The sequence below is a fragment of the Medicago sativa genome, chromosome 6, assembly GCF_051527215.1.
Source record: "Medicago sativa cultivar Bolivia chromosome 6, Bolivia_mono, whole genome shotgun sequence".
Lineage (NCBI taxonomy): Eukaryota > Viridiplantae > Streptophyta > Magnoliopsida > Fabales > Fabaceae > Medicago > Medicago sativa.
Window position 1 is genome coordinate 91,725,523 of NC_140754.1, and position 144,179 is coordinate 91,869,701.

Here is a 144,179-nt window from a genome sequence, read left to right on the forward strand (position 1 = left end):
CTAATATAATATCAATTGAGAAGTGATAACAACATTCTCTTTCAATACTCACTAAAACTCTCGTTCTCTTATTGAGTGAAACTTATGTAGGATCCATACTTTGAAAATATGTCATACATAAAATGATAAGACCGACATGAATTTAATAAAAGAGTGAAGATTAAAGTGAGTATTGAAAGAGAGTGTTGTTAGCACTCTTCATATCAACCAGGTCCATATACAATTAACCGATGGTCTAAAATGATGAATGATTTTTTTTTTTATAGAATAAAATGATGAATGATATAATATAATTTATGGATATTTTAGTTGATTTTAATAGTTTAAGGGCCAAATTGATAAGAGAATGATAATTTATGAACAAAATTGACTATTTATTCTACTTTTATTTCTTTCGCTCGAACAAAATCCAAATTTCTTCTAATATATATATGATATATTATTTTCAATCTTTGACTTAGACTATTTTTCGGCAAAGTTGATAAGTATGCTAAAGATATACAGGAGAAACTCTTTAATTTAATACTCGGTAAATTAATAAACTCTCTAAAATAATAAATTTGTCCGGTCCCGACTTGGGCCAATGTAAAAAATTGAAAAACTCGATAAAATAATAAGATAATAATTTTTCGGGAGATCCCTTTATAATTTTCGGTCCCAAGAAAATCATAAATTAATAATTCATAGAAACTGAAAAAAAAAATATTAAGAATACATTGAACACATTTGTTCCTCTTGTTTACATTTACTGTACTTCAAAAGTCATTATTGATTTCTAATGCATATGAACACAGTAGTTAATTACCGATTTACATTGAGTCCCAAAGTTCGTTGCAACGTAATTCTAAGAGGCATAGACTAATTTGCCTTTTTGTTTGGTATGTACAGTATAATTACTTAAAAGCTCTTTAAATTAATAATTATTAATTTATCAATAAATTAATAACCTTCTAAATTAATAAATTTCATCGGTCCTGACATTATTAATTTATAGAGTTTTAACTGTAAATAAAAAGATTTTATAAAGTAAATTTACATTCAAATATTAAAATAAAGATCATTACAATGAAATTCTATCTTCTTCACATTATCTACAACCGAGGATAGATAGAACTAATAAACTAAGTTAACGCATGAGAGTAACCACCCCTCCTAGCCTGTTAGAACTTTAGGCTTTGTTTGAGAGTTGGATTTTGAAGGGGAGGGTAGGGGGAGGAAAAGTTTATGGAGAGGTAAACCCTTGTTTGAGAGTTTTAAAAAAAACATGAAAAGGTTTTGGGGGGTTTTGAAGGGCTTCATTTGTCCAATTTTAAAGTTCCCCCAAATTGGAGGGTTAAACATACAAATTGACAATTTTGTCCTCATAATAATTCAAAATTCCAATTATAATTTACAAGATAAATTACAAAGTATAACACAATGTATTGATTTTAAGAAAAAAAATGGTAAAATAGTAAAATTATTGCATAAGCCCTCTATCTCCTTTCCTTGTTGGTTTCTTTAACTCCCAAACAAGGGGAAGGTTTTCCCTCCTTTCTCCCTTCCCTTCCTTCCCTTTCATTCCCCTCCCCTACAAACTTGCAAACAAAGCCTTGGGAAAGTTTTATGAAAGATAATAAATTATAAAAGTTAAGGCAACCAACACATTAATTACCACATAGGAATACACATAATGTGCATAGAATTTAGGGGGTAACAAGTCCATCTCTATAACCTAGCCTCCACCCTTGCCGAAGAAACAAAGATGATGAAATGCAATAATCTTAAAATATATCCCATTACAAATCACTTCTTAGGTTTCTATAGGCACATTTCAATTATAAGTGATCTCGAAAATGTCAAACTTAACTCTTTGATTAGACACCATTTAAAGATTTTTTTCCGGTCGGAGTTTGAAACTCTGAACCTTGCAGTTACATATATTATGTATTGTCTCTACTAACTGAGTTAAGCTAACAAGGACAGAAATCAATTAAAGATTTGAGAACACGTGAAAAGAGCCAACCACAATAATTTCTGTAAAATAAAAAGATTTGACATGACTCGGAGTGAGAGGAAAAGGTAGGAGAGGTCTTCTGAAAGAGGGAAAAGGTTGTTTGGCAGTGTAGCATAACCATGGAGTTGGTAGTGGAGGTATGATAGCCAGATCTATATGTGATGGTGTGCCTAAGCCGAGTTGATGCCAGAAAAGTATACTTGAAACCCAACTAAGGTAGCGGGGTACAATGCCATGTGGAAAAGGGGATGAGAAGATTGATGTTAGAGGGAGAATGCATGGGCAACATGTTTCCACAAAGGGAGAGGAAGTCAAAAATCCATGATAGTGAATAGGAGAAACCCTAACAGAGGCGTAGGGGAGTAATATTTTATGTGATTTAAAAATATGTGTTTCCTTACATAAATAATTAGTTAAGGATGCAATTTATAATGTAATTTTTATCAAATTGAGGTGTTATGACTTTTGAGTGGCAAACGTCTCAAGTCTCCTAAGAGCATCCACGTCGGTAGGTCTTTACCATTTAAGACCTAGTACCTAATAGGTACCTCTATTGTGGGAAAAAAATTGGGGGTCTTTTAAGACCCAAGGTCTCACTTAAGACTCTCAATCTTAAGTGGACCCCACACCACTTTTCAATAAAATAATCATTATTTGAGTTGTTTTTGTTGTTTTCATTAATAAATAGTTATTGGTGGGACCCATTTAGACATATTGATAGAGGATCTCCATTGGAGTGGTTGAGTATCTATTAGATACTATTATTAAAAAAGGAGTTGCTAGCATACACCAACTTATTTTTTAGAAGGTGTATTTTAGCAATATTCACCTTAAGATGTATTTAACAACTTTTTAGTTATATCTTTGCTAAAACACACAGTAATAAAAATTAGTGGGTGTATCCTAACAAACCCGCACACACACACACATACATACATATATATATATATATATATATATATATATATATATATATATATATATATATATATATATAGGCACACACAACAATAACAATTTTTTTAGAAAAAAAATTGCAATAATAAAAATTCATATATTGATTTTGAAGGGTCCACTTGGTGTTGTTTGCAGAGACTCAAAATCAAAGTGTACTCAGTAAGTATGCATGTTAACGTAATAAATCATTGTTAAGGGTAAAAGTGGGTTTTAATTAAAATAATAAGGGTAAAACTGGAATTGAAAGTGAGACACTATAAGCTATAAGCTCAAACGCTACTTGGAATAGCGTCTGAAAAATAGCTTATAAGCTTGTGAAATAAGCTATAAGTTCGTGGTAAAAAAACATTACCAAACAGAGTTTTTTTGGTCAAACAAGCTTATAAACTTTTCGCTATTCGCTATAAGCTCGTTTTTTTTGTCTTACCAAACAGACCCATAGTCTAGATTTTATTATAAGTAAAGTATATTAATCAGAGCATAAGTGGTGCTTCGTCTAATATATTGCAATAAGCAAGGAGAAAAATTAAGACCATGCATAAATAATTACCAAAATAATACCAAGTTCTAATGTTTCTCAAGTCAAACATATCAATAAAATCAAATATAGCACCATTAAAAACATGATGATATTCTTCATTAGCAAAATACTTTAGATCACCAACAATTCGCCAACTAATCTTCATCTTCTTGTGATGCACCAATTTCAAGTGTGTAAAGTTCAACAAAAGATGCTTGAAAACCTAAGCAAACATAAAACTAACATATTATTTCAAGCTTATTGGTGGTTAAAATCGTATTATATCCTTTTTGATTTTAAGTTTACGGTTTGAAGATTGACTGATTTGTTATGTTTTCATACTGTAACATTTTTTTTTTCGGCTACTATACAATGGTTTGTTTGTGTTATTGTAATATCTGAATATTTAAGCTTCCTTTGATACACCTCGTACGGGAGAACCTTCTATTGGTTTTTAAAATATTCGTTTAGCTTTTGAAAAGAAAAAAATATATTATTTCCCATGAAAGTTATAAGAATATTTTTGTTCAATTAATTGATTGAAGAAAATAATATTGAATAATTCTTTGGACGCCCTAGAAAATATTTTACAAATTGTCGTTTTTCATCGACATTTTTTTTATGGTGGTGTCCGGGGTTCGAACCCTGAACCTTGCATATAGTATGCATTGTTTACCAACTGAGTTAAACTCACGGGGACAATTTTTTTCATCGACATTAATATAGAGTTAGTATTTTTCATTTAATTCAATTACTGCATATTCGTTATTATTTATTTTTTTAACTACAAAAACAAAACTTTATTGATAATAAGAGAAAATAAGTACAAGTGGTACTCAATTCTACAATGAATCAAATGAACTATAACTAGTATGGATACCCATGTCAAGCACGGGCTATAATTTCGTCATACTTAAGAGAAATGATATTGTGATGTATGAACCTATAATTGAATCAATAGATGTTTTCAATTTAAACATTAATGTTCCATACATATTGAAAATCACGTAGGTCTATAGCATACATTAATCACAATATTGTTTAAATAACAATATTAATGTTTAAATATTAAATGTTTAATATTTAAATCACAATATTAATGTAGGTCTATAACATACATTAATGTTTAAAGTATCATTAGATTTTCAATTTAAATACATACGTGATTACTGTTATTTATCACAATACATTAATGTTTATTTTTATTTTTTTTGGTAATACATTAATGTTTAATATTTAAATAACAATAATCACGTAGGTCCATACTATTAATGTTTAAATCACAATATTAATGTTCCATACATACATTAAATCACAATCTAATGAACTATAACAGTAATGTTTAAATAACATTAATGTTTAAATCACGTAGGTCCATACGTAGGTCTATCTATTAATGTTTAATACATAGGTCCATACATTTTTGTTTAATATTAAACATTATTTAATATTAAACAATGTTTAATATTTAAATATTGTGCTTTAATGTAAGGTTCCTACGTGATTACTGTTATAGTTCATTAGATGTTTAATTTAATGTTATTTAAACATTTGCGTTATTTAAATATTGAAAATCACGACATTGAAAATCACGTAGGTCTATAACATACATTAATGTTCCATACATATTAAGGTCAATTTAAAAATCATGTATGGTCCATACTTTAAACAATAATGTTTTCAATTTAATTTATTCAATAGATTTAAATAATTTATACTGTTATTTTGCAGAGATAGTGTGGAATGAATCAGGTAATGTATGGACCGCAGAGCATGCTGAAAATAAAGCTTCAATAACCGGTAATGACTTATGACATCTTGTTATATCGTATAAAATTTCACAATCAACTTAACTTCTTCATAACGTTAACTGCAGTGCATGGTACATATTACTAGCATGTGTATGATTTGGTTTTCATTGTAAAGTTATGGGTTAAACATGTATCCTACTAAGTGTCATTTAGAGTTTGCAAGCAATATCGAGTCTATGAGCAATAGGACACAATAGATTCAGAGAAACTTCTGGTGGCTGGTGACCATCTTACTAACAGTTAATGTGATCTACGAGTTATATCAGTGATCTGCAGTTCTGTAAACATTTGTTGAATTTAAATTGTATGTATTGCAAGTGTAAACAAACTTCACACATTCGTCCAGATATGTTGTAATACATTAGATGAACTAGTTTTACATTGATAGTACATTAAAACTAAACTCTAATTAGTGTCGCCATGCGATCTTGCAAGTTAGAGGATCAATAATCTGAGTATGTGTACAGCTGACAAGGGCTCAGTAACAGACAACATCAGAAGCAACAGTCACTCTTTTTAATCGACATAACTTCATTAGGCAACGGTCTATAGTCTAGTAAAAGACTACTAAGTTCAAATCAGAGAAAGCTCTTCTAGTTTGCAATTCTGCATCACATTACTAATAAAATTATCAAAGAAATGACCTTTAAATCTTGCTTCTAAGCTAGACATAACCAAAACTTCAGATGGTGTCTGATATGTGTTGATATCAGACACGTGTCGGTGTCCAAGACACTGACACAACACCACCAAATGTGGTTATATTCATTTACTTTCATTTTCTCGAATTATTACCAGCGTCTCTGTTAGGAGCAGAGCTAGGATCTAATAGTAGTTTGGGCCATGAGCAATTAACGTAACATCTATAGAACCAGTTACATTGGCTGTTAGAGACTTCTATAGTTATTATGTATTTGGATAAAATATCTAAATTCTAATAACATTATTTTGATTATTTTTTGTCAGTTGTGTCTCCTATTGCTACAGAAGAAAGGAAAGCTTAAGAGCATTCAAGAGAATTACAAAAAAAATCTTCCCTTCTTCTCTAGTTAGTTTCTGTAACAGTTCCCAGGCCTGTTGCTTAATAAGTTCGTATTTTGAAGTTTGAATCCTCATTTGTACACTATTTATTGTTTTCAGGCTCATGAATTCCACGGAAGTATATGTGGAATTTATGGATGAAATGGCAGGGATCTTACTCAGATCAGTTGCAGTTACCTTAACTGACAATGACATTAAAAGGTGGGAATTCTCAAGACTGAATCAATTGTTCTTGTATATTGCACTATCAAACAAGAAGTCGAAGTATAACATCCCGCCCTCCCGCATAGGCTTTTTTTGGGACTGGGAGAACCTCTCACTTAAGAAGGCACTGGATCTACATGTGTTTCAAAACAGATTAAGAATAACCTTTGAAGTGAATGATGTCTTTAAAACTGATGGTGAGGAATTGCCTCCACTGATGTTATTCTCAAGTGTCAACCGTCTTACCCATGTTTTACCCGACGGGTTCAACTGTAACGCCCTATTTCTATTAAAGCGATAAAACACGCGAATATAACAAATATTCAAGAAATAGACGCTACGTCTAGCACAAAATCCAAAAATCCAATCATACATGCATATATGTATATCCTATCTCAACAGTCATAGCGGAATATAATTCATAAATCTCCAACATATACATGTCATGGTCAAAATACATCATCATATAAAAATCCTCCAAGTCCGACAAGTGGACAATATCAACAACATAGCAACAGAATCCGGAAACAACAAACAAACACTAAAGCCTAATCAGAGCCTAGACCTACGACTCCGACACAACAACGGAGAAAGCTCCCATCATCCAAACATCCAGCTAGTAACTCACCAAGCAACTAATCCTGCACAACGTCTACCCATCCATACAGACAGGTAGGTGGTCGAAACCACTGGGGTAAGCATTAGATTAATCATAATCAACATATGAAAACATAGCATTCAACGAAATACTTATATTTATGCATTTTTAACCCGTTACAATTATCTCTCTACTCTCAAAAACTACTTAAAATACCAATTTAACCCGTTACTTATCAAACACTTACTGTCTAATTAATGATATGGGATATAGTCATAAACTTCCAATACTATTGACCTTTGATTTGAGATCCAATAACACCTTAAAAAATGAAGAAAAGTGACATTTGATATTTTGTATCATAGTACGTTTGGTCCTTTGTTTCCTTTAATTTTATATCATTGTAACCCTTTGTTTACCACTCGTATTTTTCACTCAAATATTGTCGCAAATGACTAACAATTTTGTAGTATCAAGCATTGACTAGCTAGTTAAGCAATAATGAGTTCAACAACAATGAGAAATGACACTATTACCAAATTTTCGGAACACTACATAAATCTCAGCCTCATAAGTGTAGATCTTATATAAAACATATGCATTGTTTATCCTCCCTCTCAGAATTTTTTTACAGAACAATTACAAGGGAATCACATATTAGGAATGTAAAGGATGTAATTAAACAAATAAATGTAAAGGATGTAACTATCTTTTATATGTCACCCATTCTTCCTCCCCTTGATTTCAAGTTTGTTGTGCTTTTGATTATCAATGATAAGTATTTTACTCTACTCTAGTTGTGTAGCAAATAAATTCTTTTACTTGAAAACGAAATAATTACCTCTTACCGAATGTTGAGAAATCTGTCTTTTAGTTATTAGAAACAAGTTTGAAAGTGTGGATTATTTTTTAATGATTGTTCAAAGTTTAGACTTGGGACACAAGGTAAAGTCACATAATAAAGTAAATTCTGCATAATTTCTGGCAGCTTCTAAATATTCTGACCCATATCAATAAAGAAGAGTTAATTGTACTTCAAAGTTGTTGGAAAGATGAAGAGCTTATGCTTGTACGTGGTTTTCTATTTAGGGTTCTAAAGTAATAGTTACTTGTGGTTTATATTAATTGATTATCATTTCTCAGTTGTAATTTGAAATTGATCGATGCGTACATGAGAATTGAGTTAGGTTTCAAGTGAGATAAAGTGTGTTGTTGAGTTCATCTCATTCTCTTCTAAAGCACTTTTATTTCGTTTAATTCAGCATGATGTTATGTTAAAATTGTCAATGACCTATTTAAATTGATCTATTTGAGCTTATCTGCTCACTTAAGCACTTTTTAGATTTTTTGGAAGAGCTTGAAGAAACAGCTTAAAGACACACCAGTTATTGGGACCACATACACACACAAGAGGAAATCAACTAATACATCTTTTGTACAACAAACAAAGATAAAGCATGTTAGAGTTCAATAAGAGTTAGGATAGAAAAATAAGCAATAATGGTTAATCAAGAAAATCACAGTTGTTGAACAATCAAACAAAACATATTGTATATGTTGTGGTACCATGATACACATTTTTTTTTCTTCATCCCGTTATTGTTCATCAAGAAGTAGGTTGGTATGTAAAGAGAAAATAATAACAACATCAATTGATTGTGTCAACATCTTCTTCCTTTTTCGTGTCTTAATAATTGCTCTACTCCAAATATGTTTGCCCCCAATTTCTGCTACTTTACAAGTAAAATGAGTTGGATTCTTGGAACCATGTGATAATTATTGATTGTAAGAGTAACTATGGAGAGACATAGATAAAGAGAAATTTATGTACTTTTCACAAAAAATTAAGTATGAGTTTCTTCACTCCACTACCATTGTCTTTTTATTTTAATATTTATTTTTTAAAAAATTTTGGTAGCTTGCATTTCATTTTCTTTAATGTGTTTTTAATTTTTTTTTGAACAAATGAAACACTTCTTTACCATGTTGCAATTACTCTGCATATAAAAATGTGGCACATGATATATACATGTAACATGTCATAATGAAACATGTAAATTGAAAGTTATGTGTACAAAGGATCATCAACAACAAGCATCATGTCATTTTCATTTTTTTCAACTTGATCTTTGTGTTTTGGTTAAGTGATATGTGCACAACCAACAGCTACACCATGCATTTGCACTTTGCGAAAAGAGAAATGATGTTCCTTTGCGAAAAGACTATACCAAATTGGTTAGGTGATGAGGTAAAAGGATACATATATAGCCTTTGTGTTTATGCTTCAAACTTCAAAGTGCTAGTTTGAAGATTGTTGACCCAATCACTTATAAGAAATGAAAAATCAGCATTTAATAATTTAAAGCCTTGAACTATTTAAAATCACATAGCAAGAAATATTTGTGTACTTAAACCTCTTTTGCTTCTTTGTTATTGTTCAAGAGGTTTGTTCTTTTTCATTATCAATTCACTTTACTTACGATCATTATTAATGTGGTGGGTCCTTGAAAATTTAATATGTGATTTGGATGAAGATGCACTCTTAGTTATCACAACTTCCGAACCAAAATCAGTTCATTATTGATATGAGTCAGAATTTAGAAGCTGCAAGAAATTATGCAGAATTTGGTTTATTATGAGACTTTACTTTGTGTCCCAAGTCCAAACTTTGAACAATCATTAAAACAATCCATACTTTCAAAATTCATTATAATAACTAAAACACAAGCGCCCAACAAACCAAAACACCCACAACCCCACAAAAAACCAGAAGAAAAAATACTACCAATAATTATATTCTTGTTCATTCCAATCAGCCCTTTTTACCCAGCTGTGATTATTCCAACTATGAAAGAAACCATCAGGTTTCACCAGCCAATAAACTAGGGCGTTTTTCACGTCAAATTTGGAATCTCTTTCAACGAAAGTACCATGCAAATTTTTCCATGTTGCATTGCATATGGTATTTTCTAAATAGTTAACATATATTGGTTCGTTAGATCCTAATGATCCTGTGAACTTACCTCCTCCTGCACCACAGTCATAGTAAACTGTAGATGCACCGACTGATGAATGTATATTAACAATACTCAGGCCAGCATCACATACTGATGAATAGAAAATAATCCAGACAAAGAGGAGAGACACACTGTGTTTGGTTAGCATTTTGAACAGAATATAGAGAAAAGGGTTTGGAGAAGGGATAAGCGGTATAAAGAAGAAGAAGAAGAAGAAGAAGAGGGTTTTGGTTTTTTTAGGTGTTGTGTCTTGTGTTAGGGAATTGATAGACCTATTCCAAGTTGCTTATGACATTTATAGGGAGAGACTCACTTCTCTAGATCACACTTGTGTTGGAAATGAAATGATCAAGAAAGTAGTAGTACAAAGTGAGGTGAGACGAAGGTGTGTGAAAACTGAAAAGTGCTTTCATAATGCTTTCACAGAATATCATTCCCACTAGCAGAATATGTAAACTACACACTTGTCACCACTTGTATATTTAATTTGGAGCAATCAATTTTTTACTAAAATGACATATACTCCCTATTTGGACTGTTATTACTTATTTAATTAATCAATATTAATTACTACTCTCTTTATAATCGACAAGTTTTTTTATTAAAATAATTTTTTACTAAGGTGAATCCAGAATATTTACACTGTTATTATTTGGACTGTTATAATTTTGACAACCATGCACATGACTGCACAAAAAGATGATCCATTCAAAAATTATTAAAAAATATGCAAACACCATATATATATATATATATATATATATATATATATATATATATATATATATATAGTCAGGATCCGTTGACACAGGTGTAAGTCCAAAGACTTACACCTTACACCAAATCTCAGCCATTAAAATTAAGTGATCCTACGACTAATATATTTCCATATACCGAAATTAAAAGTAATTAAAAAGATTGGCACGTGATACGACTTCTTCCTGATTATCTTGTTAACCGCCTTCTTCCTTCTTGTGTCCTTTTGTTGTAGTGATACGACTCAACATTACTCAACATCAAGAGATCAAACAATTTACAATAAACAATCATCATATCATATAATGATGGGTTTAAGAATTAATTTCCATTGAATTAGTTTGTTCAAAAAATTCCATTGAATTAGTTAAGTGTTTTCGCATGATGCCGATGAAGGTGAAACCAAACGCTGAGGAGTGGCAAGACAAGAGAAAGCGGAAAGAGATATATTAGAAAAGGGAATTGAAGAAAGACCATCGATTGATGAATTGGGTTTGGAGGGCGAAACCAGAAAAAGATAGAAAAGGGAATTGCAGAAATTGCACGTGCCTCACTTAAGTTTACATATGAGAGCCGTTTGATCACTTAATTTTAATGGCTAAGATTTGGTGTAAGTCTTTGGACTTACACCTGGTGTCAACAGATCCTGACTCATATATATATATATATATATATATATATATATATATATATATATATATATGAGTTATGTTACAAGACACCTTCATAAAAAGTAGTGTGGTGTCTTTTATCAAGTCACACCTCAAGGTGTGATTTTCACTTTTTTAGTTATAACTTTGATAAAAGACACCTTCATAAAAAGTAGTTGGTGTCTTTTAACAAATGCTCATAGAGTAACTTGATAAAAGACACCTTCACAAAAGGTGTCTTCTATCATAACCCTATATATATATATATATATATATATATATATATATATATATATATATATATATATATATATATATATATATATATAATTGGTGTTTGCATATTTTTTAATAATTTTTTTGAGTTAGCAATATATTGATACAAAGTTTCCTTTGCTGCTTAGCTGTGACTAATCCCCCCGAAAGGCCTGTGGGTCACACAAGATGGGTTCTCCTCTCTAAACCGATTTTTTTTTGCATACCCATGAATCATGAATCAACTCCTAACCACATGTTTAAGGAGCTCAAATCCCTTACCGCATGGACTCATTCATTGTTTTTTTTGATATATTCTAATAATATTTAATGTTTTTTTCATTTTCAATGTCAATAAAGTGTAGGCAACTTATTGGATTAATCTAATTATTTTTATGTGTGGTCCTTTATTAAAGAGTATATAGGATTAATTTATTTTCTACCCAAAAATATTGTAAGGGACTTCTTCCCCCACCCCTCATCATAAGTGTCAATTTCCTGTTTATTTACATGACACTTATAAACTTGATTGGCAAGTAAAATAGGTAAAAAGAAAATCCCAATTTACTATCAATACCTAATATTTATAGTTTTGGGCCAATTATGCTGCTTTTACCTATTTCTCTTTATATTTTGTAGGTTTTTGAGACAAAATATCTTGTTGGGCAAGCCAAAGTGATCCAAAAGCGAGTTAAGGCAGAAAGTCACATAATGGTCACTTTACATAATGTTGTCAAATCCACTAGGTGAGCCCAAGCAAAAATAAGCTAGGCAAGCAGAAATTTCGCCCAACAAAATTAAGGCGGTTTCTCTGCTGAAATATAGTTAATCATGAAGAAAGGTTAATTTGCCATGCATATCGAAAATAAACTTTATGAATCTATATGAAGGGTATCTAAACTTATTTTTTGGACCCCGACCACGATATAAGAGACTAAAAGGCTTTTTGCAGAAGAAGAACACAAAAATTAAGATAGAGAGAAAATGACCTAGAGGGAGAGAGCTTTGGCGCAGGAGAACTAGGAATAGGCTTCAAAGTCAATTTATTTTTTTCTTGTTTATCACACTGTAAGGTTATTATGTATAACTAATCCTCTATATTGTCATACGAGAGGATATGTTGGGTTAAATTTTGAATCTTAGAAAGTATACAATCAATCAAGAGGAACCATTGAATGTTAAAGTATAATCTAACACAACTTTATATTAAAGTATACATCGAATGTTAAAGTATCAATCAAGAGGAACCATTGAATGTTAAAGTATCAATCAAGAGGAACCATTGAATGTTAAAGTATACATCGAATTTAACCTAACAATTGTTCAAATGTTACTAGATATAATTAGTAACATTTTTTGAGATTTAGTAATATTTTTCAAATGTTACTAGATCTCAATTATGTTGTAGTGAGTGAGTCTCACTTATACACATCATCATTCGTTTATAATTTCTTAATAATATCACTTAATAAATACTCAATCACTCCAATCCAACACTTTTAAAAAAAAAAATTAAATGAGTCTCAATAATAACTTTATATTATCTATTAATAACTGTATATAATTACTAAAAAAAACTGTATATCATTAATTCAATATTTTAATTTAAAAATGTTATAGGATCAGCAGAGAGAGTGTCTAATTGAGAAGTCATTCTCTACAAAGAACAATTAGATTTTCTTCTCAATTGAGATACGTACTGTATACCAATGTTTAATTAGTTAGTCATCCCATAAAGGATGGTCCCCTATTTGATTAAATTCTAAATCGAATACGAGTATGCATTTTATTAAAAAAAAAAATGTAATATGAAATACACAAAATGATTATTTCCTTTCATCCTTTGAAGAGATCCAAACTTGTAATATGAAATTTTGCACTCCATTTCCTTTCTTTACCCTCACTTTCTTTCCTTCTCCATGATGGTCAAAAAGAGTTACTTGACCATGCTAAATGGACCCTTTTTTATAACATAGTGATTTTAGTTCAGCTTGAATCTAATTTAGTGATAGCATTTTAAAAATGTTGTTAAAATTTTAGTTACAATATTGATTGATTTAATAAGCACGTGTAATAGAAGAAAAAAAAATCACCATGTTTGGGAAGCACTTGGGTGACATAATGTCACCGTGACATTAAATCTGGGCTTCACAACATACATTGCCACACAACATCTGGGCCACACAACACATACAACACATCTGGACCACACAACACAACACCTTTGTGTGGCCCAGATTTAATGTCACGGTGACATTATGTCACCCAAGTATTTTCCTGTTAAAACGTTTCTTCTTAAAATCCAAATATAGTTTATTTTAATTTGAAAGATTAGAATAAAAGTTTGATTCCTTAAAAAAAAAAAAAATACAAGTTTGATATGGACCACATACAGTGCTACTAAAAACCTACAATTTCATTTACACCGTCCAACACATGTGAGTTGCTTTGTACCCTTTTTCCTATCCATGTCTAAGATTCTTCCAACTATTAAATCACTTGGTAGCATTATTCAAACGAATAAAGAGTAAAAGAATATTGAAAAGGAACAAGATAAGAGTGTTTGTCACATCCAAGTGTTTTAGCTGAATTAGGAAGGAATGTCACACTCACTTTTAATGCCAAAGATTATAATTAGTAAATTGGACTAATCTTGATAATTGGAAAATAATGAAATGAGAGAAGCCACAGATACTTTATAAACTAGTTTCTTATATCTCGACATTCAAGAGGAAGTAAACATTTTTTTATAGAAGTGTTGGAACAAGATGACTAATGTATCTTCTTCTTTTTTGAGGGGAATGTATCTTCATATTTTATATCCTCCATGTTATATTAGCTTGTAATTATTTAATAACGATATTGTAGTAAATTGTTGCTTCAGGTTTTTATTTTGAAAAATATTTAGTGATAAGATACCATAACAAAAAAATGTTAGGCAAGTTTACTATAAAAGGGACATTTTAAGATTCCTTCTTTCATTACAACAACGAGTGAGTGACTTATCCAAGTAAACAAACATCTAGACCCTATTCAGTACTGATAAATATTTAGCGAATGCTCAAAGATAGCCTCCAATCCCATTTGTTCCATATTTTTTTTTATTCCTAATAAAGTTTGCCAAAGTTTTTTGTGTTTGACATTTAATTTACATTACTAAAGTTGCGTAAATTTTGGTATCCATAATTACTGGATTTTTTTCATTTATTGTCTAATCTAAAGCCCATCCCCATGCCAATTTGTTATGATCATCAATTGCAATATGATGATTGAGAAAGAAGCATAGAGATTTTAACCATATGTAATTACCATATGAAATTAACTATTTATATTGTTACTCTCTGAGCATGCTTTGTTGATTGGCGGGGGGAACTCACATCTAGGGTTACTCATTTCACATGGTCCACCAAAGTTAACGTCACAAGTAATAGTTGAAGATGAACATAAACCTAACCCTATATATATGCATTATGATGTAGACTTGCTAAAGCAAATAATTATTTCCAGAGTGCATGTCGGCAAACACATTAAACATAAAACTAAATCAAAGCTTATATTGAATAATATATTATATACAACGAGACAGATAAAGAGCACTATATTAAAATCTTAGTTACATACATCTAGTCCCACACAAAGAAATTAGTTACCCATAGTTAAAGTAACTAACAAAGAATAGAAGAATGATGATGGACGATAATCAACACGCTTGAATCCAAGTTCCAGCGGCCTCTAATGGTGAAGAATGGCTTTCTCTCCCTAAAAAGAAGCTGGGAACTGAAGACATTTAAATAATCTTATTATATTTCTACAATTTCATAAAGTGCATGTTCGATGGGAGGTGGGGTATGTGCAGCATTTCAATGAACGAGAAAGAATGTGTCAAATATGTGAGATATTTAGGGTATAAAAGTTTGTATCTATGAAGAGGTTATAACTTATAAGTTAGTTTTTATAGTGAGACATTAGGGTTTCAAGCCCTTGAGTTCTTATTTGGGCAACTCTCATCAATGGAAACATGTGAGCAAATTATTACAAGCTAGCATTGGACTTGATTTGAACAGTCCAGATTTAGCGGATGGACCAATATTTAGTGGATATATGACAGATCCATGCCATGTTTCGTCCATGTGTTAGGCATAGTCTGAAACACCTCTCCTATATCTTTAATATCTTCCCCAACCCCTCATAAGTGTCAATTTCCTGTTTATTTACATGACACTTATAAACTTGTTTTGCAAGTATAATAGGTAAAAACAAAATCCCAATTTACTATCAATACCTAATATTTACAGTTTTGGGTCAATTAAGCTGCTTTTACCTATTTCTCTTTGTATTTTGTAGGTTTTTGAGGCAAAATATTTGTTGGGCAAGCCAAAGTGATCCAAAAGCGAGTTAAGGCAGAAAGTCACATAATGGTCACTTTAATTTATAGAATGTTGTCAAATCCGCAAGGTGATGTTATACCCTAATTTTGGACCTAAAAATACTTGTTCAATTCTTCTTTTCTTGCATTTCAAATCATTTGACCTGTCTCTGATCAATTACACCTTTCTCTGCATTTTATTGCAATATTACTTGCAAAATTCATATAAAAGGGGTATTTTAGTCATTTCCTGTATCCAAGCTCATTTTAGTCCTTTAAAAAATTGTTTGAGTCCTTTCAAATAGTTTGGATAAGTTTCTATTGCAATTCCATGTCAAAATACATTTTAAAGGTTGCATTTGAAGTCATTTTGAGTCAGTTTAGCCCCTAGGGGCATTTTAGTCTTTTCATGTGTTAAAACGCTGTTTAAATTCTAAAATTGTCTCTGAGTCTTTTAATTTGTTTGTATAAGCTCTTGCTTCAATTCCCTGTTAAAAATCCATTTAAAATTGCATCTGAGTCGTTTTAGGTCAGTTTAGCCCCAAGGGCATTTTGGTCATTTCACACAAAATTTCGACAGAGAGAGGTTACTTTAAAGTACCTCATTTAGGTAGTTGGTTCATTTTAGTCCGTTTTGTGTCTTTTATTGGTTTCACTTTACGTTGTTTTCCATTTACCAAATTTTAATCCAATTTTTATTTTTAGTCCTAAAATTCCTAAAATTGCATTTCAAGTCCTCTAAGTTTCGAAAATTACACTTAGGTCCTTCTTTTCATTTTATTTTTTCTCTTTCAATTTACATTTTAGTCCTCTTAAGTCTTAAAATTGCATATTAGTCCAAATTGTCAAAATTGCAGTTCAATCCCAAAGATTTAAAAATTGCAGATCAGTCCATAATTCATTTTAGTCCAAGCTTATTCCAAGGGCACGTGGCAATATTTTATTGGGCAGAAGGAACACTTGGCACCTATAAAACAGTGCCAACTCAATTCAAGTCAGGAGGATCACCATTCAGAAACTGCCAACTCAATAAACACGTTCTCATTCATCCCAAAACCCTAGCCACCGTAACAGAACACCACCACCGTAACAGAATCAAAAAACCACCATAACAGAATCATAAACCACCGCAACAAACTCTCAGATTAGCACCAATTCTCCATCAAATTCATACAAAAATCAATACGAATTTCCAGAAAACAAAGGCTGAAGCATTCAATTTGAAAAAATCCTTTTTGGAATTAAGTTTGTTCTCAGTGATTTTCCACGAAAATCATCATCATCGAACGGTTTTCTCTCATATTCTTGCAATTCAAGTCAGAGACGATCACAAGAGGAAGGTTTGAGAGAGAGAAGAAGAGGAGTTGAAGAGGAATTGAACCGGCGAAGAAAGAGAAGAAGATTCACCGATTTATTTTCGGTGTTGAAGGTTTCAAATACTTACCAGAAAGATCAAGAACGAACGCAAAGCCTTTCGTAGAAATCTCCGATCAAATCTCCATTCAAACTCAGGTGAATATACAAAACTTCTCTGTTTCGTTTCTAAAAGCTTCATCGAAGGTTCGCATGATGATTTAAACGGTGAAATGAAGTAGATCGAAGGGTTTTGAAACTTTTTTTTGTAAAAAACTTTCAAAAATTTTGAAACCGAAACTTCACTTGCAGATCTACGTCGTTTCACCGTTCTTTTACAAGATCTGAACATACATTTGAACTCAGCATGAAGGATATAGCAAGTTAGGTTTTAGGTTTGTGTAGATCGAAGTTCAAAGCTCGCCGGAAACTGGAATTCACGGCGGAGTTGATGAAGATTCCGATGAATCTTCATCTTCTCCGGCCGTTTCATTCCAGAAACCGGCAGAGAAGTGAACGGAGAGGATGAGAGAACGAAGAGCTAGAGAGAGAGGGAGAAGACTTAGAGAGAGAAGGGAAATGAAAAAATGAATTGAACCGGTCCAAAGACTCTTATATAAGCAATTGAACCAGACCGGTTCAATCCTGGTTCGCTTCTGCGTGGTTCCTAGCCGTTAGATTTAGGTTAGGAGTGATCTGGATCAATCCAACGCTCGTGGAGCATTTGGATGATCCAGAACCCATCTCTCCTTTGGGCTTGGGCCTGATTGGGTTGTGGATTTCGTACTGGCATGTTTTTTTGCTATTTGAATGCTGTAGTTTAGTTTCTACACCCCTGCCTTGCTTTAAATTCTTGCAAAAATTCCATAAAAATTCCTAAATATTTTTTGATGCATATGTGATGTTTGTGTAGTGATTTTGCATGAGAAAGATTGATAAAAATGTATGTAGTAGTTTCTTGCTTATGTGATGTATTTGTGTCAAATTTGTGAAGAGTTTTGTACATTTTTGAGCCCAAAAATCCTTTAAAAAAAATTCTAAAAAAATTCATATAGACTTCTTGATAGTTTTGTAGTGTTTTGTGATAATTTTACATATTAAAAATTGGTAAAAGATAATGTGTTAGTTTTCTTGCTATTTTGTGATGTTTTGTATTAAAAACTGACGAAAATTTGCTTGATTCCAATTCCACTCTCTTGATAAATGTTTGTGACCTATACCATATGATTTTGTGAGGTTTTAGCTACTGTTTGGGTATGTTTTTTTCTGCATATGAATATGTGTAGTTAGTTTCTTGCTTTTTAAGTCATGTAAATATTTGTGTGTGAAAGAAAAGTGTAAAATAGGCCTAGAATGTTCCATAATTGCTTGGCTTGATATTTTTCTCTAATCCTCATTGTTAAACTGAAATGAAACCTTTAAAGATTGATTGAGATGTGAGGATTATGAGTCATGTATTGGCTTTGCTTTTGTGGTCAAGTTTTAGGCATGTTTGCCTTTGTTTTTGGTGTATCTTGAAATCTTGTGAGGTTTACTTGCTTGAATTTTCTTACCATATTACATATTATGCTACTAACCATTTCATTTCATGTTTCATTCATTCATAAGCATTCCATACTTCATTTCCTCCTTCATCTTATTTCTTGCACTTTAAGTTTTACCAAGACTTAGAATGTAACATTTAGGAATCCTTGTACTTTACTTTCATGCAATTTAAATTCTTGCAAGACCATAGAATGTATCTAGGCCAATGATGTAAAGGACAATGGACTCTAATAATGTACACCGACACAAGCACCGACACATGCACACACATCACTTTAGGTATATGGCTAGGATATGCATGTTTAGATGTATGTTTAGGATATGCATGTTTAGATGAATGCTTAGGATTTACACTTAGAAAAATCCTTTTCCAAAAAACTTAAACAACATCACTCAAATCATTTTCATAATAAACCTTGGGATCAAAATCCCATTGATTTTCCTTTTATTTTCTTAATCAAACTTTAATGAATTTTAATCATACTTTGACTTTCTTTTGCAAAATAACTAACTCAACCTCACAATTTCACAATCTTATGCCCTTGAGGCCTCTCTCTCTCTCATTCTTAAAAATTCCAATTTTCAAACTTAAAATCAACCAACAAAAACAAAAACATTTTTGGAAGAGAACTACGGTGGATTTGATCCCTTAAACGGGTACGTAGGCAAGGAACCAATATTCCTTCAATTCAAATAAAATAAAAATTCAAACACATTCTTCTCCCTCCAATTCTTCACTTAGAAATTCTTAGGATTAAATAAACACTTTCAAATAGCATTTAAAAATAAAGCGCGCGCGTAGAAATTAAAGACGGTTCCTATAGGATACTATAGTCGTTATGGGTGCCTAACACCTTCCCGTAGCGGAAACAACTCCCGGACCTCGATTCTCAAGGGTTTTGCTTACTTTTTCCCTTCCCAAGAAAAAATAAGATATCACCGGTTAAAAAGGTTCAAACGTAATCAATGTTTGACACCCGAAAACCAAGATAAAACAGGTGAGCCTGAACGAACATCCGCTAGGTGAGCCCAAGCAAAAATACGCTAGGCAAGCAGAATTTTGCCGAGCGAAATTGAGGCGGTTTCTCCGCTGAAATATAGTTAATCAGGAAGAAAGGTTAATTCGTTGAGCGAATTTTGCCATGCATATCGAAAGTAAACTTTATGAATCTATATGAAGGGCAGTGGCGGATCTTGAATTTTTTTTCCGGGGGTGCCAAATATTTGAAGAATATATATTAAAGAGTTTCAAAGAGTTTACGTGATTGTGAACTGGTGTGGTGGTAATATTGCCATGATTCATGCATGGGGGGGTTGGTTCGAATCCCTCCTGGACAGTTTTTTTTGAATAAAATAAGAAAAATTCTCGCTTAGAAAAAACTATAAAGCAAAAAGCAGTGTGTCTGGGATCGAACGCGCGACCTTTAACAGCAGTGTGGGGGGACCGCTTAACCGCTGCAACGACAGTGAATTAGTGAAATATCATGCATAATATCAAATTTATATAAAAACTGGGGGGTGCAGTGGCACCTGGGGGTCTCTGAAGAGATCCGCCCCTGATGAAGGGTATCTAAACTTATTTTTTGGATCCCAACCACGATATAAGAGACTAAAAGGCTTTTTGTAGAAGAAGAACACAAAAATTAAGATAGAGAAAATGACTTACAGGGAGAGAGCTTTGGCGCAGGAGAACGAGGAATAGGCTTCAAAGTCAATTTATTTTTTTCTTGTTTATCACTGTAAGGTTATTATGTATAACTAATCCTTTATATTGTCATACGAGAGGATTTGTTGGGTTAAATTTGAATCTTAGAAAGTATACAATCAATCAAGGGGAACCATTGAATGTTAAAGTATAATCCAACACAACTTTCATTTATATTTTCAAACCGTTAATTACAACAACTCTGTTAAATAAACAACGTTGCTTTTAACTTTTAAAGTCTTTTGAAATTTGAATGTTCTAAACTAATGTGTCGCCTCTTTGGTTTAATATAATAAATTTTGATAACCCAGCACAATAGTTAGTACTGTGTATCTTTGCTCTAAGATACTTCTACAGTTGATCAACTTAATTTGATTTTTCATTTAGTTTTATTTATATATTTCAAACTAAAAGTAGTACTTCACAAGGACAAAAGGAATTTTCCTTCAAAAAAGGATAAAAGGAATTTATTCATCCTATAAAAAAGGGCAGTGGGAATCTAATGAAGGCTGATCAAATATCCAGCATTGACACCCTAGTGTTAACTTTATTTTATCCACTAACGTTTTTTTTCGCAGATTTTTTTTCTATAGAGTTTAATTTAGGCTTAAATTACATTTTGTTCTTTAAATTTGGCTGATTTATGATTTTGATACATATAATTTTGTAAGTTTTTCTCATAACTGAATTTTAAGTTTACATTTATTGTTATGTAACATTAAATAATGAACTAATTAAGCAATGAATGATATAACAATTCATATTTTTTTAAAGTCTTAAGTTTTCAAGGATACATTTTTTTAATTTTAATTTTTTAAACAATAATTTAATCATATGGTAAATAAAATAATGATAAATAATTAATAAATGATCCCTCAATTAATATATATATATATATATATATATATATATATATATATATATATATTTAAACACTATAGTATAACTTGGTACTTGTCAAAAGAAAATATTATAACTTGGTAACTCATTATTCGACTTTACACATCAATAAAAATAAGCATTACAAAGACCCTCCAAGAGCCCCTCAAACTTGAATCATTTTTTATTTTGCTGTTGGGATCTTGAAATTTTTTTTCCGGGGGTGCCAAATATTTGAAGAATATATATTAAACAGTTTCAAAAAATATACATCATTGTAATAAACTGGTGTGGTGGTAGTATTGCCATGTTTGATGCAAGGGGATGCTGGACGAATCCCCTACCACCAGGACCTTTTTTTTTATTAAGATGCAAGGGGATGCTGGTTCGAATCCTACCACCAGGACCACTGCTGGACGAATCCCCTACCACCAGGACCTTTTTTTTTTAATTAAGATGCAAGGGGATGCTGGTTCGAATCCTACCACCAGGACCATTTTTTTTATTAAAATAAGAAAAATTCGCTTAGAATTATAAAAATAAGAGAAATTCGCTTAGAATTATAAAAAGCAAGGTGCCGCAAGGGATCGAACACGCGACCTTTAAGTCACTGGGGGGACCGCATAACCGTTGCGACGACAATGCTTTAGTGTAATGTTATGCATAATATGAAATTTATATAAAAGCTGGGGGTGCAGTGGCACCTGGGGGTCTCTGAAGAGATCCGTCCCTGTTACTAACAATATTTTGGTATTGCCTCCATCCTTTTCTTTGTCTTTGTTTTCTTCTGGTTAATACATTTTGGTATTTTAACCCTTTGCTAGCTACCTTCTTTTGTTTAAAAAATAAAAATGAAATCTTAGACAGATTAGAAACCATTTAAATTTATATACATATAGTTTTTTTTTAATATTTATCATTATTTAAACAATTGTTTATTAAGACTTTAAATACTTGAATAATAACAATTTATAAAAATCAATCATTATAATTATATAATTGAAAAGCAATAATAATTTTTAGAAAGAAATTAAGCTGTCACTTTAAATTTGTTCTATTTACTTTCTTCAACTAACACACCCACATTTATTTACTTTCTTCAACTAACACACCTACCTTTGTATACTCCTCTCCACTCTTTTAACCTTTTTATAAACCCACAAATCTACACTCACGTTGAATCATTTTATAAGAAAAACAAAGTGAATTAGAGAGTAAAAAGAGAAGGTAAACCTAGAATTGATGCTTTCAATTTTTTTTCATGATTCTAATACTAGGTTGTTCACGTGTGTTCGAAGTAATAATGTTGAGTTAATAAAACGAATTTTATGTCTAGTGATACTTTTTTTTCTTAAAAACCTGTAGGAAATTGACGCGCTATTGGAGAAAGAAATTGTAAATAGAATTTTTATCTTTATTATAAACATTTACCTTGTTTACCAAGTCTTGTTTACCAAAGTCATGTTTTTGATATCACAAGATTTGGGTGGACATAGTCTAACCAGGATCTTATACACCCATTCATCGTGCAATTGGATAAAATTTTCAGATGCTTACATTTCAGGATTTTTAACTTGCTCCAACATTGGAAGAATTAAAGCAAATATTGAGGTATTCTTGAAAAGAATCCAATTAAGCCATATAAGAGTACATGGAGCATCTGAAGAATGTTGGTTTTTTTTAAGACCATTTTTCTCTTCACATTTTCATCCATTTCATTTTATTCTCTGTCTATGTTTTGAATGATTAACTTACTTTTCATTCCATAATTTATTAGATCCAAAACATATTTGTTTAGCTCTCAGTATATAATTATTTTATACATTCCAAACTATTTTCTGAATATTAAATTAGATTTGTACTCCTGTTACGTGATAGATTTGTGAGTCTAACTATGCTTTACTTGTTCTTAAGGTATTTTGTTAACTATATTTTGATTAGATCATATGAGGATTCCATGTTCAGCTACGTTTAACTAATTCTAAAATGTAATCAATATGTGTACTTGTTCCATTCAAAATTTGAGGCTTTGTTTAGTTTCTAACTTAAGGTAGAAGAGGCTTTGTGTTCAGAGGCTTTGTTAAACTATGTTTACTTTTCCATTCAAAACAAGTGCTAATATTTATTCCTGCATGTTTGTCTGTCACTAAACATTGTAAATATTTTTTGTCAAAAAAAAAAAAACATTTACATATTCATTTAATGTTTTATTTAAAATTTATTACTAATCTAATTTCTAATAAATAAATTAAGGGAAAATTACATTTACCTCCCTTGAGGTTTCATTAAAAGACACTCAAACCCCCTCTAGTTTTAAATATGACATTAACCTCCCTTAATTTATTTTTTAGGAGACACTTTTCCCCCTTAAACAAACGTCTGTTAGTTCACGGAATAAACTTCACAATTGAATTTCCAAAAGCTAAAAGAAAAACTCTCCTTCAATTGATTTGTCAAAAGATAGGTTTTTCTAGCATAAATTTCTCATGTTTCAAATAGTTTTCTAGATCTCTCTTCATTCAGCTTTTCGATTACGATTGTCTTTATCCGATCTTTTTTACATCCAGAAGCCATTGTCTTGTTCACACAGAAGCCGAGGGAATCTCGCTAAATTAACATCCCTAACCCAAATTATGTTCTTATCTTGTTCTCTCAAGCTCCTCTATCTATTTTTGTTCTCAGAGGGAAACCATTAAGTCTGTTGGTTGACCAAAGTTGAGGTATGTGATAAACTGATTCTCCAATTTTATGCATTTTGAGATATTGTAATTGGAGCATAAGGTGTTTGTTGATTTGTCAAATTGATTTTTTTTTTCTCTTCAGTGTCATCAAGAATATTGGCATCATCAAGCATTATATTGGTGAAGCTGGAAGGGGACTATGATAATGTCATTAACGAGCATAGGTGTTTGAGTAAAAACAAATGTAGAATATGGTCTCTCATATGTTCCAATTTTTGATGATTGATGTGTTAGAAGTTGGAACTGTAATTGTGTTGGGATTTAATTATATGTAGAGCAGTAAACATTGTGTTGTAATATATAGTTTTGAATTAATGAAGAGGATTTTGTGTTCAACATGTATATATTGGAATTTTATTTTGAATCATGTTTTCAATTTTCTTTTGAATCATATGCTCTAAATTTGATAGTAAAAAAAAGCTGGTCAAGCAAATTTGCTTATAGTTAACCAATTCACTAAGCATGGCCTAATAATTTACTTATGATAGTCCACAAAACTCAGCAAAAACGCAGCGTATGACCGTAGACAAAACTCAGCAAAAACACACCGTATGACCGTCCGCAAAACTCAGCAAAAACACACCCTATGATAGTCCGCAAAACTCAGCAAAAACGCAACATGACAGTCCGCAAAATATGTCGTCCAATCCGCAAAAAATGTAGCAGACAACAGTCCTAAAAACTCAGAAAATGTACCAGAAAACCAAATTGAAAGAAAGGCTAATTCGTTAACATGAATATTAGCTTGTCAAGAAACGATATTTCAATAAACTGCATCAGATTACAAATTTGTCAATGAAATATTAATGTATGCCACGTTATCAAAATGAAATATTAATGTATGCCACGTTATCAAAAATTTGTCACCGGACAATTTAGATTACAAATCACCCCTATATTTAATACAAATCACTCCAAAGTATTAACTTGTAAATGAACATTATATTTCTCAAAACAGGCTTCATCCTCCTTGTTCCATGAAATATCTACTCATTTTCACGAGTGATTTGGCTACTCATTTGCACTTGGCTTGAAGTTTCATGTATTTCGCGAGTGACTTGGCTACTCATTTGCACTTGGCTTGGAGTTGCACGTCTCACCTGTAATTTTTTCTGCAAATAAAACATACATCAGCATTAATGCTATAACAAAGAGATTCAATATTTCACATTACAAAGAGGAACAATACCTGTTTTTTGGTTTTATCTCTTTGACATCTCCGTTTATTATGCCCAAACTCATTACAGTTGCTACATTTAACTGTGCTTGATCTTCTTGCATCATGAGTACCTGCTGGACCTTCAGTTATACCTCTCTTCCTATTAGATCTTGGCCTACCGGGAAGCCTCTTCATTCTAGGAGGATCAATGTTTCCATAACTACCTCTTTTATTAGAATCTAATTCAGGCATGGGATGTACGATTTCACTATAGCATAAACAATAAGTTTTAGTAGTGTAAGCACCATCACAAAACATCTCCACATCAGCTCTCTTGTATGCAATGCATGCACATGCATGCTTGCATGGTAAACCTGATAGCTTCCAATAGCAACAATCACATGTTCTTGTCCTTAAGTTCACCACAAAGGTGGTAAACCCATCTTTCACTCTAAACTCATCATCCCCTGCATATGTGACTTTGCACATTCTTCCATCTTGCATTGTAGTGTCAATTATCTTTCTAATTTTAGGTGTGACACCATTCTCAAAACCACACCCTTTTTCATATCTCTGCTGAAATCTTGCCATCAACCTACAAGTAATAGACTCAACCATTGACAAAATCGTCTTCTTTCTATCATTTCCTAACCAACTATTAAAGGACTCTGACACATTGTTTGTTACATGATCAGATCTACATTCAGGGTCAATAGTATGTCTAGCCCACATGGTTTTAGGCCTTTCACTATCTAACAACCAATTTGCAGCATCATTGCTCAACTTTCTAAGTTTTTCCATAGATTTCTCAAACATAAAATCATTGTATGCCATTGCAACAGCCCAAAACTGAGTACTTAGAAGCAACGACTTAAATTTTAGTTTAAAGTTATTTAGCAAATGATTGCAACAAAACCTATAAGAGACAAACAAACAGTCAATGCAGTAGACAGTGAGTAAAATAGTTACTTATTTAAGTTTGCCTAAGAAAGATCATGTAGTCAAAGAGTTAGTTACCTGTGTTTTCCATAAGGAAATATCTCTGAAACTGCATTATGCAACCCCTAATATACAAGGAGATATAATTAGGTGATTAAATATCACATAAAAGCAAAAACAAAATTACAATTAACAAACAAATAAAATTAATTATGACTAACCTTTTGCATATCTGACATGATTGTCACTTGTTTATCTTGCCACTCAGAAACAGAATTCAAAGAATCACGTAACAAGGACAGAAAAAACATCCACGACTCTTTACACTCAACTTCAACAACTGCAAAAGCAATTGGAAACATGCCTTTATTACCATCAACAGCTATAGCTGAGAGTAATACTCCTCCATACGGTCCTTTTAGGTGACATCCATCAATGCCGAACCAAGGTCTACAACCCCTAACAAATCCATTTTTCATTGCATTTAGGCAGACAAAAAACCTCTTAAACTCGGGATTTTTGTTGAATTTGGGTTCCAACTCTAGCTTTATTATAGAACCAGGATTTGTTTCCAAAGCAGACAAAGCCCAAGCCGGCAAGTCATTATAAGAAAGTGCATGAACCCCTTTACTATCTTGTTTCGCCTTTTGTCTTGCTCGATAAAGCTTAGTTACAGAGGTTGGTTCGACTCCATAATTATCCAACAAGTCTTGTCTCATACTTGCATAGCTCATGTTTGGTTCGGCCTTTAGTTTACCATCTAACTTTGTTGCGATCCAAGTGGATGTGACATTCGAGTTCTTTGTTATTCTTATGCAAGAATGCAAAGGGTTATATGTCTTAATCTTATATGTTTTTCCATCTGGTGTAAGAGAGGCATGAATGCGCCAACAACAACCATCTGAAGCACATTTAGCAGTTACTCGAGACTTCTCATTTTTAATTCTCTTGATCTCAAATCCCTCTTGTATAACAAAATCTCTAAGGGCGGCTCTAAACTCATTCACATCACCAAACAATAAACCAGCCTCTAACTTCACTTTTCCATTAGATTCATGAGCAAATAACTTTCCTTTCATGCCTCGATCAATATAAATTGACACCTTATCGTCGTCCGAATTATCAAAAGTAGCAACATCATGTTTTTCTTCAAAATCACTAAGCTCATCATTACTATTCTCATTTCTTCTTTCTTCCTCATTTGCAAGGCTAGACATTGAATCAGTTTCTTCTCCTTCACTTTGTTCAGATTCATTACTAATTTTCCATTCATCATCAGACTCACTAATCACTATTTCAGGGACTGCTCCAGTAATTTCACTATCATCAAAATTCAATGGTGTAACATACAAATGAATATTGATGCAGTTACTATTTAGCTTGAACATGTCAAGTACATGAGAATCAGTTTTAATCGGATTTCTTAAATGACTACCCGGATGACAAAATGAAATGGAAAATGGCAGACCTTTATCCTTGCACCAGTTGGGTACATCCAACAACTTACAAATATCGTCTACCAAATCAAAATACGAGTAACGATCACGATCGACGTCTTTTAATTGAAAGATCACTTCCCCAACATAGTGTACAAGCAGATGCACACATCCAGAGTCAGGTTTATCATGCTCATAATTCTCCATTAGTTACCCTCCACACTTGAAACTTTACGTAGAAAAAAAAATTAGATTTTGGGTCCAATAATGATGAGAAATCAACAAAGAACAAAGTATTAAATTAACCTGTTAAAAATCCAAGCAAAGATACAACGGAAAGTGATGATTGTGCCGGAAACAAACTGTTGAAAGAACTAAGTGCACCAAATGGTTTTTTACTTTTTAGCGTTAATCAAAACTATAATAGGGACAAAACAAAGTATGAAGAACATAAAGAAACAATATACAAGAGTAAACGTTTCAGAGAAAAGTAACCAGAAGTTGTAAAGTTTGAGAGATAGATAGTGGGAAGGTATGGCTTTTCATGTTTCTGGGCATGTTTCTTGTGAAAATTTACGTAGGGAAATGGATTGTTGTTTTTGAGACAAACATAGGGTTTTCCAATCTTTAACTTATGACTAACAGAGTTAACCTAAGGGAGGTGGATGTTTTTCCCAAACTAGAGGGGGTGTGAATGTCTTTTAATGAAACCTCAGGGGAGGTAAATGTAATTTTCCCATAAATTAACCATAATATTGATACTTCAATTAATTTCCACATTAAATATATAAAAATATGTTAATATCAGCTTCTTTTACACTTTGTTCACCGGTCAAAGAAAAAATTTGATGCATGGACCCTTCCATGTATAAATATTCACATTGACCGTAAAGGAAAAGTCTATGTTGTGTCTTATTTTTTTATTCCATTTGTGCCTTATTTTTTTTATTCCTAATAAAGTTTGCCAAAGTTTTTTGTGTTTGACATTTAATTTACATTACTAAAGTTGTGTAAATTTCGGTATCCATAATTACTGGATTTTTTTCATTTATTGTCTAATATAAAGCCCATCCCCATGCCAATTTGTTACGATCATCAATTGCATTATGATGATTGAGAAAGAAGCATAGAGATTTTAACCATATGTAATTACCATATGAAATTAACTATTTATATTGTTACTCTTTGAGCATGCTTTGTTGATTGGCGGGGGGAACTCACATCTAGGGTTACTCATTTCACATGGTCCACCAAAGTTAACGTCACAAGTAATAGTTGAAGATGAACATTGTTGATGAATTCGATGAAAAACTCACACCAATAACAACTTGATGTGTGGAGCAAGGGATAATTAAGCAACCAAAATCAAAGTGTATGGAACAGTTATAATCACAAGCCAAAAGTAGAAAACAACAGCGAGAAAAAAAAGGGAAGAGAGAATACAAAGAATCTGTTTACCCAGTTCGGTCCAAATTGACCTAGTCTGGGGGAGAGAGCAGCCCTCCGTTTCACTATATGATGAGTAACGTTACAAAAGAGATGGATTACAAGAATAAGTCTCCCGCCTAATTCTACCCAAATCCCAGCCTCTTCCCGTAACCAAGAGACTCAATCCTAATAGTGTTTCCCAAGGTGAATCAACCCTCAAACCCTAGTGTTTGTTCCAAAGAGACAAACTCTATACAAACCCTAGATTTGTTGTTGCCTTTCTAAACCCTTGTTTCAGCCCCCTCTATCTCAAGGTTTACACTGATACAATGCCTATATTTATAGTAAAAGTAACTCCCATAAAATTGTACCAAATCTGGCCCAAAAAATACGTTTCTGAAAAATAACAGCACGCAAAATCGGGCCCCGATTTTTACCATTCGGGCGCCGATTTTTCCAGTACCAAACTGCTCCCAAAGACAGCCAAAATCGGGCCCCGATTTTGCCATTCGGGCCCCGATTTGTACTTTCAGCAAACATCAATTTTTTGGCCTCCAAACTCCAATTTTGAGTCACTTTCACAACAATCTCCACCTTGACTCCAAATTAGTGATGATGCCCATTTAACATCAACATCTTGCTGCTCTTTCCCTTGTTCCCACTACACCAAGTAGCTCCACAAGTTTACACCCTAACCTCTTCAGCCATCGGAATGTCTTCCGCCTTCTCGAAGATACTTGCAGTCCAACTACGCCAGGAATTTTAGGTAGTTCCACAAGCCTTTACCATAACCTCTTCAACACGAGACATCTCCCGCTTCCTTGAAGATCTACTTGTTCCCAATCACCCTTGGCTTTTAGAGTAATCCACAAGTATACACCTCCCATCCCTTCAGCCCTCGGAATGTCTTCCGCCTTCTTGAAGGTCCTTGTAGTCTAACTACGCTAGGTATTTTAGGTAGTCCCACAAGCATTCACCATGACATCTTCAACACAGGACATCTCCCGTTTCCTTGAAGGTCTCCTTGCATCCAATCACCCTTGGCCTTCTTTTAGAGTAATCCTGCAAGCTGTGCTATCCCTATAGCACCCAAGGTCCTCCATAGTCGTACCATTACCGGTGTGTTCAACTCCACCTCATGCTGAGCGTACTCTACCTCAACTAGCAAATGCGTACATCCCACTATGTCTTCAACCTTGAAACTCCACCTTAACAGGTAGATCATGAGTATTGTTGCCTCCGCCTCTCCAGACTGATCATGAGTATTCTTACCACCGCCTCTCCAGGCTGATGTTGAGTGTTTAACGTCTCTCCAGACGATCACCGCTCCACTAGGCATCAATCCCAAGGTGACCAACATCACCTTTATCCTCCAAACAACACCACACCATCAGAGCACCTGCATCCTCATAACCCTCAGTGACAATTTGTGCGGAGTTACCATTAATCTCCGGACAATCCTTCATGAAGTGACCCATCTTGTGACAGTTAAAGCATTCAGACTTTGACTTCTTACCACTCTTTCTCCGGTTACCTCTACCTCCACCATTCCCTCTTGAGACACTTAGGCCTTCACCATTTTCATGAACTCTCAAGTCCTTGGACTTGGTCAACTCCTTGGTTCTCAAAGCCGCTTGAACTTCTTCCAAGGTAACAGTGCCTTCTTTGCCATAGAGCATGGTATCTTTGAACGATTCAAAAGATTTCGGTAGAGCACACAACAAGAGTATAGCTTTATCTTCATCCTCAAGTTGCACCTCAATATTCTCCAAGTCATCAAGGATTTTGTTGAACTCCGTAAGTTGCTCCATGATGGCCTTTGACTCCACCATCTTGAATGAGTAGAGTTGTTGCTTTAGGAATTGCCGATGAGCCAAAGACTTTGTCATATACAAAGATTCCAACTTTGACCACATCGATGCCGCGGTTGGTTCCTTTGCTACTTCTCTCAAAACTTTATCTCCGAGGCACAAGACAATGGCACTCCTGGCCTTGTCCACCATCTCGGTCTTCTCCGCTCGTGACATGGTGACCGGTAACGAACCTTCACCCTTCAAAGCTTTCTCACACTTTTGCTGTATTAATACCGCTTCCATCTTTACCTTCCATAACCCAAAATCGTTATCGCCGGTAAACTTCTCAATATCCCACTTCGAACCCATGGTACTAGATTATCCTTTGACCTTGCCCCACGGTGGGCGCCAATTGTTGATGAATTCGATGAAAAACTCACACCAATAACAACTTGATGTGTGGAGCAAGGGATAATTAAGCAACCAAAATCAAAGTGTATGGAACAGTTATAATCACAAGCCAAAAGTAGAAAACAACAGCGAGAAAAAAAAGGGAAGAGAGAATACAAAGAATCTGTTTACCCAGTTCGGTCCAAATTGACCTAGTCTGGGGGAGAGAGCAGCCCTCCGTTTCACTATATGATGAGTAACGTTACAAAAGAGATGGATTACAAGAATAAGTCTCCCGCCTAATTCTACCCAAATCCCAGCCTCTTCCCGTAACCAAGAGACTCAATCCTAATAGTGTTTCCCAAGGTGAATCAACCCTCAAACCCTAGTGTTTGTTCCAAAGAGACAAACTCTATACAAACCCTAGATTTGTTGTTGCCTTTCTAAACCCTTGTTTCAGCCCCCTCTATCTCAAGGTTTACACTGATACAATGCCTATATTTATAGTAAAAGTAACTCCCATAAAATTGTACCAAATCTGGCCCAAAAAATACGTTTCTGAAAAATAACAGCACGCAAAATCGGGCCCCGATTTTTACCATTCGGGCGCCGATTTTTCCAGTACCAAACTGCTCCCAAAGACAGCCAAAATCGGGCCCCGATTTTGCCATTCGGGCCCCGATTTGTACTTTCAGCAAACATCAATTTTTTGGCCTCCAAACTCCAATTTTGAGTCACTTTCACAACAAACATAAACCTAACCCTATATATATGCATTATGATCTAGACTTGCTAAAGCAAATAATTATTTCCAGAGTGCATGTCGGCAAACACATTAAACATAAAACTAAATCAAAGCTTATATTGAATAATATATTATAGACAACGAGACAGATAAAGAGCACTATATTAAAATCTTAGTTACATACATCTACTCCCACACAAAGAAATTAGTTACCCATAGTTAAAGTAACTAACAAAGAATAGAAGAATGATGATGGACGATAATCAACATGCTTGAATCCAAGTTCCAGCGGCTTCTAATGGTGAAGAATGGCTTTCTCTCCCTAAAAAGAAGCTGGGAACTGAAGACATTTAAATAATCTTATTACAACTATATTTCTACAATTTCATAAAGTGCATGTTCGATGGGAGGTGGGGTTTGTGCAACATTTCAATGAACGAGAAAGAATGTGTCAAATATGTGAGATATTTAGGGTATAAAAGTTTGTATCTATGAAGAGGTTATAAGTTAGTTTTTATAGTGAGACATTAGGGTTTCAAGCCATTGAGTTCTTATTTGGACAACTCTCATCAATGGAAACATGTGAGCAAATTATTACAAGCTAGCATTGGACTTGGTTTGAACAGTTCAGATTTAGCGGATGGACCAATATTTAGTGGATTTATGACAGATCCATGCCATGTTTCGTCCATGTGTTAGGCATAGTCTGAAACACCTCTCCTATATATATATCTTCCCCAACCCCTCATAAGTGTCAATTTCCTGTTTATTTACATGACACTTATAAACTTGTTTTGCAAGTATAATAGGTAAAAAGAAAATCCCAATTTACTATCAATCCCTAATATTTACAGTTTTGGTTCAATTAAGCTGCTTTTACCTATTTCTCTTTGTATTATGTAGGTTTTTGAGGCAAAATATTTTGTTGGGCAAGCCAAAGTGATCCAAAAGCGGGTTAAGACAGAAAGTCACATAATGGTCACTTTATAGAATGTTGTCAAATCCGCAAGGTGAGCCTGAACGAACATCCACTAGGTGAGCCCAAGCAAAAATATGCTAGGCAAGCAGAAATTTCGCCCAGCAAAATTAAGGCGGTTTCTCCGCTGAAATATAGTTAATCATGAAGAAAGGTTAATTTTGCCATGCATATCGAAAATAAACATTTATGAATCTACATGAAGGGTATCTAAACTTATTTTTTGGACCCCAACCACGATATAAGAGACAAAGGCTTTTTGTAGAAGAGGAACACAAAAATTAAGATAAAGAAAATGACTTAGAGGGAGAGAGTTTTGGCGCAGGAGAACGAGGAATAGGCTTCAAAGTCAATTTTTTTTTTTTTTTCGTGTTTATCACTGTAAGATTATTATGCATAACTAATCCTCTATATTGTCATACGAGAGGATATGTTGGGTTAAATTTGAATCTAAGAAAGTATACAATCAATCAAGAGGAACCATTGAATGTTAAAGTATAATCCAACACAACTTTCATTTATATTTTCAAACCGTTAATTACAACAACTCTGTTAAATAAACAACGTTGCTTTTAACTTTTAAAGTCTCATGAAATTTGAATGTTCTAAACTAATGTATCGTCTCTTTGGTTTAATATAATAAATTTTGATAACCCAGCACAATAGTTACTACTGTGTATCTTTGCTCCAAGATACATCAACTTAATTTGATTTTTCATTTAGTTTTATTTATTATATTTCAAACCAAAAGCAGTACTTCACAAGGATAAAAGGAATTTTCCTTCAAAAAAGGATAAAAGGAATTTATTCATCCTATAAAAGAGGGCAGTGCGAATCTAACGAAGGCTGATCAAATATCCAGCATATTGACACCCCAGTTTTAACTTTATTTTATTCACTAAAGTTTTTTTTTTCCGAAGATTTTTTTCTCGAGAGTTTAATTTAGGCTTAAATTACATTCTGTTCTTTAAATTTGGCTGATTTATGATTTTATTCACTAAAGTTTTTTTTTTCGAAGATTTTTTTTTTTCTCTAGAGTTTAATTTAGGCTTAAATTACATTTTCGAAGATTTTTTTTTTCTCTAGAGTTTAATTTAGGCTTAAACCAAAAGGAGTAATAATTTTTAAATTTGTTCTATTTACTTTGTTCAACTAACACACCCACCTTTATTTACTTCTCTCCAATTTAATTTTGTTCATTTACTTTCTTCAACTAACACACCTAGGGGTGTTCGCGGTCTGGTTTGGATCGGTTTTGAGGTAAAAAATCAACCGATCCAAAATAAAAATCATGTGCGGTTCGGTTCGGTTTGGATGATTATGTTAAAAAAATCCGAACCGATCCGATCCAAATATATGCGGTTTAATTTGGATCGGTTTTTGGACATCCAAAGTGTAACATGTAATTTTTTTTATTAATATTAATATTACTCATACATTGTACCAAAAAAATAATATTACTCATACACAATAAAATAATAGGTTTGATACAAAATATGACACATATTTATTAAAAAAGTTAACATTACACAATGAAAATGATTGATTATATTTGAAATAGATGAAGTAGTAATAATATAGATTAAATTAATGCAATATATAAGATTAAAAATCAATAAGCAATATATTAATGCAATATATAATACTAATAAAATAATAAATAAGTATAAAAATTTACTTTTGTGGTTCGGTTTGGTTCGGTTCGGTTTTGAAAAGGCAATCCGAAAACCGATCCGATCATAGCGGTTTTTCCAAAACAACATCCAAACACATCCAAAAATATTCGGTTTTTTGCGGTTTTCGGTTTTTTTGGATCGGTTTGCGGTTTTATTTTGGATCGGTTTGGATTTGAACACCCCTAAACACACCTACCTTATTTACTCCTCTCCGCTCACTTTTAACCTTTTTATAAACCCACACTTCTACACTCACTTTGAATCATTTTATAAGAAAAACAAAGTGAAGTAGAGAGTGAAAGGAGACGGTAAACCTTGAATTCATGCTTTCAACTTTTTTGCGAATCTAACTATGTTTTAGTTGTTCTGAAGGTATTTTGTTAACTATAGTTTGAGAGTATCAAATTTTGAATACTTGTTTTTTCATAGTGTGTAAGATCATATGAGGATTCCATTTCAACTGTTTAACCTGGGAGTTAAAGGGAAGAGGGAGAGTATTCCATTTCAACTATTTCTAAAATATAATTAATATATATGTACTTTTCCATTCAAAGTTTGAGGCTTTGTTTAGTTTCTAACTTTAGGTAGAAGAGTGCAATTAAAATACCGACTTGCGTTAAGAAGCTTTGTTAAACTATGTTTACTTTTCCATTCAAAACTAGTACTAATATTTATTCCTGCATGTTTGTCTGTCACTAAACATTGTAAATATTTTGTGTCAAAAAAATCAATGTAAATATTCATTTAATATTTTATTTAAAATTTATTACTATTTTTTTTTTGGTGATGAAAATTTATTACTAATCTAAGTTCTAATAAATAAATTATCCATAATATTGATACTTCAATTAATTTCCACATTAAATATATTAAAATATGTTAATATTAGTTTCTTTTACCCTTTGTTCACCACTCAAGGATAAAATTTGATGCATGGACCCTTCCATGTGTAAATATTCACATGGGCCGTAAATGAAAATGTCTATATTGGCTTAATCAGAACGGACATAACTACTAGTATTATAAAAAATTGATAGTGTTAGTAGTTATGTCCGGTCTGATTGAGGTAACTGAAACATTTTCATTTATTGTCCATGTGAATATTTACACATGGAAGGTACATGAATCAAATTTTATCTTGAGTGGTGAAACAATGGTAAAAAAAAGCTGATATTAACATATTTATATTTGGATGTGTATTCCACTTAAGGTCTCGGGGTTGCTTCTTTCGTGAGTCAATTTGGATGGATTATTTTAGCTTCTTATTGTGTCAAGGAAATACCAAATATGTTGCTTCCAACACTCCATTGTCATGAACATTATTATCATCATCAAATATGTGACTTGTAAATTTTGTAGGTTATTCATCCTTTTTGGAAAAATAATTTTATATTTCTTGTGTACTTGATACTTAGAAGCTTAGTTAATAGTCTTGGCTATTGCAAAAGGTTTTTGATTTGGATTAGGGTTTGGTTGTCTCAGTGAAATGGATTTTGGAGGATTAAATTTGAGAACTACAAGTTGGCAACAATAGAGGAATTGGTTTCATTCACATCTTCAACAATGTTTATGTACCATTTTTAATGTTAAAATAGTTTGTTGGTTTATAGAAGAACACACACACATATGTGTATATACTTGTGACAATATATACAAGTAAGTGTAAGTGTTACTTGTGTCTTTTTGTTTTTGCGTGAAATTGTGCATGAACCTTTATATTTGCAATTGTGTTAGTGTTGAATATGTTTTTGAGGTGCTGAGTTTTTGCTACACAAAATATATTTATAGGATATGTGTTTTTGTTTACATTTTCTTTAAGTATATTGTATTAATTGTACACTGTAAATTTGAAACCTATATGTTAACAAGAATTTTGGACAACATACTCATACCCTCGGTGCACTTTCCCATTTGCACTGAAAATTTGAATAATAATAATAATACTAATCTCTTTTATTTCTCTAGGACTTGCATTTAACAGGCCCAAGTCGTGTGGCTACCTATGTCTTCTCTTGTTTTTTAAGTTGTTGAGTCTCAAAATCTAGTTCAAATTTTGATTATTTCAATTTTTACTTGACTTAGCAGGCTTAGCTATAATACTCCTTGTGATTCTATTTATAAAACAATATTTGGATCAACAAAAGTTAATATTTTTTGTTTATATTTGTGCTAAATACATCAACTTTTATTGACTTTTTTTAATTAAGTGTGTGTTGGTCTAAAATGTCATGGCTCTTGAACAACATACTCACAACCTTAGATATACAAATTTCTTTTTCATCAACCTTAGACTTTTGAGTTTGTTTCCAACAAAACTCACCGTGACTTTTGAGTTTACTTCTAGATAACTTTTTGGTACTAAATCTCATGAGTAGTACTAATGTATCGATTCAATGTAAAATTATTTGGTACGGAATTCATTTAGAAGAATTTGCACAAGAATTTGTTGTGGTTAGTTAGCACTTGTTTCTTTATTGAGAAATATTTAATGCTTAGACATTATTTAATACTAACACAATACCTTAATTAATTAATTTGATTATATACATGACTCACAGCAAATGATGATTAATTGGAACAACATTACACTACTCATTCATGATTTGAACTTTCTTCCATAAGCACTAAAACCCAACAATTTGCACCGTCAATCCATAGCCTTCTCTTTACCTTTGTTACGTGCCACCTGTTAACCTGAATAAACATAAAAGGATTGGGATGAGACATAATGTCTTCCACCTAATCCAAAGTTATAGGCAATCTTGGGGAAACCTATGGTTACTACTTGTCTACACACTGTTTTATCTTGGTTTTCGGGTGTCAAACATTGATTACGTTTGAACCTTTCAAACCGGTGATATCTTATTTTTTCTTGGGAAGGGAAAAAGTAAGCAAAACCCTTGAGAATCGAGGTCCGGGAGTTGTTTTCGCTATGGGAAGGTGTTAGGCACCCATAACGACTATAGTAACCTATAGGAACCGTCTTTAATTTCTACGCGCGTGCTTTATTTTTAAATGCTACTAGAAAATGTTATTTACACCTAAGAGTTGCTAAATGAAGAATTGGAGGGAGAAGAATGTTTTTTGGATTTTTATTTTATTTGAATTGAAGGAATTTTGTTCCTTGCCTACGTACCCGATTAAGGGATCAAATCCACCGTAGTTCTCTCTCAAAGAATGTTTTTGTTTTTGTTGGTTGATTTTAAGTTTGAAAATGGATTTTGGAAGAATAGAAAGAGGCCTCAAGGGCATGAGATTAGGAAATAGTGAGGTTGGATTAGTGAATTGCAAAAGAAGTCAAAGTTTGATTATTTTCATTGAAATTTGATTAAGAAAATGGAAAAGAAAATACAATGGGATATTGGATCCCAAGGTTTGTTTGGAAAAGATTTGAGTGAAGTTGTTCACATTTATTTGGAAAATTGGTTTTTTCTAAGTTTAAAGCCTAAACATACATCTAAACATACAATCCTAAACATACATCTAAACACGCATATTCTAGCTATATCTAAATGTGAGGTGTGTGCATGTGTCGGTGCTTGTGTCGGTGTACATCATTAGAGTCCATTGTCCTTTACATCATACCCTAGATACATTCTATGGCCTCTTTGCCAAGAAATTTAAATTGCATAAAAGTAAAAGTACAAGAAATCCTAAGTGTTTACATTCTAAATTTGGTATGAAATATAAATTGCAAGAAAGTTAAACTAGAATATGAAATGAGATGAGCTTATGGGATACATGAAACAAGAAACAAAAGGGTTAGTAGCACATGACAATATCAAGAAGTAAAATCAAGTAAAAATTACTATAACAAAAGCAAAGAAATTACCACAAAAAACATAGCAAAAATGATGCAAAATAGAGCTAAAATCCTATTACAAAATGCAAGGTTCACATGACTTATAATCCTCACATTTTAACACATTTTGAAGACATGAACTCAGATTGTAAAATGGGGATCAAAGGGATGTGATAGACCATGCATTTTAATAGTGAATTTAAGCATATTTTACATTATTTATTCACAAACGAATCTTGCAAAGCAAGCAACTAGGCACAAGACACACATTCAACAAAAGACATACTCACAGTAGCAAAAATCCTCACAACATCACATATCATGAATTACTAGCATCTATCAAGAAATGGAATTGAAACTAGGCAAGAAAACCACAAGTTTTTAACATAAAATCTTACAATTAAAGCAAGAAAAATCCACACTATTTTTTATCAATTTTAAAATTGTAAAAACACTGCAAAAATACCAAAAATGTACTTAGAAACGTATAGAAAAAAGATTAGGACATTAACATGAAAATTGAGCAACATAGGGGTATACCTGGCAAGAAGCAAGGTGCAAATAGCAAAAATACAGCCAGGAATAAGAACCAAGCCCAGGCCCAAAATCAGGAACGTGAAGCTTCCTTCTTCCTTGTTGCTTCATTCAGCTTTTGTTCATTCTTTCCCAATTCACAATCGCAAATTTCCTTTTCCTTTCTTCATTCTTTTCAATTGTGAGAAGCAACATCACGTTCCTCTCTTTCATCATCCGACATGGTGCCTCACTTGTTCAATCCTTGATGCTCAGTTGAAAAATGAAAACGAAGAAAATGAAGAGTAATGAAGAAACGGGTTTTGCGGCAAAGATTCGAAGAAATGAGGGTTTGTGAAGTGAAATTAGGGTGACGTTGTTGGTGGGGAAAGGACTGAGACGGTGATGCGGTGACTCGCCGGCGGCGATCTCTTCGACGAAACCGTTATCGCAGTGAGGACAAACGATGAGGATGTGATCTGATAGGTTGATGAAGCGTGTGCAGCTGTAGCACCAGTACGACGGCGTTTCGGGTGAGGATTCAGAATTCATCACGTTCTTGTTTGAGTTCTCTTGCTGCTGCGATTCTGATCTTCAGTTCAGTCTTAGTTCAGTCTTGGTTCAGAAAATCATCCCCAATTCGTTCTACAAAGAGCTTCTCGTGATCAAAATCGTGGATTTGCCGCGTGACTCTTAGTGTTCGAGATTCACCAACTGAATCGCCATGATTTAGGAGCGGAATTGAGCAATGTCGATTGATTAAGATTCAGATTGCTTGAGGAATTGATTGAATGAAAGTGCGAAACAAATGGGATCGAAGAAATTGGGAGAATTGCGGTTTTGGTGAGGATGATTGTTGGAGGTGGTGAAATGGAGGTTAGTTATGGTGGATTATGGAGTTTTTTGTGGTGGTTAAAGGTTGAAGGTGGTGGAGATGTGGTGGTTATGGAGGTTGTAGTGATGAATATGGTGGAGGAAAAGTTAGTTAGGGTGGTTTGGGTGGTGGTTGGAAGTTTGTTAGGGTGGTGGAAGGTTGTTAGAAGCGAGGGAAAATTTAGAGAGAATAAATATGAATTTTGTGATTTTTTTGTGGAGTTTTTGTGAAAAAAAATGATTAGTGAACCTTGACCATGACTTTGACCTATTTATAGGTGATGTGGGAATTCTTGGACCAATGGGAGTGGGACATGTGGCACTTGATTTGTAACAAACCTTGACTTTGACTTAAAAAGGGATTAAAATGCAAATAACAAAAGTACGAGGACCGAAATGAAAATTAAAACTAAAATTGAGTTGAAAAAGTAAATTGAAAATTAACGTAAAGCGAGACGATTAAAAACGACAAAGCAGACTAAAACGAATCAGAAATGTTATGTGAAATGACCAAAATGCCCCTAGGGGCTTAAAACGACTAAAAATGACTCAGATGAAATTTTAAAATGGATTTTTAACAGGAAATTAAAGCAAGAACTTATACAAGACTCAGAGACAATTTTTTAGAATTTAAACAGGGCTTTAACACATGAAAAGACTAAAATGCCCCTAGGGGCAAAACTGACTCAAAATGACTTCAAATGCAATTTTTAAAATGGATTTTGACATAGAATTGAAATGAAGACTTATTCAAACTATTTGAAAGGACTCAAACAAATTTTTAAAGACTGAAAGAGATTTTAACATAGGAAATGACTAAAATGCCCCTAGGGGCTAAACTGACTAAAAAATGACCCAACTGATATTTTTTTGAAATGAATTTTGACATGAGATTGAAACAAGAACCTATACGAACCAATTTAAAAGACTCAAACAATTTTCAAAGATTAAAATGAGTTGAATGCAGGAAATGACTAAAATACCCTTTTATGTGACTTTTGCAAATAACATTGAAATAAAATGCAGAGAAAGATGCAATTGATCAGAGACATATCAAATGATTTATAATGCAAGAAAAGAAGAATTGAACAAGTATTTTTAGGTCCAAAATTAGGGTATAACACACACAACCCATTAAGGTTGATTATACATGTGTGTATGCTCTACATGCCTGAACGATCATATGATACTAAGATCATTATCTGAACTTTCTACATAAACTTGTACCTGAGGCATCAGCATGTCATATTCATAGCATAAGCATAATGATAGCATGTCATGATCCATAAATTGTTCATATTGAGTTAGAGAGTTAGCGTGTAACAAACATAGATTATCTGCGTTCGTTTCAAGGAATGAATACGGGTGGAGTAACCTCGAAAACATCCCCATGTCATGAACGTGAAAATTCCTATGAAAGGCTAATCACGGGACTCCTCTTATCGTCATGTGGGCCTAACTTGCAGAGTGTATCTCGTCCCCCTAATGTGAACCTCTTGTATCCCCCTAGCGTGGATAACAAAAGACACGACTTATCATATTTTACATAAGCTTATCTTGCATAGGAGGCATTATAACCTCAACTTAATTATTGATTAGTTACCACGAGCCCGTAGCCTACCCGTATTGCGGTAAATAACCACATAATTATTCTTGTTCCTACATAAACCTAATATGCTTAGGATGACAAAATGGCATGACTATTCTCAACTATCTAAGTTGAGGATCTATAAGGTACCCCTTGCGTAAGAATTAGGTCTAACCCAACATGACATTTACATAATTATACTCTCATGTGCCATACTTTGCTTAATAATGTTAATGTTTCCTCATTACTTTTCTTTTCAAGAAAGCTTCAATAAATAGAATATAGGTCCTTGGTATCGAGGAGTTCATGTTTCAGAAAATACTGCAAAAATTGGGCCTCAAAAGGCCACTATTGACCTACAGAACGAGTCGATAACACATGTTATGTTGTCAAACTCCCTCTAAGCGAGTTCATAGTGAGTTAGCCCAGTGGTCTCTGGAGTTTTCTCACTTTGGCTAGTCTTAGCTCGCCATGGCGAGTTATGACAGTCCAGGACCTGTAAAAATAGTGTTTTTAGCTCAAAATCCTCAAATCCAAGTTCCCTAATGCATATATCTTACCTCTAGGAGTCATAAAAACACTGAAAATCATTAGTATGGCAAGTATTAACATGATTTAGCAAGCATGGCATAAAAAGGGCATTAATCTCCTAGTTAGTAAAACCTAGAATTTCATGTTTTCTCACATAACAATTCACATAATCTCAAGGATGGAAACTAACTAAGGAACTCACCTAAGAATTTCTGAAATCTAGCACAACTTCAAGCCTTGAGTTCCCACTTGCAAACCAAACCTTAGCTTCTAATATTATCTTGAAGAAAAAGGAATGGAAACTAAGCTTATGCCTTGCTATAAATCTCTTCTAGGAGCAAAATAGAGCCATCAAATAGCATGAATCATGAAGGGAAGAAGTTTGAAAGGATTAGTGAAGAAAGGGAGGGAGTGAGTGGCGATTTCTAGAGAGAAGGGAGAGCAAAATTCCAAAAATTTAACCTAGAGAGAGAAAGAGCATGTGTAAATGAAAGATTTTGGGACCTAAAACATATAAATACCCATTGTGGGCAAGTTACTAAAATATCCTTCATCTAAAACGCACATAACCTGAGTTACCAGATAAAACATCATAAAACTGGTAAGTGGGATATTACATAGTAAGAATTTAAAACAGAATCTATAAAATAGATAATGACATATATGTCATACTACTACCCACTAAAATTACTATAGTAAGCATTTAAAACAGAATCTATATATGCTTTACATATATATGATGTCATGTCACTCAACAAATGGTTACACATGTGTGCGCGCACACACACAGATATATATATATATATATATATATATATATATATATATATATCATTTTTAATATGGTATTTAAAAATTATAATTGATAAAATATTATACTAAAAAGTTAAAAGATTTTATGCTATTGTAAGCTATGCAATTTTTTATCAAACAAATTAAATTTTTAATGAAATTAATAATTTGTTATGTCACTCTTTCTTTTATCTAAATTATAGTTATTACTTTGCTAAGATGTCTTTAAATGTCTTTAAAAAAAATATCTTTAATTGCGTTATATACTATATAGTGAGACCTAGCTCACTTTCCTTCTAATAGAGATTCACTTTACATCATTTGCAGTACCAATGATTTAGACATCCTCTTTATTCAACCCGCTCCAGATCGGTGGTGGCCATCGGAATCGCAAGATCGTACAACCTTGGGTGTTAGATCGCGATTTTAACAACCTTGGTCCGGATACCATGCAGTGTGGGAAGCAGGAGCAGTATGAGAGTTGGTAAGCATATCATTCAGAGGAGGTGTGGGAAGCAATGCAGGCTGTGGAGCATAAGCAGGTTAAGCATGAGCACGAACACCATAATGTGGTCGAGGCCACTGAGAAGGGAAATTTTAAGGTGCAATAAACTGAGAGCCTCCAATAGGCTGATAAGGATTGAAATTTTTTTGCAATCCAGCAGAGGCTTGAAAATCATGAGGTATAGCAGATTGAAATTGTTGATTGAACCTATGGTGACAATATGATGCAAGGTGCCCAAACTTAAACCACACCTCACATTGAACATTACCAAAACGTCCTCTTCCTCGACCACTTCGGCCACAACGATTTCCACGGTCATAATTAAAATAACCAGACCCTGAAGGATTAGGTTCAGAAGGAGGAGGCATAGTTTGAGATGCAGACATGTCACTAATAGGAGGTGCAGAAGTGGGATTAATCGACACATAATCATTGCTTGCAGCCTTCTTGAACTTCTGAAGACACATCTCATGAGCCAGAAAACATCTCTTACAAATATCATGCTTATGACTGCTGATGTGTGTGTTGTCTGTTTTTATTTTAGTTACTGTTGTACAGTTTTTTATTAATTAATTGTGTTGTATGTCTTGTTTATTTCCTGCAACTGTTGTTCAAGTAACACCATTACTAATAAATTATATTTCCTTTGCAGTTCTTTCCCAAGAAGTCAGGAACAACACCGAAGAGAAATTTGATTGTATTCACTTCACCAACTGGAGAGGAGATCTCTACCAGGAGGGATCTGGTAGAGTATCTGAAAACCAAGGGTGGCCCAAATATAAATAAATTTGATTGGGGAACTGGTGCTTCAGTGAAGTCATCAGCTTCAAATAAAGAAGAGAAGAAGGGTGATGAGGATGTTGTTGCTAATGTTGTTGATGACAAAGAAGTTGAGGGGTCTGAAGTTCAAAATAAGGATTAAGACAATCCGGCAGAAAAAGCTAATAGCAAAATACAAACAGAGAAATTTTTTTGGAATATGTGCAGAAAATTTATTGTCTTCTAGAGAGTTTTGATTAAATACCGGTGAGATATAGGGGTATATTAGTTTCTTAACATGATTTAGCAAGCATAGCATAAAAAGGGCATTAATCTCATAGTTAGTAAAACCTAGAATTTCATGTTTTCTCACATAACAATTCACATAATCTCAAGGATGGAAACTAACTAAGGAACTCTAGCACAACTTCAAGCCTTGAGTTCCAACTTGCAAACCAAACCTTAGCTTCTAATATTGTCTTGAAGAAAAAGGAATGGAAACTAAGCTTATGCCTTGCTATAAATCTCTTCTAGGAGAAAAATAGAGCCATCAAATAGCATGAATCATGAAGGGAAGAAGTTTGAAAGGATTGGTGAAGAAAGGGAGGGAGTGAGTGGCGATTTCTAGAGAGAAGGGAGAGCAAAATTCCAAAAATTTAACCTAGAGAGAGAAATAGCATGTGTAAATGAAAGATTTTAGGACCTAAAACATATAAATACCCATTGTGGGCAAGTTACTAAAATATCCTTCATCTAAAACGCACATAACCTGAGTTACCAGATAAAACATCATAAAACTGGTAAGTGGGATATTACATAGTAAGAATTTAAAACAGAATCTATAATATAGATAATGACATATATGTCATACTACTACCCACTAAAATTACTATAGTAAGCATTTAAAACAGAATCTATATATGCTTTACATATATATGATGTCATGTCACTCAAATGGTTACACATGTGCGCACGCACGCACGCGCGCGCGCTCACACACACACACAAATATATATATATCATTTTTAATATGGTATTTAAAAATTATAATTGATAAAATATTATACTAAAAAGTTAAAAGATTTTATGCTAGAGAATATTTGTAAGGTATGCAATTTGTATAGTAAGCATTTAAAACAGAATCTATATATGTTTTACATATATATGATGTCATGTCACTCAAATGGTTACGCATGTGCGCACGCACGCACGCGCGCGCGCACACACACACAGATATATATATATATATATATATATATATATATATATATATATATATATATATATATATATATATATCATTTTTAATATGGTATTTAAAAATTATAAAGGTATGCACCTTTTTATCAAACAAATTAATTTTTTAATGAAATTAATAATTTGTTAAGTCACTCTTTCTTTTATCTAAATTATAGTTATTACTTTACTAAGATGTCTTTAATTGTCTTTAAAAATAAAATAAAATAAAATAAAATCTTTAACTGCGTTATATACTATATGGTGAGACCTAGCTCGCTTTCTTCTAATAGAGATTCACTTTACATCATTTGCAGTACCAATGATTTAGACATCCTCTTTATTCTCTCCACCCATTTGCAGTACCAATTCACATGTGGAGCATCTTAATTATTTTTTATATTTTAATTTTAGTTTTATGATTGCTAGTAGTAGTTACTGCCTCTGAAATTTCATTTTCCTTAGTTTATCTTTGAATGGGTGGATTAATAAAATAGTCTAAAATTCAATGCAGCGTTATTCTGACCAATTGTGTGGAAGTGTTAAACTACTATCAATTATGTGGATTAATTAATTATAATAGTATATTATTCAACCAAGGAAAAGACTACTGAAATTCTATTAGTGATGTCCAACCATCATATATATATATATATATATATGTACCTATTAAATGGAATAAATCAAAAGGAATTCTAGTAAATACAAATTCCATTCAAGAAAGATGAGAAGCCTTTGAACTTTAAAGAGGTTCTATATATATATTAGTGATGTCCAATCATCATATATTCCACCTATATAAATACCTACTAAAAGGAATAAATCAAAAGGAATTCTAGTCAATACAAATTCCATTCAAGAAAGATGAGAAGCCTTTGAACTTTAAAGAGGTTCTATATATTAGTTATGTTCAACCATCATATATTCCACCTATACCTACTAAAATGACGATTCACTTTTGTTTCATTGTACATGTAAAGCTTTTTCTAATAAAATGTATTATAAGTCAGTCACCAAGAATTTAATTTATTTCTTTCAAAAAAAAAAGAATTTAATTTATTTTTCAATTTTAAAAAATTTACTTTTTATATACCCAATTTATTTTTTTGAGGGAGTATATACACGTTAAGAAATTACGTAATTGCTTATGTTTAAGTATAATTGTTTTTTAAAAATGATAATTATTACTTGTTTCGCTCTTGAATAAAAATATTTTCATAAGAATATTTAAACGGTAATGGTCTACACACGTGCGCACGCACGCTTGCATATATATATATACACACACACACACACACACATATATATATATATACACATATACACACACACACACACACACACATATATATATATATATATATATATATATATATATAACTTTTATTATGGTATTTAAAAATTATAGTTGATAAAATATTATACTAAAAAGTTGTTAAAACATTTTATGCTAGAGAAAATTTGTAACGTATGCAACTTTTTATCAAACAAATTAAATTTTTAATGAAATTAATAATTTGTTATGTCACTCTTTCTTTTATTTAAATTATAGTTATTACTTTAATAAGATATCTTTAACTCACTTTAAAAATAAAATAAATAAAACCAATGAAAAGTGTTACAACTAGTACTATTAATTATCTATTATATTACATATAATCAAGGCATAGTTGGCTACCAGCATCCCATCATTCCACTGCTGAAGCTCAGAATCAGATAAAAACTTTTGGCCAGTCGGGCCCTTATTTTGTTTCCTTTTTTCGCGACTGGGTCGTGTCCACATTATCTGATTCAAATCTACCGCCTCAAGTTCTTCAAATTGTTTGTGGTCAAAATGACGTGTATGGTAATGTAAAGCACTCATACAACAAATTGGGGCCAAAAGCAGCGTGTACATTTTTTGAACCGCTAAAATAGGACGATGAATATCAAATTGGTACGGCTTCCATTCTATCATCTGATGTGAACGAATAAAAATTAAACTATGTACAGTAACTAGCTTTGAAATTCTATTGGTAAAGAAAACAATGAAATTGACTTACATTATCATCATTGTCACCAAGAGTGTCTAATAATTCTTGTACTTTGTTTTGGTACTTGGGTGTGTGGTTGTGTGAAATATTGCTTACCGCCGCCTCCACAACTTGAAGCAACAAAGGTTGTTGCTCCTTCAAGTTGAAATTGATTTTAATGGCTGTTCGTAATCTTGGAATGCAGATAAGAAAAAACTCTTGCAAAAAGTAAAATTTCATTAAACTTAAACTACAGTTGCGTATGGCAAAACTGGTTCAACGTTTTCTACAATTTAATTATTAAAGAAAAAAGAACTAGTCAACTTACAAATATAACCCAAAGGTTGCCATTGATTACACTTTTTTTGTTACCAACCTCCTTTTATTTGTGAATACCTTCGTACAGGTATGCAAGAAGAGTCGCACCCCATGCATAGTTATCAACGTCCTCTAGTTTTTCAACAAATTGCACATAGTCTCACTTTATAGTGCTCTCGTCACCAGTAGGGATCACAAAGCAAGCAATTAACACCATTAGAGCTGCCTTCAACCTAGTATCAGGGTCAAGATTTGTGTCTCCAGCCAGGTCCTTCAGCCCCTTAATGCCAGGATTTTTTTTTCGTCGATGCCGAAGACACGTTTGAACGCCCCCTTTTCTTTGGGAGCGTTCATAATTGGTATGCCCCGAATGGGCAAACCAGTGATATATAAAATGTCTTCTAACGTAACAACAAACTTATGGCAGTTGATTTCGAAAAGGTTTTTCATGTGATCAAAGTAACTTAACAGTAGCTTCACTAATTCAACTAGTATGTTTGATTTTACAACTGGAATTATGTCAAAAAGACAAAAAAAATTATCCTTGACATCCTCTATGATGTCTTGAAAAAATTTGTTCAACTCAAAGATGGTTGGTAGTTTGTTACAACCTCTGGTCGACATTGCTTTATAAATTGATCTGAAATCATGAAAAAGCAAGGAAAATCATGAAATATGTTATTTCTCATGTTTCAACTCAAGCAAATGTATCACACATAATCACTTCTACTCATTCTTACAAGTGCCTAAGATAGTTCTACAAAATCTAGCAAAACAAAAAGGGGTTATTCCCAGATTTATACAAATCATGAATCAAAAACCACAACATGCAATATTATAGTAGAAGTTTCAAACACAAAAAATGGGATATTCCAAAAATCCTGTATTTTCTCCCTGCAATATTCAAGTTATTCTTATTTTCCTATTGCATCGAAAACTAAAAAGGGCAAAACATATAAATTAGGGTTATACAAAAGCATTGATTCAATAAGAGTAAACTAAGACAAAGAAAAAAATAATTAGAGGGTACCTGGAAGAATCAATGAGAAGTCCTCGGAGAAGAGGGAGGAATTAGAATAAGAACGAAGAGAATCGGAAAATGTCGTCAGTTTGAGAAGACCTATGAAGTTTGCGAAGAAGAAAGAAGAACTTCGAGTGAACGTGTTTTAGGTGATTGAGCTACTACTTTTTGAACAAAAATACTCACAAAAACTTTCATTCAGTTTAATCTCACGAATTTTTTTAAATTTAGGATGTTAAGATACGTTAACAAATTTTTTTATGTAAAATACTTGAAGAAAATATATAATATATACCCCAATGGGTATATAGACTAAACTTGAATTTACACATAACCTCCTAGCGTGATAGTTTATATTATTATTATGAGTATCCTCGGCCGTATCGTTTCTTAAATTTTTTTATTTTCCCGTATCGACGTATCAGTGCCGCATCAGCCTATCAAGTATCCCGACTTCATTGGTAACGAACTTTAGAAGAACTTGTCCACAACTATGAGTCAGAAAAATGTAGTAAACCCGCTGGGATACTTTTTCATAGTTTGTATTTTGAGTTTTAATATGTAATTTAAATTTATTTATTTTTATTAAAAGTATCGCGGCTGTATCGTTTCTTAAATTTTAAAATTTTCCCATATCGACGTATCAATGCCGTATCAGCCTTTCAGGTATCCTGGCTTCATTGGTAACGAACTTTAGGAGAACTTGTCCACAACTATGAGTTAGAAAAATGTTAAAATTAAGTCAGTAAATACCTACGATAAAAAATGTGTTAATCCCAATTATAGAGTATATACCCGGAGGGGTGTATATATACACGCTGGGATATATAGTAAACCTGAAGGGGTATATCTTTGTTCTATGTCTGTTTGCTCTAGGTTTTGCGCATATTTTTTTGCTTTTGAGTTTTAGTCCATAGTTTGTATTTTGAGTTTTAATATTTAGTTTAAATTTATTTTTTTAATTAAATTTATCCCGGCTGTATCGTGTCTTAAATTTTAAAATTTTCCCATATCGACGTATCAATACAGTATCAGCCTATTAGGTATCCGGACTTCATTGGTAACGAACTTTAGGAGAACTTCTCTAAAAAAAAAAAAACTTTAGGAGAATTTGTCCACAACTAAGAATTAGAAAAATGTTAAACTTATTTCTTTTTAATTAAAAGTATCCCGGCCGTATCGTTTCTGAAATTATTTTATTTTCCCGTATCGACGTATCAATGCCGTATCAGCCTATCAGGTATTCGGGCTTCATTGGTAACGAACTTTAGGAGAACTTGTCCACAACTATGAGTTAGAAAAATGTTAATTTTTTTTTTAAAATTAAGTCAGTAAATACCTACGATAAAAAATGTATTAATCCCAATTATTGAGTATATACCCGGAGTAGTGTATATACCCGCTGGGATATATGGGAAACCCGAAGGGGTATATCTTTGTTCTATGTCTGTTTGGTCCAGGTTTTGCGCATATTTTTTTGTTTTTGAGTTTTAGTCCATAGTTTGTATTTTGAGTTTTAATATTTAGTTTAAATTTATTTTTTTATTAAAAGTATCCCGGCTGTATCGTTTCTTAAATTTTAAATTTTCCCGTATCGACGTATCAATGACGTATCACGCTATCAGGTATCCGGACTTTATTGGTAACGAACTTTAGGAGAACTTGTCCACAACTAAGAATTAGAAAATTTTTAAAATTATTTCTTTTTAATTAAAAGTATTTTTTTATTAAAAGTATCTCGGCCGTATCCTTTCTTAATTTTTTTTTATTTTCTCGTATCGACGTATCAGTGCCGCATCTTGTAGGTAAATATTCAATTTACTTTGAAATTTTAGTGATCACTAAATATTTTACCTTATGACCCTTACAATTATGGCACTAGTCTGTACGTACTATCAAAAGGACTGTAAATTAAAATGAGTGAATACCCAAATTCGTCTCTGAATTTGCACGAATCGGCCAAAAACGTCCCCCAATTATTCGAAATGCACGCTTTGTCCCTAAATTTAACAAACGTCAATCAAATTAGTCCTTTCGTCCAACTGCTTCGTTAGTGGTGCTGAGTTGTCTTCCTGCATGGCTTGTTGTCTTGTACACATGTCTACAAGGAAGCCACGTGTACAAGGACCAATTTGATTGAAACGCACAAAATTTCAATTGTACTTTTGAATTCAATTTTTCCTGCTTTTCCAAATTTACCCTTGTAATACCTATACCTTTTCATGATCAAATTTCAGCCAGAACATCAAAAACATCCCTGACCGTTCTCCTTCCCGCCTAACCCTTCATCATCTTCATCAGCATCATCTCCAGCAAGGAACGTTGCAAAAGAATCAATTTTGATAGAAGATTTCGTCATTTCATAAGGTAACACCGTTCCTGTTCGTTTTCCATTCAGTCATGTTTGTTCTCGTTCGTTTTCGCCCTTTTGTGTCCGTTTTTGTGATTTTCGTTTTGAGCTTTTAGGCATTCATTTTCAATTTTAAAGTTCATTAGATGCTTTGCTTTGATGTTCGTTTTTGTTTACTTTGACTGCGTGTTTTAGATTACTGATATTAGGGTTTTGTGTTGAAGACATAAAACATAAAAATTGCATGTTTTAATGTTTGGTTACTAAAAATTATGAACATTAGAGTAGTTATGAACAAGATTAGTGGTTGATTAAAATAATTTATAAAAAGGGTTATTTTGTATTGATGATTTGCATTTTTATGTTCTTTTGATTGTGAATATGACTGATGCATTGCAAAATATGTAGGATGGAAGACAATATCACGTTAATCCTACATCATGGTGGTTGTTTAGAGCGAGATGAGTATAGGAGGCTAAATTATGTTCGTGGTGAAATTTGTGTGTGGGAAAAAAATGGCGGTTGATGTGCTTTCTTTGTGGGACATTGAGAAGGTGGTGAAGTGTTGCAGAGGCTACTTCAAAGTATCTAAGATGTGGTACTTCAAGCAGTTCAAAGGTGTTGAAGATGATCTTAATATATGCTTGAATCCATTGACAACAGATAAGCATTTTTTGGATATGGTGAAAGTTGCAAGGGCTAATGGGAATGAAGTGGAAATTTATGCACAACATGTGGTGGATACAAGTGAGGTTGAAATTGTACCATCATCAAATGAAGAAAGGGAAGAGCTTGTGAGAGTAATGGAAGAATCTCTGAGAAGTATGCAAACTCAAGCTGAACCATGCAATGTTATGGAGGTTGACATACTTACTGCTGAAGAAAGAAGTGTTGTAGAAAGCTTGGTTGCTAATGTGAAAAACAGGGTTAGTGATGAAGAGAACCATGTTGGTGATGAAGAGGACAATGTTGGTGATGAAGATATTGTTGGTGCTACTCAAGCTACTCAAGAAACTCAGCCTCAAGAAACAGTGACACAACAAGAAACTCAGACTTAAGCAAATGTCACCAAAAAAGGGGCTTCAAATTCAAGGGCAAAAAAAGGAGCACAAAAAGGGAAAGAAAAACAAATTGTAGCACCAAAAAAGAAAAGGCCAGTAAGACAATTTAGAGGGACTGGGGTCACAATTAATGATGATCCCTAAATGATGTTTAAATCTTCTAGTGATGACAGTGATTTTGAAGAGGCAGATTATGTGACTGGGCACATAGACTCTTTCTATTACGAAGGTAATGCTAGCCATGCCAACATTCAAATGTCAGAGCCTAATGAAATATTCAGTGATAATGACAATTATGTTTTTGAAGAGCTAAGGAGTCCAATAAGCACTGATGATGAGAATGAAGGAAATAGGAACATTGCTTATCCTCAATTTAATGAAAATGCTAAATTTGGTGAGGTAAGTTTGAAACTTGGAATGGAGTTTACTACCCTCAAAAAGTTTAAGGATGTTGTCAAGGATTATACCATTCATAAGGGAAAGGGAATTGACTGGGTGAAGAATGATAAAACAAGGGCAAGGGCTGTTTGCAAGCATGATACATGTGATTAGGTAATATATTGTGCAAGGAATGAAAAGAGGAAATGTTTTCAGATCAAAACATTTGTGAGTAAACATGATTGCCCTACATATTTCAAGAATAAACATGCTAATAGAAAATGGGTGGTTAAGATGCTTGAGAAAGTCTTAAGGTTTGATCCTAAAATAAAGCATGGTCAAATATTTGATTTGTTCAAGAAGGATTATAAGGTGACTCTGGATGACAACTTAATTTTTAAGGCAACCCCAGATTAACTGTGATGATGAATACTGCACCAATGCCAGAGTCCCCACCTCAGTTCAAAAGATTCTATGTTTGTCTGGAGGCATGTAAACTAGGGTTTAAGGCAGGGTGTAGACCATTGATTGAGTTAGATGGATGCTTTCTTAAGGGGTATTATGGAGGGCAACTTTTGTCTGCTGTGGGACAAGATGTAAATAATCAGATTTCTGTGATTGATTATGCCATTGTGGATGTGAAGAATAAAGATAACTGGAAATGGTTTTTGGAATTACTACATAATGATCTGGGAAATTATGAGCAAAATGGATGGAACTTCATCTCAGACATGCAAAAGGTATGAATAACCATCTTACTCTTTTTATCATTCAAGTTATGTCCATTTTTTGCATGCATACTGATGTATAGTAATAGCTGGAAATGTTATAGGTTTAGAGTAATCTCAGGGACTGTTTTGATAGTAAGTAATATAATTTAGGGACTGTTTTGATAGTAAGTAATATAATTAAGGGATATAATTTAGTGATATAATTCATTGATGGATAGTGATATAATACAGTGATATAATTTAGGAACTGTTTTGTAATTTTGAACATTGGCCGGGTTTGATTCCAGTCATGCAGGAAGTGATGCCAGGGGTGTCACATAGATATTGTGTGATGCATCTCTGGAGGAACTTCACAAAACAATGGAAGGATAAGGAATTAAGAGGAGTGGTATGGGAGTGTGCAAGGGCAACAACTCCCACTCAATTCAACCGCATTATGGAGAGGGTAAAGATGCTTAATGAGAAGGCATGGGAGTATCTTAATAAATGGCCAAAGGAAGCATGGACTAAAGCATATTTTCGTGAAAATTGCAAGGCAGATAACATAGTGAACAATGCTTGTGAGGTTTTCAATGCAAAGATCTTGCACTATAGAGGGAAACCAATACTCACTTTTGTTGAGGAATTTAGGTGTTATTTAATGAGAAAAATGAGTCAAAACAAGATGAAACTTGATGGGAGAGTTGGACCACTATGTCCTTGGCAGCAAAGCAGGCTAGAGAAAGAGAAAAATTCTAGTCACAATTGGACACCACTGTGGAGTGGTGATACTCCAATGCAAAGGTATCAGATAGAAAATAGCTACAAGAAGGTGGATGTTGATCTATTTAAGCAAACTTGCACTTGCAGATTTTGGCAGTTAACAAGTAAATTTTTCATTTTTAGACTTATTTTGTTGGTTTATATTTGATATACTTAGAATTTTGTAAATGTTGTAAATGTTGGAATGTTGTATTTTACATTGGCTGTATTGTTGATTGTATTTTCCTTACCAATTTTTCATCTGACAGTTTTTCTCAAAGAAAATCAAACGAATTGGCAATGTCAAGGACATTCATGTAGTAGTCTTGTATAGTCTCATCCTCTTGCATTCTCAGACATTCAAACTTGGTCGTCAGGATTTGAATCCTTGAGCTCTTTACCTAGGAGGTACCTTCATGAGCTGTCTTCAGGATGTCCCAAGCATCTTTGGCAACATCACATTTTTTGATGAGTCTGAACATATTTTTGTCCACTCCATTGAAAAGGGCATTTAAGGCCTTAGAGTTTGCAAGAGACAGTTCATCTTCAGGCAAGGTCCACTCATCTGCTAGCTTCAAAACCGTGGTTTTGTTGCCATCTTTGTCAAGAACAACTGGATGTTCCCAACCTTTCATCACAGCCTTCCAAGTCTTGCTATCAATAGACTTGAGATAAGCACTCATACGTGACTTCCAGTAGTCATAATTTGTTCCGTCCAGTAACGGTGGTCTGTTAACAAAACCTCCTTATTTCTCCATATTGCCAGAATAGATCTCGTCTGGATCTCACCTAATAACAGGCATGGAGCCTGCTCTGATGCCAATTGAAATTCTTGCACGTTAGACTTAAGATGTTCTAAGCAATGTTCCAACACAAAACACAGTAAACAGATGTTGTATACGATGTTTAGAACATTAAGCTAACAAACATAAACATAATAAAACAAAATAACAGACAGGAAAGAAAAGAGGCACAGAGAAATTGTTAACCCAGTTCGGTGCAACGTCACCTACTCTGGGGGCACCAAGCCAGGAAGGAAATCCACTAGTGCAGTCCGTATTCAAAAGCTCTCAGCAAACCACATTTGCACTTATGACCTTGGACCTACCCCAACAAGATTTCAACCTAGGAACTCCTAGATCTGAGATCCCATCTCACTCCCTTCCAACTGATCACAAACCCCTGTGATTCTTAAATTACAGACTCAATTTAAAATGAAGTTACCTTCAAACATTAACAACATGCAACCTTGCTTAAAAGCTTAGATGCAGTTCACAGTCTACCTAACTCCTTGCTTAAAAGCTTTGGAGTAGTGCATAATTTACAACTCAAGGTACAGTCCTAAACATGCATCAAGATGATACACGAAAGGCTCACAATTAAAAGACTCAAAACCTAAACAAACTCTATTTTGTAAAACAATGTCTTGAATAATTCTTCAGGTCTTGCAGCCTCCTTTATATACTGAAGCAAGGCGCGTCGTCAACTCAATCAGGCTTCAGATCAAACCTGTGACTCATTGCTCAATCAACATGGTCGGATAAGGAAACTCGCTCCTAGAAAGTAGGCTCATTAAAAGTCACATTATCATCACCTTAAAAATACTTTCCTAAGTCGTTTTAACACTTCCTTAAGAAATTACATATGTTCTGATCTTCTCATAACTGCACATGGTTTAGACCAACTCATGCTGGCGTGGATTCCTTCAATCAAGCAAACGCGTGCGTGAATCTAGACAAGGCACAGAACGTACAGACCAAGCCTGGATGTTGGAACATTGTGTTCCACATCAGAAGTGAATATTTGTTTTAGGCAAAAGTGAAGCCAACATACAAATATCCAACAAAACCTGTGCCACCAAAGGTGAGAAGGGCTGCAGGAAGACCAAAGAAGAACAGGAGAAAAGATGGCAATGAGGAACCTGTTGGTGGGAGTCAAATGAAGAGAACTTACAATGACACTTAATGTGGAAGGTGTGGATTGATTGGTCATAACTTAAGAGGATGTAATAAGCAAGGTGTTGCTATGAGACCAAAAGACTGGATTGATACTGAGCCAGAAGAAGAAAATGTTGGAGAGAATGCAGAAAATGTTGGAAATGTACCAGGAAATGCAGAAAATCATGTTGCTGAAAATGGTGGAGGTGTTGCTGAAAATGCTGGAAATGTTAATCCTGGACATGTTGTAGCTGGAAATGATGGAGAAGCTGCACAAAATGTTAGTGTTGGAAATGTTGTTGCTGGAAATGTTGTAATTCAGGGACAAAATGATGTCAATGGTATTGCAAATGCAGTAGTGCTTGGACAAGTATGAATGTTAGATTCTAAGGATCGATTTTCTAGTAAGTGTAGAAATTCAGGGACTAATTTGATTTAATTTTTTATTAAATAGGGATTGATATGATTGAAACTGTTGTTGCAGGGTGTTCCTGCAAGGAGGTATGGCATTAGAGGTCTAATTATTTCAAATGAGAGGCCTAAGCAAACACTAGTGAGGGGTCCTGCACCATCACATCCAACTGCTCCTGGCGTTGTTCGAGTGCCATATCCAAATTATGGTCCATCCTGTTCAAGTCAACCTAAGTTCATGGAGTTTATCCCAACCCCCGGCTTTCCAAACAAGTGAAGCTTGATGCATGCTTAGATTGTGCTTTTTGGAATATTTTGCTTTGTTTACATTATGCCCTCTAGTTGGGTTCTTTTTGACTATGTAATATTTAAGAACATCCTCTATGACTTATGACTTATGACTTGTTAATGCCCCATAGTTGGGTTGCTTTTGCCTTTCAAACTTAAGACATATGACTTATTTAATGATATTTTCAAGGATGAAGTTGTGTGTTTTGTCATTTTTAATTCGTTTAATTTGCTGCAAATATATGCATCAAGGATCAACTTGGAAATATGTTTATATAATTCCAGGACTTATTTGACGTTTTTTTGAAATAATTCAGGGATCAATTTGATAGCAAGTAAAAATTAATAGGGACTGTATTAGAAAATATTTTCTGAAATCAATCAATTTCGTCCTTGAAATTTTTTGTCATTATACATCAATTTAGTCCCTGCTTATGTGACATCTGACATGGCAACCCGTCTGAGATGTTAACAGCCACGTCATCACCGTTAACGCCTCAAATGAACGTAGGGACTAATTTGATTGACGTTTGTTAAATTCAGGGACAAAGCGTGCATTTCGAATAATTGGGGGACGTTTTTGGCCAATTCGTGCAAATTCAGGGACAAATTTGGGTATTCACTCAAATTAAAATGCCTCTGTTGCCTCAATAAGACCGGACATAACTACTACTGCTATCAATTTATGTCTTGTTGAAACAAACCTTGATAATAATGAAATATTGCAAGTGCATAGCTATCTTTGTTGTTGACTTCGTGTGATGGTGAAATTTCAAACTAATTGTGCCAAAATCAATATGAGTTACTAATGGTTCCTAATATACACAAACTATCAAAAGTCATTGATGGCAGTCCATAATTTGCTACATTTTAAGCATAAATTTTAGGGAACTTCTACTCCATAAATTTAAAAATTAACAATCATTTTATGAAATAAGAAGCTACTATTTATCAATATTTATATTTTAGAAAACATCATTTCATTGGAAAAAAACATCATTTCATTGTCTATAATAATCATATTAAACTTTCAACATTTTTTCATAAAAAATAAGCAATATTCTTTATTATGAGTTATAAAAATTCAAAAAAAAGTAAAATTTATTTCGTCGAAATTTTTGATAAATAAGATTTAATTATTATAATTATCCATGATAAAAAAAATAAATTTTTTCTTCAAAAAGCAACTCATTTAATTATTAATTTAACAATTTGGTGTACCGGTACACTCAAATATTTGGGTGTACCATAGAATTTGCCTAAAGTTTAAGGTATTCAACCAAGTATTCATATTTCAAAATGATTCACAAAATGAGAAAATAAAATATTTCTTGGTTACGGATGCCTGATATCTTATGCAAACTACCAAAGACATCCTAATTTTTCATTGGAATAGTTATTTGCTAAATTCTTAAGTTGTTTTCCGTTTTAACAGAAATCTTGAAATTTCTTGATATGATTTTTGCATGAGGTGTTTTTTGAATATATTGGGTTGTTGAAGTTAAACCTTAAAATCTAGAGGTTGTTCACTATATTTTAATGTGTGTTTAAAATCTTTTGGAAAAGCTAAAAATTCCTTAAAAAAAAAAAACTAGAAATATTTTCTTAAAGTATTGAACTTATTTGAAAATGAATTGGAATTTATTTGGTGGTGTTATTTTGAAGAAAAATGTTTTTATGAAGGGCAGATATTTTTAAAAGGAAAGTATAAAATGTTGGGTTGATTGAAGTTTGAAATCAAGTTAACTTCTAAATCTTTTGGAAAAAAAAAAGTTAACTTTTATATATTTATATATCTTATATCTAATCCTAATGTACAATGCTAACCTAATTGCAAAACCCTAACCTAATGATTTTGGAGGCAACTATTCAAATTTCAAATCTGATTTTCCCAACTATAATGATACTTATAATCCCTGCCATGTCATTGTTGATTACTTAAACATTTAAAGTATCACATATTTCTCATGCACATTTTCAATGACCAAAGTTGCAAACATGTGTGTGTATATTTCCCATACACATTTATATGAGGTTTAGTGGGACACTCTGAAGGAAACTGCATAGAGAAACAGATGAGAGGTGTGGCTGCAGAGATGAATGGTATTAACCCTAGAGGAGCTTGGTTGCGCTCCAATAGTTTTGGCAGAAGAATAATTCAACACACAGAAAAAACCTTTCGGAGTAACATTAGAAACTCTCTTAGTGGTGGACAATTTAGTCCCATCCCAAAAGGGCTGATGGAAAAGATGGCTAATCTCAAAGTGAATACTAATTCTCCTAGCTGTACTCCTACTGGTCAGAAAACAAAATCTCAGAGTTCTCAGCAACAGAATGATACTACCTCTGAACTAAGCATATAGAAAGTTCTGTTAAAAAGGAAATCTGAAGCTGCTACTAACTATTATGAAAGTTCTCCTGATACTCAGATGGATACAATAATGAGGGCAGGCCTTGAGGACAAGGCCAGCCAAGGCAGATGAAGATCTTAAGCTGGAACTGCAGGGGGTTGGGCAACCCCGATGCAGTTAGAGCCTACAAAAGGCTCCTTAGGTCCAAGTGCCCAGATGTTGTCTTTTTAATGGAAACTAAGCTGAGAAAGTCTGATCCTAATGTCTCTAGTAAGTTGTGTCTTGGCCACCTTCAGAATCACGTCATTGTGAACTGCAACTCTGAAGGTGGAGGTAGGTCTGGTGGTCTTGCTTTAATTTGGCATAATGATGTAAACCTTCACCTTATGAATCATAATAAAATGTTGATTGAATTTTACGTTTTGGACTCTATTAAAAATGATATTTGGTATGCTACTGGCATGTATGGTTATCCCATTCAAAGTAAAAAACATCTCACTTGTGATACTATTAATACCCTCTATAATAGCTATCATAATAAAAAATGGTTACTTTTTGGTGACTTTAATTTATATATCAACAGCTCAGAAAAAATGGGAGGTAGAAATGTGGACTATGGCCACTGCAATCAATTTCTAAACACTCTTAATAATTGTGAGCTCTTTGATCTAGGCTATCATGGTAATAAATTCACTTGGGCCAACAATCAAGAAGATACACACCACATCAAGGAAAGGCTAGACAGATTCTGTGCTAACCTTGCCTGGACAAACTACTTCCCTAGATTTACTAACTATCATTTATTAAGATTCACTTCTGATCACTCTCCTATTTTGTTAGAATTTTGGGATAAGTTTACTTGCAGGACAGCCAACCATCATAGCAAGCATCTCATCAGATTTGAGGAAGTCTGGAGTCATGAAAAAGAGAGCTTTAAAATTGTTCAAGATACCTGGGTGACTACTCAAGGGGACAGTGTTGCTAAGTGTAAAGTAGTCCTACACCAACTTCACCACTGGGGCCTTAAAAAGTTTGGTGACATTCCTTGTAGGATTCATCATATTCAAACTAGACTTTAGAATCTGAAGGACAAGATCCCTAGTACTGAGACTATAAGACAGATTCAAAATGATGAAAAACTCCTCAGTGAAGCCTTACTCCAGGAGGAAGTTTGGTGGGCTCAAAGGGCTAAAACTCAATGGTTAAAGCATGGTGATATTAACACCAAATTCTTCCATTTTAAGGCCAGTCAGAGAAGAAAGAAGAACTCCATTTATTCCATAATGGACAACCAGGGAGTTCAGTGGCATGATAATCAACATATTCATGATACTTTTATTTCTTATTTTACTGATATTTTCTCCTTTGATAAGGCTATTATTTTACAGCACAATTTGGATGTCATTAAGAACAGAGTCCCTAGAATGATGCAGGATGAACTCAGTGCTGATTTTACTCCAGGGGAAATAGTGGATGCTATGAAATCTATGAAGAGTACCTCCTCCCCTGGCCCAGATGGGCTGCCGGCTCTTTTTTACCAAACCTACTGGCAACTCATTGGCACTGATGTCATCCAGCTAGCCCTTCATATTCTGAATCATGAGGGAGACCCTTCTGTTATTAATAAAACTTATATTACTCTTATCCCCAAAATTAATAATCCCACTACCCCTTCTGATTATAGACCTATTAGTCTTTGCAATGTTATTCTTAAGATCATTACTAAAACCATTGCTAATAGAATTAAGAAAGTTCTTCCTACTATCATTAGTGATCATCAGAGTGCTTTTATGTCCAATAGATTGATTACTGATAATATTCTTGTGGCGTTTGAGGCTTTTCATAAAATCAACAATACCCACAACTCTAGGAAAGGTCTGGTTGGCATTAAATTAGACATGGCCAAGGCCTATGATAGAATTGAGTGGACTTTTCTTAATAAAACTCTTCTGGCTATAGGTTTCCCTCCTAGTATGGTCTCAACTATCATGAAATGTGTTTCTACTGTTTCCTTTTCCCTTCTGATTAATGGTCAGCCTACTGATAGTTTTACTCCACAAAGGGGATTAAGGTAGGGTGATCCTCTATCTCCCTACTTGTTTATAATTTGTGCTGAAGTCCTATCTGGACTCTTAACAAAAGGTCAATCTGAGGGGAGTTTTCAGGGGATCACAGTTGCTCATAATGCCCCTCCTATCTCCCATTTGTTTTTTTGCTGATGATAGTCTCTTATTTTGCAGATCTGACCCTAGGGAGGCTAGGTTTCTTTTAAATACTTTACAATTGTACCAGAGCATATCAGGTCAGAAAGTCAATCTGGACAAGTCTGAAATGGTTTTCAGCCCAGGTATCAAGCAAGATATAAAACAAGCCTTCCATGACCAGCTTCCTATTAATATTTCCAACAAAATCTCAAAATATCTGGGTTTACCTACTCAGTTTGGAAGATCAAAAACCCAAGATTTCAATTACATCATGGATAAAGTGACTAAGAAACTAAAGGGATGGAAGGAAAGAAATCTATCCTTTGCAGGCAGAAGTACACTCATTCAAGCTGTTGCCCAGGCAATTCCTGTTTTTGTGATGAGCTGTTTTATGCTCCCTCAACAAATATGTGACAAAATAGAGAGTGCAGTATGCAGGTTTTGGTGGGGTAGTAAAGGGGACTCCAACAAAATCCACTGGGTCAATAAGGACAAACTCCTTAAATCTAAAACTAAAGGTGGATTAGGGTTCAAGAACCTAAAGGACTTTAATATAGCTATGCTAGCCAAACAAATCTGGAGACTTCATACAAACCCGGACTCTCTTATTGGCAAAATTTTCAAAGCCAAGTATTACCCCAATAAGGATGTTCTAAAAGCTTCCCTGGGCCCCTCTCCCAGTTATGCTTGAAGAAGTCTTTATAATTCCATTTGGGTCATTAATAAGGGATGTTGCTGGCAAGTTGGCAATGGTACCAATATTCACATTTGGGAAGACAGGTGGCTTCCTTACCAAAATGGGTTTAAAATTATGTCTCAAAACACTAACAACCAAAATCCTAGGATGGTTAAGGATTTGATTCTACAGGATCCCCCCAGATGGAACACAGAGATTATTGATGAAACCTTTCTCCCTCTGGAAAGTATCCAGATTAAACAACTTCCCATACCCCACCAGGAGATTCAAGATAACATTATGTGGATGTACACAGACAATGGGGTTTACACTGTCAAGTCTGGGTACCAAGCTATTCAATTGTGGAAAAATCATAGAGATCAGGAAGCCTCTAATTCCGAGTTTATGGATACTGTTTGGAAGAAAGTTTGGGATCTGGACACCATCCCTAGACATAGAGTTCTGCTATGGAGGATTATTAATAACGCCTTGCCTGTCAGAAGCAACCTCCACAAAAGAGGCATTATTTGTTCCATTCTTTGTCCCAGATGTGAAGATGGGATTGAAACTTTAGATCACATGTTTATACATTGTGAAAGGACTAAAAGGGAGATGTTCGGTTCCCAACTTGGGATAAACTTTCAGAACCTATCTAACACCAGCTTCACTGAATGGCTTACTGACTTTATTTTCAAAGCTAATAGAACAGCTATTATCAATCTTGCAGCTTTACTCTATAGCATTTGGCATGCTAGAAACCAACAAATTTTTGAGAATAAAATGGTACCTGGCGAAGTGATCATCCAACGAGCTTGCAACAGTGTTCTTAGCTACAAGTTGGCTAAAGCAACAGGGCCAGATCTCCAACCGCAGCAGCCTCTCCCAACCAGATCTCCACCCTCGAAGGCTGCTCGTAGCAATTGGTCCCTTCCTCTGAGATCTTCTAACAGTGTGGGCCCCATTCATCTTCCTCGATCTCCTGAGGTGGTGAAATGGTTAAGACCAGAAGCTGGATTTATCAAATTAAACAGTGATGCTTGCCTTACCTTGGTCGATTTCTGGGGGATTGGAGTCATAGCTCGTGATGAATCTGGATTGGTTATAAACTCTTGTACCTGGCTTCGGCATGGTTTTGAGAGCGCCACCACAGCTGAAGCTTGGGGATTATATCAAGCTGCAATTTTTGCTGTGGAAAGAGGGTTCCAAAAAGTTCACTTTGAAAGTGATAGTGAACGAGTTATAAAGCTTATTCTGAAGAAAGAAGAAGAGCAAAGGACATACTTAGGTTCTATTGTTAGTAGCATTCAGTCTTTAGTTTATAAGTTTACTGAGTCCAAGTTTACCCATGTTAAGAGAAAGGGTAACTCAGTGGCCCACTGTCTAGCCCATCTGGCTACCACTGACCCTAACCGGGTATGGGTAGGAGAAGTGCCAACCCCGGCCCAATCTTTGTTCTTTCATGATTTAATTTCTTAATATATGATCAGTTTATTTTCAAAAAAAAAATGTTAGCAACCTCGTTAATAAATTCTTCACCTGCATTTAATATCTTCACTGCCACAAAACTACCGTTGAATAACTTTCCTTCGTACACAACACCAAAACCCTCTTGACTAAGTTTAATTTTGAACGAGTTTGTCATTTTCTTTATTTCTGAAAATTTATATCTTTTCTGCAATAATGCTCCATGATCTTTTAAAAATGCTTCAACATTATTATCGTTCTTTGTCGTAAACCTAAATTTTACTTCTTGTACTAATGACTTGTCTCTGAAATAACAAAGTATGATACACATCAACAATGCTGCAATTGTTGCACTTCCAATACCTGTTGTTAGAAGGAGAATTATCTAATATATGTGGATGGAAGAAACAAAACTACATAAAAAAATATTTATATTGTGTCTTTTCCTATAAAGTTATCAGGGCTGACAATAACAAAAGGTTGACCTCCTTATTATGCTTAACTTCCAATTCTTGGTCAAGTAAAACAAAGAATAGGTTACGAAAGATATGCAAAATTATAAATAGTCATTTTAGGCAGCAGCAGATCCAAAAACGTACCATTTTCTATACAAAAATTCCTTTTTTATTCATGAAACAATGTCACAAGTGTATTTGTAAGCATTTTTCAAAACAATATTACGAACTTTAACAAAATATATAGCTATTGTGACAAAATATTCAAAATACATAAAAAAAAATTATTAAGTAAAAAATCTAACATTTAAATATTGGTTGTGAGTGATATGAGTATACATTAGGCGACCTAACATATTTTATGGGGGTTTAAAAAATTATAATAGTAGTATTTTTTTTTATAAAAAATAAAAATAATCTTATTCTTCCTTCAAAAAAAAAAAATCTTATTCTCATGTAAAGGTATGAGGCCCTAATGTGCTACTAAATAATTAGAAAATGTACGCTAAACTTATAATATATAAATATAATGCAATTCGTCAAAAAAAAAAATATAATGCAAATATTATAGTTTAATATTTGTGAATTAATATTTGTTTTCCATTTGTAGCATATAAAGTCACAAACTTCAATTAAGAGCACACAATTTTGTTTTCCATTTGTAGCATATAAAGTCACAAACTTCTAAGAGGATAAAATTATCAGAGTTTAAATGACTAATTGTTCAAGATCTGGCTTTCCATTTGAGACATTGAGACCCATTTACTCTACAAGTTGATTAAAAGGGTTGAGTTGATCTCTTGTCTAACTAAAAAGTATATAACAATTATACAATACCTACAAATTTTAAGACGTAGAAGACTTTGATACTGATCTAGTAGGAGATGAATGCAATGGTTTTGGTGGTATTTCCAGTGAACTCATGTTAACTTTTAACATTTCAATCACTTTACTTATTGTAGGCCTATCCTTAGGAAATGTTTGTATACACCACAAACCTACAATGGTCATTCTTCTTGCAATCTCATCTTCTTCGGCATCCATTATTCCTTCAGATCTTAAATCACCAAAAAGCTCAGGCCTACTATATACCCAATGAGGAAAGTATATCTCACTTGTGTGACTTGCATCCGCATTAATGTTTTTCCTCCCTCTAACCATTTCTAACAACATCATTCCAAAATGTCTATTCCACACTTCTGGAGCTACATATCCCATTGTACCTCTTTGATCTGACATCGAAATATTGCTCTATTTCCTTGGACAGAGTTTTGCAAGTCCAAAATCTGAAATCTTTGGACATAAATTCTCGTCTAAAAGAGTGTTATGTGGTTTTATATCGAAATGTAAAATACGAGTGGTACATCCTCTATGCAAGTATCTAGCCCACGGGCTATCCCTTTCGCAATTTAATGCAAATTATCCCAGCTTAATGATGTGATGGATTCAGGTCCCTTATTGTAGATAAATTTGTCAAGAGAACCATTAGACATAAATTCATATACAAGAGCTTTTTTGGTGCCTTCGTAACAAAATCCAAGAAGGGTGATGATGTTAACATGCGAGGTTCTAGAAATACTAGCAACCTCATTAATAAATTCTTCACCGTTTCGCTTAGATGTATTCAATATCTTTACGACTACAAAACAACCGTTGAGTAACTTTCCTTTGTACACAACACCAAAACCTCCTTGACCAAGTTTAACCTTGAATGAGTTTGTCACTCTCTTTATTTTAGAGAATTTATATCTTTTGTGCATTAGAGTTCTATGATCTTTTAAAAATGCTTCAATATTTGAATTGTTCTTTTTGCTAAACCGGACTTTTACTTGTTGTATTAGTATCTGTTTGGTTACACGCTTGTAAGCCCCAAACTCCCATTTTCAATCCCAAACGCCATTTCAATGGATGTTTGGATAAGTTTAAAATCAATTCTCTAAAACGTGAATCTACCCCAAAACATGAGTTTAATGTTTGTTGACAAATTTACTTACCATATTACCCTGATCATATTCTCCAATTTCCTACACATCTTTTTTTCCTCAGTACTCTATTTTTTCTTCATTGTATGCCGACTGCAGGTTGGTTGTAGGTTGAAAACAACACTTGGGCTTTCTATTAGAATTCTGCTCTTTACCGAAACGGATATGCTCATTCCCAAAGTAAATGACTGAATTGCCCATGTGTAAGTTAACATGCGCTACGTGACTTTAAGTCACGTAGCGCATGCTAACTCACGCTGGGTACTATTTTCGTTCAAAACCCAGCAGACAACCACAAAGCTCCATTTTTTCTTTCCCTCCGCCTCCAAAAACCCAAAAAGTGCGAATTTTTGGGTCAAAATCTTCATTCCAAATCATTGCAAATCGTCAGGAAACAAGTTTCTACCCTCATCAAGCATCAAAGAACAGGTAATGTACCATCAAAACTCTTTCATTTTTGCCAGTTTTGCTGGTAGTTTCGTTTTTCATTTCAGTAGGCGTAGGGCTCAGCGTGAGTTAACTCACGCTAGTTGTAAGGGCTGCGTGAGTTAACTCACGTAGAAGGTTAACACTAGCGTGAGTTAACTCATGCAACTGTGATGCCCAGAATTTGAAATTTTGCTCCAGTTTTTTTACTTGCTTTCCTTGCCGCACAAGTCATTTATTTATTTTTTCTTTGTTTTTTTTTGATTGAGTAGACATTGAGTGGCATGGTTGAAAATGTGGCGGAGGAGTGGTGAATACAAGCCACCTAAGACGAGGAAGAAACCGAAACTTGAAGGCACGTGTTCAAGGAAGTGTAATTGTCTATTTAGGTTGAAATGTTTCTTTGAAAAAAAACACAAGAATGGTGGATTGCAATGCTTTGTGGAGTTCATAACCATGACTTGGCGCCAAATTTTATCCGGCCACCTTCTTGCGGGTCGACTAAAAGGGGAGGAGAAGCAAAGAGTTATCGACATGACAAAGAGCTTGGCAAAGCCTAAGAATATTCTCAAGGATTTGAAGGAAAAAAACAAAGAAAGTGACACTCATCAAGCAAGAAGTAAAAGTGGTGATGCGCCACCAGAGAAGTGGTTGACCACTCCGGATATGGGTCACATTATTGCTAGTTGCTACAATAGAGCCGTTGTTCTATTGACTTTTGCCGAAATGGGTGGTGCATGTGAGACATATTTCCCAATCCGGAGTGCTCCAGCACTTAATCTACATTCCAACATAGTGTGCCTTTGCTTAATTCCGGAACACTTTCTTCATGTGAAGTTGAAAGAAAATTGTCCGTTACCACCTCCTTCTAAGGAGTGGATGACTCACAAGATTGGTGAGGCGGAGCAATGGCTTTTTCAGTTTTTGGATAGACAATCCGCCTTCGATGAGCTCATGTCTAAGGAGCCGATGCCACCAAAGAAACCAACAAATGAGCACAATCCTATTAATTTGGACACTCCGGAAAAGCCAAAGTAAGAGATCAGAGTCATGGATGAAGACGAAGATTATGCACTGTCATTAGTCTAGTTAGATAGGTTATGACATTTTTGGGTCGGTCGGTGTTCGTCCAATTTTTTGGTGGTATTACACCCCGACATATTTTTTGTTGGTCGGTTGTGTAATTTGGATATTTATGGCCAATATGTAACTAATATTATATATTATATAAATATATGAAATAAATTATTTTGGATCGTTTACGTGTCATTAAGTGTGTTTAAATTATTACGGGTCATTACCGGCGAATTTGTCTAATTTGGATCGTTTATGGGTGATAATTTGATTGTGAGAAAAACGATGTTTTTGTGTAATTTGGATCGATTATGTCGTATTATCTAATAATGTTGTTAAACTGACGTAATTAGGTTAAGTTATGAATGTGGCGTGATCACGGGTCATTCTAAACTTTTCAAAAGTCAGTTATGTTACTGCACTGCATTTATTATAGTTTTTGTTGTCTACTATGAACGTGAGTTAACTCACGCTAGTGCAAATTGCAACGTGAGTTAACTCACGTTACACAATACACTAGCGCATGTTAACTTACGCTAAGTATTCTACAAATAACACTAGTGCATGTTAAGTTACGCAACGTATGTTAATTACGTTGTAATTTGCACTAACGTGAGTTAACATGGGTAGGGGTATATCCGTCATTTACTTTGGGAATGAGCAAATCCATTTGGGTAAAGAGCATAATTCTTTCTATTATTTAACTCTTTGGCCCATTAAGTGTGTTTATATTATGGGTTTTCGATTATTTATTTTTCTTTGTTGAGAGGATGTTTATTTTTCTTCTAATCTAATAACTTATACCAGACAAAACAAGCCTAGATAATTCCATTTTGGGTTAATTATGTTTCTAGTCCCTATAAAATAGCGACCTTGTAAGTTTAGTCCCTACTTAATTTTAATAGCATTTTTAGTCCCTATAAAAAAAAATTACTTATAATTTTAGTCCCTGCTAAAACAAAGTTTGATTAATTATCCTTAAACTCTTAAATTTTTGAACGATTTTTTTGAGACAAGATTAGAACACTATGAAAGGTTCGTTTACTAAAATTTAGAATTTTCTGACATGAAATGAATTAAATATGAATTTTTTAAAACGACAAAAGTTAAAGATAAAAAGTAATAAAATCTGGATGTAGAAATCAAATTTTGCAATAATTTTTTGCGGACGAACTTTTAGTAATGTTCTAAACATGTCTGCAAAAAATTGTTCAAAAATTTAAGAGTTTAAGCATAAATTAAACAAATTTGAATTGAGTAGGGACTAATACTCAGTGCAGAAAAACAAAATTAGGGACTAAAAATGCTATTAAAATTAAGTAGGGACTAAACTTACAAGGTCGCTATTTTATAGGGACTAGAAACATAATTAACCCTTCCATTTTTTCCCTCATTTTGGGCACTTTAGGGGCATTTTGGTATTTTCCAAATTGATGAATTTTTTTTGTTGACACCTCATTGTTTCCACGAACATTTGGGCTATATATATGGTAATTTCATTTCCTTCTTCAGATTGTGGTTTCATTTCTCTCTAAAAGAACACACCAACACACGTTGGCTCAGTTGGTAAGGAACGGGCCACTTCCTTGCAGAAGGTTGTGTGTTCGATTCCCTCTGCCGATGTGAGGGCAGTGTTGGTGGGTGATCTGTAAGTACCTCTATAAGTGCCCTTTGGGCCCGGAGGCGTGCCCTGACCCTGGTGGTGACCGGAGCCGAACCCACCTAAACTTTTTGTAACCAAAAAAAAAAGAACACAAAAAACGCGTTCTCTGTAAAACCAAAACACACCACCGCCGTCAATCTCGTGGTCGCCGTCAATCTCGTGGTCGCCGTCGTACAAACTAATCGCCACCGTTCTTCAGCATGCATGTCTAGGTTATTGATGTATTTCCTTTTTTTTGTGTTGTTTGTTTTTATTAATTTTTTCTCTCCTTTTTTGATTTGGCTGTTTTATTCATTTCCTCTTTGATCGATTGAGAGGATTGGGTTTTTATTGATCTCATTTGATGGATTCCAAGTCATGATTGAATGCATATTCTGTGATTTTTGTTTTATTGTTTTTCCAGAATTTTTGTGTGTGATGGTTTCATGTGTTTAAAATGCAGATTGGGCTCAACAAGACTCTCTGAATCGCGTCCAACTGGTATGGGTTTTTATTGTTTGTTTTTTTGTTGTAAATATGAGGTGTTGTCCACTTTATTGATTATTATTTTGATTTAATTGTGTTTGAGGACAAAGTCAGAGCAATTTTGCATCAGTTTTCACATATTGTGATTACATCTATGGAATAGACAAGGTTAGATCATGATTCTGGAATTCTTCTGCTTAACATAAATATCTTTGTAATTTTCTTCACATGTGAAACTGATTTGCAATGGTTTTGCTTTATGTCACAAGGATTTTTGTATCAGAAGAAGATACTTAAAAAGGTTAGTTTATGAAGCATTGTCATTGAGTACTGTGATTTTCCTATTGTGGCTTTAATTATCTATGTGTCATATATATTTTGTTCTCACATGTAGCACCTGTATCATAGTTCTGGAATCTATTGAAGTCATTAATAGAGCTTTTGTTTTGAGTAATTGGAAAAGGACTCAAGGGTTATATCTTAGGGACCACAAGACATGGAATCTAATCTTATATCTAACTCGTTAGTTGCACATATTGGGTGTACAATACAACTTACATATAACAAAGCTTCTTCCTGTATATATAAAATCCTTCAGAAGTTCACAGAATAATATGATACCTAAACCATGTGAGAAGAGTTTGAAAATCTGACCTATAAAATTTTGATTAAATTGAACAAGTATGAAACTATAGTTTTGGACAAAATTGTTTCCTTTTGTTGCCCTTGATGTACACTTTCTTTGTAGATATTGCTGCTTTTGCTTGAATTGTTTGGCACCTATTTCTATCATATTATACTTATGACAGTGGAATTGGGTTTTCACAACTATTTCTATCATGTTATATTCTTTTGGTCCTCTGTTTATTTAATTTTTGTAGTGCAGGTATTTGTTCAATGAGTTGCTTGATGCATTTGAACAATCACATCTTGGACAAGGAAAACTCTTGGGCAGAAATTTGTAATTCATGAATGGAGGTTGAATTTTGATTGACTTGATCTATTAAGAGTTTATTTTTTGAGAATCAAACAGAAAAAGAAGAGAATAATAATGAATCAGGTTTAGATAGAAAGAGAAGAATTAAAAAAATAATGAATGAAGGATCATATTGAGGAACATAAAGGAAAATAAACTTCAAATTTGGATTGAATGTTGAGATTAGTGAGAAAATAAAGAAATAACTTGGCCTTGCTAAGTGGGTGGAAGTGGAGATGTCAGATAGACAATGATTCAAACTCCTTGGTACGTATGACTTACTCAATTTCAGGCATTGTCCTTTACACTCCAAAATAGTGTTTGGGTGGAGACTATGCTATGTTCTCATATTCATTTAAGTATGGAGCTCAATTCATAATTGGCTGGGAATTGATGTTGGGACAGAAGGGGAATTGGTTCTGCATTGCTCTCAACACTTCAGATTATTAAAAGAAAAACAAGGAGGTGCTTGGGATTATTAAGAGTTTATTTTTTGTGATTTTTGTGAGCTGTTATTGACTTGATCTATTTGCATTTCTTTAAATGTTTTTATATTTTTTAAATGTATTCTTATCTCTTTCTTAAATTTTGATAATTTGGTGATTTACATAGTTTAATATTTATTGGATCTGTCATGAGTATATTGTAGTATTTTGGTTCATTGGCTTTGATGAATTGATGTTTGGATGGGCTCATTGTTTATAAGTTGTGTGCATGAAACTATATGTTATCCTTTTGTCTGTGTTGGCATAAATCATATATTTTTTTCTCAATTTTTAAAATTTATATTGCTTGAAATGAGGGTAAAGCATAGCATAGGAGCTTCATTGTATGTGATTCTGACAGGTTCAGGTGTATTGGAGCTGCTCAGATACATAAAACATCTATATCAAATTCTAAATCTCACTCTCAGGTATATCACTTTTCTTTTCCACATACTCACTATTTTGTGCATTCAAGTCATATCACAAAATTTGACTGAATTTTTTCCCATTTTCTTCTGGATTTTCAGGTTGTCTCTTTTATGTGCATTCATATCATGTAACTTCAGATTTCTTATTTGCATGGATTTATTGTTCTTGTGCTTGCTAATATTATTTTCTAAAATGTAATTTTGGTTGCTTTGTATGTTTCATGTGGCTATCTCCTCTCATAGTGAGGGGAAGGAACTACGGTGACTTCCTCTTATGTGTGCTATATTCTATTTGAAGACAAAATCAGATAAGATAAAATATAATACAATTGATATGTTGAAAAATCATGTGAACTTTGGGTTTAAGGATATGCTGCTTAAAATATTAACACAACGTCTTGTGAACATTTTTCTTGTGCAATATGGAAATTGATGCTTGAACTCAGATTAGCTGCAAGTTGAGTGGTTTAAGGGGTGTTATAGTTGAAGAAACAGTATTTATATTTCATTTCTGAGAAGCACGAATATCTCTTCTCTTCGAAGGATGTTGCTTATCTCATTTTAGCCCTTTACAACTAACATTGAACCTGTTTTATTACAATTTTCAGGTAGAGCAACATTTTCTCAAACACAATGATGCTGTTTCCTGGATACAATATCTATTTTGTGCGATTTCCATAGGATCTATCTGATGAGATAGAAGAGGATCCTACTGGTGGATCAAGTGGGAGCAGGTGAAACTGAATGGAGCTCCCAGTTATTTGACAGGTTGTGCATCAATCTTGATAGGTTGTGCAAGATGTTTTTTCTTTATAAATTGATGAAAGGTTGCGATTAAGTTGTGCATCAATTGATTTGACAGGTTTGGCATGTGTTACAGTGAAGCTGTTTCGGTTGTCTAATCATTATTTCAAAGAGGAAATTCAAAGTGTATTGGATGAAATATAAAGGTAGAATTTTGTATGCATAGAAACTTTTCATTTTCATGTATGGAAACTCTCTACACGTTTAATTTGTGAAAAAAAAAAAAAAAATATTGGCTACAAGGAACAAAAGATATATTTTTAGACCCTACAACCTGTGTAATGGCATTTCGAATGTTGCGTCTCAATGGCTATGATGTCTCTTCAGGTTTGATAATAACATTTAAGTCCATGTTATAATTAGTGTGTATCATTTTTGGTCATATGTTTGATTGAAGAATAAACTTCACAGTAGACTTGGTTGATCACTATAGCCAAATATGATTTCATTATTGTCGATGCCGTTGATTTGTTTATCGCATTTCTTTAATAATTGTCGGGATCTTGGATGTTTTCAAGCTCAGAGTCACAACTTCAATTAGAACTTGAGTCAGGGGTCGACCTCTTCTCAACGTACTTCGTATGACGATTTCTCCAATCTATCTCAAGTTAGGCCAATCTCAAGGGACACATTCATATATCATTTTTCAATCCAAAGGAATTCAAGTATCACTTCTAAAATGGTAAATATATTTTCTAACAAAACATGTTTTCAGGAGGAACTGTCTTTAAAGCTGTTGGAATTTCTGGAGTCCCCACATGCTACTATCGATGCTCAGCTTGCAGAAAAAAAACAGGTTTGTGATTGATGAAGTGCACCCCAGTCAAATCATCTTTTTTATTGGAACTTTGAACTTGCTTAGTCCAACCAAGTATTCTAGGATTGATATTAACAAATTATTAAACAATTGATTCTGTCTCATGTATTTAGAACTTTGTATTTATTTGCTACATATATCATTATTATTTTTCATGCTATTAGTTTATTGGAAGATTTGTATTGCTGCATGTGATAAGATTGATGTCCTGCATACCACAGAAAGTATATAATTTGCAACACCTATATTAGGGATAGCTTAGCTAAGGTTCGATTTGATGTAGTTACTGACTTTTTCTGTAATCATAAATGGTATAGAAAAGTAGCTCTTTAGCGTAAAAGAATTATGCGCTGCTGTTTTATCTGTTCATGATTTTAGGTTATTGTAGCTTTCATTTTGAAAGGAATATTCACATGGTTGAGAACTCCATGCTTGACAGGCCTAGGTTCAAGTTATATTGGGAGTAAGTGGGGTGAAGTTTATCAGAATGAGAGAGACTATCGTTTAGTGTAGCCTTGATTAATATACCAACAAACAAATTTTTTGTATACTTTTTTCAGTCAAAGATTGGATCTGCAATATTAGTTTTTGCTTTCAGACATTAAGATATAAAATAAAAAATGCAACTGTTGTTTATGGAGTTCGACATTAAATTATCCGAACAATATTAACCCATAAGAATCACTTTTAAATAAGTGTATCCAAACATAACCAATTAACATCCAACTCACTTTTAGCCAAAATAAACTATATCAAACTTAATTCTATCAAAATCAATTCTCGTCACCGCCAAACTATACACACATTTATTAAATTTCCTCTAAAATAACAAATTATGATACACACTAACAATGCTGACATTGTTGCACTTCCAAAACCTGTTGTTACAAAAGAAGAACTAACTTTATTTTTAGAGGAATGATATTTTGACAACCATTTTTAACAACTTTGGTGACAACTCTCTCTCTCTCATACTCTCATTGTACTTTTATTCTCTCTCTTCCTTTTTCTCTCTCTATTGTTATTGTGCAATAAGAATAGAGGAAAAAAAGTTGTCACCTAAAGTTGTTTGAAATTGGATGTCAAAATATCATTCCTCTTATTTTTATGCCGATGGAAGAAATCAAAGAAAATAAATAAAAGCTATAATGTGTCTTTTCTAAGAGAAACACTTACATAGACACAAACCTAAATATAATTTATTTAGACATATGTATGTGTGTGTCTGTGTGTGTGTCTATATATATATAATTAAAAAGTGAAATGATATTATCTGATGTGGTAAAATTATTACCTTTTACCATTCTTTTAAATTATTTCTCTTTTTAAATTTTAACATTTATGTGTCTCAAAATAATTGACTCGTTTTATTTTTCAATGCAATATTAATTACATTTTTTCGAACTACTTTAATCACTTGTTATATATATTGTAGATTCATTTAATTAACGATGTACATGATCTTTATTATACATCACATATATCATTTAATGAATGAATCTAAAATATTAGTTTTTGCTTATAATAATAACAGGGGGGTGTATCTTTCATTTTACATTTATGATAATGGTGAATGTGTCAAAACTTGATAAGAACGTTTAAAACTATTTTTCTCTTTCTTTCACTTATACACTTTTGTTAATATATGTAAAATTATCAAATGACTCTTTTAATTTGAGACGAGATCAATATACTTGACTTTTTTTTTTCTTTGCACATGTGCATTAAATTAAAGTTTGATAGTGTTGGGTTTGATTGTCAAGTTTCTTGAACAAAGAAGGAGGTTAGAAAGTATTAGTTATTGTTAGTAATTAAGTCCCACATCGCTTATTTCAGTGAAGCAAGGGGAAGGCCAAGGCTATATATTGAACCTAGTTTCTTTGTTTTTAGATGCACCAGTCAGTAGCACTTTAAGCTTATATCTGACTTAGTTTAAATATTTGCTTTGAGAGAGTGTGGGTGTATTGGGGCATTGGGTGAGAGTTGGAGAAGTCTATGTGTTGTAACAATTTTCACATAGTAATAATTCTCCCGTTGTCGGTTTAGACAACGGTCGTGGTTTTTTCTCCGGTTTTGGAGTTTCCACATTATATTCTTGTGTTGTGATTGTGTTGTGTTGTTTATTTTTCCTTCTTTAACCCTGTTATTTCCCAACAGTGGTATCAAGAGCTTCGGTTCCGTGAGATATCACAATTCTTAGTATGCTTTGTGGTTGCAGCATTGTCTGATCTTCCACATCAGAAAAAAGAAGTGTGATATTGTGAAGGTGCTGAAGAAGGGTGGTATATCACAATTCTTAGTATGCTCTGTGGTTGTAGCATTGTCTGATCTTCCACATCAGAAAAAAAAAGAAGTGTGATATTGTGAAGGTGCTGAAAAAGAGTGGTACTGTGCAACTGCTATGTCTTATTCAAGTGCAATGAAGTTTGACATAGAGAAGTTTGATGGAAGAATCAACTTTGGCTTGTGGAAAGTACAAGTCAAGGATGTGCTGATACAATCAGGTTTACACAAGGCGCTGAAAGGAAACACTTCCAAGATGGAGGAAGATAAGTGGGAGGAACTAGATTTGAGAGCTGCAAGTGCGATTCGTCTGTGTTTGGCAAAGAATGTTCTTGCGAATGTGCAGAATTTGTCATCAGCCAAGGAACTTTGGGAAAAGCTCGAAGGGTTATATCAGGCAAAGGGCATCTCAAATCGGTTGTTGCTCAAGGAGCAATTCCACAATTTGCGCATGGATGAGGGTAAGAAAATCTCTGATCATCTTAGTACTTTGAATAATATTGTTTCTGAGTTAGAATCTATTGAAGTTAAGATTGATGATGAAGATAAAGCGTTAAGGCTCATTTTGTCCCTTCCACCTTCTTATGTTCATCTCAAACCTGTTTTGATGTATGGGAAGGAAAGTTTGAGTTTTGAAGAAGTTGCAACTAAAATTATTTCCGAAGAAAGAAGGATGAAAAGTGATGAAAACACTTCATTAGGCTCAATGTTGTTAACTAGAAGTGGGGCAAAAGGGAAGAATATCCATGCAAAGAATAATTCGTGTTGGAAGTGTGGAATGTCTGGGCATTTAAAGAGAAATTGTCCAGGTGGAGCAGTTTCTGAAAAAACTCTGAGGCAAGTGCTAGCAATGTCTCCCTTGTTTCGGGAGATGATAATGATCTTTTCTAGAAGATTAAGTATGTCCTTATGGTATTTCAGCTATACCATGCAAAAGGACAAGTAATTGCTAGCGGATTCAGAACAACACACGGGCATTGGTTGGCATTGATGCAGGGTGTGTGATGACATATGTCGATGGCTGAAGAACTTCCTGGAAGCCAACATGGGAGTTGCACCATAATCTTTCAGCAAGGTTTCGACATGAAGAAATTCTTGGAATGGTCCAGTTTCAAGTGAAGTATACTCTTTATGGTGGAGTATGATTGTCGGTATAGACAATGGAAGCAGAAGATGAAACACTTACAATCAAGGTGGAGATTGTTGGGTTTGATTGTCAAGTTTCTTGAACAAAGAATGAGGTTAGAAAGTATTAGTTATTGTTAGTAATTAAGTCCCACATCGCTTATTTCAGTGAAGCAAGGGGAAGGCCAAGGCTATATATTGAACCTAGTTTCTTTGTTTTTAGATGCACCAGTCAGTAGCACTTTAAGCTTATATCTGACTTAGTTTAAATATTTGCTTTGAGAGTGTGGGTGTATTGGGGCATTGGGTGAGAGTTAGAGAAGTCTATGTGTTGTAACAATTTTCACATAGTAATAATTCTCCCGTTGTCGGTTTAGACAACGGTCGTGGTTTTTTCTCCGGTTTTGGAGTTTCCACATTATATTCTTGTGTTGTGATTGGGTTGTGTTGTTTATTTTTCCTTCTTTAACCCTGTTATTTCCCAACAGATAGTAATAGAAATCATGAAGTTTGATTCACTTACCTATAACGACTGTTCTTTTCCAATTAGAGTCACTACCTGCAATCATAAGCATTGAGAGCAAGAAAGAGCTGTTATTGTTTCTTTAATTTTTTTTTTTTTTTTTACGGAGTTGTTATGTCTTTATAATTTTTTAGAAAAGAAAATAATCAATAACCGTGACTATTTTAACAAATAGTTTTTTAAATTCAACAAAAAAAAAAAAGTTTTTTAAAGCCCTCTCTTATTGAATTTCTACTTTTTTATCCTAGGCGGATTTTTTTTTTTGGCGAAAGCGAAACACTTTTCTTGAAATATTTTTTCTTAAAAATTATGTATTTAATGTTTTAAAAGTTTAAACGCTTTTCTTTTGAATACAAATTTTATGCCTTAATTCCATTTTTGATTTTTCAAAGACGTACACAAGTTATCAGGACCCTTAAAATTTACAAAGTCGTAGATTATGAAGTTTTTAAGCACTTTTGCTAATCTATGAAAAGTAAATCTGAATAGGTAAAACGGTGAAGTATACATACCTGTTGTAGCACGATGAATTTGTAGGGGGAAATTCGACAATGGACTTGGCGATAAGAATGTTAGCATCGGTGTTGGTGTTGGTGTCGGTGTCGGGGATAATGTAATTGAGCTATTGTCAGCAGTGGCATTGGGACAATGTGTACCATTACTGCAAACTATATATAGCAGAATTTTGTTCACATTAGTAAAACAAATATTCTGACAAAAATAATTCCTGCATATGAATTCAAAGCCAATGTTTGCACTTTTATTATTCTATACGTGGGAAAACTAAATCTGGGTGTACACATCAGTAAACCTTTTTTATTTTATTATTGAGATAATGTAATTTTAAAGATTTCACTATTAGTAAAAATAGAATTCTTTTTAACGTTAAATAATGGTTTTCCTCTGCCAGTGGGACGAATTTCGGTTTAACCCCCTATAAAAAAAGTTGGAAATTTCCCATAATCATTCATAGACGATGATTGTGTATAATAATGTGAATTTGATACAATCATAAAGTGAATACTTCTCGTAGCCAGGGATGAGTTAGAAGGGGGATCAGTAGAGGTCACGGTCCACCCAATTTTATATTTATTTTTTTATATTAGTGTGTATTATATTTTTTTTGACTCACTTTATTTTTTGTGAACTTTATATGATATTATATAATGAGCTTTTTCTTCGAATCAATATATTGGGCTTTAAACAGTTAAATTTCTAGATTTTATTCCATTTATCCTTAACTCGAATCCTTAAAAGCGATTTTTTTTTAGATTTTGTGTGCAATTTACAAAAGAACCGCAATCCTTAATGAGAATCTCGATTTAGAATTCCTCGTTGCAATTTTGCTTATAAATTTTGACTCATTGTCTGTCATTTAGTTTGTGCATTCTCAGCCACCACCAATGATTCATTGCTTGCGATTTTACAGGGAATTCATCCTCCCAAGTTTGCATTTTATTTTTTATATTTTTCTAATTAAATCGTTTGTACATGCATTTCAATTTTAATTTTTTCATTAATAAATTATACTTTGAACAGTCCTCGTGAGCTTAGTTCAGTTGGCAGGGATATTACATAATATATGCAGGGGTCAGGGACGACCCATAGCCCGTCGCCACTGGGCCTCGATTTTTTTGGGGCCCAAAACATGTTTTTTTTTTTTATATGTAAGGCACTTAATTAATATTAAGGGTTAATAGGTCTTTACCCTCTGTAATATATGTCATTTCCGGTTTTACACCTTATAAAATATTTTTTCATTTACCCCCTGTAAAAAAAATTGTTTTGATTTACCCCCCTAATAGGCTAAACAAAAACAAAAATTTCTTGAAAAAAAATAAATTAAATTGGTTTTTGTTTGGTCTATTAGGGGGGTAAATAAAAAAAATTGCAGGGAGGTGAATCAAAAAAAAATATTTTGCAGGGAAAAAACCGGAAATGACCTATATTACAGGGGGGGTAAAGACCTATTAACCCTATTATTTATATAGTGTTAATGCTAAAATATTTCAAACAAGTTACCGAGCTTCAATGGTACGCCCATTTGAGAAAGATTGTGTGGTTGTGGGTCAAACTTCCACCAGAGTGTTTTTATTAATAATTTTTTTATAGTACCTTATTTTGTTTTTTGGGTCCAAAATTGAAATTTTTTGTCGGCCCTTAAAAACTAAAACAGAGACAACAAATTTGTTAAGACGGCCTTGGGAGGGGTTGAGATTTGAACTCCAAACTCCCCGGTTCTCCATATTAAAATGTGTAAGTTCCACCCACTAGATTACTTACCAAAAAAAATATACTTTGAACATAGTCCCCTCGGGTAATTCCTGTCTCGACCATACTAGAATTACTATATAAATGGAGTAATAATTAACACAGTGGTAACTTAATCAAAATAGCTAGGCTAATGGTAGCCTAAATCTATATCAGTGGAAGGGTGAAGTACATACCAGTAGCAGGAGCGGGTGAAATAGTGGCAGGTGGTGCTGGAAAAAAGATAATCGGAGAAACGTTAATCGACAGTTTCTGACCAGCAGAACAGTGACCAGTAACGGTACATATGAAATATTGTTGCTCTGCACTCATGAGAGACACCTTAGCTGGAGGATTTGTCATAACCACAAGTGCGTTGGTTCCATTGCAACTATCGAAAGCTGATTTTGTTACCTTTGCCACGGCGTGTGCATTCAATTGAAAGTTGAACACTGTTTGCTAAAAGAAATTAATTAAAATAATCTTATTTATAGTTATTAATATTAATAGCTAAGATTTACATGATGTCTTACATACCAAGAGTGTCACCTAAGGTGAAGGTTTTATTGGTCGCCCAGTTGACATAGAATTGTGATCCAACGGTTGGGATAATCCAGCCTAAGTCATCACCCACGGTGAAGGTTTTTGCTACGGATCCATGAAGAAGGTTAGCCACTGCGAGCAGCACAAAAACAAGACCATTTATGTTGCTTGCCATGATTGTGTAGTGATTGTTCTTACAAGTAATAAGTGGAGTTGCCCTTGTTTTCTAGGAATATGCTTTGCGTTTGTTTGGTTTCTAAAATGGAAGAACTTATGAGGATAATGTCTTGTCTTTATTCACACGTTATTACATGATTAACCATACGTGTTTATTGGATTAAAAAAAATACATGTTTATTTTTTATTTTTTTATTTTAATAACCGGATATATTCTTTACGCGCAGATATAGAGATCAATCTATTGGTTTAACATGACTTAAAGGTGAATTTGAATTCAGTATTTCTTATTAAGTTGAAAGAGATTTTGTACCATTTCGTTCAGATGTTTTTATTCGAGTATTGATTTTTTAACACACAATATTGTTCATTTGAGTATTCATTTTTAACACACAATATTAACTATGTTCCGTAAATGATTAATAGATACATCATTCGGTTACGCAAAAATCAACATTTTAGATTCATTCATTGAATGATGATTGATGCATGTGGCCTATAATAAAGACAATTACATCATTAATTTAATGAATGTAAAATGTAGATTTTTACTTATAATAGTAACCGAATGATATATATATATATTTTTTTTTGCTTAAGTATTGGTTTTTTAACACAATATTTTTCACTTTTCATTACGTGGTTTTTTAACTGAATGATAATGAGGTTTATATGTTGCATGGAAGGAACTAGCATAGTGTTGTAATAGTGGTTTTTGTTACTTGGAAAAGGAAGCAGCATAGAAGAAAACTTGCACACGAGTCTTTAGTGGTTAGAGTTGTGAGTCAATATTGTGGACAAAGTCAGATGTCCACTGGGATATTAATTTTCAGGATTTTTTATGAAAGGCTAATATTAAATTTGGTAAGAAAAAAGAAGAAGGGATACGACTACTTTGGTTCCTCTTTTTATAAACAACTAGTTACAAACCCGTGCTCCGCACGGGTTAAATTTGCAGATTTTATAGAAATTTCGTTCCAAGGAAAAAGTGATCAAATTGTGGATAATAGTTGCATCTTTTTAGTAACTACCCGCCATTTAATCATAAAATCTTGATGCATTAGAAGAGCATATTACATTTTGAGAAAACAACATTATAATTTACATAATATTAACTGAAACCATTAAAGGAACCAACAAAATAGTTCTTGATGCCTCATTTGGAAAATACTAAGCAGAGGAGGAATTGAAGTATTAGTTTCATATTATCGACAAAATGAACGTAGCATTCCCTTTAAACATGAGTTCTGTAGTCTTCATTGTTCTATAGAGTGCATGAGCAGGCACAAAACCAGTATCCTACTGCTCAACGCCATATTTCCCTCATCTATTCATAACAGTTTCCACTCTGCAACAGAAAAAATCATGTAATGGTCTCAGGTTCATCATCAAACATAACCGAATGATGCCATCAAAGATATAAGCCACACATTCAAGTCAAAATAAACAACAGAAATGAGGACTATGCCAGTATCTTATTAGAGCCATGCTTCTATGAATTGAGTGCTATTGAAGTTAAATTTTCAAATCGAAAGCATTTGCCTTGACCTTATCTGGGTTATGAATCAAGGACAAACTATTTCCCAAGCAAGGCTAGAATTGTTATACCAACTACATTTCTTCTTTTCTGAGTCCAGAGTAAATTGATAATACAAATTGTATGTATATATTACCAGGGAAGACACCAACAAATCCATCAGCCTTCTCAATAAGTTCATCGACCGGAGGTGAAGCAATCGATGCATCCTTGTGCTTGCCAAGGAGGGAGGATGATGGATACATGTTACTTCCCATGCCGAGCCTGCGACCAGTTTCCTTTCCAATACAGACCTGATCACCGGTAATCATCTTAACATTTACTCCGAGATTGAAAGAATATTACATACAGGGACTATTTTGAGAAAGCAATTATTGTTTAGTGTTATCTCAGTTTTTTTTATCATTTATGTCAAATTTGTGAATCAAATAGCATAAAAGATCAAATATGTTTTTTTTTTTCCTCAAGCATTACCTCTTTCTCTTTTAGCTTGGAATCCAAATCTAGAAAGTCTTCCTCAGAGCTGTACGGACAAGAATGCTAAAAGCATCTTTTCAAGAATTGATCCGTTTTATCTGCACAATTTGCCCTACAATTCAAAAGAACTCATCAGTATAGGGGAAAAGTAAGAAAGAAGGTTTTACATCATGCTGCCACAATAACATGAAAAATGTGAATTGATACAGATGAGTCTTACTAACAACTTAAAAAAGGTCAAAGAATTTTGTTAAATATTTGCCAATTACCTATTGAATTTTCGTGAAATGACAATTGGCAAATAGGGGATTTTCAAGTGCATGTGGATGGTTAATGAATATTACAATTTGGTGTCAAGTTGCGTCAAAATGACAACTCTTATTTTCAAACCTGAAATCTTTTTTCCCTCTACTATCATGAATAGTTCGTTATATGACCTTTTTAGCAACTTTTGTACAAATACTTTCATTCCAAAGAGAATTGCTCCTATAACACTTACCTCTTGTTGATTCTGCATGTTAAAGTCTGGCTAATCATGTTCCTTAACTCTTCATCAGTCATTTTGGTCTGAGCATATCCAAACACAATAAAATTCTGCATAAACATTACAACTATAGAGCCTTAGATATATTGTTCCAAACATTTAAATCATCTACAGAAACGCATTTAGATGATGTTCAAGCTGATGAATTAAACTGAATACTATCACAATTCAGACCTCGGGTAACCAATCTTCATAGAAAAGAGCAAAGAGTGCTGGAAAAAATCTTCTTTTTGGCAAGGTCTCCAGATGCTCCAACAACAGTTATACTAAGGTTGGATCCTGTGGATTCAGAGTCTGACAACGAAAACAATCCATTGCAGCCACCATTGCAGCCATTTCCTCAATGGCTATCATTCTCTGTGATAGCACCTTGCTGAGACAACCTATGTGAACCAATAGCCATTGTAACTGACAAAACTGTTGGCATTGCAATAGGAATTACTCCAATCAGAAGCACCAATAGATTGTCAATTCCACTCCTATACTTGCGGCACTGAATAGGATACATGACAACAATCTCGATGATCATTCCCAAAGCAATTGAGCAAATGCAGAAGTTACCCATGGCTGTCAACACATGATCATAGCCATGGACATAAAATTGCAGTTCAGTACTAAAAGTGCAACAAAAATAAGCAAAAGCAAAATCATATTAAAGAAACATTAGAATCACATTTCGACGTCGATCCAACTTTTTTGATATATTAAGCAAAATACACTTATGTACTAATTTTTCGTCATTAATTCAACCTTTTTTAGTAGTGATCAGCATATATTAATGAACAAATTTTGCAACATTATTGAAGTCAGAAGAGTAAGAGTTAAGTACCTTTTGGAAATGACCAATTTGGTTAGTGTTGTCGACCAAATGAGCAGCCTTACCAAAGAAGATGTGCACACCAGTAGCAATTACAATCGCCTCGAGTTCTCCTTGCTTTACAGTAGAGCCGAAGTAGACTTCATGACCAGGGTTCTTGGTAAACAATTCATGCATCACCAATTTTAGTCAATTTTACAAACACAAAAATAATACCTGGCGATTCTCATCATGTTCGATGAAACTAATTGCCTTTAATTAAACATCAAAAAGAAAATACCTAGTGATTGTGCACACATTCCAAGTATAAAGGCACATGAGGATAGTCAAAATGTTTCTCATTAACCTTAGTAGAAGCTTTCTGAAAGGCTATAATATCACCATTTTATAACTGCATTCATGGAAAAACAAATCAATAAAAAAGCCAATTATACTGTAACTTAGTGTGCACCAACTGGGTATGTACTAAATCTCACTTTCTTCAAATGTTAATTTCTTGTCAAGAGGCTCACACATGACATTTGGTTCAAACATAATCTCCTGCGCAACAATATGCATAATGAATCTGGTAACACTAAATGATTATCAATCACTCAGAGATCAGAAGATTCAGATCCTGAAGATGCCATTAGAAAAGTTCCTCTCCCTTATGGTAAGTAATGTGCAATGATAATTTTTCATAGAACACAATGCACTATTTGCCATTAATTACCAGCTAGCTTAGTTACTAAACATAAAAGGATGCACTAAAAATATAAATGTTTATGAAGTTATACATACAACAGATAAATAATTAATTACCAGCTAGCTTAGTTACTAAACGTACATGTACAAATGATATAACTAAACAGGCAATCAAATTTCTATGTCATCTATTATGCCAAAAAACCATCTGTGTTAGAGTATTAGCATTTCATCAAACATCATACGTGCGTACAATTCTACAAAACCAATCCAAAAATTCAGTTTTGTTAGTAGACAGATTTCAACTTTGTCAATTTAATTAAAATATCAAACGACGTCCGAATTGACTAAACGAACATTCCTTGGAAAGCTTAGAATGCCAAGATTATAAATATAATTTTAGTTTTGGTGTTTAATTCTCCAATTTGTACAGTTTTCCTAAAGAACATGTACAGGTACAGAAACAGGGCATAAACTTTTACTCAACTTACAACATGAATTTCTCATACTTTACTCAATGAAATTCAACGATTCTTGAGCCTATTCTGTAGGTATTTTTGTCTACTTTACAAAGGTTCAAGTTTCACTCTCAAATGATCTATGTATAAAAATGTATGATCAATTTACTAACAGGGTAGCCAAGCTGCAAATTGCAGAATTTTAAATCTATTCTCTCTTTAACTTACTCAATTGATTCTACATATACTTTCTTAATCTAAGACATTATTACTATGATACAATGGTATAACAGTATTATTCGCTAATAATATTAACTTTAACATCCTTGCCAAATTCAATCAAATGCATTTCTACACAAATTTTCAGCACTTTCCCACATATTATACTTTGAGCAATTCTTGTCATTTCAGTCCAACAAAAAACATATAGAAACATAGAAAATCAAGTAATAACAATAAAAAATCAATGCATTCATTTCGGGGAATTTCTAATCATGCAAAACAACCTAATTTTTTTATGTTCTACCGCAGGAATCTAGTTTCGGATTCAACTTGTAGAGAGAGAGCAGAAAAGTTAAAATACACGAAAGAAAATAGAAATGTGTTCAAATTCCACTACACTAAAGCGCTATAACACAACTACGGCTGCAATGTCATTTTTTCAAATTTCAATATGCTATAGCCACTACTTGCAACATTGAAATTCATATTTTTAGATTTTTGTACTTCGAATTGGACATAACAAAGAACTATACTTTGAGAATTTATGGATTCTTTCAACAGACCTGATTAGCGAGTGAGCCATGAACTGGTGGAGTAGCAAAAAACTTCATATCAAGGCATAGATTATATCGACCAAGTTTGCAATTATGACAACGCCAACAACTAATCCCAGGCTCGATTGTCACACGGTCACCCGTCACCAAAGTCTTTATCTGACCACCAACTTCTTCAATGATCCCAGCACACTCATGACCAATAACCATTGGTTCCTTAACTATAAAATCTGCACATCTTAGTGTCTGAAAGTAATAAACTAATCAATAAAAGACGATACTTTTTACTAAATAGATTATAGAACAAAGATAAATGCAGGATATAGCCCTTGAATCAAAATTGCAGATTATGTAGGAAACCATTTGGAGAAAAAAATCATTAAAACTCATCAAATCTAAATGTATCTTTTTTTTTCTCATTGAATATTGAAATCAGATGTAACAGAAACATGCAAAAACCCTAAAATCATGAAAACAAAATATCAAAATCACCAACCAACAACAAAAAACGAAAGAGCCACGAACTCACCATGACTTATTCTAAACACTCTCAATAGATTATGCTCCAATTCAAAGCTCTTGCCATTGCTATCCCTTCAGCCCTCTTCTCTTCTCTTGCTCTTAAAACCATAGCTTCAGACATATGCTTCAGTCCTTGTAATTTCAATCCAGGCAGTGAACCGAATATTTTAACATGAACATTCCAACCACAATAGAGCAGATTTTTTATTCAACAACTGAAACTTGTAACTCAGTTTTCTCCATCATAACATAATTGAATTAAGCAATTCCAAAGCCTATTTCAAGTTAATTTATGTCTTCTTTCTAATGGTATAAGTCACATTTCAAACTGGTGCATGAACAGAGAGATATGACAGAACATTCCAACAACAACACTTCAGATTTTTACTTAAGCAGCTCAAACTTCTAACTCAATTTTCTCAGTCATAGAATAACATAATTAAGTTCTTCCAGAGCCTATTTCGTGTTAAATTTTGTCTATTTTCCAATGGTTCAATTTTCACTCAAAAACGATGCCAGCTTAAGTATTTATGACCGTTTTTCTGACAGTAGGTCTATACGAATTTTAACCAACATTTCTTAAAATTATACCATAACCAACTAACAAATCCTTCTCTATCTAATCAAATTCAAGTTTAATAGAGAACTTACCATAACCTTCTGAATCAGATTAAGCTTATCTCCAGCTCATAGTTCCTGCCTTCTGCAAAACTTCAATTTCTCTACTCAACTCTCCAAAATCCAGCATTGACCCAAACTTTCAGTAATCCTTTTTCTGCAAATTTCTTGTTTCTATTGCCAAACCAAACCACAATGGATAAATATTCACACATACCTACCCACTCTTCCAGCAGCAGAACAACCAAACCCTAGCCTCATTCTTCCTTGTTTCTTACTTCTAATCATCAATTCAAGTCATAATCAGCACAACAACTTAATTGCTACTCTATAAACAATCTGATGGCAACAATTCAAAACTTGTGAGCTTGTGGTTGAGTTCAGCTAGGAGGGAAAAGAGGAAAGGAAAGAAGAATTTTAATCCTGCATAAGGATTAAATTGTTCCAAGGATCAAGATTTGAAGCTTGCATGTTGATTTCCATTAAAATTTGGCTAAGTTTGATGGATTGGGGTGGAAGAAGGAGGGAAGGCGTGAGATGTTTAGAGAGAAGGAAGAGAGTCTGATTTCTAGAGAGAGGAAGAGTAGAGAAAATGAGAGAAAAAATGTGGTTTGACATATATATAATCCTTAGGTAAAATTACCAGTTTATCCTTCCTTAAAAAAACATTTTTATATTAAATAAATAGTTAGTGGAAACAATAAGATGGCACTAAAGAAAATGCACCAATAAGGAAATTACCTGAATGCCCCTAAAGTGCCCAAAATGAGGGCAAAAATGTAATTAGCAAGGCCTTGTTTTGTTTAGAATAAGTTAGTAGATTTTGATGTATATTGATTAATGTGAATATTTTGTGAAGTATTAATACTAAATTGTTCTTTTTTTTTTAGGGGACTAAATTGTTCTTTTTGTATCAATATATTTGAGAAAAATAATAAATATATTAAGTAATTTGAAACTAGACTAGAATTAGGAGTATTTTTTTTTTCCCTTCTAAATTTAAACCCAATTATCTGCACATTTTAAGTAGACCCTTGCCTTTTATCATTTTTCTAGAAGTGTCCTCTTTCATTTTTATTTTATTTTTATCTTATTTCTACACCACATGAATGGTGGCCCATAAATGACAAGTTTATGATAGATGTAGACTTTTATTTTTCAATTTAAAACCCTATCAAATGGAATGTTTGTTTCTAATAATTTGGTCTTGAAACCAATTAATTTCATGGTATTTTTCTTCTAACACAACTTTAACCATCCATTTTTCTAAAAAAAACCTCACCAAATGTATTTTCAGACATGATATACACTGTTTTTCTCCAAAAGTACTTCGCAAAAAAACACTAAACTGTGCCTTTTATGTGTATATTCGAAGTGATATTGATTTTGAGTAGGAATAGTTCCAACTTTTTTTTTAGTAGAATGAGAATGTTTTCAAAAAAAAGACACTTAGGTAAGCACAAATTCAGTGTTTTACAAGGATTGTTGAAATCGATCTAAAAAGTGTTAAACAACACTTAACTACTGCTAGAGAGCCTAATAACAATTAAGTATCGCTTAGCCAACAACAAGTGATTTAATACCTACAAAACTTGCTTATAAACATAATTTCTTTTCGTCTTTACTTATAATACAAAGATTTTGTAGAGAGCAAGTCTTTATTATTAGTATCCATCCGTTGTTCTCGTGAATTTAGTTCAGTTGATAGAGACAATGCATAATATATGCAAAGTTCGGGTTCAAACCCAGACCACCAACAAAAACAAGTATCCATCCGTTAACAACTTAACATTGCACATCTGTACGTGGGCCTAAGTGGTATAGCTTATCACTGAACAATGTTTTTTTTCCTTCTTATTTTGTGTGTGGCTCCACTTGAGAAGGACTCGCCCAATATTACCCACACTAAAGATCCACATCCACCTATGCAAAGGAACAAACCTCCCAACATTGATCAGAGCTGCAAACAAAGCAAGAAGACTAAATACAAATGCAAAGCCAAAAAATTGCTATCACAAAATACGTGAATCACAAAATTAAGGAATATGCAAGGCAGCAACTCCAAGGACAGAAGATGTATCATGATATAACAGCACCAAAATATTGCTACATGAAACTAACAACAAAAATATGTCATTCCAACCAATCGACCGAGCAAAAATGTGACAAATTCAAAAACATCCACCACCCAAGCACTAATAACTGCCGCTGCAAAGCACCAAAACCCAGCCACCAAGAGAAGAGGAACTTCAGAGATATAATATTAGCAAGGGTTTTGGACCTCCTAATTTTTTAAGTCTCGTATATAGGTCCTTAATATTTTTTTGCTTTAAATATATTTTCGTATGTTAAATTCTTTAAACATCTTCGTGTCTAGCTCAGTTAATTAATAGTTAAATGAAGAGTTGTAGATTTTTAGTTCATGTTGCAAGTTTGATCCCAGTGGGATCTACTTTATTGGTTATACGTATCTTAAATTCTCTGTTCTTCAAATTTCTATGAATATAATGTTATTTGTTTTTAAAAAGTTCTTGCACTGATGAGGTTGAGTCTAATGAAAGGAGTTAGACTCTCGCAGTTTGATGAATCGATATTCGAATATTTGATTGGGAGCAATATTCATATTTAGTGTGACATGCCTCAAACAAAATTATACATTTAGTGTTCTTAATTTTTATGTTTTCATGTCAGCACACTTAAAATGCCTCAATTTAAAATTCGTTTTATGCAACTAAATAACACTCCTCGGGATAAATTTGTGAAAACAAATTAGCTATACATAACATTTATGAGGAAATATTCATTCAACTATGGAATTGGATCCTCTACTCTGAAAGGAGAGGTCTAATTAAATAAAAGATCTGAATGTTTTTTAAGAGATAAAGAGAATTTCGTGTTAAAAACAGGTAAGATAAAATATTTAAGGGTGTGGATCTTCGTGGACTCTTCAATGATTGCAAAAGATTTGATACCTTCAATTATAAGTTTTTAATTTAGGTGTCATTACAATGGTCACATTGAATAAAAAATTGTTATGCTAACATATGTCCTTAAGTCATATTATGACACATTTTGTCCTTGTGAGCTTAGCTCAGTTGGTATGGACAATGCATACAATATGCAAGGTCCGGGGTTCGAACCCTAACCACCAAAAAAACAATAAAACAATATTATGACACATTATCAATACATTATCAATACATAATTTTCATAATTTTCATCTTTGGTTTTTTAACATGTATCGGACACATGTTAACATTTGTCATAAAATTTAGATCACCTCAAAAAAAAAAAAAAATTAGATGTCATTATTATGGGAGAAAATGAATATTTTACTAATATGTCGAATATTTTCATAACACATATTAAGTATATTCCTCAATCACAGCTTACTAGTTACTTCCACATAAGATAAAAACATTTTCTAGTATAGCTTGTTCTCCATTTGTAGCATATGCAGCAACAAACTTCTAAAGGGTATAAAGATGATAACATTATAACATAGAGTTTAATTTACATGATCAATTGTACATGACTTTGCATTAAATATAAAAACTATTTGAGACACTTGAACCCAATAGCTTCACAAGATGATTAAAGGGGTGGAGATTGTCTTCATTTGAAGAGGCTATCAACTCTGATTAAAAACTATATATATAACAATTATACATATACTCAAATGTTAAGAAGACTCTGATACTGATCTTGTAGGAGATGAATGCAATGGTTTTGGTGGCATTTCCAGTGAATTGATATCAACTTCTAACATTTCAATCACTTTACTCATTGTAGGTCTATAACTTGGAAATGTTTGAATGCACCATAAACCCACAATTGTCATTCTCCTTGCAATCTCATCTTCTTCCGTATCCATAATCCCATCAGGTCTCAAATTAGTGCCAAGCTCTAGCCTACTGTATACCCAATGTGGAAAGTATATCTCACTTGTGTGACTTGCATCAGCAATAATGTTTTTCCTCCCTCCAACCATTTCCAGCAACATCATTCCATAACTATAAACATCGGACTTGTATGAAACTCCTCCGAAATGTCTATTCCACACTTCTGGAGCTACATATCCCATTGTTCCTCTTTGATCTGACATCGAAATAATGCTCTCGTTCCTTGGACAGAGTTTTGCAAGTCCAAAATCTGAAATCTTTGGACATAAATTCTCATCTAAAAGAATGTTATGTGGTTTTATGTCGAAATGTAAAATTCTAGTGGTACATCCTCTATGCAAGTACTCTAGCCCACGAGCTATACCTTTTGCAATTTGATACAAATTATCCCAATTCAAAGATGCAATTGTCTCAGGTCCCTTATTGTAAATAAATTTGTCAAGAGAACCATTTGACATAAATTCATATATGAGTGCTTTTTTTGTGCCTTCAAAACAAAATCCAAGAAGGGTGACAACATTAACATGTGAGGTTCTAGTAATACTTGCTACCTCATTAATAAATTCTTCACCGCTTCCTTTGGATGAATTCAATATCTTTATAGCAACGTCGCAACCATTGAATAACTTTCCTTTGTACACAACTCCAAAACCCCCTTGACCAAGTTTAACCTTGAAAGAGTTTGTCATTTTCTTTATTTCTGAATATTTATATCTTTTCTGCAATAGTGCTCCATGATCTTTTAAAAATGCTTCAATATTGTTATCATTCTTGGTTCTAAACTGAAATTTTCCTTGTCGTATTGATGATTTAATTCTAAAACAATAGATAATGATGCACATTATGAATACGGCCATAACTGCGCTTACAACACCTGTTGATAAGGAGAATTGATTAAGTTGGTGTTTCAGTGATCTCCTTCTAATGCTTAATCATAACACTCTTGATAAAGTTGTACAAAGAATCTTGGTTAGAATTCACAAACATTAGTGTCATCAAAGACATGTTAAAATATAAATAATAATTTTAGGTTAAAAAATAAAAGACACGTGATTTAAGATTGATTACCTAGTATTATTTTCTTTATCTATGTTTCAAAATTTCTATTAGTAAAACTCACACACATTAAGTATAAAGTGTGTATTATAATCCACGTCTCAGTCTCTCAACATATCAAATCTCCGTACAACTTTTTATCCTCCTATTTATACATGCGGAATTAACTACCTAGTACCTAGTTATTATTTCTTTGCAAATGTATCGGTTAAAGACTGACAATAATGATTAAAGGGAAGTGTGATATATTACCCTATAATGATTTTCCTTTTCCAGTTAGAGTGGCTACCTGCAAGCAATTGTAAACATAAAGAGCAAGAGAAGTTGGTATATATTCTTCTTTAATAATAATTTTATAGACAAATAGTCTCATAGATTACAAAATTTAAGATCAAAGAGGTAGAAGGGTGAAGTAGTACCGGTTGTAGCATGATGAAATTTTGTAGAATTAGGCGGTAATGTTGGTGATGGTGATGGTGCTCGTGTCGAAGAATTTGTTTTAGAATTAGGCGGTAAGAATGTTGGTGACGGTGATGGTGATGGTGATGGTGATGGTGCTCGTGCTGGTGTCGAAGCTAACACATCGCCTTTAAAAACATTCAATCACAAAATTTTCAAATAATTAATTCATTAATAAAATACAAAATGAAAATTAAGTTTTAACTTAATTTACAAGATAAAACTTCAATTTAAATTTTGATTAAACATTATAAGTTGTCATGAAATAGGTTTGTGACTTAGCAAAGTATTTGCATTGATCCCATCGGTTCTCTTTGACTACAATTATAGCATAGTAAGAATACTTGTATTTACCATTTTATTGATACATATTACTAGTTGCTTTGAAATATGATCTCCTTTTGCAACATTATAACTCTTCAAACTGAGTTCATTTCCTATGTCAAAGTCAACTAGTCAACAAATCTTAACTTTTGTAGCATCCGGAAAATAGTGGGTACCACAGATTTTAAAAGCTAAAAAAAGTTGGATTCGGATAAGAATAATGCATAGTTCCATATATTCACTCATTAAATTATTTGTAATATTTGCTTTAACAACAATCTTTTTGTATTGAATGAAATTTATTATGTCATTCTTTATGAAAGTCGTTCTTAAAATAATACTATGATCAACTTTAATTTTAATCTTAATAATAGAGATCCTTTTTTCTATGTGTGACCCTTAAAAATAATATTGATGATTCTATAGAAAAGAATGTTATGGTATATTTTCCTAGAACTCTTCTTCATTTCTTAATATTGGCATGTCAATGTGAATCAAAACATTATATAATCATAATCTATATTGATGATTTCTTTTATTGAAATTAAAACTAGAATATAATCAACTTATAATAGGGTAAAAGAGATAAGTAGTAGTACCACAGTCCACAAATTCATAATCCACCACGAGGTAACCTTGAGACATCCCATACCCACTGATGTCAAGCTTTTTAAAGACATCTATATCCAAGTCAAGCCCTCCATGGCTACAGTCATCAACAATTCTTACTGTTTGGATGATCGGAAATCTTAATTGTGATACCGTACTCCCACTATCTCTGTTTGTCACCTGAAATTCGAGGTGACAAAATGAAAAAACTTAATAGATTTATATATAGACTGGACTACTGGAGATTTGTCATTTACTCATGATGAAATCGATCAACAATGAGTAAATGACTAATTCAACTATCAGAATTATAGTCTATTATCTACTTCCTAGGTGAAACTAACAAAATTTTAAAATTTTTGTCAAATTATTCTTCACATGATATAAAAAATTAATTTGACAGATTCAAACGGACTAAACACATTAAAAAGAAAATCAATTTTAGGGGTTGTAGCCTATAGAGACATTTTAGGGCTTGAATTTAAACCCCCTAAAGTTCAAATATTAATTGTTTTTTTTGGATTGCTCGTAAAGTTCACCCAAAAATCAGAAAATATAAACAAATATTAGTTGCCTTTACATTCTAAATGTGTTACAAGTTTGAGAGATTCGATTCCACCTCTCGATGGCCAAAAAAAATTTGTTTTTCAGAGAACTTTCTCAAATTGCTTCGAAAGTTATCCAAAAATTCAGAAGAAAAAGTTCATATGGTAGTTTGCATCCTACAAATACATTTTAGGGCATGGATATTTGAACCCGTGATGTGTGAGATTCCAACAAGGTTATGTGACATGAAGAAAATAAAAACTAAACTACAAACATTATTATACATACATTTAAGCACTTGCCACAAGCATCTTTGCTTAGCCATACACCACAAAAGGCAGCCCAACCATATTTGCTTCGCCATGACAATGATTTGTTCCCATCTTGATCTGCACATAACACACCTGATGTGTTCAAGTTCCACTTGTTTCGAATACCTTGTTTAGTTGTTGGAGAGTTGAAAGAACGATATGTAGCATTCACATTGATTTCACTTTGAGCTGAGGCAAGTGCTAGAACACAAAATATCAACACCAAATCCAGAAGGAAAAATTGCTTCAACATAGTTTTGAAACTAAAAAAAAAGAGAAACTACCAAGTGGTGTTTTAATAGTGGTGTGTTACTTGGAAGAAGTAGAAGTAGGTAGCATTAGCATAGAAGTTTTTGTTATAGGCAAAGGAAAAACATGAACCCGTGCTTTTAAAGGTGGTGAGATTTGTGAGTCAAGGTGAACTAAGTCAAATGCCCAATTATTAATTAAAGTTGGTAAATAAAAAGAAAACTTAATTTGGATAATCAATAACGTGTAAAATTTTTTCGCATGCATCCAATAAAACCACTCAATCATTTCACCATATTATGTTAGTTTTTAAAATATCTTTATAAATATTAATTTAACATTATTTAATTGAATGTATTTGTAAAAAAGTTGTACGAAAAAATTAATATTTGTAAAAATAAATGATATGCATAAAAATTAATCCCCTAGAATAACACTATCTGAGTCACATATTTTGTATATGATAATATATATATATATATATATATATATATATATATATAATTAGTTTTTATCATCCAAAATAAATCAATACGTAGTATTAAGATATATCAAGAAAAACAATAAAAAAAATTGAAAGAAGAAAAACAATAAATTTATCTCACAATTTAAAATTATGTGTATAAGTACAAATTTTTCCTAAAAGATCAGGTGTAATTAGAGACAGATGTAATATTAAACCAACCCTCACATTTTAAGTATACCCTTTTTCATTTTATAAATTTTCTAAAAATATCCACTTTTGTATATTTTCGGTTTAACTACTCTTCTGGCTATCAAGCAACAAGTATTACGATGATTGTGTGATCAAGATGAATGTTAAATTCAGCTCAATTATCTAGTGTTGTTTTCATGATGCAGTACGTGAGGGAAAATTTATTCGTTTTTATATATCCATGTAAAAAGTAAATATGAAGAATTTAAAAAGAAAAAGATGACATTTTCAATAGGCCCAACATAAAGGAGACCCTACTAATAAAGTTTGTTTTGATTTAGGCTTCCACTAAAAATAATATAATCCTTTATTATTAAAGCCAGACTTGATGTGCTGGCAGTGTTGCCCTAATCACTTCCAAATTTCCCTCCTAATCCCATATTAATTGCTAACGTAAACTGCCAACTACCCCAGTTCATCTCAGCCGTTGCTATCATGATCTTTCATGTACCTAGATAAATCAATATCTTCGCTCACATTAATTGCTCCTCAGCTGCTAAAACCCACTAAACCATCGTGCATTAAATTTGACCTTACATATGCCTCTTTCAACTACCTATGGTTTTCAAATGTGTGTTTAACAAGCTTTACACCGCTGATAAATGCATTTCTCTCTCATGCTTTCTTTCTCCTTTCTACACTATCCATTTCTCTTTCAGTCTCTCACTCCCTCTTTCTTCTTCTCTTTCTCAACCTTTGCCGTCTCTCATCAATCAATATCTGATTTCTCTCAACCATCACAAAATTCATCCTTCATTCTCACTCTCTCGCCGCAAAGGTTGAGAAATGGATAGTGTAGATCACAAAATTCATCCTTCATTTCCATCATCTCTCCAATCGTATTAACGGCGTTGTTAACTTTGCTCGGTAATGGTGGTTTTAAGAGGTTTCCTTACAACACGAAGCGGCGGAGGTCGGAGCTTCAATTCACGATGTTCGTTCCGCCGTTGAAAGGTAATAATCTATTTCGCTTCTATTTTATTTTGTTATATTTTCTAGGGTTTATCGATGCCAGAAATTGATTTTATCTGCGGTAATTGGAGTCTGAAACTGAACAAATTTTGATGATGCTATTGGGTTTTGTGTTGTTGTTGTTGTTGTTGTTTCCTTGCTTGCTTGGTGTATTTATGATAACTGGACTGATTTACAATTTTGTTGTTGTAATGGACGGTTTTACACTAATTTTTTCTTTCTCCTTTTTGTTTTTTTTAGGTTAACCACCTTCCTCTGCAAATGTTGGAATGGACATTTGCAGAGTTGTCGAAGAAGATCAAGATGAAATAAGGATTTTCAGGTATGAATTGGAAGTACATAAATATTTTGACTCAAATGAACTACTTGAAGTACGTATAGTTAAAAAAACTTAAAAGATTACTACCCTTCTTTTGATACATCTAGAAATTGTATCTACCGTGTTTAAGCTTGATTAAGATTTTTTTTAGTAGGAAGAATAAGGCCTGCACATTACATTACAAGTCTAATTTTCTTTTGAACTTATTCATTTTGTTTTCAGTTATAATCTATATTGTTTTAAGTTTATTTTTAGTTCCAAAGAACTTATTGAAAGGTAGTGAGATTGTTTCATTTTTTTCATGAAGGTAGTATGATTATTTTTTCATGAGATTGTTTTATTTGCAGGGTTTAGGGTAAATCGTAACATATGAGCTTCAATGGGTGTGATTTTGACAGGTTTGATTGTATTGGAGTAGCTCAAATACATTAAGCATCTATATCGAATTCCAAATCTCACTATCAGGTATAGTGTTTTTCCCTTCCACATATTCTCTATTTTGTGCATTCATTACATATCACAAGATTTGACTGAATTCTGTCCCATTTTCTTCAATTGCAAATGAGACCTTGGTGGAACAAATTAATGTGATTGTCTTATACTTCATTTTCAGAACTAAGTTCAGCAGACATGATTATCTATTGCATTTTGTTTAATTTAACAAGAAATCTAGAAATGTCATTTTTATTTTGCTATGACATTTAACATGAACAAAGTGAAGTTATAGAGATTAACTATACACAATTCAATATGATCAGATGTTTATGTTGCTCTATCAAGAGACATTTGTAGGTCAACTCTGGAATTAGTTGATTTCTTGATAGAGCAACATAAACATCTGATCATATTGAAGATCTGTTGTCAAAATTAAATGAGGCAAACAAACAACTTAAAATTAAATGAGCTTTTTCCAACTTGGAAAAGTGACTATCTTCTCTGTTTGCACTTGCTTATTCCTTTTCATTGTTGACTTTGGCTAAATGAATATTGTTTGAGGTTTCCTTTTAATATATAATATGTATTATTATCTTATTTCTCTATTGTTGAAAGTCCTATATCACGTTGCCATCTGATTATAATGTTCTATTAGATGTATGACAAACATATAGTTGGTATTAGTGATTGTAATATCTCCAAAGTCAATTCTTGATGGTTATATAGAATATTTCATCTGCTAATATGGTTATTGTAGGCGTGTCTCATGATGTTGGGAGTGGTTTAACCCTACTGTCTGTGAGATCAATTCTAATTTGGTTCAGTTTTTATGCCAAGTGTTTTTTGAGCTTTTTGACAGTAGGGGAAGTTTTTATGAGATTGTAGTTATTCTCTACATATGCTGTTTTTCCTGTCATTTGAAGCATCATTTGGCGCGTATGTTAACATTTTTTTCATTAAAGAGTTTTGATTATGTGTTTTTTTCTTTTCTTTCTACTTTGGCGTTTGCAGATTTGTAGGATTGTTTAGGGGCTTCAGGTGTGGTATGGCAGCCATTTCAGTTACGCGCTCTAGCGGACAGGTTTAGCAGGTTTTTCTGCCAAGTTTTTTACTGCTTTTTACAAGGAAGTGTTTAGTCTATGTTTTCATCATAAGTTGATTTTAGTGATGCTGGTTTTTGTTGTTTGACGTGGTATGTTGTTACTTGCTTTATGTATTGGTAGTTATTTGCTTCATAAATTACTTAGAACATTGATTTACCTTTCTTAGAGGTAGTTTCCTGTTAAGGTTTATAATTCATGTCCTTACCATTTGTACATTTGTAACGATTATATGTTCATATAAAGATCAGAATCAATTGATAATAATCTTCTTTAAATTTTGCTTGAGCAATTCTTTTTAATTTACTCACTCTTATGCTTTTTGGTGAAAACCCATATGTCTTAAGGTCAATATTTTTAAAAATAAAATTGATTTAAATAGTGTATCTCTATTATGCTTTTTGGTGGTGTTTTTAAATAGACATGTTACATCTTTGAAAGAAAAGAAAAAGATGATTAAATATTAACAGTGACTTCAAATATTATCTATAGAGAAGTATTTCATGTGTGATAACTAACGTAAAATGTATGGTTATTTTAATGTCATTATGATATGATTAATGTAATACATTTTTATCATATGACATTTTCACTACAATTTTTCATCGCGTTAAAACTTATTCGAGCATGTTTTAGTTGATAGGACCCGTGCGATAGCACGGGTCAAGAGTCTAGTTGTTATATAAGAGATCTTCTTGCTTTTTATGCTTCGTGTTACTCGTAATATGGTTTGAGAATGTTCTTTTTCCACGTCATAGTAAATCCGAACTGTTTTTTTTTTTTTTTTGAGAGAATAGTAAATCCGAACATGTTATGCATCAGATTAATAATAAATTATGACGACTATTGACCATAAACAGCAAATAGACAAATTACGCGGTTATAAACAAACACGTCCTCTCAAAAAAAAAACACAAACACGTCCTAATCTTACTCGATCAACTGTGTCCTTTGGAACATAATCACAAGCCAATTTCGTAGAAAAGGGGGCTGGCTCATTCAACAAAGCATAGGTTATATTTTATAGGGAAGTGTTAGAAGCTTGAAATTAGGTTTATGTGATTTGAGGATTTAGAGAGAAGATAGGTAAAGAAAATAGATTAGAACATTAGAGACAGAAGATGATTTATATAGTTATAAGATAAACTTTCAGTCAAATTTTTTTATAACAGAAACTATTAAGAAAAATATAAAGATTATGAGTTAGATCTAAAAACCTAAATAAATGAGTTAGATAAAACATAATGATGGCATTTGATTATTTTAGTCGGCATTCGGGATAAGATTGGATTGTTGTTGTTGTAGGTAAACACTGTTACGGAAATGACATTTCACATTGGTTGGAATCGACTTTTCACATTGGGTCCCAACCGATGTCCCTAAAGGTGAGGTTGTTTATGTCATCAACTTTTCACATCGCGTACGGAACCGTTGTGATATGTCGCAATCCACATCGGGCAGCAAGTCACTGATTTGATATGTGCGCCAATAGTCTAAAAACATAGCATTTCACACCGGGTTAACAATGGCAACCGATGTCAAATAGGTGTTAGGTTAGTTATTATGTTTAGCTTAAACAAATTTGTTATCCACCCCATCAAAGTGTGGAATATATAATGGCTTTGTTGTTTTGAAAGTGAATATTTAAAAGTTAAAACAGTTTCTTCCTTCGTAATTTTACAACATATACTACAGAATTCAATATGTTATAATAATATTGTTTTTATAACAAAGGATTTTTGTTTTGCAAGTGAATATTTAAAAGTTAAAACAGTTTCTTCCTTCGTAATTTTACAACATATACTACAAAATTCAATATGTTATAATAATATTGTTTTTATAACAAAGGATTTCATAGCAGAGCACCTCAAAATCGATCCCTCCTTTGCTATAAAATTTGCACACAAATTTTGTTCTTTAAGATATCATGCTGCAATGTAGTGTTACTATTCTCATTTAAATCATCTCTAATATTAAAGATGTAAGTAACATAAGCGTGTAAGTTATGATCACGATCATCAATAAACAGTTCAACGACTTCCAAGCAATCACTCTTAGATAATCTTGTTATAGCTTTTGTTATGACAAAAATCAAGACACATCTGTATAACACACAACTCGGCTAACAATGTATCACCTCCAACTTCATAGTGAGAAAAATCAACCACCTAGTAACTGGCATGGTTGCAAACAACACCACACCTAAGCACCCATAGTCTTCTAGGTAACCATCATCAACATTAAGTTTGAGAGTACCTTCTGAAAGGAGGGCTCTAGTGAGCCAAGAGACGAGTGAGTGTGAATTCATTCCAAGATTTGGATAGTAAGCAATCCACTCATTATGCAAGAAGAAGGTCTTTCACACCACCTCATGAGTACGCCAATGTTGATCCTTAAAAATAATATTATTTCTCCAACACCATACTTACAACAACCAGTGACAAACAAAATTGAGGAGGCACCACATGTCATCTCATAAAGCCAAAGTCTGACATCAGTTTGGGAGAAAAAAATTTATCGCCCTATATTCAATAGAGGTAAAGCTCTCTAGAATGCAAGCACTCAGATAAATAATAAATAATATCATCTATAAGTGAAGAGCAACGAATGCATCTTAAGAAAACTACCATGTTGCAATGATGCCAACAAACATCAATAAGAAGGACATTGTAAAAACCAAGCGAAAGAAAATGTTGTAGTTTAATTGGTATTTAAGACGCAAGTGAATTCATGTTACAATTAATTTTTTAATTTCTGTCAAAACAAAAGTGGAGAATGTCTGAACTATGGCTTCCGTTACCACCGAATACGGCCGCTGTTCTCCTTTATTTGTTTCCTTTCTCTCATGCGATTTTGAGGTTTCAACCGAGAGATGAACAGTAACCTGATGAATCAACCAATTCTCTCTGGTGTTATACCCTAATTTTGGACCTAAAAATACTTATTCAATTCTTCTTTTCTTGCATTATAAGTCATGTGAACTATCTCTGATCAATTGCATCTTTCTCTGCATTTTATTTCAATGTTATTTGCAAAATTCACATAGAAGGGTATTTTAGTCATTTCCTATGTCAAATTTCTCTCAGTCTTTCAAAATTTTGTTTGAGTCCTTTCAAATAGTTTGAATAAGTCTTCATTTCATTCTATATCAAAATCCATTTCAAAATTTGCATGTGAAGTCATTTTTTGAGTCAGTTTTGTCCTTAGGGGCATTTTAGTCTTTTCATGTGTCAAAGCCCTGTTTAAATACTAAAAAATTGTCTCTGAGTCTTTCAAGTTGGTTTAAATGAACTGTTGTTTCATTTCTCTGTTAAAAATCCATTTTAAATTTGCATCTGAGTCATTTTCAGTCGTTTTAGTCCCAGGGGCATTTTGGTCATTTCACACGAAATTTCGGCAGAGAGAGGTTACTTTAAAGTACCTCATTTAGGCCATTGGTTCGTTTTAGTCCGTTTTGTGTTTTTTATTGGTTTCACTTTACGTTCAGTCAAAATTACCAATTTTATTCCAATTTTATTTTTTTTCTTTTGTTTCATTTTCGGTCCTTTTATTTTTTAGATATTGCATTTGAGTCCTTTTTGTCTTAAAATTGTTTTTTAGTCTTATTGCAGAATGGTCCCTTTAGTTTGTTATTTTGCAGAAAGGTCCTTAAAGCATTTTGAGTCCAAGTCCAAGCCTAGGGAACACGTGGCAGCAGGTTATTGGGTCAGAGTGTACAAGTGTCAGCTATAAAGCCCAGTCATCTCAGTCAATGCCAACAGATCCATTCATTCAGTGCCAACTCACACAAACACATCACAATTTTCTCTCTCTTGTCAGTTAGATCAAGATTCAGAAATTTGAAGAAAATCTTCGAAGTTCATCAAGAACTTCGCATGAACTTCATCTTCTCCGAACCCTAATCCTTTCAATTCTCCATCAAATCCTTCAATTCACACGCATTTCAACTCCACAGAATCCTTACAATCCTCAAAACCGTTTCAATTTCACAAAGAACACAAGAACGCACAAAATCACATATAAACCCTAATTTTCCAGAATCAACAATTCAAGGCAGACTTATGAATTTCGTCACGATTCTCAGCGATCCATTGCTGGATTCTCATCATTGAACCATTGCTTCGCAATTCTAGTGCGAATTCACCACCTACGGTGACGAATTCAGGCACGATCACGAAGACTTGATCGTACGAAGAGAAGAAGAAAGAACGAAGTGAATCCTGAAACGGTGAAAAGGAACCAGAGGACTCAAAAGCTTTCTCAAGGATCTGTGTTCGAATCTCCACTAAAAATCCAGGTAATCTCGAAAAGACCTTTTCGTTTCACCTCAAATCTTCATCAAAGGTCCATAAACAAAAAATAAACGGTGAATCAAGTGGATTAACAAGTCTTGAGACTCGTTCATTTGAAAAAGATTGAAAGAAGTTCAAAAAACTTGAAATCGAAACCCTAAAGCACAAATCCACGAAGATTCACGGTTTATTTTACAAATACGAGTTCATATTCATAATCAGTAGAGGAAATAGTCCAGATTAGAGCCTTGTTTCAAGAGATTTCGAAAAGATTTGAAAAGCCTGAAACCGTAAGTTTGAAATGTAGATCTACACAGATTCAATAAGTTTTAGAAAAAACGAAGTAGATCTTCAAACTCAGGAAGGAAAAACGAACACACCAGTGTAAAAAGCTTTCGAAAACAGTCAAGTATGAAGTTCCGGCACGGTGGTTCCGTCACCGGAAACCTAACCGTCGCCGGAAACTTCATCGGTGTTCTTGTTTTTTCCAGAAAGTCATGAGGTTGAAGATGAAGGTTGTAGAGAGAGGCGAGAGCTTCTCTCACTAAACAACAACATAGAGAGAGAAAGAAGGGAAGGGAATGAAGCAGACCGGTGTACTAGTGCTTTTATAAGCACTTGAACCGGTCCGGTTCATGACTGGTTCGGTTTCCTTCCATTCCTGGCCATTGATTTCGCTCCCTATGCACGTGTACGGCTTAGATGCTATTTTCCTGTGTGCCTGAATGTGTTATTGTGAGCCTGCTGCTTCTGGACCCTTGGATCTAGGTCTAGATGGAGCTGGATCAATCCAACGCTCCTGATGCGTTTGGATAGTCCATATCCATCAAGATCTTGGGCATGGGCCTTATGTCCTTGCAGATTTCGTTTTTCCTTTCATTTTTTACTATTTCCCACACTGTCTTTGATATTTGTACCCCTGGCATGCTTCAAATGTTTTAGAAAATTCTAGAAAAATTTATAGAGTTTTCTTGAGATTTTTGTGATGTTTTTGTGTAGTTTTATACTGAAAAACTTGATAAAAAATATTGAGATAGTTTCTTGTTTCATTTCTTGAATTTCATGTTAAAAAATGGTGAAAATTGACTTAATTTTGTTTCCAATTCTTGATGTATACTTGTGATTCATGATATGTGTTTTGGTGAAGAGTTTACCTTAGTTTGAATGTTTCTTATTGGTCATGTGCATATATTGTTTACTTACTTGCTTTGCAAGTAATGTTGGTGAATAAATAGTGTAAATAGGTCTAGATTCACATTAAGATGTAAGGCTCACTATGAACTCTTAGATCCTCATTTTTAAACCTGGATTTCATGTCTTGAAAATGTGTTGAACCATGGGAATTATAGGTCATAGTTAAGCCTTGCCTTGATGAGGAATTCTAGGTCTATTTTACACTACTTTTGCTTATTTCATATCCATTCTTTTCCTCCCTTTGGTTATAATAGCTTTACTTGCTTATATCTCTTCTTTTCATGCCTTATATTACTAACAATTTCCTCTATTGTATTTCATACATCATGAGCATTTCATCTTCCATCTCACATCTTCATCCTTTTATTTTTTCTACACTTTAAAGTTCATGCAAAAAGTAGAGTGTAAAACTTAGGAAATTTTGTAATATTCCTTCCTTATGCCTTTTAATTTCTTGGCAAAGAGGCCATAGAATGTATCTAGGGCATGATGTAAAGGACAATGGACTCTAATAATGTACACCGACACAAGCACCGACACATGCACACACATCACTCTAGTTATATAGCTAGAATATGCATGTTTAGATGTATGTTTAGGATTGTATGTTTAGATGTATGTTTAGGCTTTATACTTAGAAAAAATCAATTTTCCAAAAAAACTTGAACAAACATCACTCAAACCATTTTCCAAATAAACCTTGGGATCCAACATCCCATTGAATTTCTTTTTTCCATTTTCTTAATCAAATTTCAATGAAAATAATCATGTTTAGACCACATTTTGCAAATGACTAATCCAACCTCACAATTTCATAATCTCATGCCCTTGAGGCCTCTTTCTATTCTTCAAATTCCAATTTTCAAACTTAAAATCAACCAACAAAAACAAAAACATTTTTTGGAAGAGAACTACGGTGGATTTGATCCCTTAATCGGGTACGTAGGCAAGGAATCAAAATTCCTTCAATTCAAATAAAATAAAAATTCAAAAACATTCTTCTCCCTCCAATTCTTCACTTAGAAAACTCTTAGGATTAAATAAACTCTTTTAAAATAGCATTTAAAAATGAAGCGCGCGCGTAGAAATTAAAGACGGTTCCTATAGGATACTATAGTCGTTATGGGTGCCTAACACCTTCCCATAGCGAAAACAACTCCCGGACCTCGATTCTCAAGGGTTTTGCTTACTTTTTCCCTTCCCAAGAAAAAATAAGATATCACCGGTTAGAAAGGTTCAAACGTAATCAATGTTTGAAACCCGAAAACCAAGATAAAACAGCTGGCGACTTCACTGGGGACATTCGAGAGTTACGCCTAGTCTTTATTTCCACGCTTGCGCTCTTTTTACTTGTTTCTTTTACTTGCTTTCCTATGTGAATAAATGTTTAATTTCTTGCAAACGTGTGGGGTGAGAATATCAAAAGTCCTGCACCCGGGCTGAGTGAACTTAGGATTTAGGAGGGATATAATCGACAATTCATTCCGGGGGTTGCCTCGTGTTTTGGATTATGCGATCAATCCCACATAGCTGAGGCATTTTGGGGGTGATGTTGTCGGCGCGTGTTGTCGCGCTTAGGCACTTTATTTCCAATTGTTCTATGACGCTATGAACCGTAGATAACCAAACCCATCCATGGCCATTTTCTAGGATGTAGTGCGGAGGCTAAACCGAGTGTTGTCTCGAATTTTAGTCGTCACGCAATACTACACTCAAGTTAGACCTTCCACGGATAATCATGGAGCGAGTGTTGTCTCGTGACACCGTGATATACGTTGGAGAGGTTGCAACTTGGGAACTTTTTAGAACCCGGTTACTATTATCCTAAAGCCCTAGTTTCACCGGACGTCGTGTCCACCCATGACTCCTCGACTTTGAACCTCAACCCACCATGTTTTCTCCGAACTTGAACATAATCATGCATTCATGCATACATTCATACATGCATAAACTTTTGTCATGCATTGTTATCGAAAGGCTTAGACAAGTGAATTTGTAAACATTGTAGGAATGAAGATGACTAAGTCCTACAAGTTCAAGGAAGTGGATTTGGCTAGTTTGAGAGATTTGGCACTCAAGATTGAGGATCCGACTGGTTTCCGACACCGTTATGAGGCTTTACTTCCTATTCTTCATACTAATGTGGATGAGAAACTTGTGCACACTCTAGTGCAATTCTATGATCGGGGGTATCGGTGCTTTACGTTTCCAGACTTTCAGTTGGTGCCTACTCTAGAGGCTTATTCTCACTTGATGGGTCTATCCATTGCTAAGGGGGTGCCCTTTGCGGGACTTGAGCATCCTCCTACTTCTCTGGTTATTGCTAAGGATCTCCATCTTACAACCTCCGATGTCTCCAAGAATCTTGTCACTAAGGCACGTATCCGAGGGTTCACTTCAGAGTACCTTCTTGGGAAAGCCAACCTCAATACCACTTGCCAGGACACTCTCGAGGCTATTCTTGCACTCCTCATCTATGGGCTTATTCTCTTTCCAAATCTTGACGACTTCGTGGACATGAATGCTATTATGATCTTCCACTCCAAGAATCCGGTTCCTACCTTGCTAGCTGACACATACCATGCTATTCACGATCGTTCCGGCAAAGGTCGTGGATACATTCATTGTTGTGTGCCCCTCCTCTATAGGTGGTTTATTTCGCACCTTCCGAAGTCTTTCCACAACAATCCGGAGAATTGGTCTATTTCACAGAGGATTATGGCTCTCACTCCTAATGAAGTGGTTTGGCTCACTCCCGCTTCTAGAGTCAAGGAAATCATCTTTGGTGGCGGAAAATTTCTTAATGTACCTCTTCTTGGTACCCGGGGTGGAATCAACTACAACCCGGAGCTCGCCTTGCGACAATTTGGTTTCCCGATGAAAGAAAAGCCCATCAATCTTGCTACAGCTCCTTACTTCTTTCACTACTCTAATGCTCCCACCGGCATAAAAGAGGATTTCATGGAAGCTTGGTCTAAGCTTCGGAAGAAAGAGGTGAAGCATATGGGTGTAAGGTCCGGTATTGCTCATGAGGCCTATACACAGTGGGTGATAAATCAAGCCGAGGAGATTGGTATGCCTTACCCCTCTATGAGATATGTGTCTGCATCTGTTCCTACCATGCCTTTGCCTCTACTCCCACCTACCCAGGAGATGTATCAGGAGCGTCTAGCTATGGAGAGTCGGGAGAAGCATCAGTGGAGGGCTCGATACTATGAGGCTGAGAATTTGATCATGACTTTGGATGGAAAGGATGAGCAGCAGACTCATGAGGTCTTGACACTGAAGAAAGAGTTAGCTAAGGCTAAGAGAGAGATCGAAGAGAAAGATAGGTTGCTTATGAGAGACTCTAAGAGGGCTAGGGGTGCCCGTGACTTCTATGCACGATATTGCAGCTATGAGTCTGAGTCTGAGGATGATGCTTCCACTTCCTATGCTTGAGGACCTCCATTTCCTGTTGTTATTTCCATTTGTTTATGTCAGAATTATCTTGTAAAACTATATGTTGATTGTTTGTTTTCCATTCATGTTAATTGTTGTTTAGTGATGTTTGCAACTTTCTAATTTGTCTAAAACCCTTCGATAACATAAAAAAAAAAGAGTCTTTTTACATATGCATTAACACATTTCATGCATCATATGCATTCATTGGTCACAAAAAACTTCTCTCGTGCTCATTGCCTCCTGGTTTTGTCCGCCGCAGTCTGAAAAGTGGCTCGTGTTCGCAAAGTCTACCAGCCAGATAGAATTCATCAGACAAGATTTCACAAGAGAAGAATTATGGCTAGCTTTGAAGAAGAAAATGCTCAGCTCCGTGCCGAATTGGCTGCTATGAAAGAAGACTTGGCTAAGGCTCATGACGCTATGTCCACTATGATGGCTGCACAAGAACAACCAGCCACTTCTATACCAGTTACTGCTGAGGTGATTCCCTCTATCCCACTATCTACTGTGGCTACTGATGCTCGGTTTGTTATGTCCAACGGCCGTCCTTATGGACTCCCACCTTTCTATTCTCCTAATACTGCTGCTGGTGTCTCGGGTTTTGCTGGTCAAGGACAGATTCCTGTGTCCACTGCTATGCCTCAGGTGACTACTGTTGTTACCGACCCTATTGTACACACTGTGCAACAGGTGATTGATGTTGACACTCCTCGTGGACAAGATCCCGCATTGGAAGCTATGAAAAGGCAGTTGAGGGAGTTGGCTGGAGAACTCCGTGAGGTCAAGGCTAGCCGGGGAAGCAACGGTGCTCCTGCTAAAGCTCGTGATCTATGCTTGGTATCCCGATTTGAGGTTCCTAAGAAATTCAAAGAGCCAGAATTTGACAAATACAATGGAACTTCTTGCCCACACAACCATGTTATCCGGTATGTCCGAAAGATGGCTAACTACGCAGATAATGATGCACTGATGATCCACTGCTTCCAGAGTAGCTTGACAGATGATGCAGCAGATTGGTACACTAGTCTGAGCAAAGACAACATCCATACTTTTGAGGAACTTGCTGCTGCTTTTGAAGGTCAATATGAGTTCAACACTCGTCTGAGGCCAAACAGGGACTCTCTTAAAGCCCTATCTCAGAAATCAGATGAAACCTTCCGAGAATATGCTCAGAGGTGGAGAGGGGCAGCTGCCCGTGTTTCTCCTCGACTTGATGAGGAAGAGTTAACACAGACATTCCTGAAGACTCTGAAGAAGGAATATAAGGAGAGAATGATAGTCTCTGCTCCAAACAACTTCTCTGATATGGTCACAATGGGAACTCGTCTAGAGGAGGCTGTCCGAGAGGGTATTATTGTTCTTGAGAAAGGTGAATCTTCAACCAATGCACCGAAGAAGTACGGTAATGGCCACCATAAGAGGAAAGAATCTGACGTAGGGATGGTATCCGGTAACCCATCTGCATCTGCCACACAATTACCTTTGCCCTATCACTACATGCAGTACTCTCAACATCCGTTCTTCCCGCCATTTTACCAGCAATATCCTCTGCCACCGGGTCAACCACCAGTGCCCGTCAATGCCATTGCTCAGCAAGTACAACAACAGCCTCCTGCTCAACAGCAACGGCAACAACAACAGGGTCCCCGACCCAAACCTTCTTTTCCACCAATACCAATGCGGTATGGGGAGCTGCTTCCAACTCTACTGGCCAAGGGACACTGTGTCACTAGACCAGGCAAGCCTCCGCCTAATCCTTTGCCCCCCAGGGTCCGACAGGATCTAACATGTGAATTCCATCAGGGCGCTCAAGGCCATGATGTTAAAGGTTGCTTTGCTCTGAAGTATATTGTGAAAGACCTGATAGAAAAAGGACGGTTGACTTTTGAGAATAGTGTTCCGCATGTTCTTGACAATCCGCTTCCAAACCATGCTGCTGTTAACATGATTGAGGCTTTCGAAAGAATCCCCGTTCCTCAAGAGGATCCCATGTTGGATGTCCGCAATGTTGTTACTCCCTTGGTACCGTTACATGTCAAGCTCTGCCAGGCTTCTTTGTTCAATCATGATCATGCTTCCTGTCTAGGATGTCTGCAGAATCCTATGGGCTGTTGTGTGGTGCAAGGTGATATCCAGAGCTTGATGGATGACAAATACTTGATTGCCAGTGACGTATGTGTCATTGTGCCAGTGTTCCATGACTCTCCTGTTGAAAGTGTATCTCAGACAAAGAATGTTGAGCCTTTGGTGATCAAGCTACCTGGTCCGGTATCTTATACCTCTACCAAAGCAATTCCCTACAAGTACAATGCAACCATGATTGAGAACGGAGTGGAGGTGCCTCTGGTATCCCCAGCTACAGTTGACAATGTTGCCGGTGAAATTACAACTCTGAGAAGTGGAAAAGTCCGTCCACCCTTGTTTCAAAAGAAGGTGGTGACACCTATTGCCACAATAACTCCACCAGTTGTTCCTCCTGTTGACAAGAACCCCGGCCCAACAGGCCAGTCTATTGACGAGTCTAACCTGGATGAAATTCTGAGGCTTATCAAGAAGAGTGACTATAAGATTGTTGACCAACTGCTGCAAACTCCGTCAAAGATATCCATCTTGTCTCTGCTCATGAGCTCAGAAGCTCACAGGAAGGTGTTGATGAAGATACTTGAGCAAGCCTATGTTGATCATGAAGTCTCTGTGGAGCAATTCAATGGAATAGTGGGTAACATTACCGCTTGCAATAGCTTGGGATTCGGTGATGACGAACTCCCCGAAACAGGGAAGCACCACAACTTGGCTCTACATATCTCGGTGCACTGCAGGTCTGATATGATATCCAACGTGTTGGTGGACACTGGATCATCGTTGAATGTAATGCCTGAGTCCATACTAAGGCAATTAAGTCATCATGGGATTTCCCTGAGAGGTAGCAGCTATCTGGTTAAAGCTTTTGATGGATCCCGCAAAGATGTTCTCGGGGAAGTAGACTTGCCAATTACCATTGGTCCTGAGACATTTCAGATTACTTTCCAAGTCATGGACATCAATGCTTCCTACAGTTGTCTCCTCGGAAGGCCGTGGATTCACGACGCTGGAGCAGTCACTTCTACTTTGCATCAGAAGCTTAAGTTCATGAGGAATGGTAAGATTGTCACTGTGCATGGTGAGGAAGCATATCTAGTTAGCCAAGTGTCATCTTTCTCTTGTGTTGAAGCAGGGTCCGCTGAAGGGACGTCGTTTCAAGGTTTGACTGTTGAGGGTGCAGAGCCCCGGAGGGCTGGTGCTAGCATGGCTTCATTGAAGGATGCCCAGAAGGCTGTTCAAGAAGGGCAAGCTGCTGGCTGGGGCAAAGTGATTCAGATTTTGGAAAACAAGCGTAAAGAGGGCCTTGGATTCTCCCCAACCTCTGGTGTTTCAAAGGGAACTTTCTACAGTGCTGGGTTCATCAATGCTATTATTGAAGAGGCTGCTGAGAGTAGTCACGTGCCTACATTTGTTATACCAGGAGGCACTGTGAGAAATTGGGAGGCCATTGATGTTCCCTTAGTCATGCATGCTTCCATGTAATGTGTCTTGTTGCTCATGTTTTTTGTTTTCAAAATAATAATCCTTTCGCTCTGCCCAAGGCGAAAGTGATATCATTGTAAGGGCGTGTTTGTTTCGGCATTGCCGTTATCAATAAAAGTTGTCGTTTTTCTCACGACTCTTTGTTTTTTTACTTCTTTTTTTAGTGCCTTTTTCTTGGAAATAATGGTAATGCCAGAAAAAACCAAAACATCTATATTTTCTTATTAATTTCAAAAATCTGCATAAAAACATTTTTCTAAAATCATTCCAATCATATTATGCAGATTGAACCATAATAAACACGTTGAACATAGTGACCCTATGGTTCCTCCAAATTTTGAATTCCCTGTATATGAAGCTGAAGATGAGGATGATGATGATGAAGAGATACCGTATGAGATCACTCGACTGCTTGAGCAAGAAAGAAGAGCCATTCAGCCTCACCAGGAAGAGATTGAACTTATCAACCTGGGTACTGAAGAGAACAAACGAGAGATCAAGATTGGTGCTGCACTTGAGCCAGAAGTGAAAAAGAAGATTATTCAGCTCCTTCATGATTATCCAGATGTCTTTGCATGGTCCTATGAAGATATGCCGGGTCTAGATCCCAAGATTGTGGAACATCGGATACCGACAAGACCTGAATGTTCTCCTGTCAAACAGAAATTGAGAAGGTCTCGCCCAGACATGGCTCTTAAGATCAAGGCTGAAGTACAAAAGCAGATTGATGCGGGTTTCCTCATGACAGCTGAATACCCTGAGTTGGTTGCCAACATTGTACCAGTCCCAAAGAAGGATGGGAAAGTTCGAATGTGTGTTGATTACAGAGATTTGAATAAAGCCAGTCCAAAAGATAACTTCCCATTGCCTCATATTGACGTACTTGTTGACAGTACTGCTCAATCCAAAGTGTTCTCTTTTATGGATGGTTTCTCTGGCTATAACCAGATACGAATGTCTCCTGAAGATAGAGAAAAGACGTCTTTCATCACTCCATGGGGAACATTCTGTTATAAAGTGATGCCGTTCGGCTTGATAAATGCTGGTGCTACATATCAAAGAGGTATGACAACTCTGTTTCATGATATGATTCACAAAGAGTTTGAAGTATACGTTGATGATATGATTGTGAAGTCAAGTGATGAAGAGCAGCATGTTGTGTATCTGGAAAAGATGTTTGAAAGACTGAGAAAGTACAAACTGCGGTTGAATCCTAACAAGTGCACATTCGGTGTACGATCTGGAAAGTTGCTAGGCTTCATTGTCAGCCAGAGAGGTATTGAAGTTGATCCCGACAAAGTCCGAGCCATCAGAGAGATGCCGACCCCTCAAACTGAGAAGCAAGTCAGAGGTTTCCTCGGACGTCTGAATTACATTTCAAGATTTATATCTCACATGACTACTACCTGTGGTCCAATTTTCAAATTGCTCAGAAAGAATCAGCCTGTTGTATGAAATGATGAATGTCAGGAAGCTTTTGATAGCATTGAAGAATACCTGTTGGAACCACCTATCCTTGTCCCACCAGTGGAAGGAAGGCCTTTGATCATGTATTTGTCAGTGTTAGATGATTCAGTGGGTTGTGTTCTCGGTCAACAAGATGAGACTGGTAAGAAAGAGCATGCTATCTACTATCTGAGCAAGAAGTTCACCGACTGTGAGACTCGGTATACAATGCTTGAAAAGACCTGTTGTGCTTTAGCTTGGGCTGCCAAACGCCTGCGTCATTATATGGTGAATCATACAACTTGGTTGATATCCCGAATGGATCCAATCAAGTACATCTTTGAAAAGCCTGCTGTTACTGGAAAGATTGCACGTTGGCAAATGTTGTTGTCTGAATATGATATTATGTACAAAGCTCAGAAAGCAATCAAAGGAAGTGTCCTTGCCGAGCATCTTGCTTGTCAACCTCTTGATGATTACCAGCCAATTAAGTTTGATTTCCCTGACGAAGAGATTATGTATCTGAAAGCAAAAGACTGTGAAGAGCCACTGATCAATGAAGGGCCGGATCCCAATAGCAAGTGGGGATTGGTGTTTGATGGTGCTGTTAATGCTTACGGTAAAGGAATTTGAGCCATCATTGTAACTCCACAGGGGCATCACATTCCTTTCACCGCTCGAATAACTTTTGAATGCACAAACAACATAGCTGAATATGAAGCATGCATCTTGGGCATTGAAGAAGCCCTTGACCTGAGAATCAAACACCTTGACATCTATGGAGATTCTGCACTTGTTATTAATCAGATAAAGGGTGAGTGGGAGACTCATCATGAGAAGTTGATCCCATACCGTGACTATGCAAGACGTCTATTGACATACTTTACCAAGGTTGAGCTGCACCACATCCCTCGGGATGAAAACCAAATGGATGATGCTCTTGCTACCTTGTCTTCCATGTTTCGTGTCAATCACTGGAATGATGTTCCTGTAATCAAAGTGCAGCGTCTTGATAGACCCGCTCATGTGTTTACCATTGAAAATACGCCGGATCAGGCTGATGAAGAGGTGAATGATAAAAGGCCTTGGTACTACAACATCAAACAATTCTTGCAGAGTCGTGAATATCCACCTGGTGCTTCCAACAGGGATAAAAAGACCTTGAGACGATGGGCTAGCAGATTCCTTCTGGACGGAGAAATCCTATACAAGAGGAACTATGACATGGTCTTGTTGAGATGTGTTGACAAACAAGAAGCTGAGAAATTGATGCATGATGTACATGATGGTACTTTTGGGACCCATGCTTCGGGTCATACCATGTCAAGGAAGCTGTTAAGAGCTGGCTATTACTGGATAACTATGGAGCGTGACTGCCATAAACATGCTAAGAGATGTCACAAATGTCAAATTTATGCTGACAAGATTCATGTGCCTCCACATGCCCTCAATGTTATCTCTTCCCCATGGCCTTTCTCTATGTGGGGCATTGACATGATCGGAAGAATTGAACCAAAGGCTTCCAATGGACATCGTTTCATTCTAGTGGCAATTGACTATTTCACCAAGTGGGTTGAAGCTGCCTCCTATGCCAATGTGACCAAGCAAGTGGTTGTCAAGTTTATCAAGAATAACATCATCTGTCGATATGGTGTTCCCAACAAAATTATCACTGACAATGGTTCCAATCTGAACAATAACATGGTGCAAGCTTTATGTGAAGAATTCAAAATTGAACATCACAACTCTTCTCCTTATAGACCTCAGATGAATGGTGCAGTTGAGGCCGCTAACAAGAACATCAAGAAGATTGTTCAGAAGATGGTCACCACTTACAAAGACTGGCATGAGATGCTACCATTTGCCTTGCATGGTTACCGTACTACAGTGCGCAGTTCAACCGGGGCAACTCCCTTCTCTCTGGTATATGGTATGGAAGCAGTCCTCCCTCTGGAAGTGGAGATTCCATCCCTCCGAGTGATCATGGAAGCAAAATTAACTGAGGCTGAATGGTGCCAAAGTCGGTATGATCAATTGAATCTGATTGAAGAGAAACGTATGGATGCTATGACTCATGGACAGTTGTATCAAGTACGAATGAAGAATGCTTTTGACAAGAAAGTCCGACCTCGAGAATTCAAGGAAGGCGAACTTGTATTGAAAAGAAGGATAAGTCAGCAACCCGACCCAAGGGGCAAATGGACACCTAACTATGAAGGTCCTTATGTTGTCAAGAAGGCTTTCTCTGGTGGTGCTTTGATTCTTACACACATGGATGGTGTTGAACTCCCAAATCCTGTTAATGCCGATATAGTCAAGAAATACTTTGTCTAGAAAGAAAAGAACAGCGTGGTAGGTCGAAAACCCGAAAGGGCGGCCTAGGTAAAAATGCGCTCCCCGGTGGATCGAAAACCCGAAAGGGCGATCCAGGCAAAAGTTAGGGACAAAAAAATGAATATGAAAAAGCTCGCTGAGATTGTATGCAACTCAGGCAAGAATGAGCGCCTCGATGAGCCGAAAACCCGAAAGGGCGGTTCATGCAAAAATGAGGTTGACAATAAAAGACAAGTAACTATATCTGGCAAATCACCATCACCCCTTGGGGCATCTGCAACTGTCAATGATTTTCTTCATCAGAGGCTTCTGTACTTGTGAATTCAAAATTTCTATGAAATGTAGCGGTCGTCGTGTTCAATGTATCACCAACCAATAAAATTACCATTTTCCAAGCTTTGTAAATCCGTGAAGTCATGCCTTTGGCTGACTTTCACTCTTATACATCAATTTGAGCCAGTGCTTTTGTTTGAAACTCTATTTTTCCTTTCTACTTTCAATGCTATATACAAAACAATTTCTTTCTATTTTGATAATGTCAGTGACTGAAACAAACATTTTTGAAAATTGAAAAATCTTTTTTCTGTCTATTTTGAAAGCAAACCTGAGCAACAGGGTACATTTCAATGAAACATGCATGAATAAAACGAGTGTCAATGTCTACTTCAATACATGTTACAAGCAGGTTACCCCCAGGATGATCTGTGGTCAATGGCAAGAATGAAAAACAGAATGAAAAGAAAAATGAAAAATGAAAATGAAAAGCTCGCTAAGTTGAAAACCCGAAAGGGCGGCTTAGGTAAAAATGAGCACCCCGCTGGATTGACAACCTATGAAGGCAATTCAGGCAAAAATGGGGCAATGAAAAGAATCTTATTCCCCGGTGAATCGAAAACCCGAAAGGGCGGTTCAGGCAAAAGTGGGATTGAAAAATGAAAAGAATGAAATATTGAAAAGCATTGACCACAGATGCAAACATCCAATGTTTACCCAGCACTGACACGCCTAGCAACGACGACCTGTATCCAAAGGCTTTCCAAGGGTCCCTCCCCTACAAGTTTTATTGCCCTCAGCCATGGTTTCGATACGTCTCTCAACGACGGTCTCTCCAAAGAGGTTTTTCTCCTGTGAATATGTTGCAGCACGAGCCACTACGTGCCCAATCTTCCAATGTTTCGTCTGCCTTTGGGAAACTTCTCTGTCGAACTGCCAATCAATCATGCATTTCAAGCATTCATACATGCATAATCATGCATTTTATGTGCTCATACATTCAATAATCTTGGTATACCATACATACATGCTGCATATCCAACTCTCAACTGTCAAATTCAATCCAATTTCAACTGTCAAATTCGAAGCAATTTCCAATCTCAATTTCAATTTCAACTGTCAAATTCAAAGCAATTTCCAATCTCAATTTCAATTTCAATGTCAATCTCCAATTTCAATCCAATCTCAATGTCAATGTCAATGTCAATTTTCAATCCAATCTCAATGTCAATGTCAATGTCAATTTTCAATCCAATTTCAATCCAATCTCAATGTCAATGTCAATGTCAATTTTTAATCCAATTTCAATCCAATCTCAATGTCAATGTCAATGACAATTTTCAATTCAATTCCAATCCAATCTCAATGTCAATTGCAACTCTCCAATTCAATGTCAATGTCTATATCTCAATCCAATTTCAATTTCCAATGTCTCTTTCAGTTTCAACTCTCAAATCCAATGTCTATGTCTCAACTTTCAATCTCTCTTTCAATGTCAACTTTCAACTCGATTCAAATCAATGTCAATTCACTCTCAATTTGCTCTTGGGCCAACAAAAATGGTCATGCCTATTTTCAAATCAAGTCAATAACAATTTACCCTCAATTGGTATCTTGTTAAACCAGACTTTCAATTTGTATCTTGTTAATGGTCAAGTGCCAGGTTCGATCCAAAAAAGAACCACTTGTACCTGCTTATATACCTATGCTTTCGGACAAACAACAAGTTCAACCCAAAGAACAGTTTGTACCCAGCTTATGCTTTGTTATCGGTCAAACGGCAAGTTCAATCTAAAAGAACAGTTTGCACCTTCCCACATGACGTGGTGATAATCCAACAAGCAAGTTCGATCCAAAGAACAGTTTGTATCTACCCTTTTGTCTATGTCTCCAGCCAAACGGCCAGTTCAATCCCAAGAACAGTTTGTGTCTGTCTATTTGTTCGTATCTTCAATCAAGTGTCAAGTTCGATCCAAAGAACAGCTCGTATCTGCCTATATGTCTATGTTTCCGGTCAGGTGCCAAGTTCGATCCCAAGAGCAGCTTGTACCTATCTCTTGTGTTGTATTCCTTGGTCAAGTGACTAGTTCGATCCAAAGAACAACTTGTACCTTATTTTCTATCCCCTGGTTTGTCTACCCAGTCAATGTCCACCTGAATCCCCAGCGACATGACAGGTTCCATAGACTCCAGTTGTTTGTCTTGCATTCATGATCAAGTATTGCATGGCATTCGTATGTTCAACTCTGAAAACGTATTTTTATGTCCAAAAGCAGTGCAAATGTTAATATTTAAGTATCTTCGTCCCGTCAACTCTAAGACTTCGTCTCTTGACTCTCCGGACAAAGAAACTTAAATAGGGGCAGCTGTTATACCCTAATTTTGGACCTAAAAATACTTATTCAATTCTTCTTTTCTTGCATTATAAGTCATGTGAACTATCTCTGATCAATTGCATCTTTCTCTGCATTTTATTTCAATGTTATTTGCAAAATTCACATAGAAGGGTATTTTAGTCATTTCCTATGTCAAATTTCTCTCAGTCTTTCAAAATTTTGTTTGAGTCCTTTCAAATAGTTTGAATAAGTCTTCATTTCATTCTATGTCAAAATCCATTTCAAAATTTGCATGTGAAGTCATTTTTTGAGTCAGTTTTGTCCTTAGGGGCATTTTAGTCTTTTCATGTGTCAAAGCCCTGTTTAAATACTAAAAAATTGTCTCTGAGTCTTTCAAGTTGGTTTAAATGAACTGTTGTTTCATTTCTCTGTTAAAAATCCATTTTAAATTTGCATCTGAGTCATTTTCAGTCGTTTTAGTCCCAGGGGCATTTTGGTCATTTCACACGAAATTTCGGCAGAGAGAGGTTACTTTAAAGTACCTCATTTAGGCCATTGGTTCGTTTTAGTCCGTTTTGTGTTTTTTATTGGTTTCACTTTACGTTCAGTCAAAATTACCAATTTTATTCCAATTTTATTTTTTTTTCTTTTGTTTCATTTTCGGTCCTTTTATTTTTTAGATATTGCATTTGAGTCCTTTTTGTCTTAAAATTGTTTTTTAGTCTTATTGCAGAATGGTCCCTTTAGTTTGTTATTTTGCAGAAAGGTCCTTAAAGCATTTTGAGTCCAAGTCCAAGCCTAGGGAACACGTGGCAGCAGGTTATTGGGTCAGAGTGTACAAGTGTCAGCTATAAAGCCCAGTCATCTCAGTCAATGCCAACAGATCCATTCATTCAGTGCCAACTCACACAAACACATCACAATTTTCTCTCTCTTGTCAGTTAGATCAAGATTCAGAAATTTGAAGAAAATCTTCGAAGTTCATCAAGAACTTCGCATGAACTTCATCTTCTCTGAACCCTAATCCTTTCAATTCTCCATCAAATCCTTCAATTCACACGCAATTCAACTCCACAGAATCCTTACAATCCTCAAAACCGTTTCAATTTCACAAAGAACACAAGAACGCACAAAATCACATATAAACCCTAATTTTCCAGAATCAACAATTCAAGGCAGACTTATGAATTTCGTCACGATTCTCAGCGATCCATTGCTGGATTCTCATCATTGAACCATTGCTTCGCAATTCTAGTGCGAATTCACCACCTACGGTGACGAATTCAGGCACGATCACGAAGACTTGATCGTACGAAGAGAAGAAGAAAGAACGAAGTGAATCCTGAAACGGTGAAAAGGAACCAGAGGACTCAAAAGCTTTCTCAAGGATCTGTGTTCGAATCTCCACTAAAAATCCAGGTAATCTCGAAAAGACCTTTTCGTTTCACCTCAAATCTTCATCAAAGGTCCATAAACAAAAAATAAACGGTGAATCAAGTGGATTAACAAGTCTTGAGACTCGTTCATTTGAAAAAGATTGAAAGAAGTTCAAAAAACTTGAAATCGAAACCCTAAAGCACAAATCCATGAAGATTCACGGTTTATTTTACAAATACGAGTTCATATTCATAATCAGTAGAGGAAATAGTCCAGATTAGAGCCTCGTTTCAAGAGATTTCGAAAAGATTTAAAAAGCCTGAAACCGTAAGTTTGAAATGTAGATCTACACAGATTCAATAAGTTTTAGAAAAAACGAAGTAGATCTTCAAACTCAGGAAGGAAAAACGAACACACCAGTGTAAAAAGCTTTCGAAAACAGTCAAGTATGAAGTTCTGGCACGGTGGTTCCATCGCCGGAAACTTCATCGGTGTTCTTGTTTTTTCCAGAAAGTCATGAGGTTGAAGATGAAGGTTGTAGAGAGAGGCGAGAGCTTCTCTCACTAAACAACAACATAGAGAGAGAAAGAAGGGAAGGGAATGAAGCAGACCGGTGTACTAGTGCTTTTATAAGCACTTGAACCGGTCCGGTTCATGACTGGTTCGGTTTCCTTCCATTCCTGGCCATTGATTTCGCTCCCTATGCACGTGTACGGCTTAGATGCTATTTTCCTGTGTGCCTGAATGTGTTATTGTGAGCCTGCTGCTTCTGGACCCTTGGATCTAGGTCTAGATGGAGCTGGATCAATCCAACGCTCCTGATGCGTTTGGATAGTCCAGATCCATCAAGATCTTGGGCATGGGCCTTATGTCCTTGCAGATTTCGTTTTTCCTTTCATTTTTTACTATTTCCCACACTGTCTTTGATATTTGTACCCCTGGCATGCTTCAAATGTTTTAGAAAATTCTAGAAAAATTTATAGAGTTTTCTTGAGATTTTTGTGATGTTTTTGTGTAGTTTTATACTGAAAAACTTGATAAAAAATATTGAGATAGTTTCTTGTTTCATTTCTTGAATTTCATGTTAAAAAATGGTGAAAATTGACTTAATTTTGTTTCCAATTCTTGATGTATACTTGTGATTCATGATATGTGTTTTGGTGAAGAGTTTACCTTAGTTTGAATGTTTCTTATTGGTCATGTGCATATATTGTTTACTTACTTGCTTTGCAAGTAATGTTGGTGAATAAATAGTGTAAATAGGTCTAGATTCACATTAAGATGTAAGGCTCACTATGAACTCTTAGATCCTCATTTTTAAACCTGGATTTCATGTCTTGAAAATGTGTTGAACCATGGGAATTATAGGTCATAGTTAAGCCTTGCCTTGATGAGGAATTCTAGGTCTATTTTACACTACTTTTGCTTATTTCATATCCATTCTTTTCCTCCCTTTGGTTATAATAGCTTTACTTGCTTATATCTCTTCTTTTTATGCCTTATATTACTAACAATTTCCTCTATTGTATTTCATACATCATGAGCATTTCATCTTCCATCTCACATCTTCATCCTTTTATTTTTTCTACACTTTAAAGTTCATGCAAAAAGTAGAGTGTAAAACTTAGGAAATTTTGTAATATTCCTTCCTTATGCCTTTTAATTTCTTGGCAAAGAGGCCATAGAATGTATCTAGGGCATGATGTAAAGGACAATGGACTCTAATAATGTACACCGACACAAGCACCGACACATGCACACACATCACTCTAGGTATATAGCTAGAATATGCATGTTTAGATGTATGTTTAGGATTGTATGTTTAGATGTATGTTTAGGCTTTATACTTAGAAAAAATCAATTTTCCAAAAAAACTTGAACAAACATCACTCAAACCATTTTCCAAATAAACCTTGGGATCCAACATCCCATTGAATTTCTTTTTTCCATCTTCTTAATCAAATTTCAATGAAAATAATCATGTTTAGACCACATTTTGCAAATGACTAATCCAACCTCACAATTTCATAATTTCATGCCCTTGAGGCCTCTTTCTATTCTTCAAATTCCAATTTTCAAACTTAAAATCAACCAACAAAAACAAAAACATTTTTTGGAAGAGAACTACGGTGGATTTGATCCGTTAATCGGGTACGTAGGCAAGGAATCAAAATTCCTTCAATTCAAATAAAATAAAAATCCAAAAACATTCTTCTCCCTCCAATTCTTCATTTAGAAACTCTTAGGTTTAAATAAATACTTTCAAAATAGCATTTAAAAATAGAGCACGCGCGTAGAATTTAAAGACGGTTCCTATAGGATACTATAGTCGTTATGGGTGCCTAACACCTTCCCGTAGCGAAAACAACTCCCGGACCTCGATTCTCAAGGGTTTTGCTTACTTTTTCCCTTCCCAAGAAAAAATAAGATATCACCGGTTTAAAAGGTTCAAACGTAATCAATGTTTGACACCCGAAAACCAAGATAAAACAGCTGGCGACTTCACTGGGGACATTCGAGAGTTACGCCTAGTCTTTATTTCCACGCTTGCGCTCTTTTTACTTGTTTCTTTTACTTGCTTTCCTATGTGAATAAATGTTTAATTTCTTGCAAACGTGTGGGGTGAGAATATCAAAAGTCCTGCACCCGGGCTGAGTGAACTTAGGATTTAGGAGGGATATAATCGACAATTCATTCCGGGGGTTGCCTCGTGTTTTGGATTATGCGATCAATCCCACATAGCTGAGGCATTTTGGGGGTGATGTTGTCGGCGCGTGTTGTCGCGCTTAGGCACTTTATTTCCAATTGTTCTATGACGCTATGAACCGTAGATAACCAAACCCATCCATGGCCATTTTCTAGGATGTAGTGCGGAGGCTAAACCGAGTGTTGTCTCGAATTTTAGTCGTCACGCGATACTACACTCAAGTTAGACCTTCCACGGATAATCATGGAGCGAGTGTTGTCTCGTGACACCGTGATATACGTTGGAGAGGTTGCAACTTGGGAACTTTTTAGAACCCGGTTACTATTATCCTAAAGCCTTAGTTTCACCGGACGTCGTGTCCATCCATGACTCCTCGACTTTGAACCTCAACCCACCATGTTTTCTCCGAACTTGAACATAATCATGCATTCATGCATACATGCATACATGCATAAACTTTTGTCATGCATTGTTATCGAAAGGCTTAGACAAGTGAATTTGTAAACATTGTAGGAATGAAGATGACTAAGTCCTACAAGTTCAAGGAAGTGGATTTGGCTAGTTTGAGAGATTTGGCACTCAAGATTGAGGATCCGACTGGTTTCCGACACCGTTATGGGGCTTTACTTCCTATTCTTCATACTAATGTGGATGAGAAACTTGTGCACACTCTAGTGCAATTCTATGATCGGGGGTATCGGTGCTTTACGTTTCCAGACTTTCAGTTGGTGCCTACTCTAGAGGCTTATTCTCACTTGATGGGTCTATCCATTGCTAAGGGGGTGCCCTTTGCGGGACTTGAGCATCCTCCTACTTCTCTGGTTATTGCTAAGGATCTCCATCTTACAACCTCCGATGTCTCCAAGAATCTTGTCACTAAGGCACGTATCCGAGGGTTCACTTCAGAGTACCTTCTTGGGAAAGCCAACCTCAATACCACTTGCCAGGACACTCTCGAGGCTATTCTTGCACTCCTCATCTATGGGCTTATTCTCTTTCCAAATCTTGACGACTTCGTGGACATGAATGCTATTATGATCTTCCACTCCAAGAATCCGGTTCCTACCTTGCTAGCTGACACATACCATGCTATTCACGATCGTTCCGGCAAAGGTCGTGGATACATTCATTGTTGTGTGCCCCTCCTCTATAGGTGGTTTATTTCGCACCTTCCGAAGTCTTTCCACAACAATCCGGAGAATTGGTCTATTTCACAGAGGATTATGGCTCTCACTCCTAATGAAGTGGTTTGGCTCACTCCCGCTTCTAGAGTCAAGGAAATCATCTTTGGTGGCGGAAAATTTCTTAATGTACCTCTTCTTGGTACCCGGGGTGGAATCAACTACAACCCGGAGCTCGCCTTGCGACAATTTGGTTTCCCGATGAAAGAAAAGCCCATCAATCTTGCTACAGCTCCTTACTTCTTTCACTACTCTAATGCTCCCACCGGCATAAAAGAGGATTTCATGGAAGCTTGGTCTAAGCTTCGGAAGAAAGAGGTGAAGCATATGGGTGTAAGGTCCGGTATTGCTCATGAGGCCTATACACAGTGGGTGATAAATCAAGCCGAGGAGATTGGTATGCCTTACCCCTCTATGAGATATGTGTCTGCATCTGTTCCTACCATGCCTTTGCCTCTACTCCCACCTACCCAGGAGATGTATCAGGAGCATCTAGCTATGGAGAGTCGGGAGAAGCATCAGTGGAGGGCTCGATACTATGAGGCTGAGAATTTGATCATGACTTTGGATGGAAAGGATGAGCAGCAGACTCATGAGGTCTTGACACTGAAGAAAGAGTTAGCTAAGGCTAAGAGAGAGATCGAAGAGAAAGATAGGTTGCTTATGAGAGACTCCAAGAGGGCTAGGGGTGCCCGTGACTTCTATGCACGATACTGCGACTATGAGTCTGAGTCTGAGGATGATGCTTCCACTTCCTATGCTTGAGGACCTCCATTTCCTGTTGTTATTTCCATTTGTTTATGTTGAAATTGTCTTGTAAAACTATATGTTGATTGTTTGTTTTCCATTCATGTTAATTGTTGTTTAGTGATGTTTGCAACTTTCTAATTTGTCTAAAACCCTTCGATAACATAAAAAAAAAAGAGTCTTTTTGCATATGCATTAACATATTTCATGCATCATATGCATTCATTGGTCACAAAAAACTTCTCTCGTGCTCATTGCCTCCTGGTTTTGTCCGCCGCAGTCTGAAAAGTGGCTCGTGCTCGCAAAGTCCACCAACCAGATAGAATTCATCAGACAAGATTCCACAAGAGAAGAATTATGGCTAACTTTGAGGAAGAAAATGCTCAGCTCCGTGCCGAATTGACTGCTATGAAAGAAGACTTGGCTAAGGCTCATGACGCTATGTCCACCATGATGGCTGCACAAGAACAACCAGCCACTTCTATACCAGTTACTGCTGAGGTGATTCCCTCTATCCCACTATCTACTGTGGCTACTGATGCTCGGTTTGTTATGCCCAACGGCCGTCCTTATGGACTCCCACCTTTCTATTCTCCTAATACTGCTGCTAGTGTCTCGGGTTTTGCTGGTCAAGGACAGATTCCTGTGTCCACTGCTATGCCTCAGGTGACTACTGTTGTTACCGACCCTATTGTACACACTGTGCAACAGGTGATTGATGTTGACACTCCTCGTGGACAAGATCCCGCATTGGAAGCTATGAAAAGGCAGTTGAGGGAGTTGGCTGGAGAACTCCGTGAGGTCAAGGCTAGCCGGGGAAGCAACGGTGCTCCTGCTAAAAAATTCAAAGAGCTAGAATTTGACAAATACAATGGAACTTCTTGTCCACACAACCATGTTATTCGGTATGTCCGAAAGATGGCTAACTACGCAGATAATGATGCACTGATGATCCACTGCTTCCAGAGTAGCTTGACAGATGATGCAGCAGATTGATACACTAGTCTGAGCAAAGACAACATCCATACTTTTGAGGAACTCGCTGCTGCTTTTGAAGGTCAATATGAGTTCAACACTCGTCTGAAGCCAAATAGGGACTCTCTTAAAGCTCTGTCTCAGAAATCAGATGAAACCTTCCGTGAATATGCCCAGAGATGGAGAGGGGCAGCTGCCCGTGTTTCTCCTCGACTTGATGAGGAAGAGTTAACACAGACATTCCTGAAGACTCTGAAGAAGGAATATAAGGAGAGAATGATAGTCTCTGCTCCAAACAACTTCTCTGATATGGTCACAATGGGAACTCGTCTAGAGGAGGCTGTCCGAGAGGGTATTATTGTTCTTGAGAAAGGTGAATCTTCAACCAGTGCACCGAAGAAGTACGGTAATGGCCACCAAAAGAGGAAAGAATCTGACGTAGGGATGGTATCCGGTAACCCATCTGCATCTGCCACACAATTAGCTTTGCCCTATCACTACATGCAGTACTCTCAACATCCGTTCTTCCCGCCATTTTACCAGCAATATCCTCTGCCACCGGGTCAACCACCAGTGCCCGTCAATGCCATCGCTCAGCAAGTACAACAACAGCCTCCTGCTCAACAGCAACGGCAACAACAACAGGGTCCCCGACCCAAACCTTCTTTTCCACCAATACCAATGCGGTATGGGGAGCTGCTTCCAACTCTACTGGCCAAGGGACACTGTGTCACCAGACCAGGCAAGCCTCCGCCTAATCCATTGCCTCCCAGGTTCCGACAGGACCTAACATGTGAATTCCATCAGGGTGCTCAGGGCCATGATGTTGAAGGTTGCTTTGCTCTGAAATATATTGTGAAAGACCTGATAGAAAAAGGACGGTTGACTTTTGAGAATAGTGTTCCGCATGTTCTTGACAATCCGCTTCCAAACCATGCTGCTGTTAACATGATTGAGGCTTTCGAAAGAATCCCCGTTCCTCAAGAGGATCCCATGTTGGATGTCCGCAATGTTGTTACTCCCTTGGTACCGTTACATGTCAAGCTCTGCCAGGCTTCTTTGTTCAATCATGATCATGCTTCCTGTCTAGGATGTCTGCAGAATCCTATGGGCTGTTGTGTGGTGCAAGGTGATATCCAGAGCTTGATGGATGACAAATACTTGATTGCCAGTGACGTATGTGTCATTGTGCCAGTGTTCCATGACTCTCCTGTTGAAAGTGTATCTCAGACAAAGAATGTTGAGCCTTTGGTGATCAGGCTACCTGGTCCGGTATCTTATACCTCTACCAAAGCAATTCCCTACAAGTACAATGCAACCATGATTGAGAACGGAGTGGAGGTGCCTCTGGTATCCCCAGCTACAGTTGACAATGTTGCCGGTGAAATTACAACTCTGAGAAGTGGAAAAGTCCGTCCACCCTTGTTTCAAAAGAAGGTGGTGACACCTATTGCCACAATAACTCCACCAGTTGTTCCTCCTGTTGACAAGAACCCCGGCCCAACAGGCCAGTCTATTGACGAGTCTAACCTGGATGAAATTCTGAGGCTTATCAAGAAGAGTGACTATAAGATTGTTGACCAACTGCTGCAAACTCCGTCAAAGATATCCATCTTGTCTCTGCTCATGAGCTCAGAAGCTCACAGGAAGGTGTTGATGAAGATACTTGAACAAGCCTATGTTGATCATGAAGTCTCTGTGGAGCAATTCAATGGAATAGTGGGTAACATTACCGCTTGCAATAGCTTGGGATTCGGTGATGACGAACTCCCCGAAACAGGGAAGCACCACAACTTGGCTCTACATATCTCGGCGCACTGCAGGTCTGATATGATATCCAACGTGTTGGTGGACACTGGATCATCGTTGAATGTAATGCCTGAGTCCACACTAAGGCAATTAAGTCATCATGGGATTTCCCTGAGAGGTAGCAGCTATCTGGTTAAAGCTTTTGACGGATCCCGCAAAGATGTTCTCGGGGAAGTAGACTTGCCAATTACCATTGGTCCTGAGACATTTCAAATTACTTTCCAAGTCATGGACATCAATGCTTCCTACAGTTGTCTCCTCGGAAGGTCGTGGATTCACGACGCTGGAGCAGTCACTTCTACTTTGCATCAGAAGCTTAAGTTCATGAGGAATGGGTCCGCTGAAGGGACGTCGTTTCAAGGTTTGACTGTTGAGGGTGCAGAACCCCGGAGGGCTGGTGCTAGCATGGCTTCATTGAAGGATGCCCAGAAGGCTGTTCAAGAAGGGCAAGCTGCTGGCTGGGGCAAAGTGATTCAGATTTTGGAAAACAAGCGTAAAGAGGGCCTTGGATTCTCCCCAACCTCTGGTGTTTCAAAGGGAACTTTCTACAGTGCTGGGTTCGTCAATGCTATTACCGAAGATGCTGCTGGAAGTAGTTATGTGCCCACATTTGTTGTACCAGGAGGCACTGTGAGAAATTGGGAGGCCATTGATGTTCCTTTAGTCATGCATGCTTCCATGTAATGTGTTTTGTTGCTCATGTTTTTTGTTTTCAAAATAACAATCCTTTCGCTCTGCCCAAGGCGAAAGTGATATCATTGTAAGGGCGTGTTTGTTTCGGCATTGCCGTTATCAATAAAAGTTGTCGTTTTTCTCACGACTCTTTGGTTTTTACTTTTTAGTGCCTTTTTCTTGGAAATAATGGTAATGCCAGAAAAAACCAAAACATCTATATTTTCTTATTAATTTCAAAAATCTGCATAAAAACATTTTTCTAAAATCATCCCAATCATATTATGCAGATTGAACCATAATAAACCCGTTGAACACAGTGACCCTATGGTTCCTCCAAATTTTGAATTCCCTGTATATGAAGCTGAAGATGAGGATGATGATGATGAAGAGATACCGTATGAGATCACTCGACTGCTTGAGCAAGAAAGAAGAGCCATTCAGCCTCACCAGGAAGAGATTGAACTTATCAACCTGGGTACTAAAGAGAACAAACGAGAGATCAAGATTGGTGCTGCACTTGAGCCAGAAGTGAAAAAGAAGATCACTCAGCTTCTCCATGATTATCCAGATGTCTTTGCATGGTCCTATGGAGATATGCCGGGTCTAGATCCCAAGATTGTGGAACACTGGATACCGACAAGACCTGAATGTCCTCCTGTCAAACAGAAATTGAGAAGGTCTCGCCCAGACATGGCTCTTAAGATCAAGGCTGAAGTACAAAAGCAGATTGATGCGGGTTTCCTCATGACAGCTGAATACCCTGAGTGGATTGCCAACATTGTACCAGTCCCAAAGAAGGATGGGAAAGTTCGAATGTGTGTTGATTACAGAGATTTGAATAAAGCCAGTCCAAAAGATAACTTCCCATTGCCTCATATTGACGTACTTATTGACAGTACTGCTCAATCCAAAGTGTTCTCCTTTATGGATGGTTTCTCTGGCTATAATCAGATACGAATGTCACCTGAAGATAGAGAAAAGACGTCCTTCATCACTCCGTGGGGAACGTTCTGTTACAAAGTGATGCCATTTGGCCTGATAAATGTTGGTGCTACCTATCAAAGGGGTATGACCACTCTGTTTCATGATATGATTCACAAAGAGATTGAAGTATATGTTGATGATATGATTGTGAAGTCAAGTGATGAAGAGCAGCATGTTGTGTATTTGAAAAAGATGTTTGAAAGACTGAGAAAGTACAAGCTGTGGTTGAATCCTAACAAGTGCACATTCGGTGTACGATCTGGAAAGTTGCTAGGCTTCATTGTCAGCCAGAGAGGTATTGAAGTTGATCCTGACAAAGTCCGAGCCATCAGAGAGATGCCGGCCCCTCAAACTGAGAAGCAAGTCAGAGGTTTCCTCGGACGTCTGAATTACATTTCAAGATTTATATCTCACATGACTAAAATGTCCCTAGGGGCAAAACTGACTCAAAATGACTTCAAATGCAATTTTTTTAAAATGGATTTTGACATAGAATTGAAGCAAGGACTTATTCAGACTATTTGAAAGGACTCAGACAAAATTTTGAAAGACTGAGAGAAAATTGACATAGGAAATGACTAAAATGCCCTTGCATGTGAATTTTGCAAATAATTTTGAAAAAAATGTAGAAAAAGATGCAATTGATCAGAGACATATCCAATGACTTGGAATGCAAGATAAGAAGAATTGAGTTGGTATTTTTAGGTCCAAAATTAGGGCATAACACTTGTTAGCGGCCTCAACTGCACCATTCATCTGAGGTCTATAAGGAGAAGAGTTGTGATGTTCAATTTTGAATTCTTCACATAAAGCTTGCACCATGTTATTGTTCAGATTGGAACCATTGTCAGTGATAATTTTGTTGGGAACACCATATCGACAGATGATGTTATTCTTGATAAACTTGACAACCACTTGCTTGGTCACATTGGCATAGGAGGCAGCTTCAACCCACTTGGTGAAATAGTCAATTGCCACTAGAATGAAACGATGTCCATTGGAAGCCTTCGGTTCAATTCTTCCGATCATGTCAATGCCCCACATAGTGAAAGGCCATGGGGAAGATATAACATTGAGGGCATGTGGAGGCACATGAATCTTGTCAGCATAAATTTGACATTTGTGACATCTCTTAGCATGTTTATGGCAGTCACGCTCCATAGTTATCCAGTAATAGCCAGCTCTTAACAGCTTCCTTGACATGGTATGACCCGAAGCATGGGTCCCAAAAGTACCATCATGTACATCATGCATCAATTTCTCAGCTTCTTGTTTGTCAACACATCTCAACAAGACCATGTCATAGTTCCTCTTGTATAGGATTTCTCCGTCCAGAAGGAATCTGCTAGCCCATCGTCTCAAGGTCTTTTTATCCCTGTTGGAAGCACCAGGTGGATATTCACGACTCTGCAAGAATTGTTTGATGTTGTAGTACCAAGGCCTTTTATCATTCACCTCTTCATCAGCCTGATCCGGCGTATTTTCAATGGTAAACACATGAGCGGGTCTATCAAGACGCTGCACTTTGATTACAGGAACATCATTCCAGTGATTGACACGAAACATGGAAGACAAGGTAGCAAGAGCATCAGCCATTTGGTTTTCATCCCGAGGGATGTGGTGCAGCTCAACCTTGGTAAAGTATGTCAATAGACGTCTTGCTGAGCATCTTGCTTGTCAGCCTCTTGATGATTACCAGCCAATTAAGTTTGATTTCCCTGATGAAGAGATTATGTATCTGAAAGCAAAAGACTGTGAAGAGCCACTGATCAATGAAGGGCCAGACCCCAATAGCAAGTGGGGATTGGTGTTTGATGGTGCTGTTAATGCTTATGGTAAAGGAATTGGAGCCATCATTGTAACTCCGTAGGGGCACCACATTCCTTTCACCGCTCGAATAACTTTCGAATGCACAAACAACATAGCTGAATATGAAGCATGCATCTTGGGCATTGAAAAAGCCCTTGATTTGAGAATTAAGCACCTTGACATCTATGGAGATTCTGCACTTGTCATTAATCAGATAAAGGGTGAATGGGAGACTCATCATGAGAAGCTGATCCCATACCGTGACTATGCAAGACGTCTGTTGACATACTTTACAAAGGTCGAGCTGCACCACATCCCTCGGGATGAAAATCAGATGGCTGATGCTCTTGCTACTTTGTCTTCCATGTTTCGTGTCAATCACTGGAATGATGTGCCCGTAATCAAAGTGCAGCGTCTTGACAGACCCGCTCATGTGTTTACCATTGAAAATATGCCAGATCAAGCTGACGAAGATGTGAATGATAAAAAGCCTTGGTATTACAACATCAAACAATTCTTGCAGAATCGTGAATATCCACCTGGTGCTTCCAACAGGGATAAAAAGACCTTGAGACGATGGGCTAGCAGATTCCTTCTGGACGGAGAAATCCTATACAAGAGGAACTATGACATGGTCTTGTTGAGATGTGTTGACAAACAAGAAGCTGAGAAATTGATGCATGATGTACATGACGGTACCTTTGGGACCCATGCTTCGGGCCACACCATGTTAAGAAAGTTGTTAAGAGCCGGCTATTACTGGATAACTATGGAGCGTGATTGCCACAAACATGCTAAAAGATGCCACAAGTGTCAAATTTATGCTGACAAGATTCATGTGCCTCCACATGCCCTCAATGTTATCTCTTCCCCATGGCCTTTCTCTATGTGGGGCATTGACATGATCGGAAGAATTGAACCAAAAGCTTCCAATGGACATCGTTTCATTCTAGTGGCAATTGATTATTTCACCAAGTGGGTTGAATCTGCTTCCTATGCAAATGTGACCAAGCAAGTGGTTGTCAAGTTTATCAAGAATAACATCATTTGTCGATACGGTGTTCCCAACAAGATCATCACTGACAATGGTTCCAATCTGAACAATAGCATGATGCAAGCTTTATGTGAAGAATTCAAGATTGAACATCACAACTCTTCTCCTTATAGACCTCAGATGAATGGTGCAGTTGAGGCCGCTAACAAGAACATCAAGAAGATTGTTCAGAAGATGGTCACTACTTACAAAGACTGGCATGAAATGCTACCATTTGCCTTGCATGGTTACCGTACTACAGTGCGCAGTTCAACCGGGGCAACTCCCTTCTCTCTGGTATATGGTATGGAAGCAGTTCTCCCTCTGGAAGTGGAGATTCCATCTCTTCGAGTGATCATGGAAGCAAAGTTGACCGAGGCTGAATGGTGCCAAAGTCGGTATGATCAATTGAATCTGATTGAAGAGAAACGTATGGATGCTATGGCTCATGGACAGTTGTATCAAGTGCGGATGAAGAATGCTTTTGACAAGAAAGTCCGACCTCGGGAATTCAAGGAAGGCGAACTCGTATTGAAAAGAAGGATAAGTCAACAACCCGACCCAAGGGGCAAGTGAACACCTAACTATGAAGGTCCTTATGTTGTCAAGAAGGCTTTCTCGGGTGGTGCTTTGATTCTTACACACATGGATGGTGTTGAACTCCCAAATCCTGTTAATGCCGATATAGTCAAGAAATACTTTGTCTAGAAAGAAAAGAACAGCGTGGTAGGTCGAAAACCCGAAAGGGCGGCCTAGGCAAAAATGCGCTTCCCGGTGGATCGAAAACCCGAAAGGGCGATCCAGGCAAAAGTTAGGGACAAAAAAATGAATATGAAAGAGCTCGCTGAGATTGTACGCAACTCAGGCAAGAATGAGCGCCTCGATGAGCCGAAAACCCGAAAGGGCGGTTCATGCAAAAATGAGGTCGATAAAAGACAAGTAACTATATCTGGCAAAATCACCATCACCCCTTGGGGCATCTGCAACTGTCAATGATCGTCTTCATCAGAAGCGTCTGTGCTTGTGAATTCAAAATTTCTATGAAATGTAGCGGTCATCGTGTTCAATGTATCACCAACCAATAAAATTACCATTTTCCAAGCTTTGTAAATCTGTGGAGTTATGCCTTTGGGCTAATTTTCACTCTCCTACATCAATTTGAGCCTTTCTATTGTTTGAAATTCTATTTTTCTTTCTACTTTCAATGCTACATACAAAATACCTTCTTTCTATTTGATAATATCAATGTCTGAAACAAACATTTTTGAAAATTGAAAATCTTTTTCTGTCTATTTTGAAAGCAAACCTGAGCAACAGGGTACATTTCAATGAAACATGCATGAATGAATGAATGTCAATGTCTATTTCAATACATGTTACAAGCAGGTTACCCCCAGGATGATCTGTGGTCAATGGCAAGAATGAAAAACAGAATGAAAATGAAAAATGAAAAATGAAAAATGAAAATGAAAAGCTCGCTAAGTTGAAAACCCGCAAGGGCGGCTTAGGCAAAAATGAGTACCCCGCTGATTGACAACCTATGAAGGCAATTCAGGCAAAAATGGGGCAATGAAAAGAACTTATTCCCTGGTGAATCGAAAACCCGAAAGGGCGGTTCAGGCAAGAGTGGGGTTTGAAAATGAAAAATGAAAGAATATAAAAGCATTGACCACAGATGCGAACATCCAATGTTTACCCAGCACTGACACGCCTAGCAACGGCGACCTGTATCCAAGAATCTTCCAAGGTTTCCTCCTTTACAAGTTTTATTGCCCTCACCCATGGTTTCGATACGTCTTTCAACGACGGTCTCTCCAAAGAGGTTTTCCCCTGTGAATATATTGCAGCATGAGCCACTACGTGCCCAACCTTCCAATGTTTCGTCTGCCTTTGTGAAACTTCTCTGTCAAACTGCCAATCAATCATGCATTCCAAGCATTCATACATGCATAATCATGCATTTTATGTGCTCATACATCCAACAATCTTGCTATACCATGCATACATGTTGCATATCCAACTCTCAACTGTCAAATTCAATCAAAATTTCAACTGCCAAACTCAATTTCAATTTCAATTTCAATTCCAAATTCAATTTCAATTGTCAAATTCGATGCAATCTCAACTTTCCAATCTCAATTCCAAATCATGTCAACTGTCAAATTCGAAGCAATTTCCAATCTCAATTTCAAATCATGTCAACTGTCAAATTCGAAGCAATTTCCAATCTCAATTTCAATTCAATGCCAAATTCGATGCAATCTCAATTTCAATTCGAAGCAATGTCCAATCTCAATTTCAATGACAATCTCCAATGTCAATATCCAATGACAATGTCAATGTCAATCTCCAGTTTCAATCCAATCTCAATATCCAATGTCAATTTCAACTTTCAATTCAATTCCAAACCAATCTCAATGTCAATGTCAATGTCAATTTTCAATCCAATTTCAATGTCAATTGCAACTCTCCAACCCAATGTCAATGTCTATGTCTCAATCCAATTCCAATTTCCAATGTCTCTTTCAATTTCAACTCTCAATTCAATGTCTATGTCTCTGCTCAATCTCAATTCTCAATCTCTCTTTCAATGTCAACTTTCAATTCAAATCAATGCCAATTCTCTCTCAATTTACTCTTGGGCCAACAAAAATGGTCATGTCTATTTTCAAACCAGGTCAATGACAATGTACCCTCAATCGGTATCTTGTTAAACCAGACTTTCAATTTGTATCTTGTTACTGGTCAAGTGCCAGGTTCAATCCAAAGAAGAACCACTTGTACCTGCTTATATGCCTATGCTTCCGGACAAACGACAAGTTCGATCTAAAAAGAACAGTTTGTACCCAGCTTATGCTTTGTTATCGGTCAAACGGCAAGTTCGATCTAAAAGAACAGTTTGCACCCTCCCACATGACGTGGTGATAATCCAACAAGCAAGTTCGATCCAAAGAACCGCTTGTATCAACCCTTTTGTCTATGTCTCCAGCCAAACGGCCAGTTCAATCCAAAGAACAGTTTGTGTCTGCCTACCTGTTTGTATCTTCAATCAAGTGTCGAGTTCGATCCAATGAATCGCTTGTATCTGCCTATATGTCTATGTTTCCGGTCAAGTGCCAAGTTCAATCCCAAGAACAGCTTGCACCTATCTCTTGTTTTGTATTCCTTGGTCAAGTGACTAGTTCGACCCAAAGAACAACTTGTACCCTATTTTCTATCCCTGGTTTGTCTACCCTGTCAGTGTCTATCTGAATCCCCAGTGACATGACAGGTTCCATAGACTCCAGTTGGTTGTCTTGCATTCATAATCAAAGTATTGCATGGCATCCATGTTTTGAAAATCTAAGAGCGTATTTTTATGTCCAAAAGCAGTGCAAATGTTAATATTTAAGTATCTTCGTCCCGTCAACTCTAAGACTTCGTCTCTTGACTCTCCGGACAAAGAAACTTAAATAGGGGCAGCTGTTATACCCTAATTTTGGACCTAAAAATACCAACTCAATTCTTCTTATCTTGCATTCCAAGTCATTGGATATGTCTCTGATCAATTGCATCTTTTTCTGCATTTTATTTCAAAATTATTTGCAAAATTCACATGCAAGGGCATTTTAGTCATTTCCTATGTCAATTTTCTCTCAGTCTTTCAAAATTTTGTCTGAGTCCTTTCAAATAGTCTGAATAAGTCCTTGCTTCAATTCTATGTCAAAATCCATTTTAAAAAAATTGCATTTGAAGTCATTTTGAGTCAGTTTTGCCCCTAGGGACATTTTAGTCTTTTCAAGTGTCAAAGCTCTGTTTAAACTCTTAAAATTGTCTCTGAGTCTTTCAAGTTGGTTTAAATAAACTGTTGTTTCATTTCTCTGTTAAAAATCCATTCTAAATTTGCATCTGAGTCATTTTCAGTCGTTTTAGCCCTAGGGGCATTTTGGTCATTTCACACGAAATTTCGGCAGAGAGAGGTTACTTTAAAGTACCTCATTTAGGCCATTGGTTCGTTTTAGTCCGTTTTGTCGATTTTAATCGTTTCACTTTACGTTTATTTCTAAATTACGTTTTTTACCAATTTTATTATTAATTACTTTTAAAGTCTTTTTTTTTCATTTTTTGCATTTTAGTCCCTATCTTTCAGTATTTTGCAGTTTAGTCCTTTTGTCCAAGTCACAAGTCAGAGGCCACGTGTCAGATTTTTATTAGTCCAGTTAGTTACAGTCCTAGTCCACGTGGCAGTGTCCTATTGGTCCAGATATTCCATGTGTCAGCTATAAATAAGCCCAGTCATCACAGTCAAAGTCAGATACCATTCATTTCTTTACAACTCATCAAAAACACTATTTCCCTTTCTCTTTCCACCTTTCACAGATCAAAAACGAAAATCTGCAAAAAACTCCAAGAACATTCATCAAGAACTCAAACCCTAACCGTCTCAAAATTGCCAATTCCAGACCAAAACTTCAGAGATTCGTATCAATTGTTACCAATTCCACAGAATACAAGTTTAATTCACGTTCCATCGCAACAAGATTCAACAATTGCAATGCGTTTGAAGTGGTTCTCAGTGATTCTTACGAGAATCATCATCATTGAACTTCGAATCTCTGCAATTCAAGCACGAATTCGCCACCGAAGTGACGAATCGTACGATCACAGAAGAAAGGTGAGAAGAAGAGGGATCGAATCTGAGTTTAATCGGAGAAGAAGCGGAACATTCACCGATTTATCTTCGGTCTACGACAACAACGAAGCACTCACCAAAGATTCAGATAGGTTTCGTGAAGTTTTTCACAATCTTCTCCTCCGAATCTTCGATCTAGCCTCAGGTAAACACATAAACTCTATCAGTTTTCGTTTCAAAACATCATCGAGTCCAGATCGAAGTAGATCGGTGTGATTGCAGGAAAGTGTTTCCAAAAAAGATTCAAAACCAGTAAGTTCTTGAATGTCGAAAGGAATCAAACCCCGATCTACTTCGTTTCTGTTCTAATTTCACGAAGATAACCTCAAAACCACGAAGAGGAGAAGAAGACGAGAAGAATAGTGTAAAAAGTTTTGAAAAAAGGTTCCGGTACGGTGGCGCCACCGGCGAACGACCGCACCGGAACTTCCTCCGGTCATCTTCTCCGATTCACCTCCGACGGACTGGTTTTAGAGAGAAGTGAGAGCTTCTCTCACTAGGTTTAGTACAGAGAGAGAAAGGAAGGGTGAAAATGGATTGGACCGGTGCTTCTGTGCTTATATAGGCACTGAACCGGTCCGGTTTATTTTCGGTCTGCCTTTCCTGCGTTTTCCACCGTTGATCTTGATACCTGCTTACGTGTACGAACGTGATGTGATGTCTTTGTGTGCCTAGCCTGTGTTACCACGCGCCTGTGACTTTGAAACCGTTAGATCTAGGATCCGATCCATCTGGATCAATCCTACGATCTTTATTACCTCTTTTGAAACTGGATCTTGGAGCATTGGGCCTGGACTTACTTTTCCTGCTTTTTTTTTCGTTTTTGGTTTATTTCTTGCTATTTTGCACGTTGCTTCTTGCTATTTGCACACCTCTATGCTCAAAAAATTTTGTTAAAAATTCCAATTAACTTTTCATGTGTTTTTGACTAATTTCTTGACCTTCTTGTGATGCTGTTATGTGTTGAATTTGAAAAATAATAAGTAGTATTTTTTTTCAATTGTTTATTACATTTGTTAAATATTGTGGAAATTTTACATGTTCTTGTGATCAAAAATTCTTTAAAAATTCCTCAAAAAATTCATGAGTGTTTCTTGATGATTTTGTGACCTTTTAGTGTTAGTTTTACATAATGAAAATTGGTAAAAAATGATGTGTTGGTTTCCTTACTATTTTGTGGTATTTTGTGCTAAAAATGAATGAAAATTTGTTGGATTTTAATCCAAATTGCTTGATGAATATTGGTGACCTATACCACTTGATTTCATAGGGTTTTAGCTACTGTTTGTGTTTGATATTAATGCATGAGTATGAATCTTGATTAGTTACTTAGCTTACAAGTTAGTTGTGTAGTTAAATAATGCAAGTATGTTTAAAGTTTGTTTTAAAATGCCAAGTGAATCATGTTGCCTTAATTCCCATTCCAAGATTTGATTCTAAACCTTTAAAAATGTATTGGAATGTAAGAATTATAGGTCATATGGTTCTTGCATTCTATGAACAAATTTTAGTCATGTTTGCACTCTTTTTGCCTTTATTTTGGTTTGTTTTCCATCCTTTATGTTATGGTGTCTTTCTTGCTTTATTTCTTTTGATATTGCCTTATGCTACTAACCTTTCCATTTCATGTTTCATATTCATCATAAGCATCTCCATTTCATCCCATATTCATCTCTATTTTTCTTGCAATTTAATTTGTACCAAAGTTAGAATGTAGCACTTAGGAATTTTGTAATATTCCTATGCTTTTAATTTCTTGGCAAAGAGGCCATAGAATGTATCTAGGGTATGATGTAAAGGACAATGGACTCTAATGATGTACACCGACACGAGCACCGACACATGCACACACCTCACTTTAGATATAGCTAGAATATGCATGTTTAGATGTATGTCTAGAATTGTATGTTTAGATGAACGTTTAGGCTTTATACTTAGAAAAATCATTTTCCAAACAAATATGAACAAACTTCACTCAAACTATTTTCTAAATAAACCTTGGAATCAAAATCCCATTGTATTTTCCTTTTTCATTTTCTTAATCAAATTTCAATGAAAATAATCATGTTTAGACCATATTTTGCAAATGACTAATTCAACCTCACTTTTTACAATCTCATGCCTTTAAGGCCTCTTTCTATTCTTCAAAATCCAATTTTCAAACTTAAAATCAACCAACAAAAACAAAAACATTTTTGGAAGAGAACTACGGTGGATTTGATCCCTTAATCGGGTACGTAGGCAAGGAACAAAATTCCTTCAATTCAACTAAAATAAAAATCCAAAAACACTCTTCTCCCTCCAATTCTTCACTTAGAACATTCTTAGGTTTAATAAACACTTTCAAAATAGCATTTAAAAATAAAGCGCGCGCGTAGAAATTAAAGACGGTTCCTATAGGATACTATAGTCGTTATGGGTGCCTAACACCTTCCCGTAGCGAAAACAACTCCCGGACCTCGATTCTCAAGGGTTTTGCTTACTTTTTCCCTTCCCAAGAAAAAATAAGATATCACCGGTTTAAAAGGTTCAGACGTAATCAATGTTTGACACCCGAAAACCAAGATAAAACAACAAGAATATCAAGAAGATTGTTCAGAAGATGGTCACTACTTACAAAGACTGGCATGAGATGCTAGCTTTTGCCTTGCATGGTTACCGTACTACGGTGCGCAGTTCAACCGGGGCAACCCCTTTCTCTCTTGTGTATGGCATGGAAGCAGTCCTCCCTCTGGAAGTGGAGATTCCATCTCTTCGAGTGATCATGGAAGCAAAACTAACTGAGGCTGAATGGTGTCAAATTCGATATGATCAATTGAATCTGATTGAAGAGAAACGTATGGATGCTATGACTCATGGACAGTTGTATCAAGTACGAATGAAGAATGCTTTTGACAAGAAAGTCCGACCTCGAGAATTCAAGGAAGGCGAACTTGTATTGAAAAGAAGGATAAGTCAGCAACCCGACCCAAGGGGCAAATGGACACCTAACTATGAAGGTCCTTATGTTGTCAAGAAGGCTTTCTCTGGTGGTGCTTTGATTCTTACACACATGGATGGTGTTGAACTCCCAAATCCTGTTAATGCCGATATAATCAAGAAATACTTTGTCTAGAAAGAAAAGAACAGTGTGGTAGGTCGAAAACCCGAAAGGGCGGCCTAGGCAAAAAGGCGCTTCCCGGTGGATCGAAAACCCGAAGGGGCGATCCAGGAAAAAGTTAGGGACAAAAAAATAAATATGAAAGAGCTCGCTGAGATTGTACGCAACTCAGGCAAGAATGAGCGCCTCGATGAGCCGAAAACCCAAAAGGGCGGTTCATGCAAAAATGAGGTTGACAATAAAAGACAAGTAACTATATCTGGCAAATTACCATCACCCCTTGGGGCATCTGCAACTGTCAAGGATCGTCTTCATCAGAGGCTTCTGTACTTGTGAATTCAAAATTTCTATGAAATATAGCGGTCGTCGTGTTCAATGTATCACCAACCAATAAAATTACCATTTTCCAAGCTTTGTAAATCCGTGAAGTCATGCCTTTGGCTGACTTTCACTCTTATACATCAATTTGAGCCAGTGCTTTTGTTTGAAACTCTATTTTTCCTTTATACTTTCAATGCTATATACAAAACAATTTCTTTCTATTTTGATAATGTCAGTGTCTGAAACAAACATCTTTGAAAATTGAAAAATCTTTTTTCTGTCTATTTTGAAAGCAAACCTGAGCAACAGGGTACATTTCAATGAAACATACATGAATAAAACGAGTGTCAATGTCTACTTCAATACATGTTACAAGCAGGTTACCCCCAGGATGATCTGTGGTCAATGGCAAGAATGAAAAACAGAATGAAAAGAAAAATGAAAAATGAAAATGAAAAGCTCGCTAAGTTGAAAACCCGAAAGGGCGGCTTAGGCAAAAATGAGCACCCCGCTGGATTGACAACCTATGAAGGCAATTCAGGCAAAAATGGGGCAATGAAAAGAATCTTATTCCCCGGTGAATCGAAAACCCGAAAGGGCGGTTCAGGCAAAAGTGGGATTGAAAAATGAAAAGAATGAAATATTGAAAAACATTGACCACAGATGCAAACATCCAATGTTTACCCAGCACTGACACGCCTAGCAACGGCGACCTGTATCCAAAGGCTTTCCAAGGGTCCCTCCCCTACAAGTTTTATTGCCCTCAGCCATGGTTTCGATACGTCTCTCAACGACGGTCTCTCCAAAGAGGTTTTTCTCCTGTGAATATGTTGCAGCACGAGCCACTACGTGCCCAATCTTCCAATGTTTCGTCTGCCTTTGGGAAACTTCTCTGTCGAACTGCCAATCAATCATGCATTTCAAGCATTCATACATGCATAATCATGCATTTTATGTGCTCATACATTCAATAATCTTGGTATACCATACATACATGTTGCATATCCAACTCTCAACTGTCAAATTCAATCCAATTTCAACTGTCAAATTCGAAGCAATTTCCAATCTCAATTTCAATTTCAATGTCAATCTCCAATTTCAATCCAATCTCAATGTCAATGTCAATGTCAATTTTCAATCCAATCTCAATGTCAATGTCAATGTCAATTTTCAATCCAATTTCAATCCAATCTCAATGTCAATGTCAATGTCAATTTTTAATCCAATTTCAATCCAATCTCAATGTCAATGTCAATGACAATTTTCAATTCAATTCCAATCCAATCTCAATGTCAATTGCAACTCTCCAATTCAATGTCAATGTCTATGTCTCAATCCAATTTCAATTTCCAATGTCTCTTTCAGTTTCAACTCTCAAATCCAATGTCTATGTCTCAACTTTCAATCTCTCTTTCAATGTCAACTTTCAACTCGATTCAAATCAATGTCAATTCACTCTCAATTTGCTCTTGGGCCAACAAAAATGGTCATGCCTATTTTCAAATCAAGTCAATAACAATTTACCCTCAATTGGTATCTTGTTAAACCAGACTTTCAATTTGTATCTTGTTAATGGTCAAGTGCCAGGTTCGATCCAAAAAAGAACCACTTGTACCTGCTTATATACCTATGCTTCCGGACAAACGACAAGTTCAACCCAAAGAACAGTTTGTACCCAGCTTATGCTTTGTTATCGGTCAAACGGCAAGTTCAATCTAAAAGAACAGTTTGCACCTTCCCACATGACGTGGTGATAATCCAACAAGCAAGTTCGATCCAAAGAACAGTTTGTATCTACCCTTTTGTCTATGTCTCCAGCCAAACGGCCAGTTCAATCCCAAGAACAGTTTGTGTCTGTCTATTTGTTCGTATCTTCAATCAAGTGTCAAGTTCGATCCAAAGAACAGCTCGTATCTGCCTATATGTCTATGTTTCCGGTCAGGTGCCAAGTTCGATCCCAAGAGCAGCTTGTACCTATCTCTTGTGTTGTATTCGTTGGTCAAGTGACTAGTTCGATCCAAAGAACAACTTGTACCTTATTTTCTATCCCCTGGTTTGTCTACCCAGTCAATGTCCACCTGAATCCCCAGCGACATGACAGGTTCCATAGACTCCAGTTGTTTGTCTTGCATTCATGATCAAGTATTGCATGGCATTCATATGTTCAACTCTGAAAACGTATTTTTATGTCCAAAAGCAGTGCAAATGTTAATATTTAAGTATCTTCGTCCCGTCAACTCTAAGACTTCGTCTCTTGACTCTCCGGACAAAGAAACTTAAATAGGGGCAGCTGTTATACCCTAATTTTGGACCTAAAAATACTTATTCAATTCTTCTTTTCTTGCATTATAAGTCATGTGAACTATCTCTGATCAATTGCATCTTTCTCTGCATTTTATTTCAATGTTATTTGCAAAATTCACATAGAAGGGTATTTTAGTCATTTCCTATGTCAAATTTCTCTCAGTCTTTCAAAATTTTGTTTGAGTCCTTTCAAATAGTTTGAATAAGTCTTCATTTCATTCTATGTCAAAATCCATTTCAAAATTTGCATGTGAAGTCATTTTTTGAGTCAGTTTTGTCCTTAGGGGCATTTTAGTCTTTTCATGTGTCAAAGCCCTGTTTAAATACTAAAAAATTGTCTCTGAGTCTTTCAAGTTGGTTTAAATGAACTGTTGTTTCATTTCTCTGTTAAAAATCCATTTTAAATTTGCATCTGAGTCATTTTCAGTCGTTTTAGTCCTAGGGGCATTTTGGTCATTTCACACGAAATTTCGGCAGAGAGAGGTTACTTTAAAGTACCTCATTTAGGCCATTGGTTCGTTTTAGTCCGTTTTGTGTTTTTTATTGGTTTCACTTTACGTTCAGTCAAAATTACCAATTTTATTCCAATTTTATTTTTTTTTCTTTTGTTTCATTTTCGGTCCTTTTATTTTTTAGATATTGCATTTGAGTCCTTTTTGTCTTAAAATTGTTTTTTAGTCTTATTGCAGAATGGTCCCTTTAGTTTGTTATTTTGCAGAAAGGTCCTTAAAGCATTTTGAGTCCAAGTCCAAGCCTAGGGAACACGTGGCAGCAGGTTATTGGGTCAGAGTGTACAAGTGTCAGCTATAAAGCCCAGTCATCTCAGTCAATGCCAACAGATCCATTCATTCAGTGCCAACTCACACAAACACATCACAATTTTCTCTCTCTTGTCAGTTAGATCAAGATTCAGAAATTTGAAGAAAATCTTCAAAGTTCATCAAGAACTTCGCATGAACTTCATCTTCTCCGAACCCTAATCCTTTCAATTCTCCATCAAATCCTTCAATTCACACGCAATTCAACTCCACAGAATCCTTACAATCCTCAAAACCGTTTCAATTTCACAAAGAACACAAGAACGCACAAAATCACATATAAACCCTAATTTTCCAGAATCAACAATTCAAGGCAGACTTATGAATTTCGTCACGATTCTCAGCGATCCATTGCTGGATTCTCATCATTGAACCATTGCTTCGCAATTCTAGTGCGAATTCACCACCTACGGTGACGAATTCAGGCACGATCACGAAGACTTGATCGTACGAAGAGAAGAAGAAAGAACGAAGTGAATCCTGAAACGGTGAAAAGGAACCAGAGGACTCAAAAGTTTTCTCAAGGATCTGTGTTCGAATCTCCACTAAAAATCCAGGTAATCTCGAAAAGACCTTTTCGTTTCACCTCAAATCTTCATCAAAGGTCCATAAACAAAAAATAAACGGTGAATCAAGTGGATTAACAAGTCTTGAGACTCGTTCATTTGAAAAAGATTGAAAGAAGTTCAAAAAACTTGAAATCGAAACCCTAAAGCACGAATCCACGAAGATTCACGGTTTATTTTACAAATACGAGTTCATATTCATAATCAGTAGAGGAAATAGTCCAGATTAGAGCCTCGTTTCAAGAGATTTCGAAAAGATTTGAAAAGCCTGAAACCGTAAGTTTGAAATGTAGATCTACACAGATTCAATAAGTTTTAGAAAAAACGAAGTAGATCTTCAAACTCAGGAAGGAAAAACGAACACACCAGTGTAAAAAGCTTTCGAAAACAGTCAAGTATGAAGTTCCGGCACGGTGGTTCCGTCACCGGAAACCTAACCGTCGCCGGAAACTTCATCGGTGTTCTTGTTTTTTCCAGAAAGTCATGAGGTTGAAGATGAAGGTTGTAGAGAGAGGCGAGAGCTTCTCTCACTAAACAACAACATAGAGAGAGAAAGAAGGGAAGGGAATGAAGCAGACCGGTGTACTAGTGCTTTTATAAGCACTTGAACCGGTCCGGTTCATGACTGGTTCGGTTTCCTTCCATTCCTGGCCATTGATTTCGCTCCCTATGCACGTGTACGGCTTAGATGCTATTTTCCTGTGTGCCTGAATGTGTTATTGTGAGCCTGCTGCTTCTGGACCCTTGGATCTAGGTCTAGATGGAGCTGGATCAATCCAACGCTCCTGATGCGTTTGGATAGTCCAGATCCATCAAGATCTTGGGCATGGGCCTTATGTCCTTGCAGATTTCGTTTTTCCTTTCATTTTTTACTATTTCCCACACTGTCTTTGATATTTGTACCCCTGGCATGCTTCAAATGTTTTAGAAAATTCTAGAAAAATTTATAGAGTTTTCTTGAGATTTTTGTGATGTTTTTGTGTAGTTTTATACTGAAAAACTTGATAAAAAATATTGAGATAGTTTCTTGTTTCATTTCTTGAATTTCATGTTAAAAAATGGTGAAAATTGACTTAATTTTGTTTCCAATTCTTGATGTATACTTGTGATTCATGATATGTGTTTTGGTGAAGAGTTTACCTTAGTTTGAATGTTTCTTATTGGTCATGTGCATATATTGTTTACTTACTTACTTTGCAAGTAATGTTGGTGAATAAATAGTGTAAATAGGTCTAGATTCACATTAAGATGTAAGGCTCACTATGAACTCTTAGATCCTCATTTTTAAACCTGGATTTCATGTCTTGAAAATGTGTTGAACCATGGGAATTATAGGTCATAGTTAAGCCTTGCCTTGATGAGGAATTCTAGGTCTATTTTACACTACTTTTGCTTATTTCATATCCATTCTTTTCCTCCCTTTGGTTATAATAGCTTTACTTGCTTATATCTCTTCTTTTTATGACTTATATTACTAACAATTTCCTCTATTGTATTTCATACATCATGAGCATTTCATCTTCCATCTCACATCTTCATCCTTTTATTTTTTCTACACTTTAAAGTTCATGCAAAAAGTAGAGTGTAAAACTTAGGAAATTTTGTAATATTCCTTCCTTATGCCTTTTAATTTCTTGGCAAAGAGGCCATAGAATGTATCTAGGGCATGATGTAAAGGACAATGGACTCTAATAATGTACACCGACACAAGCACCGACACATGCACACACATCACTCTAGTTATATAGCTAGAATATGCATGTTTAGATGTATGTTTAGGATTGTATGTTTAGATGTATGTTTAGGCTTTATACTTAGAAAAAATCAATTTTCCAAAAAAACTTGAACAAACATCACTCAAACCATTTTCCAAATAAACCTTGGGATCCAACATCCCATTGAATTTCTTTTTTCCATTTTCTTAATCAAATTTCAATGAAAATAATCATGTTTAGACCACATTTTGCAAATGACTAATCCAACCTCACAATTTCATAATCTCATGCCCTTGAGGCCTCTTTCTATTCTTCAAATTCCAATTTTCAAACTTAAAATCAACCAACAAAAACAAAAACATTTTTTTGGAAGAGAACTACGGTGGATTTGATCCCTTAATCGGGTACGTAGGCAAGGAATCAAAATTCCTTCAATTCAAATAAAATAAAAATTCAAAAACATTCTTCTCCCTCCAATTCTTCACTTAGAAAACTCTTGGGATTAAATAAACTCTTTTAAAATAGCATTTAAAAATGAAGCGCGCGCGTAGAAATTAAAGACGGTTCCTATAGGATACTATAGTCGTTATGGGTGCCTAACACCTTCCCATAGCGAAAACAACTCCCGGACCTCGATTCTCAAGGGTTTTGCTTACTTTTTCCCTTCCCAAGAAAAAATAAGATATCACCGGTTAGAAAGGTTCAAACGTAATCAATGTTTGAAACCCGAAAACCAAGATAAAACGTAATCCATTGCCTCCCAGGTTCCGACAGGACCTAACATGTGAATTCCATCAGGGTGCTCAGGGCCATGATGTTGAAGGTTGCTTTGCTCTGAAATATATTGTGAAAGACCTGATAGAAAAAGGACGGTTGACTTTTGAGAATAGTGTTCCGCATGTTCTTGACAATCCGCTTCCAAACCATGCTGCTGTTAACATGATTGAGGCTTTCGAAAGAATCCCCGTTCCTCAAGAGGATCCCATGTTGGATGTCCGCAATGTTGTTACTCCCTTGGTACCGTTACATGTCAAGCTCTGCCAGGCTTCTTTGTTCAATCATGATCATGCTTCCTGTCTAGGATGTCTGCAGAATCCTATGGGCTGTTGTGTGGTGCAA

At 35.3% G+C, this 144,179-nt stretch overlaps 5 protein-coding genes, 2 long non-coding RNA genes and 3 pseudogenes across 29 annotated transcripts; 3 read left to right on the forward strand and 7 right to left on the reverse strand.

Moving 5' to 3' along the window:
- Positions 1-25,182: 25,182 nt before the first annotated feature.
- Positions 25,183-28,139, reverse strand: LOC146918209 (uncharacterized). Its single transcript, XM_085719829.1, has 4 exons — positions 26,714-28,139; positions 26,571-26,617; positions 25,584-26,469; positions 25,183-25,506 (listed from the first exon to the last, which is right to left on the reverse strand). Exons 1-4 carry the CDS (start codon positions 28,133-28,135, stop codon positions 25,381-25,383), a joined length of 2,481 nt encoding a protein of 826 aa, XP_085575955.1. The 5' UTR covers positions 28,136-28,139; the 3' UTR covers positions 25,183-25,380.
- A 9,279-nt stretch (positions 28,140-37,418) lies between these two features.
- Positions 37,419-42,914, reverse strand: LOC146918210 (uncharacterized). The gene is made up of 2 exons (XR_015016058.1): positions 42,446-42,914; positions 37,419-37,630 (listed from the first exon to the last, which is right to left on the reverse strand). It is a non-coding gene; the product is annotated as an uncharacterized LOC146918210 (long non-coding RNA).
- A 4,254-nt stretch (positions 42,915-47,168) lies between these two features.
- LOC146918211 (protein MAINTENANCE OF MERISTEMS-like) lies at positions 47,169-48,489 on the reverse strand (annotated as a pseudogene).
- A 3,952-nt stretch (positions 48,490-52,441) lies between these two features.
- LOC146918212 (uncharacterized) lies at positions 52,442-54,539 on the forward strand (annotated as a pseudogene).
- A 10,240-nt stretch (positions 54,540-64,779) lies between these two features.
- Positions 64,780-65,151, reverse strand: LOC146918213 (LEAF RUST 10 DISEASE-RESISTANCE LOCUS RECEPTOR-LIKE PROTEIN KINASE-like 2.5 pseudogene; annotated as a pseudogene).
- Positions 65,152-66,797: 1,646 nt separating this feature from the next.
- LOC146918214 (uncharacterized) lies at positions 66,798-67,379 on the forward strand. The gene has a single exon (XM_085722019.1). It carries the CDS (start codon positions 66,798-66,800, stop codon positions 67,377-67,379), a length of 582 nt encoding a protein of 193 aa, XP_085578145.1.
- A 6,303-nt stretch (positions 67,380-73,682) lies between these two features.
- Positions 73,683-80,088, reverse strand: LOC146918215 (umecyanin-like). Of its 6 annotated transcripts, XM_085719852.1 has the most exons (7): positions 79,772-80,088; positions 79,649-79,693; positions 79,488-79,557; positions 79,432-79,448; positions 77,497-77,652; positions 76,985-77,020; positions 73,683-73,931 (listed from the first exon to the last, which is right to left on the reverse strand). In XM_085719852.1, the coding sequence occupies exons 1-7, from the start codon at positions 79,950-79,952 to the stop codon at positions 73,837-73,839; spliced, it is 600 nt and encodes a 199-aa protein (XP_085575978.1). In that variant the 5' UTR covers positions 79,953-80,088; the 3' UTR covers positions 73,683-73,836. The 6 variants fall into 6 exon arrangements, with proteins under 6 accessions (XP_085575978.1, XP_085575977.1, XP_085575975.1 ...); XM_085719851.1 differs by having other exon boundaries at positions 79,488-79,686; positions 79,772-80,077; XM_085719849.1 differs by having other exon boundaries at positions 79,432-79,686; positions 79,772-80,075.
- Positions 80,089-80,991: 903 nt separating this feature from the next.
- On the reverse strand, positions 80,992-87,209 carry LOC146918216 (sorbitol dehydrogenase-like). 18 transcript variants are annotated; one of them, XR_015016062.1, is made up of 10 exons: positions 86,421-87,209; positions 85,777-85,901; positions 85,257-85,463; positions 83,610-83,720; positions 83,342-83,485; positions 82,687-83,079; positions 82,468-82,562; positions 81,966-82,080; positions 81,628-81,784; positions 80,992-81,302 (listed from the first exon to the last, which is right to left on the reverse strand). XR_015016062.1 is itself a non-coding variant. In XM_085719834.1 (9 exons), exons 2-5 carry the CDS (start codon positions 85,777-85,779, stop codon positions 82,853-82,855), a joined length of 528 nt encoding a protein of 175 aa, XP_085575960.1. In that variant the 5' UTR covers positions 85,780-85,901; positions 86,421-87,209; the 3' UTR covers positions 80,992-81,302; positions 81,628-81,784; positions 81,966-82,080; positions 82,468-82,562; positions 82,687-82,852. The 18 variants fall into 18 exon arrangements, 12 of the variants coding, with proteins under 12 accessions (XP_085575960.1, XP_085575967.1, XP_085575961.1 ...); XR_015016061.1 differs by having other exon boundaries at positions 85,257-85,468; XR_015016063.1 differs by having other exon boundaries at positions 83,395-83,485; positions 85,257-85,493.
- A 2,598-nt stretch (positions 87,210-89,807) lies between these two features.
- LOC146918217 (PR5-like receptor kinase) lies at positions 89,808-94,003 on the reverse strand. The gene is made up of 5 exons (XM_085719855.1): positions 93,572-94,003; positions 92,728-92,917; positions 91,765-91,932; positions 91,598-91,634; positions 89,808-91,162 (listed from the first exon to the last, which is right to left on the reverse strand). Exons 1-5 carry the CDS (start codon positions 93,845-93,847, stop codon positions 90,070-90,072), a joined length of 1,764 nt encoding a protein of 587 aa, XP_085575981.1. The 5' UTR covers positions 93,848-94,003; the 3' UTR covers positions 89,808-90,069.
- An 854-nt stretch (positions 94,004-94,857) lies between these two features.
- Positions 94,858-97,651, forward strand: LOC146918218 (uncharacterized). The gene is made up of 4 exons (XR_015014275.1): positions 94,858-95,512; positions 95,771-95,852; positions 96,197-96,314; positions 97,296-97,651. It is a non-coding gene; the product is annotated as an uncharacterized LOC146918218 (long non-coding RNA).
- The last annotated feature ends 46,528 nt before the right edge of the window (positions 97,652-144,179 follow it).

What these genes read in the sequence shown, in the direction of transcription:
- LOC146918214 (XM_085722019.1), top strand. Translation starts at nt 66,798, where the DNA reads ATGACTTGGCGCCAAATTTTATCCGGCCACCTTCTTGCGGGTCGACTA.
- LOC146918216 (XM_085719833.1), bottom strand. An exon ending in ATGGCTCACTCGCTAATCAG is followed by an intron (nt 83,486 to 85,256) that starts GTCTGTTGAAAG and finishes TTGTTTACCAAG; the next exon opens with AACCCTGGTCATGAAGTCTA. An exon ending in TGGTGTGCACATCTTCTTTG is followed by an intron (nt 83,080 to 83,394) that starts GTAAGGCTGCTC and finishes ATGTGTTGACAG; the next exon opens with CCATGGGTAACTTCTGCATT.
- LOC146918215 (XM_085719849.1), bottom strand. Translation starts at nt 79,952, where the DNA reads ATGGCAAGCAACATAAATGGTCTTGTTTTTGTGCTGCTCGCAGTGGCT. An exon ending in AATTCATCGTGCTACAACAG is followed by an intron (nt 77,021 to 77,496) that starts GTATGTATACTT and finishes TTATGATTGCAG; the next exon opens with GTAGTGACTCTAATTGGAAA. An exon ending in GAAAAGAACAGTCGTTATAG is followed by an intron (nt 73,932 to 76,984) that starts GTAAGTGAATCA and finishes TTGTAACAACAG; the next exon opens with GTTTTGGAAGTGCAACAATG.
- LOC146918217 (XM_085719855.1), bottom strand. Translation starts at nt 93,847, where the DNA reads ATGTTGAAGCAATTTTTCCTTCTGGATTTGGTGTTGATATTTTGTGTT. An exon ending in TTATGAATTTGTGGACTGTG is followed by an intron (nt 91,933 to 92,727) that starts GTACTACTACTT and finishes ATGTTTTTAAAG; the next exon opens with GCGATGTGTTAGCTTCGACA. An exon ending in ATTTCATCATGCTACAACCG is followed by an intron (nt 91,635 to 91,764) that starts GTACTACTTCAC and finishes AATTGCTTGCAG; the next exon opens with GTAGCCACTCTAACTGGAAA.
- LOC146918209 (XM_085719829.1), bottom strand. Translation starts at nt 28,135, where the DNA reads ATGGAGAATTATGAGCATGATAAACCTGACTCTGGATGTGTGCATCTG. An exon ending in TCATGTCAGATATGCAAAAG is followed by an intron (nt 26,618 to 26,713) that starts GTTAGTCATAAT and finishes CTTGTATATTAG; the next exon opens with GGGTTGCATAATGCAGTTTC. An exon ending in GAGATAAAACCAAAAAACAG is followed by an intron (nt 25,507 to 25,583) that starts GTATTGTTCCTC and finishes TTTTATTTGCAG; the next exon opens with AAAAAATTACAGGTGAGACG.